At 36.9% G+C, this 144,179-nt stretch overlaps 1 protein-coding gene across 5 annotated transcripts; it reads right to left on the reverse strand.

Moving 5' to 3' along the window:
* Positions 1–4,752: 4,752 nt before the first annotated feature.
* On the reverse strand, positions 4,753–112,118 carry Flrt2 (fibronectin leucine rich transmembrane protein 2). 5 transcript variants are annotated; one of them, XM_074067391.1, is made up of 3 exons: positions 108,047–108,175; positions 103,970–104,003; positions 4,753–31,078 (listed from the first exon to the last, which is right to left on the reverse strand). In XM_074067391.1, exon 3 carries the CDS (start codon positions 30,703–30,705, stop codon positions 28,723–28,725), a length of 1,983 nt encoding a protein of 660 aa, XP_073923492.1. In that variant the 5' UTR covers positions 30,706–31,078; positions 103,970–104,003; positions 108,047–108,175; the 3' UTR covers positions 4,753–28,722. The 5 variants fall into 5 exon arrangements, with proteins under 5 accessions (XP_073923492.1, XP_073923491.1, XP_073923490.1 ...); XM_074067390.1 differs by having other exon boundaries at positions 4,753–31,081; XM_074067389.1 differs by lacking the exons at positions 103,970–104,003; positions 108,047–108,175 and adding an exon at positions 111,397–112,118 and having other exon boundaries at positions 4,753–31,081.
* Positions 112,119–144,179: the final 32,061 nt, after the last annotated feature.

Below are 144,179 nucleotides of genomic sequence, written 5' to 3' on the forward strand. Positions count from 1 at the left end.
CTCATCTATTGAAAATGTGTCCCAGATTTCCCTTTGCCTCATTAAGTCCTTAACTTTGAGAAAATTTGCAAACGTTTTCCAGGCTCTCAGAATTACTCACAGAGAAAAAGAAATCAAAGAACAAAATCAGGGGAAACAATGTTTTTAGGCATTTTAACTTGAAAATAAAAGACTTCCAAATTCATTTTCTGCACTTGAGAACTTAAAATTCTTTCTTAATCAGAACTTCATCTAATAAAACTAAACCAGCATCATCCCCAGAGGAGTTCATTACCTCTCTTTCACTGATATGCAGGAGGGAGCTTACCTCCCCAATGCCAGCTGTTTCAGAAGCCTTGGGGCCTGCTCCACCTCTGGGGACATTAGCTTTAACCTTTCAATCTCTTTGATTTAATCATATAAGGATGTAATTAAAATCTAATAGTCAAGTTTCAGGAGCAGGGAAGAAGTAAAGGCTGGGCCAGCACCATTTAGCCCAAGCAGATGGCAGACACTGCTCCCGAAGCAGCATGCTCAGATTGCATGGTGCTAGCATTTGTGTAGAGTCCCCGTTAAACACAAGCAACAAAAAAGGAGCAGTCTGCTCAAAGAATGAAAGCCTCTTCACCTGCTTCTGTGAGATAAGGTGCAATGTATTTTTAATGTACACTTTTATCTCTCCTTGGCAGTCAAGATGGCTCCCACGTGATAGCCAAACCATAAGGTAAGCAAAGCTAATGGGTTTGATTTGTAGACAGCATATGGACCCCTAGGTTCCAATTAATGAATTCTTTTTCTTCTGCTGCCTAAAGCTTTTCAAATGTTGAGGAAGAGCTTTCAAGACTGAGTATAAAGACACTTCTTCAATTTGTTTAACTGTTGTTAATAGCCAGGTGTTATTTCAACATCTGGGCAAAGTCTGTTTTATGATTATACCAAGCAGACATCAGCAACATCTTCTACCTTGTTAAATTGGCAATGTGTTGTCGAAGATATAATAAAATTGGAGTTTCTCTACACTGTAGGTAAATCTGCAATTTAGAATAAATTTGTCCTAAGAATGTGAAAATATCAAATTAATACTTAGAAATATGCATTGAATTGCCCAATTTTACCAGTTATTTGAAATGTATAAGCAAAAACATATACATATTGCCTTGTACAAAATACTAAAAAAGTCACCTTAACATTCTACACTGGACCATAAATAAGATGGTATGTTATGTTTGAAAATATATTTTATAAATAAACTGTTCAAGTTAAAATGCAAATATGTTTAGATGTATTGTCTCATAAATAGGAGAATGATGAAATTAATTAGCACTAACTGGTGAGAAGAAGGATAATTATTATTTTCTACTTTATGTGGTATTTTTGCCTTTTCAACAATAATCATATATTATAATTACATATATAGAGAAAGGTTTTTCTTACAAATTAATACTATGGCATTTTCATAGCTATCACAGACCTACACTATTCATAGAAAGATCATAAAAGAAAATGCCTTCACTGCAGTCACTTTGCCAAGAACTCAACAGGGTAAGTTTGGTAGAGACATAAATGTTGAGGTATATTTTTACCAGTTTTTATTATAATAATTTTTACATTACATGAAATCACTCTGATTTTTATCAGCTGACATTGAAAATAAGACAATAAATATTAATAACTCAATTACTACAAAGTAACATTGACTTGTGATAGCATTTGAGATTGCCTTTTGTAACTATATATTCTTAGTATCAATTATGACAAAGGTTCAGATTTTTTGTACTTTAAAAGAAAAACAGGCATTTTTCTATGTTTCCCTCATTCAGTAAACTTTCTACTCAACTCAGTCCTCTTGTGTCTAATAGCAACACACAAAGAAAGTTTCATACACAAATTCTTATCTTCAAAACATCCCTGCAACACTGGCCAGGAATGGTGCTTCAAAGAACACAGAGGTTAAGTGACTTGAACAGAGTAACTGTGGCTAAGCTCTTAATAAAGTCCCTGTCCCCATATCTCAGGGCAGGCTCTCTCCAAGGAGGCTTTGGTGAGGGAACACAGTACACTTGGATCTGTGTTTCTTTCATGTGCTTCTAGGAAAAGGCAGTAAGTTTGAATAATACTGTGGAGAATACTAATAGTTACCTTAGCAGAAGTATTTTAGCTCAGTTAGAAATTTTCCTTGAGTTTCCAAAGGAAACACTTACATTGAGATTCTGGAGATCACTTTCTAGGAAGTCTGGTTTTAATGACTTAATGGAGCATCCTCAATGACTTGCCATAGAACCTCCGGATATCCTTCACCCAGGCCTGACTTGCCAAATGGCACTCCATTGATGCTACCAGAAAATTTGTCATCTTATATGACCAGACTGGTATCTTTCCAAGTTAGAACCATTCCCTAGAGGAACTATTTTTACGTAGGTTTGCAACTTTGATCAAAATACTCCATCTGTATGTACAGAACTATCTCCATCCTATCTATGCCACATCCTTTACTGGATCACAAATTGAAAATGTTTAAAAATATGTGGTCTGAATTCAGATGCCAAACTGTAAATATCTGGTACTCATTTGCTGACTACTTACTTGTAGTGAATGACCATCACCCTAGCCACTGAACATCAGCTGACTTGGGTTAAAATCTTGACTTTTCTTTAAATGTTTTCATGTGGATACAGGCAACATCTAATTACAGCCTGGATATTTCCCATGCAGAACAAATCCAAAAGGCTAAAAGTTCTACAGCTACAGAGTTAAACAATTTTAGGGTGTTATTATGTTGATTAATAGGCAAAAACTGCTTTAATCTCTTTTCTTTCCTTTGCTAAGAAGAATGGTAGAGATTTACAAAGCAGAAACATTTCAAAATAATAAAAATGTCAAGTCATTGGTAATATGTAGATTTTTGTAAATCCCTGAAAGTATTTATGCTTATTAGCTATGTATTTATTCTGAACAATGTAATTAATATGTTAATGAGTAAAATCACAGTGTTTAAATCCTTCAATTGGCTCATTAATAGATAAAGAATAAGTTGTAGAATAACAAAAATCACCATCTCTTGTTCAAGTTCATGAAAGTTTTATAATGTTTTACTAGGAGATTTTTTAGTCTAAAAATAAAGATGGCTCTTTTTGTTTGTTTAATCAGATTAGGAAATAACAAGAAAAAAGTCTCAAAAATTTTTCTATACCTACAAAAAGCACTAAATCCTATTTCAATTTGGAAAATGAAAATTGCTTCTAAAAGAATACCTCTCTCACATATCCCTTAATAAAAAGGATGCGTGCCAAGAAGTAGAGGTCTTTCCAAAAGCTATTTGTAAAAGCTGCACCTCAGTATAGATGTTGCTGAACATCAGTAATATATCTGAACATATCTAGAGCATTTAACAGTGCTATTTAAAGATTCCCCAAATAATAGATCAATTCAAATCATTTGAGTTAATAGGGTCATTAAAATAGAATCCGAATTGACCTTAAATAATATGTTTATGAAAGAGTTTCCATCAAGCATACTTTAAAAATATTTTGTTTTGCCTCATGTCCGAGGAATATGTGTTGTTCTTTGGTAAACCCTTCCCTATAAACACTAGAAATATCTGTTCTACATTATTTTCTTAAATTTTCATTGATTCCCATATTTAGTATAGAGGAATTTTTATGTAATATCCCTTAGTTTCCAGTCCCAGTGGGATAGCATATGTAAGGAGACAGGTGGTGATCATTAATAATGTGTTTGAAGTTCCTTTTATTATTCAGGAATAATGAGAAAGTGCTGATTAATTTTAGACTTTAAGTCAAATATTCATGCTGTGATTTTCAGAAAACCACTAACTGTATTAGAAATAGAACATGTATCTTCCAAGTCAGTTAAATGAAAATAAACTCTTCATAAGAGACACAATTTTAGCATAAAGTCATAGGAAGGTTAGAAATAAGAGGAAGAGAGTAACAACAAATATTAGACAAAATAATGCTATACATAACTATATCATCAACAATCAAAATAGTTTAATTAATAAAACAAAATACCTTTCTGAGGAAGTGAGTCACTCCTTAAATTAAAAAGGTGTATCTCTCAAAAAACATAAATTTCTTCTAAAGTCTGCACTTAACAATAGTCAAAATATAAGATATTTATTGGCAGAAATTGACATATACACAATCATTTAGCATGTTATCTCAATGATTGATAGAAAAAGCATGCCATCATTTATATGATAAAGTAAAATTAAAATTCCTATATTTTTATAATGATTTATATTCATTTATGCAATAAATATTATACTGTATTGAAAATGAAGTAATTAAAGCAACATGGGTATAGTTCAAAAACATATTGAGTAAAACACAAGTTGCAGAATGATTGAGTTTGAAATCATTCATGTACAAATTTAAAACACATAAAACAATGCTGTGCAAGTATCAATACACACAAACATGCATAATCTGTTAGAGGCAAAATGAATAATGTGACAGATGAGGGGTACCAGGGCTTCAACTATGTTTGCATTTTTTAAAAAGAATGAAAATTAAGATGTAAATTTAGGATGACACGAAGATCAAATGCGATAGGTTGACAAATACATAAATTGTCCTTTTAGCACTTTTTACTCTTCTATGTGATTAAAATATTTCCTACTAAAGTTGAAATGATTAAGAAATTATTGAATAATACAACAAAAAAAATCTAACATCATTTAGGATATCAACATTCTTCTTAGAATATAAACATTCTAAATATATGTAATTTATACATTTGGAAAATAAAAATTATTATCTGTGTCCAAAACATTTTCTGTTCTTTGAAATTATTGACAAAAAAATTAAAGATAAATTAAGAACCCAAAGTTTACATTAAAAAAATTAATAATATAAGCATATTTAAATTTTATAACGAGAAAAGGTGTGAATAGCCTAACAAGAGAGAATTCAACTTACAGTCATTTGCCTAAAACTAGTGTGATAAAAACATTGCTCTTTTGTTTTGACCATGAATTTTTTGTTTCATAGAATTTATCTGGCATCATCATTGCACATTATTCAAAAACTTAATCCAATATATTCTGTGCCTCTGATAACAAATGTGGTTAAGGAGTTCATCTGACAAAATATTTTGTACCATTTTGAATTAAGTCCTGCCTCAAGACACACATATCTATCTTGGTTCCTGATTATCCTCTTGCTTTTCACATTATCAAAGCTCAAAAACCAAAAGACCAATGTAAGCAAATAGGAGTTACAGAATCTGCAACAGATTTTTGTTATCTGCTTCAGGCGAGTTCTTCAATGAGCTATTAAATCATCATCAAAATTTGGGTCAAGTGATTTCTATTCAAGTAAATTGTTACCCGCAATAAATACACTGGAGCTTTCTGGAAGAAACTGTATAATAAAAAAATTAATAATTTGTAAGCTTCCAAATTCTTAAAATATTTCTAAAATGTATACATTTATATGTATGATTCTGCATCCAACCATGGAGCAAGGTTAAGTTGCATTTAGGCAATTGGCATGTCAACAGGGATAATACTAAATTGTCCCAGAAATATGGAATTTCTGTTGATATCAGTAATGTAGCATTGCCTATGGACAATGCATTACTCATAGGTGCTAAAAGTTCAAGGGAAGTGCTAAGTTATGAAATACAAAATCAAATTTTGTGCCAGCTTACACAAAAGTATTTTACATACTTAAAAATCTATTCATTCAAAAAATTTAACTGGATTAGACATGATCTGTCACCATTGCTGTAATTCCAGGGCAAAAGAACAAGGCCATATCTGAAAACTGAACTAAAAAGGGCTGGGATTGCGGCACAAATGGTATAATAGCACTTACCTAGGATGTGCAAGGCCCTGATTTCAACTCCACTATCAACCCCCAAATATGTTTTATTATTTAGGTCTTGTTAAGTGAGAAGCATTTTGTTAAGTTCCAATCAAGACAAATCCTTCCAGTTATGAAACTCATAATTTAAGATAATCAGTTACAACCACTCCACTGGTGCAGTTCTGTGGTCAGTTAGAGAGCCAGGGAACATCGCATTCATGTAACCCAGGAAACAAAATATACTGCAGGTATTTAGGCAAAAAAGAGAAAATACTTAGAGAAAGTACTCAGAAAGTTATGGGAAGAACTGAAGGAACCAAGAAAGGAGACTGACAAAGGAACTGGTAAACTGAAGGTTCACATGAATTTTTGCTCTCTGGGAACTAGAGCAAACCATCTGCTCGGCACAGCCATCACCCCCACTCAAGCACTGTTGATGCTCACGTCCCAGTGAGCTGGCCAGACAAAGCAGCATCAGAAGGATGGCTTCTGCCTGTTTTGTGTCTTTCAAAATGTTAAGTGTTTTTATGGTGGAATTTCACTCCCATACACACTTCTTTAGTACAAGACGGCACCAAGGAGTATATGGAGTTTTTAAGGTCTGCCAATTGGCTATTTCCTTTACAGTATATTCTTTGGCTGCTCAAGACCCTTAGCACAAATGTTAAAAAAATATATATAGGAATGACAACACATACCTGACTAACATCTAGCAAGTATCCCTTATGGAAGCTGAAATAGGCTTTATCTCAAATTTTGTTAGTCACCAACCATATCTTTAGCTGGGTTGCCTTCTTTCTTCAATTCTTCATAATGCCAACCTGGTAGTTTATAATTTGAAGGCCAACTTACAAATTATTCACAATTTATATAAAATTTAAGAAAAATGGAAAGAAGTAAAAAGGACAATAAACAAATACACAACAAATCAAGGAAGAAAACAAAAGTAGTCACTTCTTTACTCTGCAACTGGTCATAATATCACAGCTGTTATTTACTACATCTTTTATCTTCCTTCCATTCCATATTACATTTGACCTCAGCTAGCACTGTAGCTGGTTAGGGTTTTTTGGCCAGCAGGGATACCCAAATCTTCATTCCTGAAGGGTGTTTCCTCTTAGTGGTTCTATTTGCCTTAGTTTGTTGTAGTCTTTTATACAACTTTATACAACAACCACAAAAAAAACCATGGAAGTACTAAGAGATGTTTCTGGAGAGGAGAGTCCCCTGGGTTCGCACAGACATCCTATTGTCTGTGTAGAAACATTTTATTCTCTATTTATTTCTTGGTGGTAGTGGGGGTGAACTCATGGTCTAGTCTTGCTAGACAGGTACTTTATCACTTGAGCCACACACCCAGCCCTTCATGATTTAGTGATTTTTCAGATAGGCTTTTACATGTTTTTCGCAGGCCAGCCCTGGACCACACTCCTTCTACCTGTACCTCCCACATAGCACCAATAAACCCAGATTATTTGTTCAGAAAAGGTCTCAGGCTGGTCTCAAATTACAATCCTTCTTATCTTTGTCTCCTATGTAGCTGGGATACCTAATGTGAGCCACTGTACTTTTTCTCTGTTCTCTTTAGTAACCAGAATCAATCATGCCAGCCAACATAGGTAACTTCTTTCCCTACTAGTTAATAGCAAGGAAAGACTAAATTATCCAGTGATAATCTTGGAGTTCATAAGAATCATTGTAGCATCTGTGTACTAAGATCTCTGAGCCTTCACATCCCAAAGTCATGAAGCTGGAGAGCTCAATATTGTGAATGGGGCCTATGTACTAAATGAGTGTTGCCTCTCTTGGTTCTATCTGTTGGGTTACAAATGTATCTAGCTTGGCATGATTTTCATGTTATATTTTTAGACAATGTTTAATTCTACAGAAAACAAGAAAACTATAAGGTGTGCCAAGTAAGTTAATAATCTATGAGACATATTAAGCAGAGATAAAAAGTGTGTGTTACACACATTGAACATATATCAAAAAGAACATTAGATACCTAGTATTCATAACATACTAAATGTATGTGAAGTACCTAAGGCATCTAGTATTCTTCATACACTTATTATACACGGAGCTTATGAAATATTCAAAATTTTGAAATTGTATAGATCAACCATATATCAGTAACACTGTTCTTGAACACATACATACGTCCTATGCTTAAGAAAGGCATACTTTAAATCCATGCTTTGCTCACCTAATAACTGAAAAGGTATATTTTGACCAGATGAACATGTTCTTTCCTGATAGAGCATATTGGCTCTAGACAACTTCTCATCTCTTAGGGCCCTTCCTTATACCTCAGTTATTGTTTTCATGGAGTGCCATCACAGTAGAAGACTGACACAAGTCAAATCAAGAACCTATAAATATTCACAATTCAAGATTAAAATACTATGTTTCACTCAATACACTTTCACCTTTTTATCTAAACGTTTTCTATTAATGTAGCAAAATATCTGAGATAGTCAACTTATAAAAGGTAAAGGTCTATTTCATCCTGACAGTTTCAGGCCATGGTACCATTGACCTAATTGTTTTGGGCCTGTGATGAGGCAGCATGTTGTGGCACTAGTTGATGACATAACAAAGCCATTCTCTTTATGGCCAGGAGGCAAGAGAGAGAAAGAGGAAGGATCTGGAATCCCACAATACCCTTTAAGGGCCTAAATCCTCAAGTTTCTACCACCTATAACAACTCCAAACTAGTTGCTAAATCTTTCACACGTGCACCTTTGGGAAATATTCCAGATATGGACTATAGTTGTCATATGATTTTCCATTAAGTAAATAGATATAGAAGCATGGTCACAAGTTAGATCCATATACAGAACAATTGTCTATTCCAAGATGGACAAATATTTGCACTTTCCTTGAGAGTCTAGTATCATTACCTGACATCAGATAGATTTGCTGAATCCCGTAGTGAATCGTGTAATATAAGAGTATCTGTATTTGTCTTTGAGTTTGGCTGCTTGGATACTTGGTATTGACTTTACTAAATAAGCCATGTTGTTGATTTTATGATTAACCTACATGTACGCTATCATGAACTATTCATTCCTGAAATAATTGAAATAAGCAGGGAGGGTGATGGTGAATGAGACCACTTGACATCGGAGTAATGTAACCTTATCTACTTAATCATTGAGCTAGTCCTCAGCTAAAAATGTCTTCTGAACAGGAATCACATGGGTGTGAGTATTCTCATGTGTCTGCCAGTTATGAACAGTCTTACATACACCTCTTTCCTAAATCTCCTCATTACCAATCCTCCAACTCTATTTATCATACAGTAAACCTGTGATTCTAAGTAAAATGGTGAATATATGCCTCATTCATAGATCTCCACTTAGGAGAGTCCTCTCCTCTACAACTTTTCTGTGAAGTAGATATAACTAGAAGAAGTAGAAAAACAGGAGAATAAAGTCTATCAAGAGTGTGAAAACCTGCTCAAGCAACGGTTTTGAGAATCAACCAGTTTTTTGTTGGGGGGGGTAGTCCTGAGATTTGATCTCCTGACCTCATTCTTGCTAGACAAGCACTCTATCACTTGAGTGATACTCCCAGTCCTTTTGCTTTAGTTTGTTTTACAGATAGGACCTCAAGCTTTTTCTTGTGCCACCCTTAGACCATGATCTTCCTACTCCCACTTCTTCAGTGGTTTGGATTCCAGTATACACTACCATGCTCGGCTTGTATTTGTCATACAGTGTCAATAACTTTTTGCCCAGGCTGACCTCAAACCATGTTTCTCTTATCTCTGCCTTCCAAGTAGTAGGACTACAGTCATAATCTACTACACCAAGCTCTCAGCCAATCTTATATATACCATTTCCATTTAATGTACAAGCTCTGCTGCCCAAGCTCAACTTTATGGATGGCTGATGAAAAAGCATAATTTTGCAGGTTGCATGACTACTCTGGTCAAGGGTTTGCCTCATCCAGAATCTATTAACAATACAGGATCTGTTTCTGAATAGGAAATTAATAATCGAAAAGGGCATGGTTTTGTTTAAAAACCCCATGGGTCTTCAGATTTGCAAGATTTTCCAAACTGCATGACCATATGTTGCAAATGCTTCAGGCACCACTGAATTTGCTATTTCACTATGACCAAGAGTCCAAGAGAACAGGTTGCACCAGAACCTGAATATTAGAAAGTCTAATATTCTCTTGAAGCAAATTAAATTCACAGCCTTAGTGATTACTTGGTAAAAATATTAAAACTGTGCATCTAAAAGTGGAATATGTTGCTTTCAAATATCCAAGAAGCCCACCCAAACTTGGTTTATTTCTTTGGAGGAACTATTCAGACAAGCCTCAAATTTGCAAAAGGTGAAAGTTTCCTGAGATTTCATGAGAATTTTCTCCTACCTTCTTGAATTTCTTGAATTCATGTGAATTACCAAGCTATCTAGGATGTCTTTTATTCCCAGGTCTTCAACTTCAGTTACATGGTGGTATTAAATAGTGGATCTGTGTGACACCCTTTGGTATGACAAGATAATCAAGGATCCTGGAGGTAATTAATACTATCCACGTGTGCTATGACTTGACTATTTCCCCCAAAACTTTGTGGGCTGGTAATTCAGTTCTCAAACTCATGTGTTAATAACACTTGGAGGTGAGACATTTGGGGGTACTCACCATTAATGAGGTCATAGGGTGAGTTCTCATTAATGGCAATACTGGCTTTATAGCAGGGGAAGAGACTTGAGCTGTTATACTTGCTCTGTCTTGCAATGTGGTGCCCTTTGCCTTGTTCTGATGTTGCAAGTTGTCCCTCAGCTGGTATTGAGCAGAGCCTACACCATGTTCTTGGGCTTTCCAGCCTCAGAACTCTGAATCTACTAAACATCTATTCATCTATTCTTTATAAATTACTCACTGTCAGGTATTTTGTTACAGCAATAAAAAACAATCTAAGATATCATGAGAAACATTGGTCTCTCTCTCTCTCTCTCTCTCTCTCTCTCTTATTCAACATGAATGCAGTCATCTAGGAACTGCTCTCTGTAAATGGGAGATTTCATGGCAACTTGATCTTGGACTTCTCAACTTCAACAGCCATGAAAATTAAATGTCTGTTGCTTAAGCCACCCAGTCAATGGTAGTTTTTACACAGCAACATGAACCAACTAATTACAACCAATTACAACCCTAAGTCTGAGATTCCAGGATATGCCAAAAATATTCTTGCATCTCAATTTCATTTAGTTTGAATCACCATTGAATCCAGATTTATGTCAACCAATCTACAAAGCAAAATACTTATAAACATGTTGAGTCTGACTCTGCACCTTGGTCAATTTAGTACAACTTGTTTATGATTTTTGCTACCTGGTGTAGCTCCCTTCATATTTATAACCTCTCATATCCCCCAGGTTTCTTCTAAAAAAAGAAAAGAAAAGCTATCACCATTATTTGCTGTTTTAGCCTTTTCTTTCTGAGTCACACTTTGTATTTGATCTGCTACTGACACAGTGAGAACCAATTCTAACACGAGAGCTAGAAGTAGTGAGGTGATAAGGATAGGACTCAAGAAGAAATGGCACTCTTCATACAGTTGTTATCTCAGGTGAGTTAGTTTTCCAAAAATGGCAGAATTGATCCTGTACAACAAAGATGAGGGGCTTCTGCAGACAATGAAGGCACAAGGAGGTTTTTAGTTCAGTATAGGCCAAATACTTAAATCTACCTACTATTCCCATTCAAAGTCTCCATTTCAGATTTTTCTCAGCCAGTGATCAAACTTTCACAGAGACTTGGTGATACTGTGAATTAATTATAGTTCTGCAATAAACAATATCAGATGCTCTGTTCCAGCTTTTTTTTTCCCAACAACATACCTCAATTACAAAATAGAAAAGATTTTCAGATGTCATCATGGTATCTCTTGGGCCTCTGACTTGCCTTGAACAAAACACTTAAAATTATGCTTGTTCTCTTTCTCCACACTGTTTAGTCCATTTAGAAAGAGACAGCCTTCCCCACAATTATTATATTTATATTTCTGTCATAAAATTCTATTGAGGAGATCACACAGTTCACCAAAATCTTGGGTTTAAAGTCCCTTCATTCTAAGTGACCTCAGGTGATAAACTTAGGACCTCTTTTTTTTTTTCTGCAAGCCAAGAATTAGCAGGCACTCAGTATATGCTAGTAATGCTGTGTCCTCTTTTAAATATAAACTGGTTAGGAAAGTAATACCCAATTTATTTCCTGGAGTAACTAAACCTACAACCAGTATTAGTACCAAATACTTCATCCAAGAATATAAAAATGCAGAAAATAGGAATGATTCAAGATTTTTTCAAGCAAGAAAGTATTCAAAACAAGCATTACATGTGTACAAAGTCAGTGAAAATCAGTCTGGGGAAGAGAAGTAAGGGTTACCTCATAGAATGTTGCACCCACAGACACTGTTGTGCTCCTATCCACAAATCAAGTCTCTCCTATTTCAGTTTCTCGACATCAGACACTGGATCACTGCCCATGGCTATCCCACCCTCATGCCTTTTTGCTTAATTCAAAACATTATCAAGATGATAACCCCACTTCCTCTCTGCCTTGAAATCTTGGTACACGTGCATAGAATTTGCAAAGCCTACTTGACATATAGAACTCATAAGCAAAGGAGCTTGGTAAATATGGCTGGTTTTTTTTATTTTTTTTACAGAAAGGAAAATACATAGAAGGAATTAGGAGTAACAAATGTCAATCAGTCATGCCCAAGGCTCTGCCTAAAAAGTTGATTTTCACAGCATGCCACCCCATCCTAAAGAGCATGTTTCTTTCTGTAATTCTCAGAGGTTTTTATGTTTTTAAAAGCCTTCTCTATTGTTAGATTTCACTTTAGTGAGTTTTAGCAGAAATAATTCATAGACTAAATACTTTGTGGGAGGTATCGCAACAATTGCCACCTACATTATAGAGAAATGCACTAGAAGCACATGAATCGCTTGCATTTGAGCTCATTTAGTACTTACATCAAATCTACAAGGAAATTTATGGCTACAGTTTAAGCATTTGCACAAGGTCGCTTGGCTATCAGAAAGGCATGTAAGAATTTTCTCTAGGCAACTCAGCTGGGCTGGAGAAAAGGCTCTTGAAGGCTCTGCACCTTAGAAGTGTTCACTTATACAAAATGGCTCAATGTGTGTTTGGGATAGAATAGCAGCCAGCTTCTCATGGTGTTTTTGCCAACTGTTTGAACATAGTCAAGGAACTTAATTCTCTTGGCACTGATACCACCCTCCACTAGGGTAGACTGAGCCTGACCAGTACACATCTAGTACATGTATTTAGCCATGACAATAGTCATAAAGGACATTTGTTAAAAACTATTCAAGTTATGACAGTAAATGGTTCAATAATGGCAAAAACCTTGGTGACAAACTTAAGTCATTATTTTTACTAAATTATTCTATCTCTCCTAATTTATTTCTGGAAAAAGACTTTCAGTGGCTCTCCTAGAAGGATTAAAAATTTTTTTAAAAATCTAAAGAGATCTAGTACTTACTATGTATATTTTGGAAACTAAATTTCCCTTCTCAAAGGGAAATTTATCATTAGCTTTAAAGCTAATAATTTCACAGTTCTAAATGCAGTCAACATTTTAAAGTTTCATGACTCCATGGAGTGTCTTACTCTTCTGATAAAATATATGGTTCTGTAAATAAAGTGTTCGGTTTTGTCATATCCTGATTTCATTTTCTTTATCTGCAGGATGACCCACCACAAGCTCACAGCAGAATCTGCACCAGTTAAGTAGTTAAATAACAGCAATAACTATAAGATATTCTACCAGAAGATCAGTATGGTGCAGTGAGTGCAAGCAACCTGACTTAAAATCCTAATACTTCATCACTTATTCTAAAGATGTTATCCAAACCTTCTAGTCATTTCAGTTTTTCTATCTGTAAAAGAAATGATGCACTTGATGGCAGAAAAGAGTCTATAGATAAAAACTCCACCAATTCACACTTTAATAGTAGCCAAAATCAGAAGAGGAAACTGAGCGACTATCCAAGAGAATTGAGACAAATAATTTACTGTTACCATTGTTTGAACTAATTAAGAAGTAAGCAGCAGAGGATTGAGCACAATGGTTCACACTAGTTGGGAGACAGAGATCAGGAAGATCATGGTTTGAGATCAGTCCAGACCCTGAATCAACAAATAAACCAGGTGTGTTGATTCATGTCTATAATCCCAGCTATGCAGGAGGCCTAGATGGGAGGATTGTATAGTTTGAGGCAGGCACAGACAAAAAGTTTCAGACCCTATATGAAAAATAACCTAAAGCAAAAAAGACTGGAGGTGTGGCTCAAGTTGTAGAGCACTTGCCTACAAAAGCCAAGGCCCTGAGTTCAAGCCCCAGTACCATCACCAAGAAAAAAAAGTATCAGAAGTAGAAAGGCAGGCTTTAGAATTACTTGCATTATAGAAAGTAAATACGAGCCTGTAAGGCTCATTCTCTTTTTGTGTAAACAGGTAAACTACTTTGAGAAAAGCTGCTTATTTTAAAACCATAAACCACTTCAGAAAGAGAATTCAATTCTCTTTTACTTCTGTCAAGATTTTGTCGTCTTAATGAGAAGGTATGCTCATAAACAACTTGCCATCTGGTTAACTGAATTTGTCAAGGTGTATTGTGACAGAAAGACAGGAACAGGACAACAGTGAGTGACTGAGAAAAATCTATGGGATCCTGCAGGTATCCCTAAAAGACCTGGGCCATGAAAGAAAATTGTTACATTATACAGACTGCAAGCTCTGGAATTTCTCTCAGATTTAGTTTAGTTTTTATCTACCTACAGCATACACTGATCCTAACACAACAATCATTTTGATCACTTTCTTAAGACTTCTTCTCATGTAGAGTTAATAACTTGGTTTTGCTTGGCTTCATTCAAAGAAGTATTAGCTATTTTTTCTTTGCTTTTTTCCCACTTTTCTTTTTATGGTATATTAAGGTTATTTCCTTAGAACTTTGACAATCACCAGAGAACAGTGTAACACTGATCAACCAAAATAGGTTTGCCACAAATACACAGCATGATTTGGGCATCATATATGTTTATGTGCATCATTCAACTGGATAGAATTAGCAAAGCAGTTATAGGTTATAGGATGAAGTATAATTTTCCTTTACTTGGCTCAATAAGTAAGGGGATAATTTAGATTCCATCTCTGGTGAAGGTTTCTATTTCTGGTGAGGTTTGAGAGAGCTGAAGCAGCAGTGTGAAGTAGCCTATCCTCAGGAGACCACGCTTCGAGACAGATTAGCATACAAGAGGCACCTTAGGGATGGACACCAGTGAAAAGCATGGGAAAGAAGCAGAAACAGGTAGAAGAAGTAAAGCAGTGATGCTGTATCAAGAGAAGCCTAATCTGAGACTATAACTCATTCAGAAGATGACATGGCCCTTTGGGGATAAGTCTAGATGGAGTAGGAGGCCCAGGTCTCCCCTACCTTTTAGTCACACAGGAAGGGTGATCTGGGGAAGAGGACAGAACATTGGGAAAATACCCTCCCTTCAGCTGAGCTGACTGCAGGAGGGCAAATAGCGGGAGAGCAGCACTGTGGCAATGCCAAACAGTGGGCAATGCTTGCTCTCCTTGATGTTATCCCTCAATTTGGGGTCCCTCTTCACATCTGCGCATCCAAACGGCCCGTACTCAAATTTCTTCCACTTCTACTTACTCAATTGTCATTTGCCCAACATTTTACTGGTAATTGTTTTATGTGGATATTCCATGTGGTCCCAACTCCCATCTTAATTACAACCGAGGTAATGTATGCACATTTTGGCGGTAATACTTGAATCAAAGGAGTGAGGATATTTGTGGACATGTTAAGCAGAATGGAGGATGATAGAGCAAACATGAAGGACAAAAGAGAATTCAAGCTCCCTTTAAATTATGGCATTGTATGGGTACATATGGTCAGCCCTATTGTGACTGAAGTTGGGAGATTACAACTTGAAAAGTTTGCAGAAGCGAGTGCCCTACCAGCTCTTCCAGAGACATCCAGCAGATGCTCCAAATGGATCTATCATTTATATCTTAAACCTTACTTTAAGTCAAGTAATAGATGAGCTTACAAGGTATGGCAGGAATGATGAATTCATACTCAAAGCCATGTCTTTCTTGGTCACATGAAAGTGCTATATTCCTATCTTGGTGAGGATCTCATGGAAAAGCACTGTGAGATGTTACTCTCATTACAGGAGCACAGAAAATAGTTCTATCAGGAGTAATAGAAAAGGAAAAAAAGTCGGATGGATTTAAGCAGATGGTACATGTTAGACACTCAGCTGGCATTGGCAACTGTAAACAGCTTCTCATGCCAACACTGTAGAAAGTGTTCTGATATACCTTTCTTAAGAAGATGAAATCAAACTAGAGTGAAATTATCTGAGCAGGGGACACATCTGGAATAAATCCATGTTAGAACTCCAAAGACACTGTTATTTCCATTATGTTGTATGCCTCTGGAAATTTTGAAAGATTTTTCATAACAATGCTACAACTTTCTAGTACGTGGAGGGTTAATATTTTAAGCAGCTTGTAATGCTTTTGACAACTTCCTGATCATAATTTTTACATTAAAAATGAAATTAAATGTATTCCCATGCCACAAATGACTTCTATGTTTAAAAGACATTCATTCATGTGTCCACACATGTGGATACATGTGTCCTTAAAAAATACATCAGATCAGAATTCACTTGCTTGCATGTTCTGTAAAATATGTAGGTTTTTTTTGTTGTTGTTTGGTTTGTGAAATGATAAACATTTTATTTATGGTTTTCATTTGCTCTTCGTTATGCTGATTTGTTTGTTGCTTACTTTTCAGTTTACACTGGCCTTTTAAAATAAATTTGATTGTCAGTAATTCTTTTATTAACAACAACTAAAATGTATTAAAATAAAGTATTTCAGAAACAACTTCCTTTTCAATTGCGATTTCTCTCTCACTAGACAAATTAGTTGAGCTTAAGAATGTGGATTTTTCTTTCTTCTCTGGGGACTTCACCTTTGCTGTTCCTGTAGTCAAGCAGTGTTAGTGATGCTCCTGAGTTGCCTGGAAGAATTTTAATATCTGCCATAAAAATGACTAAATATTTTTTATGAAGTTTGCTTTGTTAAATCCCTTTTAAAATGCTACCCTGGTCCTTTTTAGAGTAGAGTAGTATTTGTCTAAATTTTAAAATTAACTATCTTACTAATTTTGTTAAATTCCTTTTATAAATATAATGAACTTAAAAAATTTTTGTAATAAAGAGCTAATGAATACAAAACACAAATAACTGCTTGTAAAAGAATAGATAATGATACCTCAATTTGAGCCCAAGGATCACTTTCTAATTATCCTATTAAAAGCCATCAATTTAAAAATATTAATCATTAGACTATCATAAATTATTGGAAAGTCTGCCTTACATAAACATCTTTAAAAAACAATGTTCATAATTACATTCAGGTGTATGATGAAGTGATACAAAGAAGATACTGTTTATTGGCAAGTATTTTCAAGCAACTATTTTAAAATCTAAGAACTTTGAAGTTAACATCTCATTGTTATTTGTTAAACAGTGGTTTTATAAATGCATTGCGGGTCCTGGAAAGAAGAATTATCTAGTTATTTTAAAAACTATCCTCTAATTTTGTGAAGACTGGAATTGAGCATTTTTTAAATAAATCTTTTTTGGAGAAAGGAGTGGAAGTTAGTGTTAAAATCTTTTCTATTTCATCCAAAATACACCACATTTGTCATATAATATTTTCCTGGGTATTATTTGTATACCTTTTCTGTTAAATATGCAAAACTTAATAGCTATAACATGAAAGGCTTGCAAAAGTAACAAATATATTTAATATCTTAAACAATTTTGTTTTATATAATTTTTGTAGGGAAATCTATCCTTGATCATTTTTGCTGAAATAAAGTATTTTGTAAATATGTCTGCTTAGTGATGTAGTTTTCATTAGCCTGTTTGGAGGAAAAGGTATTTGAATTAATAAAAATGACCTTCTTCTCTTTCTTCATTTCTGATTTTTTATCCACAATAACAGCTACTGTAGACTTGACATAGTTTCATTGAATCTTCAGAAGTATCAATACCTTATTTCACATATGAGTAAACTGAGTCTTGGGAGTATTAAATAATATTGCATGGAAATAAAGTCACAGCTCTTTGAGATTCCATAGCTCCTGCTTTGCATGATTATGCAATTGATCACCAAACATGTCCAGTTCAAGGTTGTGAGAACCAATGCTCAAATGTCAGTCTTTATAATAAATTCAATGGAACTGAGTGAATTCTCTGTATCTATCCTGTACACACCTTCTTGAATTTTACAAGAAAATAAGACCTACGTCAACCCAATCAACTAAAGCTAAACTTCATGGAAAACTAACACAGAGGAAATGAAAGAATTTGTGAGACCAACAAAAACTTCTATGCTTTTGACATGAAGTAATAAGCTGGGGAGATAAATGGTCCTACTTGAGAGCTAAGAAAGAACTGAACTTTGTAGCCTAACTTTTTGTACACAAATTCCACATATTTTACAAAGTAGTTGACACTTACAGAACACTCAGTGTGTGCCAGGCCCTGTGCAAAACTGTTAGTGTGGAGGTGGTTATTGTTTTCCCTCATGTACAGATGAGAAAGCCAAAGCATAAGGATGCTCAAGACCCAAGGTTAGTAGCAGTGGGAGCAGAGATGTGAACTGAGTTGTGTTGGTTGTAGAATTCAAGAGATCCATCATGTTTGAACAATTTAGTTTCTCATATAATAGGCTATGGTCCTTTAGATGCTACAATCGTCTATCTAATGATTGGCCTCCATTACAAAGCAGTTCACTTCCTGGTGCCTGTTACTTTGGAAAGATTAGTGAAACATGCCATATTCTGACTAATGAGGATCCATATGTAGGATATTTTACAACAGAAAGGGCAGGGTGGAAACCAGTGTAAACAGACAGTAGTCTAAGCAGAGTGGGGATTGCCTGTCAACCACAGAATGCTGGTATTCGTGCACACTTGCCAAATAATTGCCATGAGACCAATTAAGCCATTCAGTTAAAGAATAGAAGAGAAAATACTCCCTACCTAGAATCCAAATGTCAGACTTTGCATTTGTTGAGCAAGAAAAGAAATAGAAATAGAAGGAAAAAGAATGTTAATATCGACCACAGTGAGAGAACTGGTTTGAGACTATTTTAACTTCCACTATGAGAAAGGGTACAAAAAGAACAAAAAAGATGACCCAGCAGAAGAGGATGTACAATTCTTAATTATAATCAGATTAGACAATTAAGAATGGAGTTGATTGCAAAATGTGACTATGACAGGTGGTAGACTATAGCATCTGCATTGCAGAACCATGAAAATGTTCTTCCTTTTGCTTGCTACCACCCTACCATCTGCAATCCAAGTATGGATTTAAATGCTATGGCTGGTGATGGACTGGAAAGAATTAACATCATGGCATTATAGGTTTAGGGATGTAGGGATTCAGTTCAGCATGGGGCCCTGGACTTGATCCCTAGCACCACAAAATAAACAAAAAAATGAAAATTAAAAATATAGACTTTCAAAATAAATTTATCGTCTTGATTTTTTTAATGTCTTGATTTTAGATTTTCTGAACATTCTCAGGGCTGTTTGATACTCACATTTCTTGAATTGACTTTCAACAATATCCCAGCCTACATCTGCTTTGCAGACTAGAAAGGAAACATGATATACATTACAACGAGGTGCATTCTGTTTCTTCTCAACGATGCTGTTCATTGGTCATTCTGTTATCCTGTGGCACCTTACTTCCTCCAGCTATATATATAGAGAGATATATGTGAGTGTGTGTGTGTGTGAGTGTGTGTGTGTGTGTGTGTGTGTGTGTGTGTGTGTGAAATACTAGGGAAAAAATAAAACTCCTTATCAGACTTCTATTGATAATGTTTGTGCAGCTATGTGAAATTTTGGAATTCCATACAATCTCTGCATATAATTCTCATCTTAAAACTTGATGGTATTTTTTTTTTCAACATAAACATGTGACAATATGTCACCCTGTGTTTGTGAAGTACGTTTGAATGAAATATAGATAGTGCTAAATGTTATTTATTCAGTGCATGCTAAGTATCAGATACTGTGTTAAGTACTATACATGGCCATATGTGTTCCCCGTTTATAGTAAAGGAAACTTGTGACTTTAAGGTGTAAGTTATTACCAAAGCCAATTGGCAGGTCAGTGGTAGGGCCAGATTTGTAAAATAAGTCAGACTGGTTTGAAGTAGCAGTTCTTAATAACCACCAACCTCAATTTACTCTTTCTTTAGGGGCTTATTACTTCTAGAAAAGCTATTTTTCCTCATGCAGTAACCAAGATAACACAATATGAACTGCTAAATGATATGTGCTATATTTTTATATAGAATATGGCAGTGAATAATGACTGTTTCTTTGGATTTTGCTGATGGAAAATAAAAAGAAAATCTGCTTTTTACAAGTGAAGAATTCATTTTGACTAGAAAAACTGTCAAAACGTTCAACTTTATGTCTATCCTTGGTTTGTGGACTTTTCACGGTGGTGACATTTAGTTGCAAGGCGATGTTTTAAAAAGATACTCCTTCCTATGTTGTTTTGAAAGCTGGCTCGGAGTTTTGAGGCTTTCTGTAGAATACACAAAGATTCTTCAAGTCATTGCAATAGCTTAACTCAGCTCACTTGTGGGTATAGGCATATCATAATTCCACCTAAAGCGTTCAAATCAGATAAGTGTGAAACCACCAGTCACAAAAACTATTTAAAAATATAGTAATGGCTAATCAAGAGATATTTTATAGAAAACATATTTTCTATGTATAAAGTGCATATTGGGGTGTCTGAGCAAGGCTAATTCCATGTAACTCAGAATTCTAGAGCTTTGTTTGGGTTTTTTTTTAAAGAAAACATTTTAACATTTTTGCCTTCAGAGACTTATGGCATGGCTGGGAACTACCAAGGGTCGGGGACTAAGCTTAACTGGGTGAGGTGAGACAACTGTCAGACTATATGCTTGACCTCTAGGGTTCTCAGAGTAGAAGCATGAATTAAACCCATGACAAATGAAGATGTATAGTCTAAAAATAAAAGGGTTAAAGTTATATTAACTGCCTGGGTGCTCAGATAACTGGCAAGTGTGACAAGCAGCTTTCCATGGGGCACATCTGACGTATCATAAAGGATGAGCAAGCATGTCTCTGGACAGAGGCAAATGCCAGAGGATGAAATACATTGAGCACATGACCTCTGGGAGGCAAATAGACAGCGTGTATATTAGCGTTAAATACATGCGCAATCTAGATAATATAATGAAGGTAGAGGCAGGTAAGAAATGCCCGGAAGCAACGTGTGATCAGACCTTTTAAGCATATGGGTCTGTAATGGTAATGGAAGGCTTTGAAAGCAGGACCTCATCATCCTCAGGCATTCTTTATATATTAATCTCTGTCCTGCAGTGAGTAGAAAAGGCTGAAGCGGGACTGAGAAGACTCAGGGGACGGAGAGTAGAAAACACATTTGAGAGACACAGGCAAGTGCTGAAAGTAACAAGATTCTTGACTGGTAATTTAAACATAGAGGTGCAGTTCTCAAAGGAAGTGTAGGCAGGGAGCCTGAGCCATGTGTTGAGTACTAGAAGCTTCCAGAAAAATCTTCAATGATGCAGTTTTTAACTATCCCTGAAAACTCTCCTACTCTGTACCCAAACTTACTTGTCCTTAGTAAATAGTCAATAAATGAAAACAACAAAAATTAAACCAACAAATGTCCATGCTGTCCAACTCAGTAATTTAACAGACTCATGGAGCCAGGACAAAATTGTATTTGATTAGGGAAACATTAGCCCAATACAGAGCTTCATTATATCATAAAAATCATAGGATCTTCTTTCCCTAAGGAGATCTTGAAATGTTTATCTTCTTTAGACTTCACACCAAGAAAACTGGCACATGGGATCATCAGCTGGTGTGCATACTAAAATGATACCTGGTTTGAAATATACCATTAAAATTCTGTATTCATAAATTGAGCATTGTGGTTCACATCTGTAATCCCAGTTTCTGGGGGAGTCAGAGATAGGATTGTGGTTTAGGCCAGCCTGGGAAAAAGTGGGAGGCCCTATCTGAAAAACAAATTAAAAGCAAAAAGGACTGGGACTGTTGCCCAATTGGTAGACAGTGTGACATCCTGAGTTTGATCCCCAGTGCAGACAAAAATAAAAAGATTAAAATTCTGTGTCCTTAACTTTTGTTGTAATTAATGAAAATAAAGCTTTATAGTATCACCCTCAAACATACATTATTTCCTTATACTATGAAAAAAAAAGGGTGTAAGTCCAGATGCCAGTTTGCTAATGCCCTAAATAACTCTGACATATGTGCATTTTCAGCAGGAGCTACTGTATACTTAGAACAACCTCTCAAGTGGGCCACAAATTCATTATCAAAAATAGCTCAACTCAAGCCCCCTTAGTAGTTCTCCAGTTCTCCCTGTGGTAGAGTCCATCTGAAACATTCAAATTGGATAAGGATATGGTCATCAAATGACATAATCACAAAACAGAACTTCTGAATAAAATAGGAATGGATGACTAAGGGCTTTAACATCCATAGATATTTTAGATTTAAAAACAAATGTTCCCTTGATTTGCTGTAAGCAATAATTAGTATTGAAAGAGGATATAACAGTCCCATAATCAAAAATCTTTAAATATTGACTAATAATTTGTCCTGAAGTTCAGTCAGTCTTAAAGCTGGTCAATTTATTAAGAAGCAGAACAGGAACCCACAGGATCATGACTGGGGTTGATTTCTGACTGTCATTAACAGGATCTGAGATTGTGGATGAACCATTTAACTTTCCTTGAAACTGAGTTTTAAAACCTCATTAGCAAGAGAATGTGCCTTGCCTGGTTAAAGAAAAATGCACATATGTGTATCAGAGTATTTTGGATGACGATTTGCATATGTTTGATAATTGTCAAGTGTCATTATTAATTTACAGATTTGCATTCTGGTGTTTAATATAAATTAAAGAGGTTGCACATATATATAATTACTAAATACAAATCCTAAATTTTCAATTGTTTGATAAAAACTTAAAACTTTAATTCAAATTAAGTTTTGTCAGTGTGTTGTCACTTTGCATCATATATTAAAAACCAAGATCATCTTATAAGACAGGTACATCAGCATCTTTGCCAATGTCATAGGTATACCTCTTATGTTACCTGGGAAAACCAATAGTTTAATGAAAAATATAAAGTCATTATATGGATCTGAAACCCTGAATGAATAATTTTTAAAAGTAGTTAGTACATTATCTATGAATTCCTAAATAGAAGAGTCTTATTTTTCTCTGACTATCCAGTAGAGTCTAACACAGTACTATAGACAGTAGATAAGAAAGAAATACATGGGATGAACACAGATTTCTTCAGGGACATAATAAAAGTTAAACTTGAATTGTCTAAGATTGCATTATATTCTTCCAGGAAGCCTCTGAATTCAGTCTCTAGACTGAAATCGAGGAGGAAGAACTTAATAAAATTTTTGGAATGAGTGGTAGTCCTTGGCAAAGGGTCTAATCCCCATAGAGTAAAGTCTGTAACTCCTGGCAAAACTAACCAAGAGAGCAAGCAGATTATTTAACATAAAATCTCCTCAATGTAATATAAATCATATGTTACCGCTATCTTGCATAGTTCCTTTTTCTAACGGAGATTCTACGAATAAGTAATACTAGTTAACTGAAATGTCATCAATTTATTTCCTGATTCAGGCTCTATCAAATACATTAATGGTGAAATGGCCAAAAAGGGTTAGTGACAAAGGTTTTGGAAAATCCTGTAGAACTAATTCAGAATCAAACTTGAGCATACAAATAGATTCACTGCTGTGAGTGTCCATTGAAAGGATAGGTGCATAAAATATGAGCATACACTCTGACGGAGAAACATCCCATGAGACTTCGTAAAGAAAACTGACATTTAAATCCAACAGTGTGTTAATGAAGGGGTACTCTTGTGATTAGATAACTACATGGTATTGTCTTTATCCTAAACATAGTTTTCACAAACACAAAGTGATATGCTCTGTGTATGTGTGTATATGTAAAACTATTTATAGGAACATACAATTTAGTTCAGAAATAGAAAAGAACATGAAGATATCATACAAGTCTCTCACACAAAAATAATCAAATGGCCTTAATAAACAGAAGGTGTTTTCACAGTAGAAGAATAAGAAAACCATATTAACCACTTTGTTCCCGCCATTCTGCTTCATTAGAAACATTCTTCATTTTCATTGTACATTAATGACACAAGAATTCCCTGAATCCCAATAAACTTACTCAGATAAACACAACATGGTTTTCTTTTAAAATAAGCCTTTACTGAATATATCAACAAGGTACTGTATAGTGTAGAGTGAAGTTGGTAGTTAACAAAGTGTGTGACATGGTAGGTCTCAGAGGAAGTATGATGCAGAATCTTCCAGCCCCTTGCAGTCCCTTGTCAAGAAAGAACGCTCTAAACACAAACCAGAAGCAAATCAACATTATGATTCAAACAATAACAAATCATCAGGATTAACTTTCAATGAGTATATATTAGTCATATGAGGGACATGCAGTGGTAATACCTCACCTTGCCTCATTCAGGGCTCTGGAAAATCCTATGAGACTAATGAATTACTAATCTTTCATCCCATGGATACTTTTACAAATGCCCCCATGTATCTGCATGTGCACACATGTGCATGTCTTATACTAATTTAAAAATGCCTGTTGCAATGGTCTTGCTTTGTGCTCTTCTAGTGAGTGTGCAGCTAGAAAATTAAAAACTATAATGAAAGAATCTGATTCATTAAAACAGTATCTTACGTGTACAATAACACTTTCCCCACATTCAGTGAGAAGCATCCCCCATTGCTAGCAAGTGCCCTGCAACCCTGCTGAAGAAACTGGAGAAGGATTTAAGCTACAATTTCCTATCATTAGGATTTTGACATAAAGAAGAGCATTAGGCAAGATTTGAGAAGACCAGGAACTGGGAGTTGTTTTTTTTCATGTATGTCTCACTTCCCTGTTGGGCACACTTTTCTGCTTTGTTTTACCACACAGCTGGAAAAGTTAAGAGCAAATGTGTTATTCTCATGTTCTAAAGTAAAACAGAATGTCTCCTTGTTAGAGGTTAGAGAAAATGCTATGAACAAAGACACTGATGGAAATTAACCACTTCACTGTCAACAGCTACAGTGCTATAGTTGCGATTTGCTGAACAAGTGCAGCACCTGCTCTCACAGACTACAAAGGTGCCTTGTGATGTGAATGGATGCTTTGCTCACAACACGAAGAGCTTGTCTTCCCCAGAGAGGAAGGAAGTTCTGACTTGTGTGAAATGACAAAGACCACTATGACCCGCACTCCTAGGAAATGGAACTGTAATATTAGCTACTTCATTAATACTTTTTATCAGACTGGTCACAATATACTTTTTGTTTGTAACCTCAGAGAAAATGTCTAATATAGTTGCAGCAAACATCTGGATTATTAGAAACTGCATTATTTCTCACAAGGGAGAATGTTTTCCATTCGTTACACAAGGAAAATGGAAGGGGAACACCCTTGTCTCTGTCTGGGATTGTCCCGTGCGATGTGCTACAATACATTTGAGTGTTTTAGTGGTGCCCAGGATCTCTCAATAATCAAATACATCTCTGTAAATGAGGAAGTGTTAGCAACTACACTCAGTATGAATAACTGTCAATAACATCTGTGTGGCTATGGCTATGCCTTTTCCTGCTGGAATGTATCCTCTACAGTGACAGCTACTATAATCTGAAAGGCGTCGGACACTATCTGAGATTCTCTCAGATCATCAAGGTCTTTATAAGCCAGTAAAGGTTGCTTTGTCCAGTGATCTTAGCAACACTTTCAACTTTGATTCTTGACTAATCACCTCAAAATACATTATGTTTTTGGCAAGACAAACCCAAATACAGAGTGGATATATCTGAAAAACACATTCTTACAACTAAAAATGCCAAAACATAATTCATGATTGATCAGTTTTCAAAGATGCATTAGATATTAGATATTAGATTCCATGATGTGCTTTCCATCCTGATGTAGGTGAGAGCCCAAATGTGTTACAACAAATGGGAGACTTATTTTAATTGTAGATGCCTTGGTCATGGTGCTCATAAGATCTTTTCAGGAACACCTTCTAACAGAATATGATTATTCAGACCAGTATTTCACATGACTGGATCTCCATTATACCACTTAAACTACAATAATTCAGCAGATGCCATATGATATTGTAGTAACCTCTACATTCTTATTCTTCCTGGGACAAAGCAAAGAAGTTCCAGCAGCCAAAATCCAACTGGGAGTTGAACATACAATACAAATAAATGAGAATGATTATTTTGTGTATAACAAATAAAAACCCTCAAGAGTCAAAGTACCATTATTTCAACACAAGGTTTTATCTACACAGCCAAGGGGAAGCGAACAGTGGAAGGGAATTATCCAGCTAAGCACACAAAACCCTATGTCATTGTCTGATTTTAGATGGCTTACTGATATACTGATCACCTTCCCAGACTGTCTTTTCCCTTCACTGTGTGGACCTGACTTAAAAAAAAAAAAAATTGACAACCCAAACCCTCTAGCTAGCAGACTAAAAGGAAAACCAGAGTCACTTTAGAATTAATTTAGATTAATTCATAGCTAAGTTCAGCTCTACTGACTGCACAGTTTCAATTCTTTTGTCTACAACATTATAGCTTCATTATATTTTCTTCTTACTTTGAGGATTGAGTGAGATTAAAACATATAGGTTGGGGTATATTATGAAAGAAAATAAAGCTCTTACTATAAAGAAAAACTTGCATAGCATTTTATACCTAAACTTTTACAAAGAAGACACATCACAGTTTTATTTTGCTTAAAGAGAGAGAAAGCAAGACTATTATGACATTTACTTCATGAGTCCCTAAAATAATGGCCAGTTGTAAAGGAAACACACAGCACATAGTGAAATGACTAAATGTGATTTTGAAAAGAATTTTCCAAGGGTGTATTTTTTAGATAATATGTGTGATCTATAGCCCTTCTACATCTAAGGGATGACAAGAATTAGAGTAAATTATATGTTTTTTCTGAAGATGGACTTGCTTCAAAAATATCTAGATTTGAGCACAGACATCACTCTCTTCTGTCCTCTGCTTTTTGCCCTGCTCTGCCAAGATTAGGGGAAACCTTCATTCTCTAACATGTTCATTTTTCATTGGTGGTTCTTCTAATGAAAGGTTAATTATCACTCCACTATTCCAAATTTGAGGAAAATCCACAGGTGAAAGGGAACAAAAGGAAAAAGTGAAATTTCAAATCTGCAATAGAATTAAAATCAGTCCAAGGTGGAAACCTGGTATTGCTTTTTAAAAATATGCATTCTTTTGGTCAGCTTTGATGTATCCTTGAAAAATTATTAACAGTGAAAATCAGTATTCATTTTAATACGTATAAGTTCATATGGATATTTTGTGCAACCAAGACTGGCATCCACAATTTTTTTCCAAATACTGAGCAGAGGAGGAAAAAACAAAGGTGGTATATTCAACTAAATTACAAAAATCTATGGAAGATGGTTGGAAGACAAGAATTTGAGAGGGGAGATAGGTATTAATCTAAGCTATTTCAACATGATATCAACAAAGTTGGTTGATACAGTATAATAGAAACAGTGATCAGTTGTTTTTGTCTAAATAATATCAGTAATTTTTAAATAAACAGTTCATTTTAATATATTCCAAACATTGTTCCTTTGTTGGACTAAATATCATGTTGATATAGCATCAGTGAAACTACCCAAATAATTCTCATTATCAAAAATAATTCCATTCAATATAACTCTTCCCATTATTTTATTAGCCTCTTCTAAAAAAGTATTCTAGAATATATCTCTGTTGAATGTGATTCAACCTGACAAATGACTGAATAGTGTCACCTTTTAAGGGAGTAGTCTTGCTTAGACTGATCATTCTGGACCCTAAAGATGACTGAAATAAGATTCAAGTCTATAACTCTGTTATCACATAGGGTCAGGGAAGCATGAAGAGTGATTTTGAAGTGCCCAGTTAAAAAGCCAACCTCTTGGTTGGAAGGTCTTTCCAAATCTCCTCTCAATGTTGTTGATTCTGCCAGGTTGGGTTAACTTGCCTCATGGGAACTGGCTTCCTTGTGATGCTCTGTGCATTTCTTGCACGAGGTCAAATCAGAGTAACTACTTCCACACCTCCATTCTTATACTATGGATTTTTTTTTTTACTTTTTTTCCAGACAAGGAGGTACAGAAATAGCATGAAAATATCTGGGCCATTTCTTGCTTTACTAATATTCTTCTTCTTACCCTGCTGAATCCATTTGAATCTGCCCTTTCATCTGACCATTAGCTCTAGGAAGGGAATTCATTCTGACAGCTTCAACAGCAAAGTGGTTAATGTGCATCATAGGGAAGAATCACCTGTTCTTCTGCCTTGGCATTGGGTTCTTATTGTACAACCCTGTACAGTACTTCAGCAACTATTTTTTTTAAGATTTAAAAAGCAAAGAGTTACAAAACTGTTTGTAATTAACTTGAAATAGAAAAGATAGCACTTTTTTTTAAATCCCATTATATAGTACACCGTATAAATTACAGAGTATTCAAATGCACAAATGCATCTGTGTAACATTTATCAAATGTAATTTGCGTGTCTTTATGTGCACATACGTATGTGTTCTCAAGCGTTCGGTTGTCCGCCACTACAACACTGGGCCTCTAGCTGTTACGTATGGCAGTGCTCCAGGTCTGGCACACTGCTGCTGCAGTATCGCATGTTGTTGGGGATATGGCAGTCTGTATAATTAATGCCCCCATTTGGGGTGTAAATGGGTTGCAGTCTGAAATCTCCTTTAAGGAGCTGATCATTATTTAAGGAGACAATCTGAAAACTGGTTTCTGTCATCTCCAAGATGGAGTTGTCCTTCTTAGTGCCTGCCTCACAATAGTCATCTTTCCGCCGGCCCCGGTTGTATTTCCACTTCTGGGAGGTGTAGCGCCCCTTTTTGTGCATGTGCCAGCAAAAGACACTGAGCAAGACCACGAGCACAAATATCACTGCACCCCCAATCAGGCCTGCCAGCAGAAAGGGGGAACCCAGGCTGTGGGAGGTTGTCTGCTCATGGCTGGATGCAGTGTTGCTGCCATTGTTCAAATAGGAGGCATGGGTGGTGGCCTCGGAGCAGATGGTATCTTCTACAGTGCGGTAGTTAAATGCATCCAGGGGCACTAAACAAATCCGGTAGGTGGATCTAGGCTCTAAATTAACCAGGCTCAGATGTTGCTTCTCACCACTTACTATGCGTTCCTGAACGATACCACCTACCAGACTATGGCCCATTTTCACCCATGTGAGTTTGTACGCCATCACAGTAAAGAGAGAGAGCCAGCTGACCTGAATTGAAGTATCGTTCACAAAATGGACAGAAAGCTGGATCCGGTCAGAAATAGGCGGGGTCACTCTTTCCCTCCCATCCCAGTCAGGAACGGTGGGGAGTGTTGATGTGGTAGGAGGTGGAGGCGTATAACCTCTACTGGGGGTTGGAACAGAAAGAGTGGGAAGCTGAGTTGATGGAGAAAGTGTACTTGGGGCTGCGGTAAAAAGAGGCAGGCCAGGGGTCGTAGTCGGACATGACAAAAGATTCATATTCAACTCCCTGACAGCCATCCCACGGACCTGCTCAGGACCCTGGCACATGAAACCTCGCACATTGAGAGAGGAGGGGATATATTTGAGCCATTCTGTGACCCATTTAATACTGCAATCACAAAACCAAGGGTTATTCCGAGCAGTGAGCTGCTTCAGGTTGGAGAGGTTATCAAAGACCCCTTGAGTCAACATTCGCAGTTGATTGTTGGATATATCCAGCCTTTCCAGCTTACGGAGGTTTGAGAAGGCCGTCAAAGGGATGTGGTTTATTTGGTTGTCCTGCAGATACAGCCTGATCAGATGTGTACCTGGGAGATCGAGAGGGGGGTGGGAGAGTGAATTACGGACAATTGAAAACTCCTTGAGCTTGGTGAGATGACTGAAGGTGCCTTCAGCAATGCCCTTGTTGGTCAGGAGATTCCCGTCCACAATCAGACGCTCCAAGCTTGTGAGGTTCTGAAAGGCCATGTCCGATATGACGGCAATTCGGTTTTCATCCACTCTCAGCTCTTGCAAGTCTACGGGAAGCCCAACAGGCACACTGCTCAGGTGGTTCTTAGACAAAAACAATAATTTGAGGCTGATGGCCTCCCGGAAAGCCCCGTCTTCCACCCCCACTGTGGATATGGAGTTGTCATCCAAGTGCAGCTCTTCTAGCTTCAGGAGCTGGGCGAGAGCAGCCCGGGAGATGGTCTGGATATTGTTTTCCTGCAAGTGGAGGACTCTGACGTTCTTGGGAAGGTTCATGGGGAATTCATCCAGTTGGTTGCCATAAAGGTAGACCGTGTGCACTGACTTTACATTGTGCAGCTCTGCAGGAAATCCAGCATTATTAATTTGGTTGTTGTGGAGGTAGAGTACGGTTACGCCCTCCGGGATCCCAAGAGGCACTGAGGTCAAGCTTCGCTCATTACAGTAGACAAAGTTCCTATCACAACGGCACACACTAGGGCAGGCCAGGAGTTTTGATACTTGTGAGTAGAGCCCCAAGGAAATAAGAAGCCAAGATTTCAGAAAAAAAGCCCCATGCCTGGGCCACATTGTGGTCTGTAGGCCCATTTCTGAAGTACAGAAATACAACACAATGTGATGGGGAAAATTAAAAAAAAACAAAAACAAAAACAAAAAACAGATAGTAAAATCAAAATGATTGGACAGGGTTCTGACAAAGTCCAGAACTCCAGCTAGAGGAAATGCCCTGAGGGCATGCAGTAAAATAATCTTCCTGATGTCTCTGATCTGATCAGCCTGTGTTGCCCTCTTTGCTGTTGTCCTCCATGTGCAAAAAATTCAATAGGGAGAATTTCCACACAGGCAATGGGTGATGACAAGTTATCAGCAGTGCCAACACAGTAGGCAGAACTCACTTCTGTTGTAGATCAGGACAGCATGGATCAGCCTACGGATGTCTTAATTAAGCACAATCGGCAATCTGCTGTAGGAAAGAAGAGAGAAGAGTCAATTGAGGGTAGTAATGGAAGAAGTACTAATATGACTGTAAGCCTTTCAACAACGATGTGAACTGGACTAAGTATTTGGGGCAGGTTGGCATGAAGTGGTATTTTAAATAATAGTAACTTAGTTGAAAAGGCAGTCAAGAAAATATCTAATCACCAAAAGGAAACCCTACTGTTACTTTTCACTGTCAATAGTCACATTCTGAATTTTACATCCAAATCAAGACCTTTTCTTAAATATCTATTTATATACCCAAAGACACAAGTGCAATAGACATACTGCAAATTCATGGGGAAATTTAATGATAATCATTCACAAATCTTACTGGTCTTCTTTTAAGATGGATATGGTATTGAGCAACTAGCAAAATTCAAGGGAAAAATGGGAAGCCCTAAAGAGTTACAAATCTTCAACAAACAAAATTTTAAATATTCATATGTAACTAAAATATTCCTCCAAATGCATTAATATTTCCAAATACATTCATCATATATGATCTTTCAAAGACAATCTACTTCAAAAAAGCCATAATTTCATAAATTTACATCTCTTGAAATGTATTTTAAAATTCTGATACAAATGTTTTTTTGCTTAATAGAGAATTTTAGAGAAGGCATTATAAGGGATAGAGAATAAAAATAATAACGACTATTAATTACATTATCACCCAGAGATAATTTGATGCTCTTTATTACCTCATTTATCTATGCACACACATAACACAAGTGGTATCATTATTTATCTTCCCTTTTGTTACCTGACAATATGTCACAACCACATTCCAGTCACTGTTATAACAACATATAAACACAATGCACAGAAGCCCATTTGAAGGCAAAGACCTCTCTTTTCTTCCTCACTTCTTGCCCTGTTCTCTTTTGTCTTCCTCCAAATAGCTTATACTTGAGTAACCAAGGAGACTGACCAAACTCCAGTACATGACACATTTCCACTTATGCCCTCCTTTGGGACCCAAGGTACAGATGAGATCTTCTATTCTGATCCCTTTAAGAGTTGCCAAGCTCAGGAATGAGAATAAGTTGTTTTTCAACACTGCCACCTTCCTGTTTGTGAATGTTTTCTTGCTTTTATAGAAGGACTTTTAGCAAATTTTGAAATGATAGAAGACACAATTAAGGGAGTTAAGGCAATCCATAGATAGCAATCATGTCTCTTTGCTCCAGAATGTGTTCCATCTGTTTTTAGATTAGAGAGGTAAAGAAATTAATTGAAAGGTGCCAGATTTGATTTCCCTACAAAATAAGCTAACATGACAGGACATGATGAATCACAAGTCTCTTAATTCTCACCCATGCACAGAGATTGGAGCAACGTCTACTTAAAAGCTCAGAGAGTATATTGAAACTGTTCCCTTAGCTATTTTTAGAAATATAATTAAAAAAGAAAAGAAACACTGTAAGTGTTATTTAAGTGTCAAGGATACTATAAATTTGCTCTGTAATTTAAAAGGTTTTAACTGAACTAAAAAATTTCTCTGATGACCAGAAATAGTAAAAATACTTTTTAATCCGCAGAAATCCTTTAAGGAGTGTGTGGGGAGATTGTCTCTTTCCAAGCAAAACCAGATATGTGAGATGCTTTATTACAATTCAAGTAATTAAATCCTTACAACTAGGGTTTTGCCACTGAAAGGAGTCATTCCCTCTAAAAAAAATGTCTCTATATGCTTAAATGATAATTCATACAACTAAGGGTATTATGGCAGTGTAGAAAAAATGAATCTAACCCAATGTGCTTGATGTTACCCTTAGCTCAGGTTTCAATGCATCTTCATATTTCCTACTGCCTTGCTACTTGCCTTTGGTCCAGTCACATGAACCTGACTTCAGAAATGTAGAGAAATATGAAATCTCAGTATCAGAGTGTGCATATTAGCAAGAACCTTGGCTGGGCACATTAAAGTTGGAGAAATGTTGCCCTAAACACAGTGATGCCTTAATTAATCATTCATGTTTCAATTTATAAAATGTAAAATAAATGCAACAGCATGTCAGATGGCTCTTCGAGAAGAGTAAAGAAAGACATGCTTGTCCTTTTTTGTCCTCAAGAAATAACCTTAAATTACATTTTTCACATAAATTGCATCTTCTAGGTGGTACCAAGTATTGACTATAAATGTCACTTGTCCACAGCAGAAAATGTTGATCTCAATGAGAGGTAATTATAAGGTAATTAAGAACATTTTCTCTAGAGCTAGGGTTGTAGCTCAAGTGGTAGCATGGTTGTCTAGCCTGTTAGCAAAAGTGAGGCCCTGAGTTCAATCCCTAATACTATCAACCCCTCTAAATAATACATTCTTCAGAAGAGGTGAGAAAGTAACATAAAGAATAAAATAGGATGATTTGAGTATAGGATTCCACTCAATTCTTCAAATAATGATAAAAGCACACAATGAATAGAATTTCCTAGGTGAGAAAAGTCCCTGTTATAGATAGGTTCTCTAAGTTCCTATGTAAAAGGACACATGCTTTTAAGTCTTTGTCTCCTTATATAAAAAATGAGTATCCTAATAGTCAACGAACAGCACTGCTGAGATTAAATAATATTTGTGAAAAGTATATATAGTTCCTTAGCATAACAAGAATATAATAAATATAAGACATTATTCTGTATAATTATTACTGTCAATGATATCCAAAAAAGTAAACTCAAATATGTAGAATAGAATAACATCACCTATGATCTGCTAAGTTCTGTGCATCTTCACCTACAAGATTGAGAGTCTCTCAGTCTCGATACTGGTAATGTTTTGGGTTAGGTAATTCGTTATGAGGCTGCAGTATGCATACATAGATGTCTTCAGACATTATTGCCATATATATTTCTTGAGGATGATAAAATCGTCCCACTGAGAACCACTGACCTATGTCAATGTACAAGTGCAATACCATTACTAATTTGCTAGAGGAAATTAAATTTTTGATGAACATGATCTAAAAATGTTCCATGTCATGTATAACAAGAAAGTTTGAAGATGTAATATGCTTTTCATTCACTTATTCAATCAATATTTATTGGGCACTAGAATGAAGACACTAGTGTGTACAGAGCCTATGTGACTTTTGGCTTCATAAGGTTTAAAGTTTGGTGAGGGGAGAGAAATGACTAAACTTGGGATTAGGACACTAGGAAAAAGGAATAAATTTAGAGCACCAGGTAGTTAGGTAGTGTGGAAAGAGCTCTAACCTAATCTACGATGTATCAGGAAAAACAAAAATACTCTAGAGGAAGGACTGTCTACTAAAGATCTGAAGGATAGAAAGCCTCAAGCCCCCTGGTTCATTTAAGGATTTTGCATGTGGATCCAAGCTGCTTGAAATTTGAATCAAGAGATGGAACCAGGTGAGCTCAGAGAAGGAATAAAACTTCCACTGTGCAGAGCACTCTCTTCTAACTCTTTGTTGTGCTTCTAGAAAATAATAACTAAACCCATGTTTCAAAATCACTAGGTACTTCATTTACACTTCATAAATGAGTTAGAAATACTAAGAGAAAACTCTCTTTCCAATTTGTTTGAATACTGAATTGAATATGTTTTCTCCTTTATGAAACCAGAGATTGTGAAGAACAATTACCAGGTTAAAACAGAAAGTTTTACTTAAAGACAGGTAACGTAGTTTTAAAAGCGTGAGTGTAAGTCAGCATTTAATAAATGCTCTTTGCGGACAATGAGAACCTGGCCTTGCCAGTCTCATATATATGACAGAAACCGTTATTCCAAGCTACTTTGCATTAATTTAACTCTTTTCAGAAGAACTGAGACGCAAAGCACATAAATCATGTAAAAGCTTACTGCAAAATGTTTGTCTTAATACTACCTAAGAATTTTTTTCTTAATTTATTCCAGAAGCTTGTATTCCAGGAGTGCTTAATAAACTCAGACTATAAAAAGCATAGTACAGAAAATAAGAACTGTCAATAAGCACTGCCAATAGCATAACATAACGACACCAGGACAAACCTAATAAAATTGTAATGGTTTAAGCATTGGCTGGATTGTGACACGACAGCATGGTGCACAAAGTGATATGAATGAGAAAGCTAACTGAACAAGGATTCTCCTAGAAAACTATACTAGGGTCATGTATGACTGAGTTTCTGCAGTGAAGCAATTTGTCTTAAATCAGACCTTTGAAGTTACCAAATCCAAATCCATAAACCCAGCTATGTTATGAATGTCTCTGTTGTAAGCTGGAAATGCATATTTCTACATTCCTTTGGACAGGTTATAAATACTGTTTATATAACAATCAGACAGTTCTATAGTTAGCTGGTCAAGATGGAGAGTTTAGCAAAGGCATTTGAGGAACAGAACAATAGCCACCCTCTAACTTGGAACCTTTTTCCGTCTCATTCACTGGGCCAAGCCTCTTCAAATTTCTTATTAGATGAATATTTTTCATTGCCAATGCAAAGAGAGAGAATGAAGGGGAGCAGGAAAGAAGAAAAGAAAGAGGGAAGGAAAAGAAGGGAATACTTTATTTAAACAGTGAACAATTTCCTGGCTCCAGTCAATCTAGAATTGAAAACATTTAATTTTTTTTTTTAAAGCTAATGTGGCAAAGCACAAAATACTCCGACACAGTTGAAGGGTTGTTCTCACACTGTTTCCATTTGGTTCAATAGTAGAGACAAGTTTAGACAAAACAATCAAATGCATATGTTATAAAATCAAATGCATACATTTTGGGGACACATTCACTACTGTCACACACCATGCTCAATCTATTAGGGCGCTACCATGGATTGTTCCACGATCCCTTTAAATTGTGAGGCTGCATGATAATGGTTTCTTTTGATACCAACCACCCTTCCACATGTAGGATTGATCCAGAAGTTGAAATGCTCAGTTGTCTTGATGCCCTGAAAAAAATTTCTGATAGCCACTGGCTGGGTAGTTGGTTTCCAGTCATGAATAAATATAGTAAAGCAAATTTCAGAGGGAAAAATGTGAATTAAGAGAGTTATAAGAGAAAATAAAAATATATGGTCCATTAAAAAATGAACCTCTTATAGCTCATATCTATAAACTTTTCCATCTATTTCAAAGGTAGGTAGGTCAATTCATTCATAACATTAATTCATTTGCTTAAACAAATATCAAATATCTGATTTCTTAGATTCTTCACTTTGAGAAAGATTTTTTTCCCCATCATTTTGGTACAGTAATTTCACGACCCTGAGACTCATCAAAAATACTATGGAAAAGTGATATAAAGTGCAAGTTTCTGGGTCTCACCCTTACACATTCTGGTTTAATAGGTCTGCTAAGTAAGAAGGCTGACCATGTGCATTTTGCCAACTTTCCCAAGGTGAGTTCAATGATTAACCACTTTAGGGTTTATCTACCTAGCCACAGCCTTTCAGGGTAATCCATATGACTAGTCCTTCTCTTTTTTGCATCAAATAATCATGTGGGAATTGGTTTCATGGAAAAAACAGAGAGTTTTAGAGTCAATCAGAATTTAGCTTTGATCTTAGCTCATCCACTCACTAATAGCGGGACGATGGTGCCTATTTCCACTTCTCTGAACATACTTTCTTCACCTCAAAGAGGTAATGGTCAGCCGTGGTTACAGAATGTTGGGAAAATTAAATGTGAGCATGAAAAATGACTAAGAGTACCAATTAAGCACAAAGTAAACTAGTTTAAGAGAAGTAAAGAAGGTGTGGTGAGCAACAGATGTGTTACGGGGACAGGAGACCTGAGCAGCAATTCCACTTGCCAGTTGTATTAACTTGGCACAAGACTCCACCTCTCTGTACTCAGATAATTCATGTAAAATGGAGAAAATAAAAGTATTAATTTTTTACAATTACCTAATGTGGAAAATACAAACTCACCATGTTGTTGATTCCTATTATTCTCCTTAAAAACCAACAACAAAACCTCCTGCACCAAAGAGCATTAGCTCCTAATTTGGTAGAGTTGCGTTTGTTGAATCTACTCAATTTTATTTTCCCTTTTCATTCACTGAGCACAACTTTCCTTTGATGATACATACATACCTTCCCTTATCCACCATCTCTAAAACTATATGGCCATATTTATTAAGTCAATCAGTAAATAAGAGAAGATTGGATCTGAACCCAGTTATGGGCTTCCGAGTCCTGTTCCTTGTCCTATCTCCCTGTGTGCTCCACACAAGGCAGATGCTGGTCTTTTTTTTTTTTTTTTTTTGGTTATTTCCCCAGAGCTTATAGCATCACATGGCAGGCATTCAAGAACTGTTTGTAGAATAAATGAACGAATCAAAGAATGACCTTCAGATGATTACTTTGTTTGAAGAGGCAGTCTGTAAAATGCTTCAACATCTTCAACCCAAGGTCCCATAAGAAATCACAGAGATAATATTTCAGAACAGCATTCAGAGGTTTTAAGGTACCTAAACTTATGTGGGAAGATTGATGGATAGACAGAGAAATGGCTGAATAGTCCCTGAACATAAAGAAGCTAGATAACCTTAGGAAGAGGCATAGGACGTGCAACTAGAAAATCACTGCAGTTACCACTGCACTATATTTGCTTTTCAAAATACCATTAAATTCTAAAAATGTCAGTCTGAACCATAATTACACACCAGATTTGATGAGAAGTACAGCGATACCTAAGATTTCAGTTCTATGTTGGTTGTGAGCTAAAATCAGGGTAATCTTTGTGATCTACCCCAAAATACATGTATTTCTGCTCTCACAATATCAATAGGTTCTATACATTTACATAAATTCACTGTGACAGTTCAACTAAGCTTTAATTGCATACCATTTTACCATTCCATATTGTTAGATTCAATTCAAAATAGGCCAGTATTTTTGAGAGCTATAAAAAAAGCTTATGAAAAAATAAACTGAATCCAAAAATATAAACATGGCCTACTTCTCCACCAATATATTGCACCACATATGTAATACACATAACAAAACAGAGAATCTTATGTATTCTTCACAAGGAGAATATAGATTCCAGTTGGCAATATTGATTACTCATGTGAAATGAAATTACATAGTATATATTTCCAGGTGAGGTATCTGCCTTTGAGTCTAAAAAAATGTAAAATTCATTGCTTATGCCTATTTCAGTATCATAGGCATGGCTCTGAATGTAAATGGTATAAAATTTCCTCCCTGAATAAATAGGCTTTTACAGTGCACCTTCTCATCTACAGAACACCTGTCATGCTGAGGCGTCAGGCTATCTTCATGAGACTATTTCTGGATTTGAGAAATGAGAGAAGAAAGAAACAGAAGAAAGATTATTATTTCTTTTCCTTGACTGTCTCATTCTCTCAAGGACATTTTCCCCCCTGAACATGACAAGATATGGGTTAAGATCAAATCATTTCCAAAGCTTAAAATAAAACCCCAAATGAGCTGCATCAGAATTACATCCAGTACAGCTACACAATGCACAGAAGGAACTATTAAAAACAAAACAGAAAAATTCACAACAGATCTTTGAGAGCTGCTTTCAAAATCTATACCGGTGGCCTTTTCATTTGAATAAATTCTGAGATATGTTCCCAAAACACAGAGGAATTCAGACACAGAAGCAGATCCTTTTATAGATTTGTACACAGTCAGTGCTGCTTTTGTTTATGGACACTGCACCTTTCAAACTCTAACCCAAATGCAAAACACCCATATATACTTAAGTATATACGGCCAATCAATTTGAGCCATTTAATTATTTGTTTAGAAAAAGAGAGAAGGGGAAAAAACTTCTCCCCTCCCCCCCAAAAAAAGAAAGAAAACAATATGATGACTTTTTTGTTGTTTTAAGGAAAGTCAGATATATTCTGACAGCCCATGTCCCCAGATCCATGTGTATACAACTGCCACCAGGGGGAGGCAACACCACTAAAAGGTGGTTCCAAAAACACACATGCATACCCGCACTAACAATATTCAAATGAAAAGTTAGCTTTGATCCATTTTTCATCTTTTTTTAAACCATTTGAAGTTTTAGCAGAATAAGGTTGCAATTTTTTCATTGCTAAGTAAAAATAAAACTCAAGCAGAGAGTAGTGGGAAATCTGGGGTAGTAAACTAGATCTAAACACAGAGAGTGATGCAGAGATCATCCTATGCTTGAATGAGACTGGGTTATTCATTGCTTCCAGACACTTAGAAGTCTGGCAAAATTGCATGCTCTGGTCTTAAAAAGTTGTGGAAGTAGGCTGAGATATGGTGGTCATGGAAAGAATGTCCTTCCTTCTTTCCTTCCTTCCTTCCTTCCCCTTCCTTTCTTCTTTCCTTCCTTCCTTCTCCTTCCTTCCTTCCTTCTTTCTTTCCTTCCTCCCTCCCTCCCTCTTCCCTCTCTCCCTCCCTTCCTCCCACATCTTCCTACTCCTTCTTTCTCTCTCTGCTGGGTATTGAACCCACAGCCTTGTACATGCTAAGCAATGGCTTTTCCAATTGGCCTGTGCCCCAACCCTTGTATTTCTACTTTCTTTCGGAAACAAGATATTATTACTACTTTGTCCAGTCTGGCCTTAAACTTGTGATCTTCCTGCCTCTGTTTCCTGAGTACCTAGGAATACGGTGTATTCCTTCTTTTTTGGGGGTTGGTGGTGCCGAGGGGTTAAACTCAGGTCCTTGTGCTTGCTAAGTAGGCATTCTGCCACCTGAGCCATGCCCCCAGCCCTTTTTGCTTTTAGTTATTTTGGATATAGGGTTTCAGAGTTTTTATCTGGGTCAATCTGGGCCACAATCTTCCTATTTGTGCTTCCAGCATAGCTAGGATGACAGGTGCACACCACCATCTCCAGCTATTGATTGAGGCTTTTTGTCTGGGTTAGCCTCAAACTGTAATACTCCCTATCTCTTCTTCCCAAGTAACTGGGATTATACATAAAAGCCACCAAGCTAGTCTAAAGCTAGTATTTCTTCATCAGTTTTGAGTGGCTACTGTGTGATGGAACTGTGAGCAAGAGAGATGATGTCCCTAGCATCAAGAGGGAGATATGTTTAGAACGCAAGAAAGTAAAAATCAAATAAAAGCTACAAACTTGAGACTCAAAAATCTTACAAATCATAAGTGACAACATGAAGGGATGATGAAGAATAACTGGAGAGAAGTGTGGAAGTCAGTTTAAATATGGCGACTATGAAAACCATCTTGGAGAATAAGATCTCCAGTACACAGAGCATGAGCAGTTGTTAAAAGAGAGATATGCATCTTTGAGAAAGGGCAGTATGTGAGATGAGACAGCCTAGTATTATTATCCTGGCCTATGTAAGAATAGGCATAATGGTGAAGGAAGGAAGAGCTTGGTATCTTTTAGGAATTGAAAAAACAACGTGCCTGGAAAGGCACAGAAAGGCCTACTGGATTTGGACATACAAACCTTTCTTGAAAACCATGTGGATTTTATTTCCAGGGCAATGGAAAGCCCATAGCTGAATGGACTTGACGGGAGGGGACAAGAGAAGGCAAAGATCAAAAAGACAAGACCTGGAACTATGCAACAAAGAGGTGAAAGAAGTTCTTACAGAAAGGATGAAGTAGAAAAAGGAAAATTTACAGTGAGAAAGACCCTGAAGAGGAAATGTAACTCCAAACTTCTGTCAGCGTTCTCTCTTCTATGTCCTGTTTCAGAGTCTCCTGAACTCTCCACAGATTCCTTTCAGCTGCCTCAAATTCTCTTTTGAACTAGATGAGGTATAAATAATAAATAAATGAAGGAAACACAGCTTTGAGTAAACAAGGTCTTTGATGACAAAGTGAGGTACCCATGCTGGGTAAAGGCAGCCATGTAATTAATTAGAAGGGTCTTCCCCTTTCTACCATAAACACTGAAGCCTGCCACCCTGCTCAGCACAATGACCCTCCACTGGGGAAGGAACAGGCCACTTGCTGTTTCCTAGTAAGTAAATTGCTTCCTAACTATAAATTATTCTATGTGGTGAAGAAATTCTCTGACTTACTTCCTTCTTCTGAAGCTCTGTGTACAGCCCAGCAAGCAACCACAGATCATTTGAAAAAGTAGCTTTTATTGACCATAGTGATAAAAAAAAAAAGTTCTTAGTACAGTCCAGACTTGTTTCCTAAAGGCTGCCTGATTTATGTCTTTTGTGAAAAACTGGGTTGTCTCACCTTAGGAGGGGTACAGGACTTCTATCCCAGATCACTGCAGATGAGGGTCGCACTCAAGGATAGAGAAGTCTACTCATGCTCTCCTTCTATCTGAAATCTGCTCATGTGCTTCAAGAACCAAATCCCCTCATAAATATTTAGTTAAACTTTGGGAGAAGTTTTTGGGGGTCTAGCAGACACTGTAGGTATATAGGGTCAGGCATAATGAAGTAAATTCCCAGTGAAAAAGTCACTTCTATTAACTTAACCGTAACCTTTGGATGTGCTAAGCTCCGCCCCTGGTGTTTTCTCTTCAACTATCATGACCATTCTTCAGGGAATTCAGAGTATGAAAATAATCTCAAAACTAATGAAAGTTTCTGAAGAATCTGAAACTGACTAAAATATCAGCCTTAGAGCTGCAACCAACACCACATTCATCAGGGATAGGACAGCCCAGAGACAAGGAGGGGTGGCCAACCAAAGTCTATACTGCCCCTTCTAGACATTCTACCATTTCCTGCCTCAATGCTTTAAAATTGCCAGGTTGGGCCTTTCCTCTATGTCTGACCTTCTGACCTAGGCTTGCTCCAGTGAGGGGAGTAGAATTCAGAGCTGGGGAGTAGGTACAAAGCCCACTGGAGGAAGGAAGATGCTTGTGGCCACTCCTTCCTGCATTGCCATTTTTCCAAGCAGAACAGCTAGAGTTTGAAGATTCTAAAATCAAACCTGCTTGGTCTTCTAACACATTCTGAGAGTAGAAAAGATGCATACATTTTAAAACAATTTTAGTATGACTTATAACTCTTAAATAATTACACCTACAGCAGATCTCTCTACATACATCTCCTTCCTCAGAACCCTGCAAATGTTTCAGGAAAGCCTACTGACTGTGGTGACTCTCCACATGATGAGGGGACCAGACTACCTAAAGAAAACATTTGTGTATAGTTATTGAATAAATAGAAACATCACTGAGGAATTTTGCCTCCTAATCATACCCTCAGGATGGCAGAAGCACAAAAACTTTAGAAACATCATTATGACTGCAAGAATTTACAATTCCATAAACATATCAAAATTAAACAAAATCCATCTATCCATTCACTCATGCAATAATCACTTGTCAAATAACCAGTATATGACAGGAAGTACTGAAATGTGTCTCCCACCCCCAAACTCATTTGTTGAAGTACACATTTCTAGTACAGTACCTTAACTTGAGATTTTGTTTGTAGACAGTCTTTAAGGGGTAATTGAATTAGGCTGAGGTCATTATGTCAGATCCTATATGACTGATGTCCTTGTATAAGGAAATCAGGACACAGGTATGCACAAGAAAAAGACTGTATGAAGAAATAGGGGAAGAAAAACATTCATGTGCAATCTAGTGAAAGATGTCTCAGAAGAAACCAATCCTGCCAACACGTTCACTTTGTGTGGTCTCCAGCAGTGTGAATAAATGAATTTCTGTTGTCCAGGTCACCAGCCTGTGGTACTTTGCTATGGCAGTCTGAGTTAACTAATACAGGGATGAACCTGACTTCACAATACAGTAGAAGTATGAGAAATACATCCCCCATAACAAAGGCATGGCAAGAACCATCATAACAAAAGTTGGTTGAGAAGCAGCCCACTGATATCCAACTCTCATAAGATTTGTAAAGCAGACCTTTTTGTGAACTAAAGGAAAATCTTCCTTCACTTTGAATCTAACTTCAGCTTTAAGACCTCTCTAAGCATATTTCTTATTCTCAGATCCAAAAACTTTCTTTTTTTTTATTCATTTATTCACATGTGCATACACTGTTTGGGTCATTTCTCCACCCTGCCCAGCTTCTCTACCCTCTTCCCCCTTCCCCCCTCAGTTCCAGGAAGGTCCTGTTCTGCTTTTATCACTAATTTTGTTGAAGAGAAGACATAAGCATAGTAAGGAAGACAAAGCGTTTTTGCTAGTTGAGTTAAGGATAGCTATACAGAGAGATTCCTAACATTGCTTTTGAGTACCCATGTGTTACGATCCATGTTGATTCAACTCTAACTATGGGAGATACAGGAATAGGTAGAAAACCCAAAACATGAAAGTGTTTGATATCCCCACTCCAGAGGAACAAATACAGAAACCTAAAAGCGACAGAGGTCATCATGAAAAGGGGATCACGAACCAGTGTAAAACTTTCTTTTTGTAGTTGCTGTGGTCTCACCCTTACCAATTCCAAGAATTTATCCATCCCCTATTTTTCAGGTCAGTGAACAGTGACTTCATATCTTCAATGACAATCCATTAACAGAAATGAAAAGTACTGCTAAGTGGTCACTAAGGTAAGTAATATTGGCTAACTCTCATTGCTTGCTCAGACCCTAAAAATCATTGATGTGCTTCAGTTCTTTACTGTACCCTATGCATCAACAGCTCCTAAATGGAAATGTCTACCTCAGGAGGGAAGCAAACCAGGGTTGGGGTGGGGAAAGGACTCCCAAGTGAACACTTGCTCCCACATAATAAAAATACTACCCCACTCTAGTATGGTACTCTAATACTTGGGTTATGAAGAGCATGATCTCCTGAAATGTAGCAGATCTTGCACTCTCAAAGAAGGTGATATGGGCTCCAAGGAAAGAAGAGAAAACACTTGGGAAATTATGGTGCTGCTTGTGTTCCTACTTTGTACATAAATATGTGCGGAAAAAAATACATCAGTCATCTTGGGGAGCAGTAATGACAATTCCATAGATTATCAAACATGGAATTAAGAAAAACAGTAGCTAAGGTATATGAAAGGCATCATACCATGTGTCTCAGATTTGTCAACTCATTTAATTCTTTTGGCAACCCTATGAGGTAAGTTACTATTTTGCCATTTTATTGACATAGAAACTAAGGTAGCAAGTGTTCAAGTAACTTTTATAAAGTTACACAGTTCAGAATTGGGTATCTGTAGCAGAAAGTTTCATGTTCATATTTCACTTAATCAATGCACCACCAACAATCCCCTTGCCCTCAGTGAAATATGCTGACCAGGACATATGGTATGAGTGGCTACCAAGGTATTGTTTCTAGTAGCTCCACATACACTCTTGACTATTGGGACTATGCTCAGCAAACCATACATTGCCATTTATACTATTTTATTATAATCATGCAATTTAAAAAAAAATTTGGTGAAGAAATACATTAGGGGTACAAATGGGAGTTAGTGACTCATGAATGAAAATCTAACTGAATAATTTAGAAAAACCTATTAATGGTAAGCCAGTTAAAATTGCTGGCAAATTGGGGGATTGAGGAAGATAGGGCAGAATCTTCAAGATATTTCATTGTAATATAAGAAAGAAAAACCCTATGTTCCCAAAGACTTCTTTCTTTGGCCAAACAAAGTAATTATAGGCTGTAGGGTGTGGATTTTAACTGAATCAGATGAACAGACTTGAGATGACAGTAACAGAAAATATGAAAAAGTTCAGATAAAGACTTTCATACCCAGTCACATCTGAGAACCTGAATTATTTATCAGGTTCGCTGCAGTTAGGCCCCAAAAGGGCTATGAATTCTTAGTGGCATCTACTCTATGACCTGTAATCATTCAAAGCTCAGAATGTAAGAGTCACATTGGCACTGACAGCATTGACAGCCATACTCAGCTGGGAGGTACACTTGGTTGTCTTCCCATTTTTCCCCTCTTAAGCTCCCCTCATTCCAGTCCTGTGAACACACAACCAGTGGGAAAGACTATTTTTCCCTCATTTTCTAAGCCCTCTTTGAAGGTATTCCTTTAGCACTGCTCTGAACTGAAGCTATTTTAGAGAAATTTAGTTTATCTGTATCCTTTTATTGCTACTGCCATTAGTCCAATTTTAAAACAGTGAAAACAACAACCAAAGAAAAAATTCTTCTGAGTTTTAAAAACAATCCTTGGGCTTATCTATCTTCTTTCTGATTCTTTTTTTCTTTCTTGCTAGAGTTTTCCAACTATTTCTGAATTTATTCATCTATATCAATTTGCAAAAACAAATGATGCCGACAGTAAACATTTATCCTTAATTATGACTTACTGTTCATAATAATGTCTAAGACAAGACGTAGGTAACGTTTTAAGAGGTAAAAATAAGTCAAAGATATGTTCTTGAAAAATTTCAAGAGCTCTTAAAAAATTTAGTCTAGATAGGTAAATAAAATTTGCATATTAGAGAAGATTACCAGTCAACATGTACACATGTGGAAAGCACAGGACATAAGACATAAGTAAAGGAAGATCTGAGGTAAGAGTTTTGAAATCATGATTTTATTCCTGAAACATGTCATTCAACATTCACAGGCCCTTTGTCACTTCTCAGTGTGAAAGTACATGGACTCAACTATATCTGAGCTTCTTTCCAATTTTCAAATACTTGATAACTTTCCACCAGATCCATCTCAACCCACACAGCAAAATAGGAGGGGGTGGGAGAAGGAGGGAGAAATGACCCAAACATTGTATGCACATATGAATAAAAGAAAAAAATAATAAATAAATAAATAAATAAAATAACACTCTAATTTGTACTTATACAAAAAAAAAGATCATGTTTCTTGAAGTTCTTCAGTTCATTAAAATGATGAAGAAATGATGAAGAAAGAAACACATGTAGGGTTTCATAAAACCAATACATTTTAACATAGCCAAAATGGCTCTATGGAGACATAAGGAAAAGTTATCTTTTCTTACTAGAAATATTTACAATTTTTAAACTCGTACCTTCTCTCTGTTCTTAAACTAAGTCTTAATTATCTGCCAAGACAAAAAAAAAAAAAATGAGCAAGTCACATTTACCTCCTCTCAGAAGTTGCTTATCTGTCCTTATCTTTTCTTCATCAGAAAGCTTCAGTCAGCGATGAGCATCTTTTTATGATGGTTTTGAGGTTATTAGTTATTCAGTCAATCCCATTATTCTAGAAAGCATTATGACACAACTCTCTTCTTAAATTAATTTTTCCCTTAATAATCAATATCCAGAACCTCCATTTTCCTCTTCCCTATAGACACAAATGTTCTTTGTCAATGACTTCAGCGAAACACCTGCATCAATTACTAGAGTGAGCTCATACGAAGCAGAGAGGCTGCACTAAGTTCCTTTGGGATATTCAGAAATAAATCAGTTCAATCCTTATCCTAATTCTTCTATTTGGGAGAGAGGAAAACAGGATGATGGATCAATGAATAACTGAAGGCAAAAGGTCATAAATGCGATAAACAGAGGTATCAACAAATTTATATCCAGTGACAAAACAGAGAAGTGCTATTTGATTGGGATGTCTGAAAGACTTGGAGAAAAATGTTGAATTGGAGAAAAGCTCCATTTTCCCTTTTCACACTCCCCAGTGAGTTGTAAGGAAGAAAATAATCCCCAAACACCCTTTCCCAACAAAACAACCCAGAGATGTCATTCATCTGGGGTTATGGTAGATTTCTCCAAAATATGTGTTCCAAATGGTTATTAGGTTCATTTTAAATAGAAGTGAAGGGTCTCCATGTAGAATCCACATGCATGAAAGGATACACCATCCATTTGTGACATTCTAAGCAACTTTTTTTCTAATAAGTTGCCTCATCTATTTAGTTAACAAGGCAATAGGTACAGTTGCTAAAGTAAAATTGCACCCTTTTTGTTTCACTCCTTATAATAATTAGAACTTTCCCAAATCATTAATTATCTGTACTGAGGATAAGGCTCCATTAAGAGCCTTTGAAAACTCTAACTTGGCTTTGAACAAACCCCATCAATAACAAAGAGAGCGCCAAATGTAATCAATTCTGATTTCCCCAAGTTGTTCTCTAAGCTACACAACGCTGCAATGAAATCTAAAGTGCTGTCTACTCTTCCAATGGAGAATCAGGGCAGAGAGAAGAGTCAGTCATATACCGGGAATTCTTCTGCCATGATAACTTCCATTGCAGCAAAGACTATTATAAGGTTGTATTAGAAATAGTTACTCTGAGAAATTGGGATAAATGTGTCATCTGAAAAAACAGCTTTGTCAGGAAAGAGAAAACAAAATAATTATATAGTTTTGTGCAAAGTACACATGTACTTATAATACATTCACAGTGTGTGTATATACATATATAAATATATATATATGTAAATATGCTTTTTGGCACAATACATCTAAACAGCCACTCAACTATCCTTTATTATAAATATTTAATGGTGAAAGAATTTTGTTCACATATTTAGATATAGTTAAAAACCAAGTATATGTATAAATAGAGAAGCATTGTTCATTGTAAACAATGAAACATTCGAACATCCAGAAATTACCATTTTCAGAACCTAATATTCAGAACACTCCATGGTAACCTCAAAGATAGATCCTCCATTTCTGAGTACTATATGAAGATACCAGGAAATCCTTTTGCTAGCAGTCTTTCTTAGCTATCTACATCTCTGTGCCTTCACCAATAACAATAATTATTAAAGAGCTAATATTTGCATAGAATTTATCATTTACAAAATATTTTCTGATACATCTCATTGGACTCACACATCTCTCTGGGGCAAATGTTGTATTTGGTTCTACTTTATAAATGTCAAAGCTGAGATTCAGGGAGTACCAGGGAATTGTTCAAACTCATCTAGACAGCAGGTAGGGAAGCTGGGATTTGAGTGCCAGTGTTTAGTGTTGTACTCTTTCATTTAGGTTGGGAAGATCTTCAGGGTTTTCTCCCCAAGCCATTAATCTATTTCTACTTGTCATTCAGCAGCTGCTGGGGGCAGCCTGCCGTCTTCCATTGTATTCATAGGCCTGTGGTTTCCCCAGCGGAATGGTGGTGTTGGGCACAATAGTCTGGCTGCACATCTGAACCTATTTATGAGGATTGTGCTGTGTCACTTAAAGTTCAGTTGAGCCTGCAATGCTTACACACTGGCTCAACAGTGGTCTGAGTCAAGCCATACAAGTTCGCCCTGGCCCTGACCGCCCAAAGCCAGTGAGTCTGTCCCATAGTGTGCTTTCCTTCAATGTCACTCTAAACCTCCTTTAATACTTGTGCTTCCATCTCTGCAACACCACTGCCTTCTTGTGACTTAGCCACTTCCTGTTATTAGCTGAGCCTTCTCTTTCGGAGGGTAACCTTGTGTCCCACATCCAACTCGCCTCCCCCTCCTGCTTACTGTAGGACACAGCTTGCATTTGTTTGTTTGATTCCATGACTCACCAATATTTTTTAAACACAAAATTGAGAGTAATATCTGTCTTTCTGACTTGATAAAAGGTTAAATTAGTCACCCAAGAAACATCCACAAAGTACTCTGACTGGATAAGAAGACACCCCAAGAAGCATGAATCTTAAATCAAAGATGTGACCTCAGATTAGCTCTTCTGTGATGATAAAGATATAGCTGGTCTTCACTATTCCAAAAACTCTTTCCCAGCACTGGAAGTTCACCAAGCTCCCACTCCTCTGTTATCTTTATTTTCATGAAAATTATAGTGAATAATTATAGTATTTCAATTTTTATTCTCTGGCTCCATACAATGCACTTTATACTATGCTGAAATTATTGACTAAGAAGCCCACAATTGGATTTCACAACACCAAATCTCATTGTCTCTTTCAGTCCTCCTTCACTTTGACGTCTCTGCACAGTCTGCTATTCCTGACCATAATTTCTTTTCTTAGACTCTTCCTTCCATCAATTTATCTGATGTTCTTTCAGATTATTGTTCTTACCTTTCTAACCATACCTGTCTGTTTCTTAAGCTCTAAATGTACACAGTTCTCATCTGCACCTTTTCTTCAATACATGAGTAAATGTTATCTCTTATAAAACTGAATCCCAAATACTTAGCCAAATTACATTGGATCAGAAATGAAGCCCTCTATGTATGAAGTCATGGGCACTAAGAGTCATGTATCCATCTGGAATTTCAAATTTCTCAGGTACTTCTGGTTTCTCCGTTTTGACCAATGACATTGAAAAAGACAATTTTCTGCATCTGTTTCCAGTATCTAGTATCATTCATGCACTGAGACCAAAACTTCTTGAAAATCTGGGGGAGTTTAGAATTCCTATATAATGCCTTTAGTTAAGAAACTTGCTTACTTCCAGGATAAATGAAAAGTAGTCAGACAGACTTGCAGGTACAAACACTTCCTCTGTTATTAATGAGCTGTGCACAAATACTCAGCAAATCATTAAACTTTGCTAATGCAAAATTTCCTTTTAACATGGTTGTGAAAATCAAATGAAGCCACTTATGTAAAAGGTTTACTTAGTAAATGGCCTGAATGAAGTAAGTGCTCAATAAAAGGTGATCATTATTTTCATTACTAGACATAGGCTATGTCTCTATGAAGTGATTGGTTTAACAGTTTTGAGTGAAACAAGCGAAGTAAAATAGTCCTAAGTGTAAGCAAGCCATTAAAGATAGGTCAACTCTGAGGACATCAACTCAACTGAGTTTCCAACCACAGACAATTATGTGTGTGACTATAAATAAGCCAGTTTGCCTGGTGTAAAAAAGTTCCACCAGAATATATCTCTATGTAGCTCCATTCAGCTGTAATATCTATCAGTACATAATTTTAAGCCATACATTACTGCATAATTCACCAATGCCTTTGGATTTCTGCAGAAATAGAAATAAAAAATGCAGTGTCTCAATTTGCAGACGAGATTTCTCCTAAGTTTTTTTAAAAAAAAACCAAAATAATAAGTATCTTAAAGTCAATTAAGAAACAATCTGAGCATCAGTAGCTACTACAAAAATGTCACCTGACTGTCTCAATGACTTTACCTTACAGGGCTTGGGGGATGTCACAGGGTCACCCTGGCAGGAAAAATGATGGCCATGACTAAGATGGCTTAATGTGTACAGGCTCATTTCAGCTAACCACATACTTCTCTTGATTAATAAGAGAATAGGTATTAAGTAATATATGAGTGTATTTATATAAATATAGTTTATGCTTAGATATTTAGTATTTCTCTTCATCTTTCTTTCATGCTGACATATTCTCTCTCATTTTCCAGGTCCTTGAACTTTGTTTTCCTTATATTGTAATTGACTCTGACAAGCTAAATTTTACTAGAAACATTGATATTAAGTGCAAAAGCACTGAAGTAGTCATCCCTTCGAAGCACACCTTTATGTCATGTTTTATTTGATCCAAATTTGGATAGCAAATTCTGGTTTTCCTCATTATTTTTTATAGAGACACAAACATAATAAAAGATTAGCTAAAATAATAAGAAAGAAATCATTTCTGCCTTCCAAATACCCTGATTTCACCTTGACTTTCACTATCATGAAACTCTATCGTTTTTAAATATTTACTTCCTTTCTAAGAATCAAATTTTTAAAGCCATATGCTATCTCCCAGCTCTGCATTCCCATTACCATTTAAAATCTGCTTGAAATCAATTGAAAGTCAACAAATCTTATAGCAAGGCATAGCTAGCATGTTCTGATCTGTGCAGTTGCACAGAAAAATCCGGATTCTACTGGGTACCGTAATGACAGACAGGAAGCACGTAAATTGTGAGAATGTTAACAAAAATGTCTCTAGAGCAATGATGACTGTCGCTAAATTAAAATTACTAGTCTGAAATGCTTTTATCTACTTACAAACTGAATAAATAAAGAAAATAAATTCTCCCATTAAAATATTTACTCCACATTAAAAAAAAAAAAGTCACTTCAAAACCAGCCCATCTTGTGCGAGTTTATCTCAGTTTGGCCCATGATTCCAAAAGGTCTAGAATATGATGAATAGTGAACAAAAAAGAACAAAAGTACATGAAAACCATGTGTCCAACGGTGTTAATGTTTATAGAAATGATGGATTCATTGTAAGTTTCTTATGAAGATGAGGGCTGATGTGTATTTCACTGACCACACCTAAATCCCTGAGGACACTTTCTATGTCTGCTACCAGATCTGAAAAAGATGATAACCAGTGAAAACAAACAGGGGAGATAGGTCAGAGGAGCCTGTTTCCTGGCCCCTGAGTGAGATGCGGCCTCCTTGTCTTGTGCAGGGAGACACTGTTTGTTTTTTGTCCACAAGTATTTTAAAAGCCTCTTCCTGAACAGTCAGAATATGAACTGTAATTTCTGAGAGGTGCAGCCACAAGCTTTCCAAATATAAAAGAAAATGATCCCAATACCAACAGCAGAAATCTCAGATCTGCAAACCTTCCCCAGGGCACATGTAGGGCTGAGGTCCAATGAACAGACCAAAGAACAGGATCGCCTCTTGCCAGTCAACTGAACCACCCCAAATCTTTATGGAAACAGGAAAATATATAATATGCAGATGAAGATAAGAAAACCTAGAACATGAGAAATGGCCTTAGTTTTCCCACTGGGTCTGTTTCTTGATATTGAGAATTTATTCCCTTATAGAAGTAGCTGTGACTTTACTTCCAGGCCCTTCTGTATTAAGACTTCAAAGAAAAATTTTAATATTAATCCTATTGATGCACTTTGAACATGGTAGGCACTTATACCCTGGATAAAGCAAGACATTAATTCCTGAGCTCTTTTCATACAGACTTCAAAAGGTGCTTTCTTTCATATCTTTGAAAGGAATCCATGATTTCTTATGGCTATGTGCATATACAAATAAATAAACAAGCAAGCAGATATACATTTGAAATATATGCACAGTAACTAGTGAGTACCTTCTCAATGTCAGATACCTTGTCAGGCAATTTTTTATATTTAATACTAATCCTAAGAAAATTCTTGTAGGTCATTATTACTAACCCATTTTTCAGATTTTTTTTAAACCAAAGTTTAGGAAAATAAAATCATTTACTAAACATCACACAAATGATTGTAAGCATTGTCATTTCCTGGAAGTGAACAAATCTCTAAACCCAAGATCTTTCTAATATATAACACCCATCTCCATTAGTTAATTACTATAGATGTGCATGGAACTATTAGGAAAACTTTAGTTCCTAACAGGATAATGGGAAAATTAATGAGAATAAAAAGGACTTAGATTCAAAAGTATAAAAATCTAATTGTGTATGTGTATCAACTGAAAAAGAGTGAGAAGGAGACAACTCCAAGTGCTTTGCTTTTGCTCAGAGCTGGGGTTGGGGGGGAGGAAAAAGTTCTCAAATGTTTTCTAAGAAATGGCTGAAGGAAGGACTTAAGGTGTATAGTAAAGGGCTGAATGGTGCCAGGTTTTAATAGCCATGGTCAAGCTAAGCCTAATGTGTGACATTTGAGCTGAAAATTTCATACAAAAGGGAGCTGGGCACACAGATACCTGAAGTAACCTGTATCATGAAGCTCGGTTCACTAGTACAAAACCACAGGAAAGACACACATGCAACACAGCACAAATCTCCAGACTTTAGCAATCAAGGCCTATGTTTCTCCTCCCTTCGCTGTGGGCAAACTTGAAATACAGGTAGGAAGTGGGCAGGACCCTTGTTCCCTGCTATTCACCCCATCACATTATGACCTGCATTTCCAATCTTCTGTTCAAAAGCTCCTTTCTATCCAGACCTTTAACTTTCCTAAGGATAAAAGTTCTGCCTCCTAACGCACAGAGGGGTGCCTGTGGAATTTCTTCTAATACTACCCTTTGTAGGCCCACCTTGAGTGACTTGATTTGTTCCATCTCACTTCTTCCTTCTACAGATACCCTTCCAGGCCTAGTCTGCTTATAAATTACCTCCTCCAATCTACACAATTTGCTTTTAATGCATTCTTACGTACAGAAAAGTCCCAGGAAGTCCAAAGGAAGGAAGCCATGCTGATGGTCGCAAGTGGGGGAGAGGGCATGCTAGTTCAAGGCAAGGTATCCAGGCCCATGTGCCTCCAACCAGAGTACATGGCAGCAGAGAGTTCCTCCCATCCAGCCTCGTGTCATGCACTCAGTCATAGGAAGACACTCATTTTGGTCTTGTCTAGAAAGGACCAGTTTTTGTCTTATCATTGTTGAATTATTTAGGCCTACCAACTTCCATTTGAGTCTTCTATAGAAACTGAATTGAGATGTTGAAGTCCAGAGATAGCTCATCAAAATGTCCAGAAAAGCACAATCTGAATGGACATAAAAACCTCATTGCTATTGAAAATATAAATTTCATCTTAGGTATAAAAGTTAATTGTGTTCACTTACTGACCTCAGAAATTTCCTTACTTGATTTGTTTACTATTGTTTAAGTAGTAATATTTAAATATTAGATGCATAGGATATGTTTGTTAATAAATGATATCATTTTTAATAAATGTGAAAAAAATTATTAACAAATACTTGGATATAAATATTTAAAATAATCAGACAAGTGATATATAAGAGATGACTAGTAATTTAAAAAATACAATTTTTTAAAAATCAGATGCTAAGTAATTCTAATACTCAGAACCAGTTGTAAAACTGCTCCAAGAAAAGGAAAAATATACTCAGATAACTGTGACACACTTAACCAATGCTAAACAAGCAAAAGAAATAGTTAAAGGTTGGTAATGATGTAGTCATCCACAAGCTATAAAATGTTATTCGTTGGTTCCCAGATAGAGTATAAATACCCAACAATACCTCTTGGTCCTTTTCCTCAGAAAGTACATGAAATATTTAAAGTCCTACTGGCACTTACTGATTTAGGCTCAACAAATTTTCAATCTTATCAAACCAATAGGGTTTCAATTGTATTTAAAGAAGAGCCATATGAAAAGCATGACAAGTGTTAAATTAACCTTACAACCATGTAGCCAGGAGAGTAGTCTGAAAAAAAGCCCAAACATTACATGCAAAAGGTAGTGGTTAGCTTCCTGTAGTTCCAAAAGCAATGGGGTACACACGAAATGTAGAAAAACTAAAATTTTTAGGAAAAGTATAAAAATGCATTGATTAAACATTAAAGCCATTTGTGCTCAAATATGAATAGCCTAGGAATATTACATAGACATCCAGTCAATATTTTTTCTCTTTAAAAACCTTCATGTTCTTAAAGAAACTTAGCTCAGTAGTAGTTATTTAGCCTAAGAAGAAAAGGAAATGTTACTCAAATCCAAATGTGAATTTTGATTTAATCTATAGTAGATGAAGATATATATTTATATTTCCTATACATTTATTGATTTGATATCATGTAAAATATGTAGGTTATTTGGAAATACTATGGAATGCCTACAAAGAAAATCCTATAGTAACAGAACAGACAAGGTGGTACATTTTCCACTTGAGAATTCCCCAGAATAGGTAGAGAATTCATGGGGCTCCTGTTTTTGTTGGAGCAGAAGGCAATTCTTGTAACTTTTTTGTGCATTCCAGATACTATTTGTTCTTAGAATTGATGCATTTTATTACTAAACAGAGAGTTCTATAATCTACCTGCCTAATAAAAAAAAGAGACAATAGAAATATCTATTTATGGTATGTTTCACAATTTGCAGCCCAATTGTTCCCAGACCGGGAGAAAACCCAGAAGAAATGCAGTTACTAGAATTCAATGAGCCAAAAAGGAGGAACTATGTCCTTTCTTCTCTAGAGTCACTCTCTTCCTTTTCCAGTTTCTCTTTTATTATCACAAAACATATTAATGAGCGTTAAGAAATTTTGAAAACTACCTTTATCCTATCACTTGTTTCTTATAAGAATCTTGTAATTTTTATCCCTTCAAGTTACAATCATTTTAATGACCAATTTCAAGAAGTATACAATTAACTACTATGTAAAGAAAAATTTAATTTGACACTTGTCACATCAGGTTTAATTTACTTTATTATTTTCAATCAGTGGAGTGTGTTATTCATCTATTGTCTATTGACTGTTACATGTGTTTGTAACAATAAGATAAATGTAAACTAAATTATATAGCATTCTTTGTTAAGTATAATATCCCTTTATCTTCACATCCATAAGAGTCAGGGTTTAGCTCATGAAATATTTATTAAGCAATAAAAATGCTATATATTCACCAGACAAAACTCCATTTATAAATTAACTAGCTATATACACTTGTCACTCAATAAATCAAAAGTAATTAAGAAGAAACCTTTAGTTTCCTATAACACTAAATATATGAAATTTTGTTTTATTTTCAGTTAATTTTATGTACTAATTGGCAAAATCATTTGATGGTTATTTTGCAGGCTTGGAGTCAATCTAGGAACTGTTAACCTGCATTATCATCCAAATGGATCATAAGAACCTGCTATGCCAAAGGCAGGGCTCTGGTCTGTGCCTTCCTGTGTATCTTCAGATCTTCAGAAGACAAACTTTTCTTCATGGTATTCTCTCTCTAATCTGGAGAATGTATTCCCATAGGACAATGTCCTTAAAACATACCTGCTCTGAAAAAGTGCAAGATGTGTCCTTAACTTCTGTGAAATGAATGGATGTCATCACTATCAAGTCATTGTACTCATTCAGTTTTTCTACAATGTGTTTTGTGTTTTGTGTTTACCCAGTCCTCAAGGACTTCAAGGTCTGAGAAAGTGATTACTGCTGAGAAAACAGAAACCAACATGAGGCTGACTTGGAAAGGGATTTTGGTACTACTTCTTGGCTTTCTTCTTATAATATTTTAAATGTTGATGATTGATGAATGGATTATTTCATCTCAAAAATCAATTCCAATGAGCAATGCTTTCTTTCTCACAAACTGTATTTAATTTCCAATGAATTGGATGACTTAAAATTCTTTTCACAGTACCTTTCATTAACATCACTCCACCCTCAAAGTCAAAAATAGGAAGTGTTACAAGAGAAGGATGGTTCCCATCTCCTTAATATGTGTATGAAGACAGAACATTGAAATCAGCCTAAACCATTTTAAGTAGGGGACTGAGGAAGAATGATGCTGGGTGTGGATCAAACTAGGTATATTATAAGTACATGCGGAAATATCACAGTGTAACCCCCTGTACAACTGTCATATGTTAATAAAGATGTTTTAAAAAAGAAACTTACTGTTCACATTATTTTGGTAAGGAACATTCATTAACATCTAATCTAAAGAGGATTTGGGGAAAAAAACGTGTGAGATATGGTTATTTCTCAAAAGCAAGTAACTCCACGGGCTTTCATTCTGATGCTCAAAACTAAGATCTTTTGGCCCTGGTATCCTTTAAAAAAAAAAAAAGGAAAAATGAAGAAACAAATGATTCAGTGACTTGCTCAAGGCCCCTTAGCAATCCAGAGGAAACAGTGACTATAAGTGTGACTCAGTGGACCTATGACTACCATATGTCACCCAGCACATACTCAGCTAGACAATAGAGGTGAATAATTTAAGAATGCATCCAATATGCCTCTTCATGTGATTGTGTGTAACTGCCATGGCTTTCATGATATGCAGACCTCTGCACTATTTTTATATGAATACACCCACAAAGAGCAAGGGAAAGTGTTTATCCACAGTTAACCTATCACCAAGATGAACAAACAGACATTTATGACTCACTTTTTTAGGGCTAAAACTTCATTAGAAGAAAATAAGAATTGGAAAAGAACTGTGAGCTATCACTAAAATATAGGTTAAACAGGGAGGCAATATATAGCACAAGAGTGAACAGGAAGGAAGTTGGTCTAGAACATTCCCAGGCTTGGCCATGTCACTAGAACATTGATTCTCAATGGGAATAGTTTTACCTCTCTGACTCCACCTCAGAGAACTCAGGCCATGACAGAAACATTTCTGATAGTCATGACCTGAAGTATGACTGGTGCCTCCCCTGGGGGCCTGCTAAGTCTCCTACAGTACCCAGCACAGCATCCCATAACAAAGGCTTCAAAGGGTAATAGAGGTGCACTTAAGGAACACTGAATAGTGATGGGATCTTAACCTAGTTATTGAATTTCTTAAAGCCCAGTGTTCTCATCTGTATAATACTGCTAACACAGCAGTTTCTACACTGAAGTTTGGTTGAGAGCACTGTAAGAAATAATTCAAGCACAGCACTTCATCCAGTTACTGGAAGGCTTCCTGAACTGGAAGTATTGTTATTTTTTAGTGATAATAATAACACTTGTATGTCGTTGGCTTAACATCACAAGAAGAGAAAAAAATAAAAAAAAAAAATCTAAGAGGCCGCAAAAGTAAGCTCTCATTTTAAGTTTCTAATAGTATAAAGAAAATAAAATTAAGTACTTAAATAGTCATACTTGATAAATTTGAGAATATCATTTTATTAATTTTTTTCTTTTTTATTGTTGTGCTAGATAGAGGTACACTGTGATATATTTCTTATAATATATCAAATATTTCATACTTGAATTCACCCCCTCCATCATTATCCTTTATCCCCTCCCCACCATTCCTGGAATAGTTTCAACAGGAATTTAAGAATGTCTTAATAGAACTTCATCACTACCAAGAAGAATGTTAAAATAAAAAGACCCCAGAATATTTCCTCATTATTTACAAAGCCACAATTCAGGTTATCTTACTAAAGGGGCAATTAAGAAACACAGCATTGTGGCTAGAGTTTTAAGAAAGAGAAATTCATGCTTGAAAAGGATGTTAAAATAATTAACCTATTAGTATCATCAATGAAATATGAGCTCTTACTCCAAAGTTGAGTTTTTATTTAGAGTTTTAAGGGTTTTTGATTTGGTTCCTTTGAACTGTCTACTGTGACCACATCTAATGAGACAATTTGCATTTGCCTGCTGAACTTGTGGTGAGGTTTAAGTAACAATAACATTCTATTGCAAACAAAAAAAAAAAAAAGAAGAAGAAGAAGAAAGAAAGAAAGAAAAAAAAAACAAGATAAAAGAAAGAAAATTTCCCTTTAATCTGTTGAAATAAGTTGGCACTTGAAGAGCAAGTTCTTATTTAAATGACCTAAAATCCAGTATGTTTTTCTGCTTTAGGTGGTGAAGAGAGCCAGAAACCACAAGATTATACATCAAATGTACAAACAAAACAAATCAGGAAGATCTTGGACACAAAGAGTTCTTCTTCAGGAATTTTTTGGAATGACTGGCACATTGGTATCTGTTGTCAGTGCCAATTAGAATAACCAAGATGATCTCTGTTTTTTTGTTGTTAGCAGTTTGTGTTTTCATTCCTCAGCCAGTTACAAGCCAGATGACAAGCATTTCAAGACTAAAATCTACTTGTGCCCACTTCCCAAAATGGTGAAAGAAGTGTGTGTGTGTGTGTGTTTGTGTTTGGTCAGATCAGTTTGGAAGCAAAGTAAAATTGAGCTTCCTCCTTTAATGGTAAAAGCAATAACAACAACCTTTCTATGAAATACAGGCAAGGACCAAATACCAAGCTACATATTGTTTATATAGTGTAGACTTCCCTATACCCAAACTGAAAATTACTTTGCTCGATAAAGGAAAACCAAATAAAATATAACATAAGTAAACCTCATATTTTTAATATTCATATACTTGCTGGATTACTTTTTTCCCACTGAAGAGCCTGAAAACCAGCTTATCTTGTGCGTCAACCTTTTGGATGTGAACATCCCTCCAGTTACTGTGAAAAATCTCAGGGCCTCATTGTACTAATAATGAGATCATTACCAAGTTGATTCCATGCCCACCATTTTCAGGAGAATTTGCCCACCTTGTGCTAAAACTTCAGTTGCTAAAGCAAGCCTCTTCCTCCATCACACCCCAAATAAAGGTAAACAAAGAGATGCTTTCATTTTTCCTTTTTTATCTATTTAATTTTTTTTTTGGCAGTATTGGGAGTTGAACTCACAGCCTTGCACTTGCTAGGAAGGCACTCCAGCAATTGAGCCTCACCTCCAGTGTTTTTGCTTTGCTTGTTTTTAAGGTAGCGTCTGGTGTTTATGCATGTGCTGGCCTGACCAGTGAGCCTTTTAATTATGCTTCCCACACCCATGCCCAGCTTTTTTATGGGTTGAGATGGGTTTCATGAACTTTTTGCCCAGGCTGGCTTTGAATCATGATCCGCCTAACATCTGCCTTCAGAGTAGTTAGGATTACAGGTGTAAATTACAGCACTGACTCCTTTTTACTTTTATATATATATAAAAAACTTTATATATTTGTTGACATATATATCAAAATACCATAAATAGTAAGTTTTGTGAGAATTATAAAACACCTATGTGAATTAAGCACTATGTCTGCTTTTCAAATTCTATTTTATTATAATAGTGACACTTACCCGCTTAACAAATTTTTGCATGTTCAATAAGGTGATTTTAAGTATACGTGCAATGATATACAATACATTTCTAGAATTTATTCCTCTTGCATAACCAAAACTTTGTGACCACTGATTGAGCATCACTTCCTATAACAGCTCTGTCAATGTCATAAGTAGAGCAGGTAAAGTCTCAGCCTCCATAGTGCCCTGGGATCAGCTGTGTAACCTGTTGGTCAGTTACTTAAGTTCTTTGTGCATCATTTTCCTCAACTGTAAAAATGGAGATAAAATCATTACATATCATAGAGCTGTTGTAAGAATTAGTTGTATAATTATATATGAATGTAGTATATATACATAAATACACTCATTATATATTAATTATATATATTCTATATTTTAATTAAATATATTCATATATTATCTAAAAGCATACAGACTCAATGTGAAGGTAAATACATCAAAATATTTGCTGTTATTTTCACAAACAACAGCAAATCTGAAACATTGCTGCTCCTGAAGGATATTAGGAAAGGAAAATGTAGCCCTATAGTCATTATCAGAAATAAAAAGGTTCAAACAAATGGAGATAATTTCAATATTTACCATTATGACTGAACACTACAGAGCCACCTTTGAGTGGGGAAGACAGGATAAGCATAGTATAATATACATACTGCCTTGAAAAATGATACTCTGGGATAAGCCAAATCTGGAAGAGATTAGCAAAAGAAATAAAATGTCTGAGTAAACAATTTTTCTCCTTCAACCTAGAGGGCAGATATTTGACTCAATCAAGGCTGTGGAGAGATGGTTTCAAAAGAGAGGGGTTTATAGAGTGTTGATGACAGACACCTTGACAAGCATTATCTCCCTTAATCTCACCCACCTTGTAAGTAACTATTAGGGCCACCATTTTACAAAAAAGGAAACAGGGTGTCAAGACACACAGTCAGTCAGGAGTGGCCTTGTAATACCAGTTCCAGTTCTTGGCACTTAGTTAAATGTCTTTTTACCATGCACAGAGGCTCTTGCCTGCCTCTCGCCTTTCCTTAGCCCATTTACATCTGTATTCATTGCTTCTACCAACACCTCCCACACCAGCCACCCCCACTATATGCTTTTTGGATGCTGCTCCATTTGCAGTGAAAAGTAAGCAAGGGTACAAAAGCCTCCTATAGCCCCCACACAGAAGGTCTGACTAAGGTAGGGGCCAGTGGAGCCTGAACCCGCCAGCATTGTCACAGAAGTGCAGCTGCAGACATGCACACCAACTCTGCAAGGCTCATAAAGCAGCTTTCAGCAGCACTCAGCACCCTGCATGAGCCGGCATCTGCAGCCACAGCCAGCAACTGCACAGTGAGCGATTCTCTGCTAAACCCAGAGAGGCAGGCCTGTGGATAAGCAGAGAAGCAAGTACAGGAGCCCAGAGAAGAATGTCCTTACTCTGTGGCTCTGGAGAGCTTATTGTCTTGTCCTGAAAGACAGGAAGGGGAGGGAGAACTGCAGAATGTGTAACCTCAGTATCACTTTACCCAGCCTAGGCACTCTGTGTCTGCGGCTTTCCAGAATCCAGAATTAAGACAGGCCTGAGAAAAGCTTTTCACAGCTTCTGCTGGCCCCCACATTTTTGCCATTTATAACTTTCAGCATTTTTTTATGTAATTTCTTCTGCTAATTATTTAAACAAGGAAAGAGGTACCATGTCCTGAGTCAATACTCTGCAGCAGGGTAGGTGCATGTTCCATGCAGGATAGGCATTTCCTCGTCATGTGCAAACATTAATCAACTCACTTGTGTGTGTTGCAAGGGAAGTGGCTAAGGAGCCTTAGTTCATCAGTGCTTCCAGGGATTAAGACAATAGAGCACTTTAATTGTAGGGCCTTCCAGAACCTTCAAACTCGATGTGAGGGAATAGGCAAGCCAGTATTCCCTGAAGAGTAGATAAATAATTCCTACTGCCAGGATAAAGATAGTCCTTGAACCACAGGAACCCACCAATAACAAGAACCTAATGCCAATCACCAGCTGTTTTTAAACCATCCATACATCCATTGTCAGATTCTGATTAGCTTCGGAAAGACCGTTTTCCTCCTTCAGTCTTGACCCTCACTCAGGAGGTTCCTGCTTTTCCCTCTCTAGAACATGACAGTCAACATGCAGCATTCAATGTCATATAAAGTGAGTTATATTTCCTTCCTTGCACAATGCTTTGAAAGAATATTTTTGAATAGGGCAAGTCCTCTCGACTTCTGAGTGCCTCTCCAAAGCACTGACTGCCTGATTCTGGGAGTATTTGTGGCTTTGAACAACCATTGCCAAAATACGAGTGTCTGCTCCTAAAATTCATTGCACTAATCCACATTTGGATTCTGTTCATGTGACAGAGTGTTCATTCATTGCTCAATATATTAACTCCTTAATAGCCACTAGTAGGGAAAATCCAAATGTTCCCATTTGTCGACAGCAAGGATTTTGGAGGAGTTAAGAGTATTTCTTTAATTTCTGATTTAGCAAAATGGGTGAATTTCATATATCCTTTTTCATTATCTGTGCTTCTGTATTATGACACAGTATGAAAAAAAGAAGGTAGACACCATAAATAAATGTATGTCACTTAGGTATTTACTAGTAGAAGTACAGAGAGAGACAGTTGAACCTTACGAGTTGAACCTTGTTAATAATATTGAGCATTTGTAGAGATTATCTTTCAGTGATTTTCTGCACACAGTTACCAGAAACCCAACCCTTCACAATAACAATTTCCAATGTGAGGAATGAAACCTAATTTTTCTTAGGTTCTTTTCTTTCTGGTGGCTTTCTATTTTAGATAAAAGGAGGGAGAGGAGCATGGGAAGGAGCTTAGCTTTAACCTCAAGAGTCTTACAATAAAATGATGGGGCAGAAAAATATAGGAATATATGGCAAAAATTAAAACATAAGTATCATACACAGGACTCTATAAAATGATGTTCTTTTCATAAACACTGTTTAAAGATAAAACTTATGTACTTTCCTACTGAATTGACCATAAAAAAAAGCTAGGATTTACTAAGACCTGTCTTTGCAAAGCAAATCTATATATGAATATCTCATGTGGTCTGTACAAGGACCACTTAAGGTATGGCTAATTATCATTCCTTTCATTTAATGACAGCAACCATGCTTTATTGATTGTTTCATAATGTGCCAAGCACTTGATAAAGGCATCTTCATTTAACCCATGCAGTAGCAGTAGAAGAGTGATTTTACAATTACTGCCAATATACAGAAGGAGAAACTGACCTATAGTGGACTTCCTCAAGAGCAATGTGAATCAATATCAGAATTTACACTCACATTGTCCTGGTTCTAGACCTCATAACCACTTTCTTATAAATACCTCAAATGCTAAGTAAAAATGAAAATCAGTAAGAGGAGATGAAAAAGATCTCTAAGTTATTCAGGAACTAGTGTTTATCTTTCTCTTAGGTCCCCAGTTCAAACCTTATGTTCCTTTCAGAGTCCTAAATCAATCCAAAGCACAACTACACCTTAGATACACACTCACACAACACACACACACACACACACACACAGTCTCACACACACACACAGTCTCACACACAACCATATAATCATAAAGACATATTTTATATGACTTTATAGTACTCATGTGGCTACTGAACAGAATTATATCAAGACCTGAAAACCTCATTTGTTTTACTTTACCAACAACCTGTAGGATCTAAGAGTAGGATGCATCTATACATTTAACCTTGTATATCCACAGGTTGTAGAGCAGCAGTTATTATTAGGGAAAGATCTCCCTATGTTAGAAGTACAGGTCCATGTCCCTCACTATATGTCAACATTAAACCAAATCCATGTTTTCACATACAGCTGCCAAATACAGCCAAGACTGCATCTTTTCAAAGACTATGAACTAAGATTTAAAATGGTAACCTCATGTATGACACTTCCTAACTGTGACTAGAACAACATGAAGAAATAGCAAAGAAAAATTGGTCCCAAATATTGCACCAGTTTTTACTTAAAAAAAATATGTGAAAAGAATACTGGGACACCATTCTGATAAGCCCCAAAAATAAATGCAAAAGTTTTTCCTACATCAAAGTAAGTAATTTCACTATTTAGAATCCATTCCTAAAAATTTTAAAGTAATATATATGGCAAAACAAATTCTGTCCATAATATCACTATTTTATGGAAAGAATTTAACCTTTTATTCCAGAAAGAAATGAAGCTTTTCATTTTGGAATCAATCTTCAATGCTAACTTTATTGTAAGTGTGATTACCAATCCCTTGAAGACTGAGGCTGTGAATCTAGGGGAAGAGAACAGCCACTATATTCTCCCAAGAAGTGGAGTTTTCTCAGGTGTTTGAACTAGAAAGCCATGTTTCTAGCTAGATACTTTTTTACTTTCTTTGACTGCTAAATAGGGAAGCTGGTCTTCTCTAGACTAAGTGGCATCCTGTACTGAGCCATGTACAGCCATGAGCTTGTCTTTCAGAGCACTGCTTTCTCTGTTCTAAAGACTGGAATATTCAGTGCCTGCTGCTGCCTCCAGACCATCCCCAAACAAATGAGAAGCCAATTTGCATGAGGTTAATTTCCATTTTATTCATCTTCTGCCCCAATCTACACCAGGATTTTTAAATACCATCCCAGTGTGGGAAGTAATACAAATGCAAGGGCATTTATGGTCAGTAACCAGAAGACATGAGTTCCAGAATTTTGTTTGTATCTGAAAAGAAAAGCTGAAATAAGACAAAGCTTATGGTAAGAGAGAGAATAAGAAAAGCAGAAAGAGCAGTGAAATTATAAACATGGAAGAAATCCAAATCATCACTATGGTCTTCTATCATTATGGATTAGCTAGAAAGGGCTTATGATGTATGTCAGTCACTTCATTCAGACTTCCACATTTAGTGTTCAGAAGGATCTAGAATGTGAGGACTTTCCATGTACTCTAAAGAGAATGTGCAAAATTCTAATACAGTAGTGTCTGGTCTTAAACCCATTTCCTTTACTCACCCCAAAATGAGACCTGCTTTCTTATCCTCTGAAGTTAGCCCCTTATATAACAGGAATGTGCCCTCATAAGCATAAACAAAACCTTTAGAAATTCACTTAACTTTTGAGTATTTTTTTGCTCCTTGAACATTAAACAGATTAAGAAAATTTGTGACCTTAAATTAAACTCTACGTTTTTTAGGTAAGTGTGAGTACTATTTTCTAATAATAAATTGGCTCAAAAAAATAAGAATATTACCATAAAGATTCATCCATGAAAACAAACATACAAGAACCTACATTACCTGTGTAAACATAATCCCATTAGAAGGGAAAAAACAAAACCACTTCTGAAAACTCTGCAAAAATTCTGCAACAGCAACAGCACCTTCCCTGGCTCATTAATTCTGGCCTAAATTTGCTACTGTCAGGCAAATCAGGCACACTGTCCAGCAGACACCCACCTGCTATTAGGCTGAATGTACCTGGCATCTTGACATTCTTTTGATTCCAGTCCAAAGCTTATGTAAAAAAGGCAGCTCAGAGTCCAAAAGGAATTTCAGCCACAAATACTTTGGGAAAAATCCAAACAACTAAAAACAGAAAGAAAAGACAAGATGCAAATCTGAGTGACAAAACTGAGACAACCCAAACCAGACTGGTGCAGTTTCAAGGACAAATCTTCAAATGATATAGGCATCCTCTTTGGACAACTACTTATTTAGGAAGTCTCAATGTCCTATGCATGGGATGACTACTCCTCTCCCAGTCTGGGGTATTTTTATATATGCACAAAGCACAACTATTCTACTGGTATTCCTTTTAAAATGTGTCTCTTTTTTTGCCCTTGAAACCCTTTTGCATATTCTGTAGAGATAGGATTGCCATAAATACAGCCCTGGTTATGACAAATAAATTTTTAAGTGGTTAAGATGAACCGGAAACTACATAAAGTGCTTAAGAATAACACATCTTTTAATCTTCAAAACAACTGTATGAATTAAAAGTTTTACTTCCATTTTACAGATAAAGAAAATCAAGGTTCTGAGATGGAAAGGAACTTGTTTCAAATTGCTAAAAAGTGAGATTTTAGGAAAGAAAGAGCATAAGGATTCACTTAAATATTTTCTGAATTTGCCCGTCATTCCCCACCCTTCAAATAATCTAATACTAAATGAAATGGGTGTATGCCCAACTTCCACATCCTATCACCAGTTTCTTTAATGGCAGCTGTTTGTCACAGTCAACTCTATGCAAACAAGCTGATTTGAAATGGTTCTTAAAGCCAGACCAATTTTCTACTTCAGCTTAGGATACACACATCTCAAAGTCAAAATAAAGAGATAAAAAGAAGAAGTTTATAATCCTATGAAGGATCATGGACTTCAATCTAGCCCCTATTTCTCCCCTCCAATTCCCCACTGTCCCTGCCCCACTGTACAGCTCCCACTCACTACAAAGACAGCTCCTGGGAGGGGGAGGAGCAATGAAGTCCAACAAGGTCAGCTGGAAGGAGGACCTTACCCATGGGGGTGGTGGGAAAGGAACAAAGATTCATTGTGATGCCAGTCATCTCAAACCCGAAGTTTAAAGTTTCCTCCTAAAGGTGATTTCTATCGGGAGCTGGAGTGGATCAGATGGTATGAGGTTCTAATTGGATGGGATGTGCTTCTGCTTCTCAAGTATTTACCAGCTTTGTAAGATGGTTCCAGATTTTGGTGTGCCACTCTGATGAATAGGAAAAGTCATCTATGTGTCAGTTGGACTCAATTTACCCTTTCAATGACCAGACAGCAGTACCGCATCCTCCAACACAGTTGTCTGTGACTTTGCATATTTCTATCATTTCAAGCAACATCCCTCTTCTGGAAAAATACCCCTAGATTTAGCTGCATAAAATAAACCTCTGAAATCACAACATTCGTTCCAATAGGTTTCTTATATTCCTAACCCGCATTATCCCCACACTGCTAAGATATCTGTCTCCTTTACCTGTGTCAGGAGTAGAAGGCTCTGCCTGGAAGTCAGGTCAATGTCTCCTTCCCTCCACTCTGCCACTAATCTACTACTTGAAATAGTCACTAAGGCAATCCTTCTCAGTTTTTTATCCATTGATTATTATTGTTACCGCTTCCATTATTATTCAAAATGATTACAGACTTATAAAGGTGTTCTCTTCTTAATAATAATGTCTGCAGTATGTTTTACCTTGCTAGTTAATACAGCGTGCCTATGAGTTCTGTTTTGTTCTGGCATGTCACGAAAGCTGCTCCAGTGAAGTTTTGAGCAACTTTCTGAATGGTTACAAACTGAACTGGGGAGGAGGGAACAAAACAGGTGCCAAAGCAGTTTTCAAAACCACAAACTGGTGTCCTCTTTTGCATCAGTGACAACCAAAAGGTGATGCTGAATGCAACAATAAAAACAACCTGCCATTTTTCCTCAAGTCACACTAACAAATGCTACAAGGATGACAATGGCCACTTGCAGAATGAATGCCAAAGTCTGTCCTTAACCTTCTCATGCAAGTCCTACTGACAGCAAAGGAAGTAAAAATATTCTGAAGGTAGGACATGGTCCTCAGAGACTAATAAACAGACTAAAAGAAAGAATACTACTGAGAAAGCAGAACATAGAAGGGGAGAGTGACTGTAGGGAATTAATAAAAATTCATGCATCTCCTTTTAGAAATAGCAGCAGTGAGCTTCTGACCTGAATCCTCCTCTTCATAAGTGCACTCAACTCCAATGTCAACAGGAGTTTTTTAACAGCACTGCAGGGGAAAATGGGTTAATATGTCATTTAAAATGAATCATTTCACTTCCTCTCCATATATATATATATATATATATATATATATATAATATAAAAATACCTTCTTAAAAAATCAATTCAGTTTTGTAGCATTCTCTTGAACTAATGGAAGTATCCCTCAAAATAAAAAGACTTGATAGCCTTTGAACAATTATCTAAATTGGGTCATTCACAATGAAATTCCACAAGCTCCAGATTCACCATCCCAAAAAGAAAAATGCAAGTGGCAACACATTACAGATTGTTCTTGATTTATTTTGAGATTTGAATTTCCATTTTATTTTTAACAAGAGCTTCACAGTTCACTAACAAATGTCCTGAACTATATTTAGAGGAATAATAATATTTAAGATCAGGAACACACACTGGCAGAACTGGCTTTCTACTTTTTCTGAACAGAAACATAAAACGTGTGCATGTTGCATGAATTTTATGTCAAAGATTGGCATCTTCCAGCAGAATTTCTTTTCCTTCTGACTACTGCACACTTGGTGGATATATCCAGGATAATTTCAAGGTGTGTGTACAGTAAGTTTTATCCATTACACTAAAAAATTTCTGCCATTTAGCAAGCAATTAGTTTTACTATGAAGATCTTCAAATTGAAATGAGTTTGAAAGCAAAAACAAAATGGACAAATAGCTTGTTAACTTACTCCGAAAGATAGAACGTGTTTGTACTGCCATTACATTTGGAATCAGATTTTTCAAAAATTAAAAAAGCACCATCCTTGGCCTTCCTTGAAAGAATGCTAAAGGCAAGCAATATGCTGATTATGTTTTCTTTCAAAGGAAGAAGAGAGGTGTTGAAAGCTTTTAATAACTTGTAAAGTTCTGAGAACAATGGTAATGTTTTACCATTTTATAAATGTATGTCACTCTGCCTACTGTTTCAAGACAGCTAACACTTGGACAAATTGGAATGGCTCAGCTTCTCGGTCCAAACAAATGGAAAGAGCCAAATATATTGAGGCATCAGGAAATAAGCTGTAGTGATGAAAACACATAGTTCTTACCCAAAAGGAAAATAAGAAAACACATATAATTAAAACAGAACAAAATGTGAAAGAAATGTGAATTACTGATGGTTTAGTTAGGCATTTCTGAGGCTGCCTCTATCAGCCAGAATTTCAAATAAAGCACAGATTAAGAATAAAGGAAGATTGTTTTACCTCATGATTGATCATGGGAGTCCAATGGTAGATCATCAATCAGAAGAAACACAGTGTGTACACAAACAAGTCCATGTTAGTGCAAAAAACAACCTTACCAATTCTAGAATATGCTCTCATAAATGAAGTAGTCAAGGCAAGAAGGGTTTACCACATCCTTAAAGGCTGCATGTCTCCCAAGCACTGTGTGAGCTCCAGAACTTATATCATTTCCTTTAATCTTCTCCATAGGCCAGCCTATTAAGTAGCAGTATCACATCTTTGCAGAAGAACATGTGACACTCTGAAATGAAAGCCTGTAGCTGTCGTCTTTTGGTTAGGAGGTGACTGAGAGGCACCAAAGCCAGATCCTTTCCATCTTTCCTCCTGAATACTCTCATTCTGCAGCTACTATGCAAAATGTTTAAACTGTATCTGAATGTTCTTTATTCACTGTTCATTCCAACATGGAAAGAAGTACAGGGTAAGGCAGGATTCCAATGCTTGATGTAAAACATGTTAGCTTGGAGCCTTGGGGATCCAAATGATCTATCTCCCTTTTCTCCATTTAGATGCTCTTTACAGGAGTTCACCACTGGGGAGGCTGATATGCAGGTCACAAAGCAAAGAACTCTTTTCTTTCCCCAGTCCCAACTTAACTTACATTTACTAGAAAGGTTGTAAATTTGGGGACACTTTTTTGAGCTGCAGAAGCCCTTAATTTATTCCAAAACAATACTTTAAGAGGGAAAGAAGTATTGGTAGATATTTTTGAATTTCAAGAAATATCTCAATAAGAACTAATTAGCTGTCATCAGTCCCAGAATATAGAGTATGGGGTTCAGAGTACCCTACTCCATCCACCCATACTTCTTTCCAAAGAATCCAGAGGAAACAGATACACTCAACATTTTCATGCACATAACATTAGTCCTGGTTTAGACATAAAATTGTTGTGTAGGCTGATCTGAGTTCAAATTTCTCAATCTCAATGAGATGGTAAAAGCCTGGGTATAAGAGCTAGGAATAAACAACCTTCAACTAAGATAAATTTGGGTCAATTTCCTTGGCCATCACAAACACCTATTACAGACTCTGCACTATCATCTGCTGTATTTGAAAGACAAGTATGCCTATTAAGAGCATAGAAATTCACATTTGATAATTTACTAACTAAAAGTTGATGAGAAAATATTTATTTACCTAATGGACATAGGCCTTTTCTGCTGTGTAAGTTTTGAAACAAGTGTGGGTAGTATCCAGAGATCAATGTAAGTGGAAATGAATCCTGGTGGTGTTGGTGCTGACCTAGTTTGCTCTTGAAAAGTGGCCAATATCTTTGCTTCCTACATTGCCTTGTGCTATCATGAGTAATTTTTTTCCAAAGGAGACTGAAAAGGTACAATTCAACTAGTGCAGAAAATATCCCATTTGGAATAATAACTACTGGAGAAGACATAAAGTGGTCAAGAGAGAGATCCCAGATTTTCTTATATATTTGCTGTGAAAATAAAGTATTGTGATTTAAGAGAACAAGTGAAAAGGTTGGTCTTACAAGTGAGAAAGGTTGCAACAAATCCCCATATGAAGTGATGGCTTAATAGGAGTATTTGGCTAAACTCCTTTGCACTCTACAAAACAATTTTCAATTAATTTAAGGAATAAAAGTAAATAGTGTATTGGCATGATGCAGCAGAAAGGGAAGAATGAAGGAAAGATATAAACAGCATCTCTAAATTTCTAACATGACGGTTCTCAAAATGACCCAGGACACATACTATTGAGCTACAGTCAATAAGAACTAAAGGTTCTACAAACTCCTCTCTGTCTCAGAATCCTTTGTGACCTGTCTGCATTTACACTTGTAGAAAAATGGAGATTTCCTACCTCTATAGCATAAATGGTTGGTAGATAAAATAAGATATAATTATTACATGGGGCATTTACATATAAAACACATTCTTTACTTATAAGAACTCCAAATATGATCAGGTGCACCAGGTATTTTTATTTATTAATCAATTATCTTAATAATAGAGCAATCAAGCAGTCATAAGCAAATAGTGAATGAACTATTTTTGAGCTGACTAATGTACAATCAGAGGTCCTTATCTACTAGTATGCTTCCTGGTTTCCTAGGACACATTCTGAAAATGCAAACTCTACTAGGACCTTCCCCTAGTGATCATGTCTCTTATGGGCCAACTACCACTGTGTTTACAGTCTCCATGCACACCTACTTTAAAACAACTGCTATAACCCAGACTAATAAAAGAAAAACAAATGAATGATGAAGACACAATAATACAAATTTCTCTGATAGCTCAATTCACCCCATCAGGCCCATAGAGATAGTTTAGAAGTCTTAAATCTTAAGTAAGTCTTAATTTAAGAATAATAACAGTTGAGAAAATACTGCCCTGCACCACTTCTTTGCAACCCAGATGAGGACACTGAGGGAAAACCCATCTTCACCCTAAATTAGCAATCCAGAAGCTCAACAAAAATAGTGCCTATGACACCTGATGCCAGAACTCACCCCATGCTGTCATTGCTAAACAATTCCTCCTTACATCCTGCTTCTTGAACAGCTGAAAGAGTTGGCATGCCCAACAGAAGGAGCTAAGGCATTTTTCTACACTTAGCTAAAGTGCTAACTCTTATACCACAAAAGTAACAGTCTAATCACAGTGACACATAAAGAAAGCCACATTTGAATCAGAATTACTTCAACAGATATAAATTTTCTTCACTTTATATAAGTAAGTAAGAATACAGCATTAAAAGTGATAAAGAAAAATCTAATTGTACCAAAGTGAAAATAAGCCTCGATTACTCTTTCTTCTAAGGGTACGTGGTGCATGTATGTGTGTGTATGCACATGTGCGTGATGTGTGTGGTAGGGGAAGTGGGTAGGAAAGGGAATGTCTCCATTTCTTTTCATCAGCAGAATATCTTCTCAGTGATCAATATACTGGCCATTTAAGGTACATTGCTGCCTACCATTCCACCATTGAGAACTTACCTACTGGAAGCTGTGGTTGAAAATTCTGGGTTGATATGAATTGCAAACATGCAAAATGATGATACAGCCAAAAAAGATACGCACAGGAAAACTGACTACTCAGTATTAAGAAGGACTAACAATTAAAAAATCTAAAACTCAAGCAAGACACACATGTAATAAGACTTCAGTCAGTGATACAAGCTTATCTTGATTGTTACTCAGCTCCATGCTCAAATCCAAATTCATCACCAACTCGCCATGAGAAGTTGGGCAGGATTCTTAAACCCAGTGAGACCCTTAGTCATCTATGAAGAGTAAGCATATTAATGTGTGAGAAGTACTTACTGGATGACATGGTACACGGCTCATTAGTTGGAAGAATGAGGAGCATGAGTGTATTTCTGTGAACCCAAAGGGTTAGCCAGTCACTCTACATTTACCAGTACTTAGGCAAAAATTTACTCTGTGCCTAGCTTTGTGCAGGAAAAATGAGCTATAAAAAGATATCAAGACTTTTTATGTGCACATACTTCTCCTACAGTGGATTAATCAATACATGCTTAATAACAACCTCTGCCATTATCATGGGATCTGATTACGTGGATGATACAAAAATTCTAAGACAGCCTGCTCTGCCCTCCCTATCTTGGATGAGGAGCTAATACATACTTGTTGAGAAGTTGATGAAAATGATGGTTAGAAAACAACTAGGAAAGAACAGCACAAATGTGCAAATGGAAGTTCCTGAGGAGTAGCAACAACTGGTGTAGTTGATAAAGACTACAAGCTCAGAGGAGAAGGGAACTATCTTGAGTTAAAGCAATCTAGGAAGATGAAGATAAGCCACTTGAGATTAGCCTTGAAAAAAAGATCAGGATTTAGATAAGCAGAGAGGAGGAAATCCTAGGCTTATAATACAAGGCACAGAAATGAGAAAACACAGGGCCAAGTGATGACTTAGAGATATATATAGCACTTTCTCCATATTGTTAGTATCTTTCAGTGCCAGGCACAAAAGTTACACCACTGCAGTTTAGGTTTGGAGTCCTCAACGTTTTATTGTCTATCTATGTCTGGCTATTATACATTAGTGAGATACTATTAGTGAACATTCTCCAGGCTCTCTCCCAAAATATCTGAGGTTGTATAGATAACACAGAAGATAGACTACATGAAAAAAGCTGATAAGTTGCCATTAACTTCAAGCAGCATAAATGCACACCCAGAGATAGACACACACACACACACACACACACACACACACACACATATACTTTCACACATTTGTTTCACCAAATGCAAAATAAAGGGGTTTCTTGACACCTGGGTTGCATCATTATCATGGGAAACAGGAGTCACTAAGCTTTAGCAATACTATCATGAGACACTTGATAAGGAAAGAAGGGGCTGTGTTCTTCAGATATCAAAGCACAAGAAGCTGCTCCCCTCTGTTGTATTGCCCCCATCATGACCCAGTCAAACCTACTTGAAAGGATTTCACTTACTCTACGTCATGATAAAGTCAGGGAAATACTCAATACCAAATAAATAATAGTTACATTTCTACTTTTTTGGAATCAATTTTTGGTATAGCCTTTGGTATGTCAATGGAAGGAAAGAGCCCAGAGATCAGACAAGCAATTTCTTCTTTCTTACGCCTGTATCAACAACCCCACCTACTGGGTTATATTCCTTATATTCTCTATTATGCACACTTAAGGGATATGTCATCATATACATTATGTGAAAACATAATAATTCAATATCCTCCATGCCCCACAACTTTTGGTCTGATAGTATTAAAGTTTATGATACCCTTAAAATCACATGTTCTTCTTTAGAAACACTGGTGGATATCCTTCTGTGCTGAACTTAAGTGCATCCATTTAAAGCAACTCAGCCTTGAGCAAAACATGAAAAGACGCCTGGATTCCAAATCCTTACAATGTCACCAGGGCCCAAGATCCACTGTTATCACTTATATGACCCAAACACAATACTATTGAGAAACATAACAAGTTCTTAAGAGACCACTCTTACTGACACTAAAAGCAACAGATGTTTTAAGTCAAAACTCTTGACTTAGTGTTGATTGCAGTGAAAAGAAAAGTTTAATGGAATATTATAGTAAGGTACTAGAACTGTTTTCAAAGAAATAACAAGAATTTAAGGAAAAATACATGCATAAGTTATTCTTAAAACTGTGTGCTTTATTCTTTGCTCCTTAATTGCACAAATTAAAACATACCAATACAATATTTTAAACCAATACTTAATCTTTTAAGTCATTTACAGTCATTTAGCTGTAAATACTGTGCTCAGATTGATGTAAGAAACCACAACTATAAATTCTAGTGCCTAAAATGAAAAGAAGGTTAAATTATTACATGTTCAAACTCCATATGCATTTCCTGAGTTATTTATGCATTCTCACATAGATTCTAGTTTGGACTTGGAATCTGAAATCTATAAAATCCAAGGTCTTTCACATTTTTGAACACTTGGTGAAGAAACAAGAGGATATCATTGAAAGAGTCAAAGTATAATTTATGTGTCAAAATGACAACTCTACACTCTTGGGTGATGGCTGTCAATACCGGAAGCTAGGAAAGAGGATGGTAGAAATACAGTCTTATTTGGCATGAAAGCCTGTCATTTTCAGTTCTCTGAGGTTGAAAGATGATATACCCATTTGGAGAAGGATTGTTTAAAGAGTACTGTAGCAAACTAGATGGGCATAGCAACATCTTATAAATACCACTAAGACTCACTGCCACATTTAATTGACATGACACTAAAATTCGTTTCAGTTAAAATGTTTAAAAGAAAGCAGCTTGGTCATGGCAACTCTTGATTCTATGTATTGGTAACACAAAATCCAGTCAAAAGCACAGACAAAAAATAAAACCTTAGTAACAGTATTTGAGGATTGGTATTCTGCCATTGTATCATCACTATTTACCAAGATAAATGTGTATTTTAGTATCCGTAATAAAAACAAAACAACCAGTGGTTCCAAAGAATTCAGGGAAAAAGTAAACCTCATCTGAAATTCTAAAAACACACTCATCACTGAGACTGCCTGCAGACTTTGATTATAAATCTAAAACACACTTACAATGTCCTGGCTCTTAATGGTGCCTTGTTGCTAACATTTTTCTCTATCAGCTAAGGTGAATACAGCCAGTGTGGATAGGATCTGATGGACAAAATGACCTCTCATTCCTGTTGTCCTTGCTTTGCCCTGGTCCAACAGTGACAGGACAGAGGAATCTATACCAGACTCTGCCCTCCTTTGTGCTTCTGGTGCCATTTCCTGGTCAGCCAAGAGAAGGAGAGAAGCTCAAATTTCCTCTTCACTACAAGTCAGGCTGGAAAAAGAAAACTTGCATTGACAGTGGTATCCTTGATAATAACTGTTCAGCTGCCAAGGATGTGGGAGGAATGACAGAGCTGCTGGGCAGCTCTCTTTTCTTCCTAGGAGAAATTCAAAAAGCACTGCTCAAAGGCAAAAGTATAATCACCTACAGCAGCCACTTAGCCCACCTTATTCCCCACAGAGTTCTGACTAGTTTATCACCACGCTTAAAAGGCCCACCATTATGTAGTCCTTTGTTTCAATGAAAGGTTGTAGTTGTTATGAAATTACTTGTTCAATTATTACTATCTATCATGAAAGGAATTTAATGATTATACAATATGATTTCTAAGAGAAAAAAAGATTGAACTGCAAATCATTAACAGAAGAGAAGGTAAGGGTAAAGAGATGAAAAGAATAAGAGGCAGAGAGAGGAGGTTAATACATGCCACACACTGTGCTAGACACTCGGTATACCAAGTATCTGTGAGGAATGGGTATCAGGACAATCTGCTACCAAGATTCACAATGTGTAAGTCCCGTATATAAAATGGCATAATACTTTTACATAATTTATGGTCATCCTCCTGTGTAATTTAAATCATTTCTAGATTATTCATAATACCTAATACAATGCAATGTATAAACAGTTTACATTGTTTAGCGAGTAACAAAAAAAGTACACACACATTTCTTTTCCCATATTTTTGATCTACAGTTGGTAGAACCCATGGATGCTGAACCAAATATATGGAGGGCCCACCTTACCACAACCTCTGGAGTCAGAAGTGGCTTTTCTACTTTACAAACTGTGAAACTGCATTTCCAGAATTTAAGCAACTGAGAACTAGCAATGTGACTCATTATAGATTATATGCCTCGCCTGTGTACATGAAGCTTTGGGTTCAATACCCAGCACCATTCTGCCCCATCCAAAGTTTAAGGAACTGAGAAATAAAGCAAGAGAAAGCAGGCAAGTCAAGGTTGGGTCCCGCAGTGAGATGTCCTCATTAATACAGGGGAGGGAGGCGTAGGATCTGGATATTGATCCCTGCAAAAGTTCATGGAAATAAAGAGAAAAACAAATATCAGGTAAACTGCATGTGAACCCAACATCAAACTTCCTGTCATTCGGTATAAGATTGATCCAACGCTCTCTGAATAAAAGCACAATTTGCAAGATAACCTACATTGTATAATACAAAATTAAATAAATTCACCCAAAACAATGAGTGAATTATCTAGCAATGACTGTTGTCTTGGTATGAATGCCTCACACACAATCTTACTATGATTTTATGAATTCAATGTGTATTTTGACAATAAGCCTTTCAATTGCCAAAGTAGTCAGAACATACTCTCCCCATTCAGTGCAAAATGTAGTGGGTTACCTAAAGCAGCACTGGAACAAAGCTAAGCGTCATGCTTCCCTTGGCAGACTCCTGCCTATAGATGAGCAAGGTTCTATGAGCAGAGGTAGTGCCAATTCTTTCACTACTTTGTCTTTATTTGTCCCATTACAGAACAGGAAGAGGGAATATCCTCATGAAACTGGCTACAAGGAGAAGAGAGATGGCTACTTTTGAAATCAGCCATCAGACTCCTTCATGGTTGCACTATGTAGACTTCTGTGATATCCCTGCTGACAGGAAGGCAAGCCATATTGTTTATAGGAAAAGCTGATGGAGCTAAATAGTCCCCTACTTTCTAAAGGGGGAAAAAGCCACTGATGTCACTTACTGATGTGAAGTCCTATTCTAAACCCTTTATAGATATTAATTCATTCAATTATCACAGCAATGCTCTGAGTAGATATTATTATTATTTCCATTATACAGAGAAAGACACAGACTGAGATAAAGGAACTTGTCCATACACCTAAGCATGTAACCAGCACAACAGAGGTATGATCTAAGGCAGTCTGGCTCCATAGCCCATGCTCTTACCAACACGATATGGCAAAAGGGAATCACATTCACTGCACACCCAGAGTGCATCCTTTTTGTTTTTTTTAAGTTCCATCTTGGGTGCAGAGGGAAGCACCCAACTCCTTCGGAGTTTCTACTATTTGCAGACTCTATGCCAGAAATGGAGGAAAGTATAATTTTCAAGACCCTGTTCAGGTGTCCACATGGCACACAGAGGAAATGTGGCAGTTGAATTTGGAGAGTTCCAACCACTTCTGTAAAGCCCAAATCTACTACCCTGTTCCCAATACATGCATATGTTTATATGCACATTTGCCAACCCCAGACCCTTGGAAAAAGTTAATACTGAGTAGAAATAAACATCAATACATTCTTCATTTAAATAGGTTCTAATAAATGTGTTCTTCCCCTCAACTTTCAAGGACACTGCTTATATGATGACAATTTTTATATGACCTGTGGAAATTATTTTAATTGCCTTTTAGTCACAATGCAAATACTAATACTATTTGAAAGTCCTGTATTATATTACCCTTCATCCAGCAAAAATGAACTGCTTTTCATCATGACTAATTCACAAACAACCAAACTGAAAAATATTTATGTGTGTGGCATTCCTAGGAAGCTGATACATAGAAGGGATATGTTCACTTTTTCATGCCAAAGATTTGATAGTATCCAACATTGAGACTATTTTTCAGCCATTGGATGACATTTTCTTTTCCTGCACATAAGCCAGGAATACAAACCTTATATGTATTACCATGCACATTTGGATTGAATACTAAGCAATACTAAATATCGCATTTCCCAAAATGTTTCGCCAACAGAACAACAGAAATTCCCATCTCATATACACTTACCCTTTGGCCCTCCCCACACAAATACACCTCCCATACACGTGCACACACACACAATCATAAGAGTGATGGAAACTGCTCTGTTTGGGGTTAACTTGATAATTTGTTCTGTGTTATCTTATGGGCTGAAAGAATCAGTCTAATTTTCTCTGTGCCTTTATGAAGCACTTTTTTATTCCCAGAGAAGCATCCATGATTTGTCTCAAATGGAATGATAATTTGTAGAACTTGCATGTTTTTTCTAAATGAAATCTTCCCTGAACGTCTCTTTGACCTGACTCAATAATCATATAATGAATACCATCTCTGGCCCTTGCCTGCCTGGCTTATCCAGGTTCTTCAGGCCAAAATACTTTGGCTTTTTTGCTCCTACTTCATGTAGACACTATTATTTGCTGGCTCATCTGCATTCATTAGGGACCTCAACCAGAATGAACAAGGCCAGTACCAATATGAAAGTGGATCTCTATTCAGGTATAATCTTCTTTGTCCTCAGTCTCTAGTGTACATTATTAGGTAGTTTCATGAGAAAACTAATCCTAGCATGGTAGAATGTCCAAATTTCCCTAAGTTAGTCATTTTCTTACATTGATCTATTAGCATTGTGTAGATTTGGCTTACGACAGACTATTCTTTCATATTCTAATGATTTTAGGGGAAAACCTTACAAAACTGGGCACACTGTACATATTTATCCTCTACTGAAATCACCCCCAAAGTAATAGATTTTCTGTCTAGAAGACTAACAAAGCAATGGCTTTCCTCCCTTAAAAGAAGCTTGATGGTTGGTATTTTGTAATAAATTCCATTACTGCTTCCCAGGCCCCATAGATTCAATTGGTGCAAATACATCAGTGTCATATCAAGCATTTTCCCTCATGGCTTGTAATAACTCTTTCAGTCTAGGAGTTTTTTAATGCTACTTCCAAGTGTCTTTCAAGTAAGACAACTCAAAATAGCAATGATTATTTCAAAAGTTAATAACTTATATTTTAAAGCCAATAACCTGGATGCAAAAACTCTCAAACATACACATCGTAATACATTTCCATGTATTTGGCTCCTGACATCATTTGAAAATTTAAAAATTAAGTAAATATTTGGTCACTAACCGTGCATGTAAAATAGACATGGTAATAGACCTACTAATAAGATTAGCCAACTGTCGGAGTCATATATATCTGTAATACTCTGAACAGCTACCTCAAGATTATTACTTTTACATCCAGCCCATTTAAAACAATGGTAGGATTCACTTGTCTCATATCCACATTTCAACTTAAAATGAATGTGACAGATTTCTTATGAGAAAAGTAATAGTGCACTAGTGAAGTTATGACTGAAGCTATTTTTATGACTTCATACATACTGAGGTTATTAATATCATTCTATAAAAAAAGAATATATGACACTCCAGACTGCATGCCATTTGAGTCAGAAAGACTTTCATTATTCTCACTCAGAAAAAACCAAAAACAAAGCAGTAAATATTTTTAAAAATAAGGTATTTTATTCCCTTTCCTAAGATTCTTAGAAAGAATGGTGGTAACAAAATGGAAGCCAAATTCAAAATAAAACTACTGTAGTTTTATACATCACCTATGTATCATCTTACAATTTCTGCACCTACAATTGGCTTAATTTTGCTATTCATTTTTTGCTGTCATATAAATGATAAGGCAGACCCAGGATAAAACTAGTGATCAAATGATAAATATCTTACCTCCTCTGTACTGTGACATTATCACTATACATTCATCAGCTTCCCCTATAACATCATAGAAATTAGGTGGAATCCATCAATCCATGAATTGAAATTATTTTTAATATTGAAGAATCAATATTTGAAAATTCCAAAGACTTGTGCATGTGAATCATAAAATTATTTGCTTTTTGGTCAGGCCAAGAATGCACTTGAGAACTAATTCATGACTATACAGGACATATAAGGAAATAATTCAGTGAAAGAAAAGGAAATAAACTTACATTAAGCATTACTATTAAGACAAAACAAGCCAGATGAAACATGGTTTAATGTATGAAGCATACTAAACAATTAGAATAATTATCACTACTAGGACTTACATATGACTAGAACTCTCCAACTTGCAAATCATTTTAGAGGTAGTCTCGAATCACTGCAAAGCATTTGAGATGATAATCATTATAATGCTCATAGTACAGATGAAACAGCTGATTATCAGACTATGGCAGGGAGGTACAATTTAAGAAATATTACATTAATTATATATCATTTTTTTAATCATGCTAGGGATAGTAGAATTTTTCTGTAATCATGTTACCAAGACATAGAAAAGGGTATATATGACAGAATCTTACTTTTAATCCTTTGTTTTAATGTTATTTGAGAGTGTGATCCATACTATAAAGCTAGCTTTTTTTAGAAACACAGAAATATCTTCAAATAAGATCCTTCATACTGTACATTTGGAGTGGTCTTAGTTGGTCCAATAGAGATAGAATGACTCAAGTTTTTAATTACTTACATGTATTTCTAACTCTAGTTGTTAGTGATTGCATGCTTCTTTTATTTTTGATTTTAGTCTATAATCCTCTAAGACAATTCATTTGTATCAAAATGAGGGAAACCAGCATTTAACATTCTCAAACTGCTACTTGACATATGGGTTAAAGATTGTTAAAGTTTCTAAATTGATAGGCAATTTAAACCAATTCATGCAATACATATACAAGTTTCACATAGTCACTAGCCAAATCAGTTCATGAGATATGAAGAAAATGTCATTTGGTTGTAATACTGTCTATGCACCAGCAGAGCACTGCAGGTAGCCAAGTGCAACTGGACTTCTGCCACATAAACTCTACAAAGAGAGTCACTAAAAAAGGAAACTACCACAAGATGAGGGTGTGGCTCAAGTGGTTAAAAGTGTGCCCAGCAAGAATGAAGGCTCTGACTGAAACTATCTGCCCATCCTAACTTTGCCTAGTTAAGTTCACCTTATACAGAAAGAGGACCAATGCCATGACTGTCCATTCAAGTCTCCTTTTTTAAAGAGACTTTTCACTCTAGGGATTTTACATATGTCACACACAATCTTCCCTTTAACTCTAGTATCTTCATTGGGATTTAGAGTTAACTGTCATGCAATCACCAGTCTACACAAATAGCAGACATTTCCATGGTCTCTGTCTAGGAGGCAATGGGTTCAACAGTTCACATTTTTTTAAGAGAAGACTATGCCATCTCTGGGGATTTTGTTTGTTTGTTTGTTTTTGTTTTTCAAGATCTAAATCACCAGGGTTTGAAAATAACTGATCTGAGCAATTTTAGAAACAATAAGGACAGCAAGGATTCAAATCATTTGGTATTTGTTGTACAGCACAAACTATAGAGTCAGGTGCATGTAGTTTCATTCCTCTTCTTATAACAAGGTGACTTCAGTGACATTAGCTGAGCAAAACCATGATAATTCATCCTTCATTAAGCTTCTGTAATGATTAAATGGAGTATGGGAGCTGTGCTCAAAAGACCCTAATTCTCACAAATAATGTGTTGATTTTAAGTAGTAATGACCGATAGACTCTTCTCATGCCTAACTGTATGTAATAATAAAAGGCTTAAAAAATATATTTGTGGAAAACCACTATTAGTATCTTCTCAAGCTAAACTTGACAACCCAGCAATTCGACTTCCAGGGCTATGCTTAGGAGAAATTCAAAGGCCAACAAAACATGTGTACAAAATGTTCAGGGAAACTTTATTTGTCATACATAAACACTATCTATACAAAGTAGAATGTATAAATTTTAGTATATTCATATACTACACAGAAATTTTTTTTAAAAAAAAAGAACCTGCTATAGACAATAACATGGAAGTATCCAAAAGCACAATGCTAGGTGAAAGAAAACAGACACAAAAAACTATGGATTATATTCTTCCATCAGTGTCAAAAACAGGAAAAGTAACCTTCAGTGTTAAAAGTGAACAGGACACAGGGTGCATTGCAGAGTACTGAAAATATTCTGTGTCTTGATCCTGGCGGTGTTTACACAATTGAATCTGTACATAAAGTTCATCAAACTGCATATTTAAGATTTGTATACTTTGCTCTTTATACCTCAACAAAATTGTTTTTTAAAATGTATTTGTTTAGTTGGGTCTTTGCATTTAATCTTGTGTAAAGTCTTGGAAAAGTAGTGTAAGAAGCCCAGTAGCAGGTCCACACTGCCTTACAATCACTTGTGGTTCTCTGAGATTCAAGAGCCTTGTCTCTTCTTGTAGGATTCTGTTACAATCCATTGATTTTTACTTACAGTATAAAATTTCCTTTGCTTAATTTCATTGGGCTATTTCCCCTGGGTCATTCTAACCAATTATGTTCTTTGTTGTTTATACTGTTGAGCCATCAGTAGATTTCATTTTGACAAACATGATGCAATCATGTGATGGTATTGTTTCTTGTTATTGAACTGTTGTGCCCTGATGAATGTCCAAAAGAACAAGAAAATAATTGGTACCCATGAGCATCACCTTTGAGGCAATTAGGAAATATATTAGAGACGTTGAGTCTGGGTTCTAAAAGAAAAAACAGGTGTTGTAAGGGACCATTTGGGAACTAGCACAAAATAGCTGACATTATCCACCCTTCCATTCCTTCTTTTATGAGTTGACATCATTAACCTAAATGAACAGTGGAGACTGAATGTTTAGAAAGTCAAACAACCTGTATTATGTCCTCAGAGCCAAAATGTCGCAGAACTTGCCCTCAAATTTGAGTCTTAGTGATGCCAACTGTCCATATCCAGGAATCAAAGAAATTTAAATATTTTACATCAATTTCAGTTCATTTTTTGTGGTACTGGGCTTTGAACTGAGTCTATCGCTTGAGCCATACACACTGCCCTTTGTGCTTTAATTATTTTTCAGACAGGGTCTCACTTTTACCCGGGGCCAGCCATAAACTATGATTCTCCTACCTACACCTCCTATGTAGCTTGCGTTACAGGTTTCCTCACCATGCCCACCTTGTTCTGTTGAAAAGGGGTCTCACTACCTTTTTACCCTGGTTCACCTCCAACTGTGGTCTTCCAATCTCTACTTCCAGAGTGGCTGGAAGATTAGCATCAGCCACCATGCCCAGACCAATTACTTTTAATTTAAATTTCAGAAATATCAACATCTGTGAAAATGAAATGTCCTTTTAGAAACCTGAGTTACATGGACTCAAGAAGCTAACCAGGTATATGCTACACAACTTTCAGAAGCAATAGCTGCTCTGCAACCCTGAACATTCTTACTCACTTGTCTATTGCCTGTCACTTGACAGGCATTCTATTTCAGAAAATGCTTCTGTTTAGTCCAAGGCCTTACTCATAGTATTAAAGTGTCAATATTTTCAAGAAACTAATGTTCAGGATTGATGTCATTCATATTCACTCTAGTGGGAATAAAATTCCAACTTATATGGAAACCTGGTTCCTTGGTTAAAAAAAAGAGTAGGACAGAAAAGAATTAGGCAACAAAAGTGCTCTACAGATGTGAGGATGGAAAGCACTAGAATTTCAGGAACAGTAAAGCTAAACAAAAATAACAAAATACAAAGACAACAATAGAAAAAATTCATAAATTTACCAAAGGCTGGCATTGCCTGAAAAAAAAAAAAAAAAAACACTGAATGATAGGCAGCCATTCTGTAACTTTATTGGTTGTCAACAATATCATCTGTGGCAATAATGGAGTGAGACTTTCCATACTGGCAGGAGCCATGCATCAAACTGCCTTCTCACCCACCTGCCAGGATTCTGGGACTATTCTAGTATACTTCCTGTGCTCATTCTGTACAATTCATAATCTAACAGATGACACCATTAAGTAAGTATCCCTGAAAGTCTCTTTGAAAATGAGGGCAAAGAAATAAAGAAATAAAACTAAGTTGGCTGGAATAACACACATCCTAATTCCTTACAGTATGTTCACAATGGCTGACAAATTTCTAGTGGATATAATCTCATGGAACATGCACAATAACAGTTTATGACAACATAAACCAAGATTGCAAGATACCTTGATAAATAGCTCTCTTCTCACCCCAGGCTGTTTCACTCCCTCCTGTTACATGTACAACTCCCATTATCATTAAACCATGGGGAAAACTTACACACTGCTCAGGAAACAGCTTCTGAGACTGTTGAAAGGCTGTATTGAAATCATGTGGAAGAGAAATAGGTTATATAGAATATATTAGCATTTTTGGAGGGAAAGGAATATAGTGTAAGAGAAAGGTAATGGAGAAAAAAAAGTGTCCTATGTCCTGACAGTGAGTCATTAACAAGGTAAAATTACCAAATATTGGTGCAGTTCAAAGCTTGCATTATCAGTTTGGGGAGTTACAATAATGTAACAAGGTTATCATTATAACTAGGAGAGTAATTAAAGTAACGGAGTAATTGCTCTGCTGCATTTTTTCTTAGTCAAGAAGACCTAATTGTAGCAAAAAAGGGAAAGACAGGAACATTCTTCATATTTGCCTTTTAAATTTTCCACAAGCATCATAGAACCCAAATGTAGGAAGACAAGTCACACACATACATAGCCTCTTCCATTTTTTTTCTTATGAACAAATGGTTCTTTTTACTTTCATCTCTAGAGCTCCAACTTTTTATTTCTGTATTCTGCAGCTATAAATTCTTGGCAGCACAGCATGAATTCTACATGTGAAGACTGTGTGAGGAGTCAGTCCTTTGCTGAGTGATGCCGTTCTAACTCTGGTAGTTTAACGTGTGTTTCTTCATGTTTCCTGGTTCTGGACTTAGTTCCAATTACTCAATGCTCACACCTTCTCACCTACAAAAATGACGAAAAGTAAAACTGTTTCACTTGACCAGGTGTAATGTGGGAAGAGACAAGCAAGAATTTAAAAATAAATAAATAGACCTATTCATCATACCTAAATAGTCTGGAGTAAGACAGACAAGCTATGTCTAGCAGAAACACTTTGAAGTACAGACATGAGGAAGCAGTATGAGGAGATACATAAAATTCCTGGAAAGAGAATGGGTGACGTGCCAGGAAATCAACATTTTGTTTAAATTCTATGGGATTACTGAGACAAGTCTGTCTTGTCAGAGTTATCCAAGAAAGGGACTGGCTAAATATTGTTAACGTCACCAGGGGATCCTGGAGCCAAAGATGTCTTCTGCTACCTGTAAACTAACCTCAGAGTGATAGAAGGCAATACAGACCCCATTAAGAAAAAGAAGATCCAGATGAAGGAAAAAAGAAGAGAGAGGAAGATTCTTCATATACTCTTTTTAAATTTCTGTGACTTTTAAAAGCTCAGTAGTATCACTGCTGGGAAACTAAACCTTGTGATGATGCAGGAGTGACACTATCTCTGTGTGCCTCAATGCCCTTTCCTGAAAACTAATTATCCTATTAACACAGCTTATTGAACTGATATGAATTTAAAGGGGGAAAAAGTATAAAATGGATTTATAAACAACTATATATATAAATATATAGTACATGCATTCATATGTACATACATCCATACGAACATATGCTCATAACATATCACACATATATATTACATATAACAGATTAAGTATAATCTTTAGTGCAAGCCATTATGGTTTAACTCTGCAATTACCTTTCCTTTGGAAATGAAAATAGTTCAAAGACTATCTGAAATATTTGGAAATTAAAAAAATTAATATTCATTTTAGTATAAATTTAATCCCCAAAAGATTACTTAACTCACCTGATATAACTTTTTGTTGCTTATCTGTTTATCTAATCCCTGATGCTTCACCAAGGATCAGTCCCAAGGTTACCACCTCCTTGAGTTTGCCCAGGGTCTCAGATGGCAAAGAGCCCAACTTCATCTCTGCTCGCACAATACTGTGCACAGGCCCATGCCATCATAGTTTGTGATCTGTGCTCCCACCAACAGTGAGCTTCTTGAGAACAGAGGCCAGTCCTTTGCACCACTGCATCCTATGCAGATCATATATGCTCATGTGAGTACATGTCAGCAGGACTGAAAAATGAATTACTCTCTGTGAGTAACTATGACAGTTATGCATGTATATATCTTTCAGTATGCATATGCATATATCCATACATGTACATTTATTTCTGTCTGGGTAAATACATTTTAAACACAGGTTTTTGTGATTAGCATGCTAAATCCCTAGGAGGCCACTAGCCATCCTCTACACATTATCCCATCCAGAGAATGCTATGCAAATAATAAGTTCCTTTTATTTCAGAATCCATTATTTCCCAGAAGTTATTATCTATTCTGGCAATAGCAGTATCACTGCAATCTAGCAATCACTCCATAGAAACACTGTGTCAGATATGCATGATACAAAAGTATTCCAAAAACAAAATGTTGATCTAGAAAGGAATCATGTAGCAGGAACTCCCTGGTGAATAAACACCTCAGTGCCGCTGAGTTGGCTGCTCTTCAGCTGAGCAATTGCATCGGCTCCTCTCTCTTTTGTGATGTGATTTTACACTGAAAGCATTAGGTAGCAAAGAGTACTGTAATTAAAGCTTCAAACAGAAAATGATTGAAGAAACACTGAAAGAGACTTCTTTGAAACTGCATTTCAATTCTCCCCATGTCTCTAGAAGAAAAATGCTTCTGACAGTCTATATTTTACCACTGTTTCATTTAATAATGCATATCGACATTTATCCAGGAACATCAGTCTTGCTTTCCTTCTCATTTTAAATTAGCTAAATGCCTGCCCATCCCAGCGATTCTGATTCTTCCCTTACCCCTCTCCCCTCCTGCCTAATTTGTTTTTCTGTTTATTCTCATTCAGTGATTTTTAAATTTTGATTTTTGAAGTAAGGTACATTTTGCAAAGTGAAAGCATACATTCCCAGAAAAACTTGAATAAATGAGGGCCCTTTGCCTCTTCTGCTTACAAAATAAAAACATCCATGTAAACCAACTGAAAACACACAAAAACATGTGTTCATACATGAACATAGGCTCATATACTTCAAGGGCAGAGACCACATGCAGGCTTCATTATCTTTATGATCTATTCCTAGAACATCCTGAGAGATGTTTTCTATGGGAGTCTATTATGTGTTTCATTTCCCGAAAAGAGTCCCAGGCTGACTATTTCTACTCTCACTGTTTTCCTTCTAATATGAATAGGTGATATAAGCAAAGTGGTTCTGAGAGGATTTTTGTTTTGCTTTATTTTGCTTTTGTTTTTATACTCTTTCTGAGTCCATGTAGGGACATCACTGAGTCTGTCTCCTTTTTGAAAATCTAGTTATCCTACTACATAATACCTGTTATATTCATAACATAAACTTAAGCAAGGAGTAATTCAAGAAAATTTGTTCATTTTGATACTTAGGTGCTGCAGAATTATTACAAGATGAAGATCATATCAACCTTGCTCTTTAGAGATTTGCAAGCTAGTAATATAGCCACCTCACACAACATTTTAAAGAAGTCATTTCTACCATTATCTCTGTGTTCTAAATAAGAAAATCAAGGTATATAGACAGAGATAAAACTTGTGAAGGTGATTCAGTGTGTGAAAGAGATGGGATATAAACATAGGAAGTCTTGTTTTGGGGCTTGTTTAGACATTTTCTGCAACTGACACAAGCCATGGGTGCACCCTCATTGAGCAGAGTATATGTTAATATCACAGATTGAAAATGGCTTCTCCCCCAGGAACATGTGTCATGCCCAGACTACACTCAGTCTATGATTCCATTTGTAAAGCTAAAGGATTTTTAGCAATAGAATTTTAATACTAACTTTTTGAAATGAATAGTGTACCAATTACATGTGAAATGCAGGGGAAAAAAGGATATTTGTGGGGTAGGCTAAAGCCTATCAAAAGGCAAGTTAAATACCTAAAGCAAAGTTCTATAAATGAATTACAGTGTCACAGACATTACCTTGAAAGCTGATTTTCAAGCACCCAATGGGGATTCTCTCAGTATGGTTAATAATACAGATAAAATCTATATAATTACAGATAAAATCTATACAATACCTCTATGACACGAATTTTTTTTAATTTTTAAATGTCCAGATAACACTGTTTATTACTGCTTTGATTTTACTCTAAAAGAATCATCTGTACATTCCATGAAATTTTATTTAAATATCAAAATGTGTATTCACAAGATGGGAATTACTAATTCAATGACAAATTTCTTAATGGTAGTCATATTGTACTGAATTCTTATTGTTGCAAAACAGAAACATGTATATCTCTTAATGCTTATTTCTTCTCCTATACTTGAAAGTGTTTTCTAGTTAGCTTTTGCCAGGTTTTGTCTCTACTTTTCTGATTCATTTAAAAATTTTCAGATAAGGGGAGAGTTACACTGTTTACGTGAAACATCTTGTAGAAATCAAGAATATTCTTACATACTGATTGGTTCATTTATATGCAGAGCAAGATTATTAGGACTGCTAATTTTCCGTGGTCCGTTAGATCAGGATTGGAATACCTTGTGAAATTTGAAGTGAAAAAAATAACCTTTAGTATGTTACCACCTCAGACATTGCCTTTTTCCCTCCCAATAAAGAAAGCTTTTATATAAAAAGTAAAATCAAATTTCTAACTTGCATACCAATTCTCAAAGGACCAAAATTACATTACGAGAATGAAATCTACTGCCATTAGGAAGACATTATGAGATGATGGTGTAGGTCTTTAATCCACATCGGTGCATTCTGAGGATGTGATGCATACCCAGGGAGTGACTGTGTGATGCTGGCATATGACAAAGTGGTATACCAACCTTGCAGGGTGGCAAACCACCATCTTCAGCCACAGACAACAGGCACTGTAGAGTCAGGTTGTAACTTCCATCCTATTGTGATATGGAACTGATCTCTTAACCAGGCCAAGTTTTTTTGAAATTCAAAACAGAAACTCTCTATTTTCACATTTAGAATGGAATTATTAAAGAGAGGTAAACATTGCTTGGATTAGGTTGAAAGCCACACTAATATTCACAATGTTAACTGTTTTGGTCAATGAATTAAATTTTGCAAATAATGGATAAAGTAGAAGTAACAAAACTTAAAGAGGAGGCTAATGTCTAATGAGTTACATTTGCCATCAGCTTTAAATGGAATTTCAGGTTTCAGCTTAGGAAAGGAATGGAAAATTCAAAATAGGTTTATCAATCATACAGAAGTCATCTGGTAGGAACTGAGAGTCATCTGTTGGCCACTGACACTCTTCAAAGGAAAATAAAAATGTACATTCTGGACCATATTTCTTAGGTGTGCTTATATGTTAAATAATGCATTACTTTCATTCAGTAGTAAAGACATCTGCAGCCTAGACAACTCATTGGTAAATGTTTATTTTCTATGATGCACTTTACTAGATGACAGTCTGTTAAATCTCTCAGGAAGCCCACTAAACTATCATTTGGAACTTTCTGGCACTTGGGTCTTCAATAAATGCTTGAGAATGCTGGCTCACACATGAATCTTTTTTTTTTTTAACTTAAATATATATGGTGTCCTGCAGAGTGCCATAAAGGCCTTTGCTAAGTTAGGCTCTTTAAAAGAGAATAAAATAAGATGTTTTCTCCTTTTGTCTCTCTGAGAATTAAAAAAAAAGGCTTTGCTTTATCTTCCTTCTGAAATTTTCTTTCCAATTTAAACCCTCAAAATCATATTTGACAGTATCTACCCTGCACTGTAAGCTAATGAGCATAGAATCTATTGTTTCTATAGTAGTTTGGATAACTGTGCCCTACTGGCAGAGTTGAGTTTTAATATACCTGAAAACTCATATATTAATGCTATTTCTTCAGTGGCACACGAAAAGCATCTATGCATCACAAAAATTACAATTCAGGACAAAAAAAAATGATAATCACTTGTCAGAGGTAAGCTGAACCATTTTCTCCTTTCTCCTATTCCCTCCATCTTTTCCTTCCTTGTCCATGCCCATACCTTACATGTTTTTTGAATCCTGACTATAGACTTAATAATTTCTAGGATGTGGAATTGATTTATGAATCTGATATCTGCAGTCCTCAAGTGTTTCAAGAAGAACAAATAACATTAAAGGATTCCAGTGGCAGAGCCCCCTGAGAGAGAGGGGAAGTGTATCACTAGAGGCAGGCATTTAAGAAGGTGAATATGGTTGATGTATTTTCTATACAAGAATGAATACAGAGTTTTTAAACCTGTTCAAAATAACATAAGGAGATTAAAGTAGAAAGACGAAAAATAGAGATGAGCCAATTCAAGTCATAATACATACATACATGGAAATGTCACAAGGAAACTCCCTGTGTGGCTATCTTAAACAAACAAAAATGCCATTTTTCTGTTGTTTCTTTTATAAAATTAGAGAACAGGAGAGTGAAACAGGTCCTGCCTGTCTGGATGGGGGGAGGGGTGGTACCAATAGGAGGGGAAAGGAGGTGGAGAAAGGATGTGGAAGGGTAAATACAATGCAAATACTGTGTAAACATGTATGTAAATGAAAAATGATACCTCTTGAAATTATTCCAGTAATTGGGGAAGGGGTATTTAAAGGAGAATGATAGAAATGGTGAATTTAATTATGTAGGAAGAAATTGTCAATAGGTGGAAAGTGACCACTCTATTTTCACTACCTTAGTCACCGTATGTGTTTTGCTTGAATGTCTTTAATTAACAAAATTCTCATCACTAAAATTCAGTGTAGGAGTCATATATTGAGTACTGCAAAACCAAAGACCATTAGTCCTGCAGTCTTCTAAACCTAGATTCTGAGTATTAGGCTGGTAAATACTTCAGAGACTTGCTACAGTGGCAGAAATATCAAATGATGAGCAGTAAGACTCATTAGTTACTGCCATTCAGTCATCTCACAGGGGTGGAATAGCTCCTTCACATCAAAGGTGCCACAGTCAGCCCTCCAAATCCAGCCGGAAACCCAAAGGTCCCTGTGCCTTACCTGTCCGCACTCAGAAACCCCATGTTACACAGAATCCTCAACATCATAACCCTCAAACAATTGCTAAGCTCCTACAGAGACTATTTTTCTCCAAGGAGGCTTATGGGACATCCCAGAATTCACCACATTGGCTCTGTTTTTCTGGAGGCTTTGATCACCATGATTTAGGCAGTGGGGTAAATAATAACAAGAACAGGTTAATGCCAATAGCTTTCTGAAAACATCAGTGATGTTTATATCAACTTTTTAAAAAATTACCCACTTGGAAGAGGTGCTTACTATTCATTAAGCCCATGAATACACCAGACACCATGATAAAGCCTTCTTGTTGATTACCTCATGTAACCCTCATGGCAACTCTTTAAGGTTGTTTTATCATTGCTATCCTCATTACAGAGATGAGAAAAAAGTGAGGCTTATGTAGAACAAGTATCTTGTCCATGTCACAGAGCTGTGAAGCAATGAAGGCAGTTACAAACACAAGATGACTAAATCCACAGCCAAACCCCTAACTATTAATGCTACTCCCTAGATTCTCAGAATGAGATTACTATTGAAACTGCCTGGCCTTAGACAGATGAAGGAACTGAAGCTAAGGACTAGGTGATTTCATAAAAGTCAAAGGGTTTTTATACATATATATATATTTATGCAGAACAAAGTAGAATTCAGTACTTCTGTGCACTATACTATGAATTTTTTGAACTTCCCATATTGCTTGTACAATTCAATTCACGCCATAAATTGTTGATAAGATGTTTATTAGTGGCACCTAGCTACACAAAACAGAAAGAGATATCAACTTTGTGTTTCATTTTCCACTTCAAGAATCTAGAAATGGGTATGATTATATGTGCCATTTATTACAGGAGATAAGAAAGTAAAATGATATAAACAAAATGAAAACTTTAAGAATAAAAAAAAGTGATTAAAAAAAAAGATGGATTATGAAAAACAGTCTACCTTCAACTTCCTCACCACATAGTTATACTTTGTCACTGCTAATAATTGAATTAAATCTTCAGCTATCTCACTAAGGTCCACTCTAATCATAAATAAATCTTTGCATCATTTGAGAGCAGAACCCCTACATATATTCTCCCATCCCAAGTATGCAAGCCTTCATCCATTTATTTATTAAGTCACTTAGGATACAGTAGTAATTAGCCTAAGCATAATATCAACAATATCCTAAAATCCCACTATGCAAAAAAACCTTTGCATAGTTTATTTCATTTAATCTTTATAATAATTCTGTAAAATATTAATACCTTCATTTTAGAAGAGAGAAGCAGATAAAATTTATAATTTGTTTAAGGGTTCACAGGCATAGTTAGTACTAAAATTTAAATCTGACCTACTTAATTCCAACATTGATGCTGTACTTTCCTGCCCATCTACCTAAAGTTATATTGAGATGTGCTAAGGGCCACAGACAGCACTTAACTTCTGTAACCTCCTATTAAACAGGACCAATGGAGGTGACACTGGAGCTTCTATTACTATCACCAGGGCTTTCAAGAATTAAGTTCCGGAGTGACATAAGGAAAGCGAATGTTAGGTTTTTAGAAATACATTCTCAATAAATACCCTCTTGGAGAAGGCTAAGAGCTGCATACAAAAAAGGAAATACTAGAGTTATTTCTAACCAGTCTCAAGCCTGGGCCATACTCACATCCTCCCAAACTCCCCCGTTTTCTAATCTTTCCAGACAACCCCATTTCTTACATCATATTGATTATGATAAAGTGGTTCCATTTTGCCTTTCACAGATGCCAACTACCCCTCCTCCATCAGCAAGGTGCTCCTAATATCCAAGAGAAAAGGGAATAGGGTTTGAAGAATATCTCCCTTCATCTTCCTGATGGGAATTCTGATTAAAAAAAGTGTGATCAATATCTCTCCAAATTACTAGCTAAATGAAACTACAGATTTATAACCAGATTTCATTATTTAACAAGTCTCTCTCACTTAAGGAGAAGAATTATCTGAGTATTAATTTTTTCAGGAGTCTATTTACTGTATATTTTCATAGAAAGTCCATTAATGATTTAGCAATATGCAATTATGCAGTAGGAGGAGGCAATGATGGCCAACTTCAATGTTTACAAAATTGGCCAAATTTAAACCAAATCATGCAGGATAATTATTTTTGCTATTAAAGATGGCTGATGTAAGACATGCTAGGTTGCTTCCATGAAATCTCTTCCAGATTTCCAAAGTATGATAATCTAAGAGATTGATCCTTCAACATAAAGACTATAATCAAATATAAAGTCTAACACCAATTTTTGCATGTTAGAAAATGTGTTTTATAGATCCTTCATTATCTTCTAACATTAAGTTTCCAGAATACATGGAAAAGCCTTTAAAATGAAATCCAGGCAAAAGACTAACCAAGCATGGACTTCTATTCAAGAATCAGAAAAAAAGTCCAAAACTATAATTTCCCTTAATTGTAGATTTCAGATGTGGAAAACACCTTCATAACTTTGGATTATATTAATATTATGCAGAAAAAGAAATAATGTTCATTAGCTAATTAGAATTACATGTATCCTTTAAGGTAACTGAAATTAAATGTGTCCCATATCATATCAGACTTCCCACAGTGCAATCTTAAGTGAGTTTATTCACTCATTTGTCTTTTCTATTTCTCTCTTTGCAATGTCTCTCACTTGGGTCATCTCCCTGTTCCCTAACAGACATCCCCTGTGGTTCTCTAAAAGAGCACTTTATTCTTAGCAGCTCTTACTTGAGAATTCCACCTGGTAGAAAGTATCACAGCATTGTCACCACAGAATATATCATGAACATTGCTATTTTCTCATTTATAATGACAAGCTAAAATTTAGTAGAAAAAACTCTTTTCTCCTGTTGATAAGCCAGTTTCCTCTACAGGCAGTTATTTTTCAGAATGCTTTATTGGTGGTCATTCTTCTCTAACAATCCTTGATATCCACTGTTTTGTGGTGATAAGACTACTGGAAACATTTCTTTTTTTCCCACAAAGAGAGGTGATTTTAGAAGTTCTTATCCACAATGAGGGTCCTCTCTGAGACAGAGGAATGACTATTTCCAGGACATCTTACCTTCTTCTGGATGCCAGAAACAAATACTGTTTTGGGCAAATAAGGCAAAATGTACATGGCCCCACAGGGATCTTTTGGGCAAGAGTAACTGTCTTACAGAACTGCCTTATCTGTGCAAGAAAATATACTAATTTGTAAATCACAGCACTCATATTGTTTCAAGTTAGAGGGCAAACAGCTATCACATAAACTAACCATCAGACTTACCCTATTAGTATTATGTTTTCTCTACTTAAAAAAAATGAGAAAGCAGGCCCAAAGAAGCATCCTAGCTGGTTCTGGCAGAGCCAGGATTCAAATTCAAACATTTGCTTCAAACACCCTAAATCCAATCTCCCTGGATTTCTCTCTCCCTCAACCCTGTGTCTTAATACAGAGCTCCATTTTTATTATGGAGATAATAAAAAGCATGTGATTATTGTATTTTTCAAACCATCCAGATGTCTTCAAAGGTTCCAGCAGGCTGGAGTCTACTGTTTTTCAATATCTCAAGTATCTCTTTCAGAATAAACTACCATACCACTAATTTTGGCTATCATGCCTTGGTTATAAGAATCTAATTCAACATAATCAAGTTCTAATGTCTCTGATTATTTCTATTTGCTTTTGCCTAGAGGTCTGGAAAGAGTACAGGTTTTACAAATATAAACAGAGGACTCATGATGCGGTTGGAATGTTCTACCTTCCTGTTTTCAAAGCAAGAGACCACATTGCTTTGAAAAAGTATCCATGGAGAGAACAAAGGAAACCTCTTCTATTAGATCATTTAAAAATCATATACAAATCATCAGAGTTATTTGTGCAAACTTTGGAAGTATTAATTTGCTTAACATTTAAAAGCTGATGAGAACAAGTATATATAAGGATGGGCACAGACTTACACTACATGTAAGTTTTACAAATGTAGGTGGATGCCAGAGACCTGAGTTCAATTCAGCCCCTCAAACATCTTTGGACAAGACTTTTGGTGTAAATGAGCTCTCAGTCAGATAGTGAAGACAGAGCATTTTGTAAAATTTTATACCTACCTTGGGACAAGACTACTATAAAGATAAAAGGGAGTGTATACCCTAAATTTGGTTCAAAAGAAAGAAAAAGTAACTTTTTAAAAAAAATATTATTAAGAACTTGAGCATCAGACTCAGGAGTCTAGTCTGAACCCCAAAAATCAAGGGAAGTAATAAATCACAATATTATCAATACGGAAGGGGAAAAGAGTTCTGTCACTGGTGTGCAGGTCAGGGGAGGAGAAATGAAAACGGTAGATATATGTGGTCTTCCCTACATTGGCCAAATTGGCACCAATGGGAAAGAACAAAGGGGATTGAATTGTCTTCAAAGTATATAAAACTATAGATGGAAGAGATGAAGAGGAATAAAAGGGAGTAATAAAATCAGAGTTCTTAGCAGCATGTCTGGTTTAGTAAAGAAATGTAAACTGAGCATGAGTATAACTTTATTGAGAGTGATAAGCTCACTCTAAAACATCCTGACTCTGAAGTCTTGAAAATCCAAGTGAGTACAGCACTCAGAGTAGGGAGGGAATAGATGATGGTATACTCTAGTCCGATCTTCTTTAGCTGCATGTGGTTCAGACAAACCAGACAGCCACTTGCAGAAGCAACACTGGGTATGTTCATTTCTCACTGCAAATTACATGTAGCAAACATTTGGATTCCACCCAGTGTGCAATCCTAGATAGAAGCACTAACGAATTTACAAAAAAGCCAAACAGAGTTGGTGTGTCTATGGGGTTGTAGAGCTTGCTGACTAAGGGAGTCACTTTAAAAACTACTTCAACACCTAAGTACAATGAATCCATCTAGACTAACCCAGGTCCAAAATAATCCTCAATCTCTTCATGACAAACAAACACAGAAACAGCAGAAGCCACAAACTACCGCCTTAAGGGAGAAACATGAAGGAATTAACGTACAGATAATTTGATTTCAGCAGTATTATTAATTTTTACACATAAATGCCATGGGCAAGTGACTTAAGGATCTCGATTATAATTCTGGAATTGAAAAAGCACAACTTTTTGAATTGTGAGAGGGAGTACATCAGAAGAAAGTTTTTAAAAAAGCAGGGGAAAAAGATGATAAAAATCCATGAGTTGAAGACTTGAAAACTTAGACTATGCTTATTTTCAAATCATCAGTGTGCAACAGCCTTTCCCGGCCCATCTCTGGGTCATTTTTCCACCCAATGAAAGTTGACAGCCTGAGCAATTATATAGATTTAGAAAAGGAGCAAATCTGACCTATTTATAACACAGTCAATTCTCCATTATTTCCCAAGCTCTCTCAGACTACAGGCTTTATGCTATTATCTGCCCTCTGGTCACTTCATTCTCCATTATAACCTCCACAGGGAAAACAGGTGAATCTCAAATCAATCCATTTAACTATTTATTAGAAGTGCTAGTAAAAAGTCAAAGGAAAAGAATGGAGAGTCTTCTCTACAATAAACCTAGTCCTTATCACTAGGCTTCAAGCCACAGACTTGCATTACTATTAAAAATGTGCTAAAAAGTTGTCTTATTTTCATGATAGTGATTGTTTCCACTACTCCCATTTTACAGAAATACCTTGAAAGACTGAAGAATTTTTTTCACTCAAATGGTAAAGACTCCAGTGTGATTTCTTACATACTTATCAGTAAAGGCAATATGGAAGCTGGACCACTGGTTAGCAGCTTTTCATTCATAAGCATTGAACAGTGAGCCATTACTTCTTGATTTGATTTTTAAACCAAGAACAAATATACATAGAGTTGATCTGGTGGGAAATTATCCAGTCCTCACCTATCCCATAAAAGCACGAATAACTATAAAATAAGACATGCAATCTGAGACAACTCTAGCATCCCTATGTATAAAATGGGGCTATTAGCAATATTAATCAACAGAATCTATAAGGGTTTTGTGAGGAATTAAATGTGATACATGAACTGCATAAGTAGTACTCTAAAAAAACCTACCTAAAATCAATATCATTATATAAACTATTATCATTATTGTTGGTATTATTATTGATCCCTTGGTTGAGAATGTAGCCTTGCTCAGTGTGAGTCAACAATCAAGAGAGCACATTGTCTGTAAACAGTCTCATGCATTAGCATTAAAAAATGTGGGGTAGTGGAAGATTTCCTTAAAAAAAGAGTAGTGTCTTGCCAAAAAACATCTTGGGTGTTAGTCCTTGTCTTTCTCACTGCAATAGCAGGTATTCACAACATATCGACAGTCAAGAAGGAACCAAGAGCCAAGGAAGGGCTGTATCAAAATATCCTCCATCCTCTTCTTCTCTTTTAGCCAGTGAAAATTTTGCTGAAAAAGTCAAGAGGGGACTGGAGTGTGTTTAAGGTGTACTCGCAGATGTGCCCCTTGCATGCAAGTCATCTCTGCCCATCAATTCATAATCAACCATGAAAGAAGCAAAGTGTTGTTAGAATTGTCTTTTGGCCCATGCAAATTACCTAAATTCCACCTTCTGTAACCATCATGATTAACTGTTAAATCATATTAAGCCACGTAAGTTTAGAATGTATCTTAACCTTCGGATGCCCTTTGCTGTATTCAATTTGCAAATCATGAAGACTAAGCAGATCCTGCTTTGTTGAGACAGTGATTAAGAAATTCTGATTTCCTTTCTTTTCCCTGGAGGGCCCTGGTACCTCAGATCTCCATCAGGACAGAATATGACTAGGACAAAATATATAAAATAAAACAAAAGCAAAAAGTAAAAGAAAGAACAGGTCCACAAATTTTCACAAGTTTTTTCTCTGCTCTCTTCAGTTCTGTCAAGATAGACAAATTGAATGTCGAAAGTTAAATTTTTCATTGTATGGAAAATAAAAACCCACATCTGTGTGAACATCTAGTTCTCTGATAGTTTTATTTGATGCCGAGAAAGATATAACATGAGGCAAAATAATTTCTTCTTTAAACAAATCTATGTCGTGTGGCATCAGAATTACCTCATGTGTGGTTGGAAAGTTTGATGTTGATCAGGGGTGGGTAATCCAGCAGGCATTTGCCTAACAATCCTGCTTAGAGAAAAACAAAAAGGTGTGGTTGCATTTGGGCAATCAATCTGAGGGGAAAAAAGCACTTCCATGGAAAGAGGCCTTCTCACTGCACTAGGAAGTTTTTCTTGTCTTCCAAGATCTGCTGCTGCAATTGCACATGTATTTATTCAATAGAACCTGGTGCATCTGGCACATTTGTCAGTACTAGGGAATTAGAATGAATGAGCCAAGGCTCCTGGAGTCTAGTGGGAGAGACAAACATATAGGCAGACACATTTTAATACAACAGGAACGGGGAACCAAAGGATTAAGCAGAATTCTGTGGTAGCCCAGAGAATAGAGTAATTAATTCTGACCTCGAGGGAAGGTGGCAAAAGAAGAGTAAGCAGCTAATGTTCTATATAAGGATACATAGCATGGAAGGGCTGAGAGTTAAGAAAGCCATGCCTTGCCATCTTTGGAACATAGGTGCAAAGAATGGGTGCCTGAGAATGAGGGGAGTGCTGCTTTGAGATCCAGGATCTCACATGGAATGACAACACATTCGGATGGGCTTTAACCAGAGGCACAGGGCACCCAAAGGTAGGTGACTAAAAGAATATAATGGGGTTTGGGTCAGGAGGTTGTTTATTTTAGTAAGCTGATTCTGGATCAGTATGAGTTAACTCTGGATCATAAAAGTTATGAGTTAACTTCTAATCTCTCTTAACATTTTTTTAAAGTAGCAAAACAAGGTCTTATTGTTTTATGTTGGGTTGAATGTTGGTTCAGAAGCTACTTACCAAGATGTTAACAGCTTATGAAGTGTATGAGGGTTTAGGGGATTCAGGTGACGAAGAGATCACACAGGAGACTCTGGCCTCCAAGAATGAGGTTCTGCTATCTCTTTGTATGTAGGTTTTTTTCATGAAGAGCAATATTTCCTAAGTGGCAAAATACACACATAAACTCTCACAAATTCCTGAGTAACTCTCAACTAAATGATTATAAATCTGATCATCTGGATCAGAAAAAAATTCTAAAAACTATCCAGATCAGTAATTTCCAATCCTGGGGTTTGGTGAGAGTCCACATTCACTGGCTCCACTGATGCATTAATAGATAAGACTCTCCAAGTCTAGGGCCAGAACCCTGTTTTTTAAACCAGTTCCTTCAGTTAATTCCAATCAATAAGTCTAGTTTGGAAAAGAGTGACTGTAGGCCAGTCATCAGATTTCTGTGCACGCAGGAATGGGGTACTGTTTGAACAAGTATTCTAAATGCCCAGAAAAACCTTAGCATGATACCCAGCACATGATAAGGACTCAACCTTTGTCCGATCCTCTGTTATAAGCTCATGACTCCACAGGATGTCTGCCTGGCATTCCTTGGAGACTGAGATTATTAGTCTGGAGTTTTAAATTCCATTGCTGTCAGCACTACTTGACTTGTCCCTTACCTATCTGAGTAAAAAAAATATTGTTTTAAAAAACCATTTCCCAAAGAATTTTAATCTCTCTTACATTTTTTAAAGTAGCAAAACAAGGTCTTATTGTTTTATGTTGGGTTGAATGTTGGTTCAGAAGCTACTTACCAAGATGTTAACAGCTTATAAAGTATACTTGGGAGCCTGTTTCTAACAGTTCCAATTTAATTAATTATACATATTTACATTGTGTTACACATTATGTGATCTTAAAAGGAAAAACTACTGTGTTCCCCAACTTGGAGGTCTGGGGCAAGTCTAACCTCCTATTAGACATAACGTTCCTACATCAATAGATTTATATGTTCACAATGTTTAAAAACAGAAAATTTCAATTATTGACTAAAATGCAGAAATTACACTATGCATACATGCAATTTTAATGATAAATTTAAATTGTCTATTTTGGCCACTCAACACTGTACTTGTCCAAAAGTATTTGCTGTAGAAGCAGTGAGAAGTTCTTTTACTTAAACTGAAAATTGACTTCGGAAAGAAATATTTACACATGGAACTGATAACCTACTAGCATCATTCCACTTCCAATGTCTATCATTATACAAGCAAGGCACCATCATTCTGTAAGGACAGAATGAGCATTAAGAAAGCATCAACAATAATTTATGTGTTAATCTTCAACAACAAAATATTTTCATGACACTGCCAACGGTTGTGAATTGTGTGATACAAGCATTTAATATTCATTTTGATAAAAATCTGAGCCTTGACAAAGACATAATAAGCATAATTCACTGGACTCAGAGTCCTCGTCTTATAGGACTTTTTGAAAGCTATAGGTCTTGGCCGAGGGTGGAAGGATAAATTTCTATGGGTGAGCCTGCATGAGACAAAACTCAGTTGTCAATGGTTATCTTTTCAATGAAGAAAAGAATCCAAGTTAGGCAGGACTCAGCTTATCACACTTTCTGATTTCCCCAACCTGAGTCAAATCCTTGTTCCTGTCCTCCCCTCCCTTCCTAGAGTCCTTTCTTACACAATCATCCAACACTATACACCACTAGCTATAGGCTCCTTTTGTCACTGTCGGAAATGTTTATTTCTGTTCTTGTCCTTAGCATGTTCTGTTACATGCATAAATAATGAAACTTTATTTTGTTAAAGAGGATGTATCATGTTCAGGGTATAGAAAGTCTTCTTTGGGATTCAAGAGAAATGACAAAAAAAGAAAAATTATAAGAACTACACAAGGTGACAGAATGGAATAGTTATCATTTTGGAGATAACTAATAAATGCTGTACTGAGCACTTATTAAGCCTTACTTTGTGCTAGAACAGGTTAATATTTTACATAATTATCTCAATCCTTCTTGAAGAACAGCTCTATAAGTAGAAAATATTTTCATGCATTTTCTTTTCTTTTTTTTTTTTTCACCCACAGGCTGTAGATAATATCCAGGGCCTTGTGCAAGGTAAGCAAGTGCTCTACCACTGAGTTAAATGCCCAGCTCTTCTCATTTTCTATTTAAGGATATAAATACCAATAATATAATTCATAAAATTAACAAGTGGCAGTGCCAGCTTTAGAATTTAAGACTATCCTTATTCAAATTCGTATTTTTACTAATACTATGTGTCCCTGTACACTTATCCATGGTGTTGACTTCATTGTCTTCAATGATGTATAAAACTCAGATGCAATTAGGCTTTTTGTCTCCCTCTCTACTCACAAGCCCAGGTACCTCTGTTTGGACTCCTCAATCTCACTGGTAGTCTATGCCTGCAGTTTGAACCTGATACGTGGCAAGGGCAAAAAATCATCTCTTGAATTAATGAATAAAACCTTCTCTACCACCTAATGTATACCCTCTGCTCTTAAAGAATAATATCTCATTCATGAGGACCAGGCTAGTCATACAAAAATGTATTTTCTGATTGCATTTTGTGCTTTTCTGCATGTACAGTTTCCTTAGAGCCTACATGGAGAAGAAAATCTCCAATTAAAAATTATTCTGGTAATCTCATTATTTTATCAGCTCAGGGAGATAAGGCTAAATTAGTACCACCTAGCTTTAGGGTAAAACAGTACTTCCTCTTACTGTATCTAAGATGTAGATAATTCTATGTCACATACTAACCCTCCACACAGATATCTACATACTCTTCTAATTTTCTTAGAACTCTTCAGAGCAGCAAAAAAAAAATTTCTTAAAATATTATTATTACTATTATTGTTCTTATATCATTCAACTCTGCCAGAAAAAAAGGTTATTTAGATTAATTTGGTCAAATTATGAAGGCAAATTTTCATATTAAAACGTATTTCGATAGCCATGTACTTTATGATGTACTGTGGAAATACCGATCAATTTAAAAAATGAAAGTAAGTTTCATAACTTTGGCAAACAGAAAATCATAAACGGAAAAGAACATTTTTAGAGATAGATTTAATACTTCGACAATTCACTGATTGATTGAAGCATTCATTTTGACCAAGATCCTGCATATACTACACAATTCACAAATGCATGGTTTTTTTATAAGGCTTCTACTACTGAAGCAATTAAGAATTAACCTTACAAAGGCTTACATGTGGACAAATTTGAAAACTGAAATGAATATGATAATTTTTGGACCACTTAAAAAGTGTTTAAGGACTGAAGATTTGGCTCAAGCAATAGAGCACCTGCCCAACAAGCATGAAGCTGAGTTCAAACCCTAATAATGCAAAACAAAAAAATGTTTGAGATCTGACAACAGTAAAAGTACAACTGAAAAAAATATACAGACGTTAACTGCAAAGAACAGTTCCAACAGGTTTGAGTGACATTATCATCAAAATAAGGCACAGATTCAGAATATACATTGGCATTGTAATGAATCAGATCTTTCTGTACATTAATAATGAGTTAAGGAGATTTGCCAAAGCACTGAAAAAAATAATCTTTTGCACCAGACTGACTTATTTTGCAAAATGAAATTGTCTTATTAATGTTTTTACAAAAGTAACTTTCACAGATAAACCCAGTCAAAAATAGAAGCCACATCATTTCAAGGAACTTTGATGGATTCTTCCAAAAAATATCCTCAGTGGAATCCATTTTGATAAATTTAGTCTCTATCAGCAAGTCAAAGCTTCAAGGAAGGAAAATTTGGTCCTAATTGCTCTTCACCTTTGAAAGAGTACAGAGCAGGTTCCAAAAGGAGCTCACCTACCATTAAGCAAATAGCAAATATGACGCCAGGGGCCACCACACACTTCACAAGTTGAATGAAACCTCACCCACCAGACTCAGTGCTTCTGAAGGGCAGGTTGCTGTGTCTTAGTTATAGTTAGATAAAAACCTATCCTGTCCTAGCCCAAGAAGCAAAAAAATGATAAATGGTGCCAAGTGGAATAATGCCTCTTTAGGAGAATATAACACTGTATTGTTATCAAGGCATTTTCACACAGATTAATCTTGTTTGACCCCTCAACAACTCTGTTGAACTCTGCAAAGAGGAAGTTAAGTCTCCAAGAGATTAAGCAGTTCTTACAAGGTCGAATTAAAGAAGTGTACTGACATAAACATGCAAATTTTCTTTTCTTTCTTCCATTTCTCACTCCTTATAATGGTTAATGGGACCAAATGCCTACATCATAAAATTATTCAAAACAGGCAATTTTGTAGTCTTCTATAATGTTAGAGAGATGACCAATTGCTTTTAAATCTAAATATGCCTATGAAACAATTTGCAACTTAGTATTTTAAATCAAAATACCCAAACCCAATCATTTTGGATGGATTTGTAAAGAATGAAAATTCTAACTGCATCTGGAGAACTCTTCATCTATATAAAAAATGCAAAGTACATGTTTATCATTAACTCCCTGCAGCTTTAGGTAGCTCTTTACTTCTTTTTGCCTCTAGTTATCCAATAGGAGGCTAGGCAGTGAGGGCTTTCTTATATCAACTCACAAAAGCATTTGGGAGTAATAAAAATATTTATCCAAGAAATGGAAATTATAAGGGCCAGGGCACAGAGAGGAGAGGTATGAATGTGTTTCTGAAACAAACTTAAAAAGAGTTCCTAAGAATCTTTATGGGAAATATCCAAACTATTCCTCTGACTTTTCACTGACCCTTTAATGTGTATGATGACTATTACAGTCACCTATATCACTTCCTTCTTCTAAGCATTCAAGTCCACGTTTGGAGCAAAGTGGGAAAAGAAACTGTCACAGAGGCTGTTTTGACACTGGATTCTCATGAATGTGACACCCCTAACCAGCTGGAACTAAGAGTGACACCAACATGTGAACCTATTTCAGGACTAGTAAGTGTCTAATGTTTTCCATTCAGCCTCATGACCTCTGTGGACTTCAACGGACAGTATATTCATAAGCTGATTTTAGGAGCCACTGTGCTTTTACTCCCTAATAAAGATGATTCCAAGGTTCCGAGGTCTAATAGCATATAGAAATTTTAGGGCTTGATAGTTTTCAATGGGTTTAAATCCAAATGTCCTCAGATTCTTAGAAAGTTCATGTGAAAGATTCTTTTTTCTGTATCTTCAAAGCTCTAATAAAGAGAACTGAAATATAACAATACGACCTGTGAACTGAGAACAGAAGAGCTTTTTCCAACTTTTTTCCACATTCCCTTAAAAGAAACCTGGGAAGAAAGTAAGACAGAGTTAAAAAAAAAAAAAAAAGGCTCAGTTCTAATGAGCACCTAATAGTTAGCAGCTCTAGAGATTTACTTTGTGAATGCTTGCAAAAATGGCTGAAATCTTTAACCACTAAGCTGCCAGAAAAAGTATATCCTTATTAAGTATTAGCAGAATAACTGACCAGTGTTTGGGATTCATGAATGTGGCCTTCTGACTTCCTAAATTATACCAGGATATTTTCTTTGACCTTCCCTTATTACATATTGGTAACAACGACACTGCTTTGTTCAGGCAACTCAGGACACATGGCACTGCACGCTTGTGCGGAAAACACATCCCACATTAAATTAAGTTAAAGGTGGTATTTGAAAAATAAATAAAAAACGGAGTTCCAACTCACTGCAAATGGTACAGGAGGCCAGTAAGTGGGAAGCCTGCAAGAGAAGGACTTCTTTTAGAAAGATGTTTTACAGGACTTTTTCTGCATCATTAACTCTTCTGGAATACCGAACATAACGTGATGAATTTCCCTAAAATGTAGCTACTGTTTAATTTTAAATCACTTCAAAGAGCCACAGTAGAACGAATCAAAGAAAACCAAAAAGACCAGTAGATGCAAAATTTACCAAGGGAAGAAAAAATACATGAAGTTTCTAACAGATTTTGACCATGTACTCAAAATACCACTGATTATTTTGCTAATACAGTGTTTTACTGTTCCATGCAACTGAAGTAAGTCTCTGTATTCATCAGAACACAGGATATTTTTATTACAATATTTGTGTCATAGCCCTTAAAAAAGGAACATACTTAAGATCTTGAAAAGAATCTCTGTCTGTAATGACTAGAAGGGTGTGTATATGTGTATTTTAGTATAAATGGATACTTAATTAAAGTCTGCTTATTACTGAAAGGGGTAATAACATACTGATACTTCTATCCCAAGCATGTAGTTTTAGAAGAAAAAATATAATTTCACAAAAGCAAAGAAATATTGAGGGCAGGAAAAGTAAGAAAGAAAGTTGGCTGAAGTACTATAATGGTTGTTTAACTTCAATAATAACAATAATAGGTCTTTAAAAATGCCTTTTGCGTAGTCTTCCCAAGGGAAAAGAAAGAAAACCTCCTAAAAATTCCATATCCCCAAATACCACTACATGAAAAACCATCTGGAAAATGTCAGATAATGGCATCAGCCCACCTAAGAAATTTGGTAAACTTTGTCTTTAATTAGCATTTAGAATAATTAACTAAAATTGAAATATCTATTTTTAAACCTTCAGAAGACAAAGCTGGATTAGGAATCAGATTTTTAAAGTCTCCTTAAATAGACCATCTGTTTATAAATACCCTCTCACAAACCATCTCCTCCTTGATCTGTACCATAAGTTCACAGCAGCAGAGCTGAATTTAAAGACATACTCATAGCTACTAAGAAATCTAGTTACCACATATATGGTCTGGGCTGGTCTCAAGTTTCTCTTCTTATGTAAGCACTTAGGGGCAATAAAATTTCACTTACATTCAGCAGCACTGTGAGTTCCAAAACAACAGTCTACCCAACTGTACAATCCTTTTAGGCAGTAGACAGCACTGGCATTTTATTTATGTTGATCATATTGCTGATGCTCTATGGAATAACCATTTAAATGGTTCTCTATTAACCCATCACGTTTTATTATTGGTATTAAATATCATTATCCACACTGAACTCTCTACTAGGAAAATCTAATTAGAAAAACTGAAACATTCAAAAAGAGCTACATACAGACTGGTGGGTTTTCTCCCCAAATCCTACGTGGACTCTAATGAGAAGGAAGAAAAACAATGAGTATTCACTTCTCACAGATAGAGGTCACTAATGGACTGGATTTGAATCACTGTGGCAGAAACCACAAAGTTAATAAAGCAATCTAGTGAAAAATGAACTTGAATTAAAACTGAAGTGAAGATACAAAAAGATGATTATCCAGAAAGGTGTGACTGGAATAGAAATACTAGTTCATCACTTTGACCTTTCTTGAATATTCCAAACCGAAAGCAAAACTGAAGACACTGAAAACCCTTGCTGTTTGTGAACTTCAGATGTTGCTGATGGCAGAAGCAGCAATTCTTCCTTGTAAAGTACAGAGCTGAAGAGTCATACTAAATTGAATGCTCACACAGAATCTCCACAGAATAAGGCTTCAGGATTTGGACACGTAAGCCTTTCTTGAAACCACAGTTTCAAGGTGGGAAAAAATATGGTGACTTTAGGGAGATATGCCTAAATCCTAAATCAAACTCTCTCTGGCAGGCCAGAATATAAATGTAACAGGCATCAGAGAAGGTTCAAATTAGATCCAGCCGGTCAAAGTCAAACTGGGATAAGATCACATCATCTGAAACCTAGCATACAGGAAAAGCCATGACTGCTTTGGGGACTCCAGGGGAGACCATCATGGAATCATTAGGGAATCTACTTTCTTTTGCTGAAAGCATCCTCTGGAATTCCTAAAACTGCAGTGAAATTACTGAAGTCTTAAGACATTGAGCACTTTTTATAAAAACTAGCAGTTCTCCCTTTTAGGTATGTCATAGGTTCTGCTACAGTACAGCTAGTCCAATTCTTTTTACAATTTCATGTACCTACTGGCAGAGACATGGAATAATGTTCTAAATCACATCTTCTAACCTCCTCCAGTCACAGATACTTGCAACTCAACATGACAGTATGGTGTTGCACTGTCAATTGTGATTATTAAAACCCCTTAAATGGTTTAACTCTATCCTGTGTCAAGCTTTTGAGGAGGGGAGGAAGAAAGCCATATTTTCAGGAGCAATAATGCTGTGTGAAAATAAGAAACCTTTCATGGTGTGTACATTATGCAAAGATTGATTCCCTCCTAATATGGTGGCTGGCCGATCATATCTGGTACATGTTACTTAGTGATCGAAAAAATAATAATAATCCAATTTCAGATATTGACCTCAAATTTTACATTCATACTGCAATAACCAACTACAATTCTGGACAAATGCCAACCCTAAATTCTATTTACCTCAAAATGTTTGGAGAATGCTTTCTTTGGAGATTTTAATAAGGTCATACCAGTTAAGTCTACTAACAATCTCCATCCTCGTATGGAAACTAAGCTTCATATTAGCTTTTGGCTGAGGGAAGTTAGATATAATACATTTAGCAATAAGTCTGTGAGTGAGTGGACATGCTCCAAAGCTCACTGAAACCCTGTGTGATTAAAGAACTTCCCAGCTGAATGGGGAGCAATAGCTTCCATTTAAAAGAGGCTTTGCATAGCAAATGCAGCATGTAAGGAAATCTAATCAGCACCTTGCACTCTTGCTGGAGCATTTACACGGATTTGTGCCTTGCACTTACGTGATTAGCTTACTGTAAGCTTGACGAGAGATTTCCTCCATTAAAATTAATCAAAAGCTCTTAGAGACTGTTTTCCATTCATAGGACAAGGTAAAAGGAGTTTCCAGGTGAACTAATAATGTCTATAATAATAAAGGCAAGAGCAGCCCCAAAATGTTGAGCTGCTTCAAAACTCAAAACTCTATGGGGACGGGATGTTGGAAGGTGCCTTGGTGAGCTGGATCTAAAACATTTTGCCCTAGAAGTGAGCAGCAGCTATTTTCTTAGCCTAACTAAGCCTGCTGTTCCGGAAACGCGAGTCTTCTCTGCCGTGCTCCAGCCTCAGTGCATACACGCGGCCACTCTCACTTCTCCTACACCACCGCGCGTCAGGCTAACGAGAAGAAAAAAAAAAAAAAATCGGCTTCCCTGCAAAACTGCTATCTCGCCATTGTCCCCCCCAACACACACACATACACACACACACACACACAGATTATCATTGAGAATTCACATCACCAATGGCTAACACGTTTCACCTCACCTCAACATAAATGTGACTTTTAAAGTTCCTATTTTATAACACCAGAAGGTGAATGGAAGGAGGTAGGGTTCCTTGGGTGTCAAAAGGAGTAAGATATTTTCCCCCTTTGCTTGCAATTTTCACACTCCCTCTCCAAATTTGAGGTCCCAAGCCAGCTAAAGGAAGTGGGCAAATAAGAGTGAGTTCAAATCACTTTTTTTTTTAAAGGCACTAAATAGGGTAAGAGAGAGGGTGGGGGGTAACTGAAATCCATCAATCATTTCTCTGTATTCAGGGTTAGAAAAAGTCCCTGACTTCACATTCCAAATTTCCAAAGACGCATAATACAATATGAGGCACCAGCTGGGGCCCAGGGTTCTCATCCACTCCTGGGGGATTTCGCCTCCCCGCCACAGCTGCCTGTGCATCCGGATCCCTTTAATCCGACTGTCCGCGGTCGGCAGCCGCCCCCAGGATCTTGAACTTCGCCTCCCTCTTACTCTCAGCCAAACCTGACGAGAACTAGGAAAGGCTCTGAGAAGAAGCGGAGCCCAGCCGAGGGGGTTGGAGGGAGACAGTTGGGGGGTGCGCGTTACCTGCCAAGGTTCTCGAGGTCTCCTGCCAGCCCTGGTGGTAATCCCGCTCAGCGCTGCGCCCTCACCCAGATCCAAACTTTTGCTGGGTCCTCCGGGTGGTGGTGGTGGCGGCAGCGGCGGCTGCTGGATCCCAGCCTTGTCGCCTGCAACGTCGGGGCGCGGGGAAGTTGAGGCCAGAGCCTCAGAGCCGCGCGCGCCTCCCCGCAGCCTGCCGGCGCCCGGGCGCCCCGCTGGCCTCGCTCGCTGTCGCCTACGTCCCCTACGGAGCCGAGGCATCGTCTTCCCCCGTCCTCCGCCACCTCCGCCTCCAGGGCTGGGGCATGCCACTTTTTCTAGTCTCGGGCCGCCGCAGCTCCCACCGCCTCTCCTCCTCTGCCTCCCCCTCTCCGCCTCGGCCAAGCCAACGAAACCCAAAGAAGTAGGCTGAGTGGGGAAGGCGATGTGAAAACACAACGCGGAGCCGGGACTCCACCGAGACTGAGTACCGCGAGGGTCGGTGGGAGAGCAAGGCGGGCGCTCCTCCGACGCGTTTGTGCAGAGTCGGCAGAGCGCAGCGGCCAGCGCTGCGTGGGCTGCGCGGGGGCGGGCGCGGGGCTCGCTCCAAGTGCAGCGCCCACCCGGAGCGGGTCTGGAGGTTGCTCGCACCACACTGCTGCTTCAATCCGACGCGGTCTGGCTAATGTAGGCGCTGAGGTCCCCACCCCCACCCCTCCTGACACCCCCGGGAGATGTTTACAGTAATGAATTCGCGGGATCGCCTCTGCCGCTCCCGCGCTCCTCCTCTCCTTCAGTCCCAGGCTCTCTGGCGCGCTCCCCTCCTTGAGCCTTCTTTCTCTCCCTCCCTCCCTTTCTTCCAGGCTCGCGGAGTCCCTCCCACTTTTCTGGTTTGAAGAATGCTTGGGAGGAGCGGCCGAGCCTAAAGCTTTCCAAGAGGCAAAGCCAGATCCGGCTTTTAACCCTGTCCTCCCTGGAGATAGTTACTGAGCACCCGGGCTAACACTGTGGATGTCACCTAGATGCTGCACGCCGGCTCTCCCTCTATGGATACCGCACATGCTCTCCCAACTCCCAGCTCTTAGGGAATGATGCCACTATCACAATCCTGAAAGACGATTTCCCCCTTGTCTGACTGATGCACTTCCAGGCGGGAGGACCTATTACTTAAGACTCAGAGAGAGAATTGATCGAAACGTGAGATTAGAGGGCAAAAATATAGCGAGCCTCTCAACCAAAATGGCGTTATTTCAAACGCAGGCAACCTTGATGATGTGCCCCACCCCCATCCCATCACAGGTTCCCTCATCCCGTACCTTCTTAAATAAACTTTAATTGAAATAATCTAGAGTTCGAGATGATCATTTTAAATACCCTCTCTTTCTCCTATCACCCTTGTTGTTACTGGCAAGGGCGTCCTCCAATACATTAGTTGTGGACAGGCAAAAATTCAGCTAACTCTATGGACTTAGGAAACTTGACTGGACAACGAAAGAAGCCCAATTTATATACGGGCAACATTTTCAAATCTCTTTACAAAGGTTAAAAAAGTAAAGTAAGAAAACCAGGGGCATGACTCTTTCTTGAGAGGAGGAGGGGTCTTGTTTGCTCCTCGTTTCATCGCTGCCCCTCCAGCCTCCCGTAAGTTGCTGTCGTGTTTTAATAAGTCCGGAGAGAGACTGAATCTGAACAGAAGAGGGAGAAAGAGCCCGCGCCAAGCGTGGTGCTCCGCAGAGACGCGCTGTCGTTGGGGCTGCTGGATATGCAACCCGCAAGTTTAAAACTAGCCCAGGACTAACACCCTAGGGATCCACTCAGTTCTTTGAGCAGAAGAATTGGACCAGGGCGGTGCCTGAGACCGTCTGGGGATGATTTCCGGATGCGCTCCAGGAGCGACTGCACTCCCAGTTCTCAGTTCAAAGCCTGAGTCACTTGGCATCACTTCCCTGATTGTTTTTATTTCCTTCTTATCCCTGTTGTGTCTGCTGCCTTCTCGTATTTAAGTGTCTAAGTTATGTTAAGACGACTTAGAGACACGCCCGATTTGTCTCCTAAACCACGCATGGATACACCCAGACACACACTAAAATACTCACTCACACACTCTTACACACTAGTAGAGTTCATGAGCGCCTGCCACTGTTCCTGTTTCATTTTACAATGATTACTAGGAAAACGCTTTGACATACATATCTTGTCTTCTCCCCAAACTTAAAGTGCAACTAACAACTATCCAAGGGAAGAAGGGGCGCAGATGGCAGCCCTCAGGACAGTGAGTGCCATCTTGCTGGGAGGTTACATGAACTGAGCGCCAAGGACAACTGCAGTGGTGGCTTCAGCCTCCATTAGCACACCGCATCTGCTGGAGCTTCTAGCATGTTCCAAGAGTTTTCCAGCCATAAAGCCCGCCCCAGCCAGCAGCTTTTCTGCCTAGTTAGTCCTCAATCTCAACAGGACCTCGATCATGGGCCTGATTACAAAAGAGGAGTGACTGTGCGGGCTCTGAAAATGCGAGGGCAAGCCCATGACTGGTCAGCGTGGCGAAGGGATCTTTTCCGGAAGTCCCCGTCCCAGAGGGGTCGCGGGGGCAGCTAGCTAGGCCCTACTCCAGCCACTGCATCCTCCTCTTCGGCCCAGAATTCAGCTCCTGGGGGGCGTTCCCCGACCGATCCCTGCGTCCCACGCACACAGCGCAGGAAGAGGGATCCAGGCTCAGCGCTTACTCTAAGAGACTTTCCACCACAGCCAACACCTCAGAAAGGAGCAATGGCCTCGAGGACCAGTAGAGTTGGCGGGGAACTTGGTTTTGGAAAACACACACACATATGCGCGCGTGTGTACACACACACACACACACACACACACACAAGGATGGCATTCGCATCCTAGCCGCTAATCCATCCTGGATTGAGGTTGAGGGCGTGTATTGGTTTTAGATATAACCTCTTGATAATAACACTGGTGGCATTACGAGCCGATGAGGAGGAGGGGTTGTTGCTTATGAAAGTTAAGAGATCCATTCTGGGAAAATGATAGGCTGGACTCCGGAAAGCTCAGGGGCTCTGGAAACCTTCATTTAGGATCAATGCTTCTAGCAGGCGAGCAAATTAGCGTTTTGACCCAGAGCTCAGTTAACAAAACTCAGAAGAGGTGGATTCGATCTGCAGATAGATGTTCTTAAAGTCAGGGTACAGCTAAGGAGTCTATTTTCTTTTGAGGTAAAAAAGACAGCACAGAACACCTGCCCGAGCAATCACCCCCAATGGTTCAAAAAACTCCCTTCCCCCCTAGATGCCCACGTAGCGGCAGCTAGGGCGGTTAACTAGAAACTTCACCTGACACAGCTGTCCCTTTACCTGTCGACCGCGTCTCCTCCTAGAAATGGGCTCATCCGAATCCGACAGGGTCAGGGAGGTGGAAAGGGAAGAAGCTGGCTCGGCAGCAGCAGGGATCCCGGGGCATGGTATTGTTTTAGGGGTCGCCGCCAAGGTCCCTCCTACCCATCGTTGAGAACTGCCACACTGGTCCTGGGGCTCGGTGAGCAAGGCGGCGGGCGCGAAGGTGTCGCCTCGACGCTGATAGACACCCAAGACTGAGGACCAGAGGCGCATCTGGAGTTGGGGGAAGCAGCACGCTATGGAGCGCAGATTGCGGGCACTGATGTGATCTCGGAGGGCTTGTTCCTCTGCGGTGACAATGGATGATGCCAAACTCACAAGTGATGGCGACAGGTTTCGAACGTACATCTAACTACAAGGTCCCCAGCCAGAGACGGTATGCTTCTTTTCCCCTCCTCCTTCTCTCCCTTCTAGCAGGGAGGGAGCTAAATTAACCCTGTGTGCGCCCTGCGCTCCCTGGAGAAGCTGGAATCCGCTAGGAAACCACTGGAGGCGGCTCCCGGGGCGAGAGCTTTGTTCACGTGCGTTTTCAGTGGGTGTGTTGCTGTCTAGGGGCACTTGCCTGGCAGGACGTCAGTGGCGGGCTTTCAGCTCCAGATTCAGGGACAGACAGGAAGGAGTCCTAGCGTTTCATCCGGGCCAGACCCAACCCTCCGAATCTATTTTTTGCTTCCAGTTGCCGGATTCATTGAAGTTGCCAACAAACTTGATTTTTATTCCTTTACTTCTCTATCCCCCTCCCACTGTATTATTTTCTTCCCTAGTTGCGCTTCGAACATTTGGTACCCTTTGCTGATTCTAGCTCTAGCTTCAACTGTATTGCGTGTACGAGATCAATTAAGGATGCCACCCACCCGCTCATGCCAAATTTAAATGAAACCCAAAGGAATGGTTCCTCCTACCTATCCATTTAGGATAGGTAAGCAAAATGACACTCATTCAAATAACAGGACAAAGTCGTATAGCAAATGACTGTATAATCATTCAATAACAGAATGGGAAGAGGAGATGAAGGAGAGAGAGAGAGAGAGAGAGAGAGAGAGAGAGAGAGAGAGAGAGAGAGAGAGACTCTTGACAGAGTCTTACTAGAATGGAATAAAGGAGGAAACACAAGCAAGAATGACGATGCAAAAAATAAGTTCCAACAAAGCAACAACAGGTCAGCTTTAAGCACAGATTTTGATCAGCAGTGCTTTCACATCTCCTTTGAAACAGGTTCTTTCATTAAACCGCTTTGACTCAGTATTGTGAGTATGCAAGAAGTTAATTCAAGTGGGAAGCAAGTCATCTCGAGAACCTGGAATGGGAACTTAGACAAGAGAAAACTGTCCGCGCAGCGCCTTTGCTGTCACTGTCACACCCAAATGAGCCAGGACTTCGCTCAGTGTGCAAACTCATATCCGCACATGGCCATCATCACCCTTTTTCCTGTCTCCAATCTGGGTTAAAGAAAGAGGAAGCCTTTAAAAAGTATTCAGAGTAACACGTGGATCTTTCTGCAATTGAGTTATTTTAAGAAGAGAAAGTGTGTTTTTCCACGGGATAGATGTTCTAATTTCTCTCTGTAACATATCCAAGCCAATGGGGAGCATAACAGGCACTTCAGATGCCTCTGTGAGCCCTGCCAACCCAGAGAGGCAGTGGAAACTGCTCCCAGCAATCCCTGGGAAGAATTCCGTTGTAAATCCTTCTAGTATGCCAAGGTGGCAGCAAAGCATAGGGATAACTCCTCAGACTCCAGCATCAACAAGGAAGACCACATTTTCGGATAAATACTCATCTACCTACTTTTAAACATCCACTTTCCTATGTAAGTGTACGTGGGTCTGCACGAAATACTTCCTTTGAACCTTGGATCTGAGAGCACATTCGGTGTGTAACCATTCGATCCTTTAAGAACACAGTTTTGTTAATGACAAAACTGAGCTCTGTACAGGCTTTCTGAGTTATGCTGCTGAACAGCAAAGAACTTCTGAAAGGGGAAAAGGTATGGTTGCCAATATACAGGATGTGTATTTTCAATTATTGTTCTTCCTATGTTATAAGAAGACAATATTTTTGTATATGTTCTTCCTATTAAAGGCTATTGGTAAAATTCTTATAATCAAGCCAAAGAAAAGTAAGGAGAAAATGTCACACCAAATGTATGAAGAGAATCATTGTAACAAATTTCTTAGCCACATGATCTATGAGTTAGCTTTAAAAATATGTGGTGATGGGACCAGAAAAAGCTAAACAATAGGATGTGGTTCAGGGGTTCCAAAGTATAATAATTTTGCAGACTCACAGATCTATAGTGATTAAGTTATTTGATAGTTTACTGAGAAACTATCACTAATACATAAAGGTAGAGGTGCACAGAAAAGAAACAAAAGAAAATGTCTGGGAGATCCAGGAAACAGAATGTTTGCACATTAATTATCTTTACAATTCCAGTTCTTAACAGAGCTTTCATTGCAATGGAAATTTGATGCCATGTCAAACTCTTTACATTCCCCCTAGTATTTCTTACAACATTGCCCATCTACTACATACACTTACACACACACACACACACACACACACACACACACACACACACTCAAACACCTACATTAGCCTGTTGTTCTATTACTTGGTCAGAGTCAAAAGAACACAATATCTACATCATAAGATCATGGCTTAAGTTCCAGAGCTGACAATTTTGATGTTGGCGAGTTCAGTTCTGAACCACTGATTCTTCATTTAGAAAAAAAGCATCGAACTCCCTGGGCTACCAACACTAAAACATTGTTCCTTCATGAGTTGGCATAGGTGACAATGCTTCAGAAATTTGATTTGTTATTATTGTTAGTGCTATTGTCATTAGACTACATAGTGCTAGACCTCAAAACATAGGCAAATTACATCTATCTAAACATTCTCAGCTTTGGCTAATAGTATATTACCTTAGAACATATGTCAAAACTAAGAAACCAACACTGCCCCATGGCTATTAACTTAGCTTCAGACGTCAGTCACATTTTCATCATTTCTCCACTCATGTCTGCTTCCTGATTTAGATTCATTGAGAATACCCCATTGTCTTTGCCATCACATCTCCTGTTCTTTGTGACAGTTCCTCAGTTTTCCCTTATTTTTCTGATCCTGAGTTTTAGAAACAATGACCAGATGCTTCATAGAATTGTCTCACAGTCTGGCTTTGTCTATTGTTTGATTTTGATTAGACCCTAATTACAGGTCTGGGGAAAAATTATCAGCAGTGAAGTGCCTTACTAATCATATAGAGTCAGGTGTTACTTATTTATTAGCTAACATTCTCTAAGACATTCTTTACCAGGCTTCTCTGCTAATAAAGTTCTCTACCTTTTCCCTATATATCTATTCTTAGGAAATGAGTCACTACAGCCAGCACACCCTAATGAATTTAGGACTTTCAAATGAACAAAATAAGAATTTTGGTGACTTAATAAGCATTACAAATATGAAATTCACTCAGAAATAATCTCCCTGGAAATTCTTTCCTGGCAGAATTTAGGAAAGTTCTCCCACATTTCTTCAGAAATCCACTCAACAATCTCCCCGGGCCACTTACATTGAAGACATTTTCAACTAATCTATGTGCTACAATTCTAAAAGTCCATTGTTCTCCAAACCCCTTTTGTGTGTTGGGAAGTGTTCCCTTCTTTTCCAGTCCTATTGCCATATCTCCAGTTAGCTCAAAGCTGAAATTCTCCCATGCAAAGATGATAATCCCCCTTTCCTTTTAGATTTCCACCAATATACTGCTCATCTTATTCTCCCTTAACCTGATTTTAGCCATCTACATATTTATTTTTTTACTAGATTTAGTACTTAAAAGAATTAAGTTGCTTTTACCTTCCTATTTTTCTCATGTTCAGTGTGCCACTTTTCTCCTGATAGATGTTCAAAATATGCTTGATGATTTCACAAGTAAGCTTCTCTACTAAATATATTTCCTTTCTTCTAAGGGGAGAGGGAGAACCATTGAAAGGAAATCCCTGGATAGTGCACTGTAAAGAGATGGCTTTTTTCCCTCCCATGAGTAGAAAATACTCCTAAACCTATGACAACTTTTTTATGGAAATGGCTTGCTTCGATGCCAACCTGTGACTTTGAAATGCGTGCCCTTCTAATTTGGAAACACCATGCCACGGTATATGGCTCATCTACTCATACTACAAACATTTGTAGGAAATACAAAATATGCAGCAGGCCTATCCTGTCAAACTCTCAGTCTAATGGAGATATATAAACAAATAATTATAGAAATAATTACATTAAGCAAATATCACTTTATTTCTATGTGCAAAGTGCTTTAATGCCTTGAAACAGCTTCTCTGTAGAGAGAAGAACTTATCCAAGTGAAGATGAGGTTCCTTTGACATTTTTGGTATCATACCAATTTTACAGGGGCTTTGTGGCAATATTTTTATATCCAGCCTTATGCATACAGCAGTCCCAGCTACTGGAGACTCCTGTCTCATGGAAAGCCATTTAGGCCAAGAATTGAATACAAAGGTGTAAGTAATTGCTTGAATATCCATTTTCCCAAACCTTGGTTTCTTTGCCTTCCTATACAGGTTACAAGATGATTATGCATGAACAAAAGCAGAAGGTACATACTGACAGGAAACAAAAGCACGTTAAACCATGGAGATTTCCCCTTACATAAACCTGCCATTTGTTAAGCAGTTGCTCTGTGTTCCAAAGGGAAGCTTGGCAAAAACTTGACACAAACATTCTCTAACTGTACTGGGAGGAATAACAGAGGGAAACACCTTTTTAAAGGGGGTATAAAGAGAGATGAAATATTTACTCAGGGATTTATTCAATCCTAGCTGCTGCCATTGTAGAGAATGTTACTGAGCTTCCTGTGTCTAACTACAATTCTGATGATGAGAGGTGACATCTTAACCTGAGAAAACACAGTTAACTGAATGTGTATATAAGATTCTGAATTAAAATTCATACATATTTTCTCACCTTGTATATTTACATACTAGAAAAAAATCTTTAGGAGGTCAGAGATAGTTTTCATGTTTGACTTCTATTAGGAGAACAAATGTCCTCAACTTGAGGTGGAAGTCCTCAACTTGGGCTTGGAAGGTCTTACTCCAAGTCTCCATCACTTCATCAGGAAATCATTCAATGGTTCTAAGCCTCAGTCTCTTTCCTATCAAATAAGAAAAGTTAAAAACAAGTCTGTTGTCCAAGGTACAAATAAAAGATCAAATAGAGTGAGGTATTTTGAAGTTCAAAATAAGAATAAATTATTAGTATTATTTTCATTGTTTATATAATTGTGTTTTGTGGAATATAGTTTAACTTGACATATATTTTGCTCCTCCATGGGAGTTTTTCATATATCCCTATTTCTTCTTTTGCTGGTGACCTTCTCACACACAACCTTTCCATATATCACATCTGCTCTGTTCTTGCAAAATCACTCTGCATAATACTTCAGGTGTCATATTTTTTATTTCTCTTTCTTTATTTGTTTTGGATGTACTAGGGTTTGAATTCAGGCCTCATGCTTGCTTGTCAGGCACTCTACCACTTGAGCCACTCCACTGGCCCTTAGGTACCATCTTTTGGTACCAAGTTTTGACCTGCCCAAGAAATAAACTTCCTCAACTCAGGGAATTCTGAGTTTATGTTTCACTATATCATTAAAAAAATCCATATAAATTGCTTGGCCAATTTTCTGTCACACTTCCTCTTCTTAACTAATAGAAGAAACTGTAAAAGTTTAAAAAGTGGTACTTTTATTTTGCTTCTTTATTATATCCTTGAATTATTTTAGTGCTTGAGTTTCCAGATTTAGTCATCTCATTTACCTATTCAATTGGAGCAACTTGGTTTTCATTTTTCCCCTTTCTCCACTTCAAATACTTTTGAAAATAAAATTAATACTAAAGCTTGTTAATAAAAAATTACAGAGATAGTTTCTCATAGATAGTGTCTCTCTGTCTCTATGTTTTAACTTTGAAATGTCCTACTAGTAAAATATTTTGTAAGTAATCTAAGGAGTCCTTTACCATGAACATAAATGAGTTTATTAGTATTTGATATTTGGTCCTCATCAGTGGTGCCAGGGAAGGAAGTAAACTCTCCTTCTTTTGTTTTGTTTTGGTGGCACTGGGGTTTGAACTCACAGCCTCAAGCTTCCTAAGTAGGCACTTTTACCACTTTAGTCACTCCACCAGTGTAACCTCTCCTTCTTAAGAACTGAAATCTAGTATGGGTCACTAGCTTGTTTTACAGGTTGACACAAGCCTTGGGGCCCTTTTGTCTGAAGAAGTCATTTAGAGTTTAATTTTAGAAAATCCTTCCCATTTTCCTTGCTATTTTAAAGACATGTAGAATTGATCCTGAACACGTGATCAAGCCCTAGAAAAGCTGGGATTGCTCTGTTTTTGAATTCTTTGTTTTTCCTTCTAAGGATTCTGCTATATTTTCCCTTTCCTTTTAATTTAATGCTTTACCAATGGTACAGTGTTAGATTTTGTTAAGTGTAACAAATGCAATTCTATGGGTCATAGATCAGAATTGATAGGAAATCAAGCAATTGATATTAAAATGCTTCCATTTGCAGAGCTTTAATCCCTTAAAGAAGTTCCAAACAAATCATTTTAAGTGAGTGTTCCCCATTACCCATCCACCTTGAGAGGGTAACAAAGACTTAAGTATAAGTTCCATATTCAAGTTCACAGAACCCGTAAGGCAGCAAATAACATGTGTTAGGACTCCAGAAAACTGTCCAGAGTTTGGCCCGCTGTTATATATTTTATTTTCTCATAAGCAGGAATATTTGTTCTCATCCTTACAGATAAAACTAAAAATACTCTAAATTTTTATAATTACCTATGAATTAAAAAATAGATTCCTCTAAAGACAACATGTCTTCCTCATATGTATGCCTTGAGGAGATGGATTTTAAATTATAGAAATGAACCTATAAAAGCTAAAATCCTAAATATCATTAGGGAAAGCCAAACCCAAACTACAGGGAGATACAATTTAACACTAGAACAGCTGTAATATAAAAAGACAGACAATAATAATTGTTTGCAAAAATAAGAGAAATTAGAACCTGTGATCCTCCTACCTCTGCCTCCAGAGTGCCAGGATTAGAGGCATAATCACCACAATGGCTTAATTATGTGATTTAATTTATGAAAATATGCACAAATGATAAAGCTATGAAGACAGAAAGTAGATTACTGGCTGTTGGTGAAGGGAAGACTAGGAAAGTAAAGAGGCAATGGAATCACAATATCATGATGAAACAGTTCTAAAATTGTTTCTTAGTGATTGCTGCACAACTTGATAAACTTACTGAAAATCATTGTTTCACACTCTAAAAAAAGTGAATAACATGGCATACAAAATATGTCCAAGTGGAGTTATTTTTTGAAAAGTTAAGGGGAATGTCAGTATCTATGAATATTTAATCCTGGTGAAATCCTTGTTAGATTCCCTTTCATTGCCAGAAATAGGATTTTTTTAATTTTAGGAGTGGTAAATAAGGGATATGGAATATATTAGAAATAGCAAACGAATATGCAATTCCTCTTGTGGTGCTCATGTTCTTCAAAACAGCTGGTGATTAAATTCATCTACCTAAACTGTAAAACTCAGAGGTAAAATAAACAAAATGCAAAGTGACATGTCTTTTCCACTTTATTCTCTACAAAATGTCACATTTTAAAAAGGTTTGTGAATCAACAAGAGAAGGCAAATTTTCTGTTTTTGTATTAAATCCTCTGTTCAACAGACTTCTCTGACAAAAGATTCTTCTATTTTTACAACCCACTGAACATTTGTTTACTATGGCTCAAGGAAAGATGACTGTTTATTAATAAACATCTACTTTTGATCATATGAATTATTCGCACATATCCATAGGACAGCTTAACAACTCATTTAGATATTCAACAATTGGGTGTCTCCTCTTTGACTCTGTCTAGTTATAACAATATAAACATCACAATTTGTGGAAATGTCAAATTTTTCTTTTTTCTAGCAAAACAAGAAAACCTAAGACAGATGAGTTAAGAAGAAAATCAGACATAGTATCAACTGCCAAAAGTGGAAAAAAAAAAGACATCTTGTCTATCAAGGAGCTCAGATCAAAGTTCTTTCTTTGCTCAAATGATGACAGTGCAGAGCTATGAGGAACCAGAAAATAAATAAGCAAAACCTCTGAAGAGGTTTCTCCAAGGTTTCCACTGTAACGTCTAGAATAGATAAATATGACATTTTACCAGGAAAATGACCTGAAAATATTAACTGCAATAGAAAAAGAAAATCCAGGGCATGGCATGCCTCTCACATTTGGATCACTGTCATCATGTTTTTGCTGGGTGCTGCTGATGCAAGCATCCAGGAGGAATAATCTATATCTACCTTCAATGACATAAAATCATGAAAATCAAAGATTTATAGTCCTCACACAGGACCTTCAGGACAACTGACATAGTTCTTCTTAGTAAAAAACAGGCTTTGGTTAGTATTCTGTGTTCATTTTTCTCAAACAGATACTGCCCACTAGATGCAATAAAAAGGAGTTCGTATGCTCTTTAATGGCCCTTTAACAGCCAAGAAGACCTTGTTTTTCAAGCTTCAGGAAGCTGTTGATAGAGTGAAGGAGGTTACAACTGTGACTAGATCTGATAGATCTAGTCATCCATCATCCATTCACAGCACCCAGATGGAAGAGGATGAGGGTAAGCACATCTAATGATGTGTAAGCTTGGAATATACAGAGAAAACACAATTCTGAAGATTTTGAGATTCACTTCTTAAATTGAAACAATGAAAAACATTTTCCTATGGATATAAGTCACATTTTTTTCTCACTTTTCACATTACTTTCAGACTTTAGGGAGAAAAGTAGAAACTAGATTTGAAAATACTGAGAAAAATTGCTAATTACTCAAGTTCCTTTGTCTCATGTCTTTTAGAATGTGTTTAAGAATAAGAGCACATCACAGTCTATTTGAAATAAATCAGGTCAAGTTCCTGTATTGAACATATTCCCAACCAGCTGGGTATTTAGGAAAGTTAGCTTAAATGATCCTATGCCCCAGTGTCTCATCTGTCACAAGGTGACAATAATTCCTGACAAACTTGCTTTACATCATTTTGTAAGTAGAGAATAAAGTGATAAATGTAAAAATATTTAAGTGAAAAGCATTTCTGACTCTTTTTTTTACCTCATAGTTTACTTGAAGATAAAATCCAGGGTAACTCCTCTAGGAAATGAATCTAGGTTCTGGTTTACATTTCTGATGTTAGGAGGGTGATGAAGGCTGATGTGTAGACATGACAACTACAAAGTCCTATGCCTGGGTTAGAGTTTGAAGAGCCTCATTCATCATGCTGCATTGTGTTATAGGTTCTGTAAACATTGCAAAAGCATCAAGTACAGACCTTCTCTTGGTGACATCCTCCCAACCTAACCCCAGGAAGCCTTTGAGATTTCCTTAAATGACTGGATTTCATTTCAGTCATTAGTTAACACTGCCTAGTGGGTGACTATGAATCCCACCAGGCAGAAGTAAGGGGATATGCATTCAAACAGTTCAGACATGGTTTATCCCCATCACATACCCATTAAGAGCAGTAGGGAGGCTTTCCTTTCTCAGGATAAGTCAAATTTATGTGAATCACATAATATTCAGCATTTATTTGCCTTTGGAAATAGATGCTATAAAGGTATAGTTAGGAAAAGAACACTGACAATCTTTCCAGTGAATATGTTGGGTAAGATTAAAAGAAAAGTGTTTTTTTCTAATTGATTCACAAATTCTTTGACAAAGCCTTTTATGTTGGAGTGGGCTACTTTGATACAACTAAGAGACCAGGCCACCTTTGCCACGATGGATCAGAGTATTTTTGGAATTCAGTAGGACTCTTTGTGCCCACAGCTGTTCCATATATTTTGCTTTCACTTAGCTTCTAACACCTCCAATATTTGTAAACATTTTATTTTTATTTACTTACAGATATTTATTAATACTTCCTTCCTAGAAACATTGGAAAGCACAGCTATCAGTTGGAATGTAGTTTTGTTTTATTTTTAAGCTGTAATGGCAACAATCCCAACAGAATTAATATTAGCAAGAGATACGTGGATGGAATTTGTACAGAACATGTAAATATATAAATTTCAATATTATTAGTATTGATTTAGATGAAGAATGTATTAAGTCTCAATTTCTTTTTTGGGGGGAGGGAATGGAGTTCTGAACTCAAGACTTTGAGTTTGAAAAGCATAGTGTTCTCCGACTGAGTCACACCTCCAGTACATTTTTGTTCTGGTTATTTTAGAGATGGGATCTCTTGAACTATTTGGTTGGTTTGACCATGTGATCTTCTCCATCTCAGCCTCCTAAGTAACTAGGCTTACAGGCATGAGCCACCTGTGCCCAGCTATTGAGTCCCAATTTCTAAGTTGTTTTGGGAAGTTCAGATATTGAACAATATTGAAAAAACCATGAATTGGTGCTGGTACACATGATAGCAATAATACCAAGTCTAACATAGATAATTGTAGAAGACTCAGAGAAGTAAATGAAACTACAGAGCAATTCTAGAAGGTTCTAGGTTAGAGAACACATAAGGATCTATGAAAGAACATGGGATAACCATATAACTCAGTCTTTTGGAGTTAAGAGCTTTTCCTGATATGGCTTAGAATATTACAGAAAATTAAGGTTGTGCACACCTGGGATATCAATTGTGTGGGAAGAGAAAAAGAGAAGAGGTGGAGGTAGTAATGGTGCCTGCAAGTAGAGTTTAGGAAATTGGGCATTATATTAACAGAAATAGAGAGGTCCCTGAAGGTTTTTTAAAAAGGACAGTGATAAGATCCATTCTTTGCTTTTGCTACCCAACTCTGCCAGAGACAATGTGAAAACAAATGAGCGTGAGTGTGTTCCAATAAAATGTTATTTATGAAACAAAGAAGCTGGCTAGAATTGACCCAATTCATAGTTTGCAAGACTTAGCTGCTGGTGAGATAAAATTTCAAGTGTTTAGTAAACTTCAGCAGCTAGAAATAAGAAATGAGATGTCACATTTCTGGTTTAGGCAAGTGATAGTGATATTTGCCAATGAGCAGCCCTAAGGCACATGTGTTAATGTACTCTATAGAATGCTACAGGGAAAGAGAATGACGTGATAGTAGGAATGACTATAATTTGGAAGATATCTTGAAATGACCCTACAATAACACTGAGTTAGATAAAGCATTGTAGAATCAAAGTTTGTACCAACCATCCTATTGTTGTAAAAATTAAGACACTATTGTTACACTTATGAAATGAGTCATGACTTTTTTAATATTGTAGTTAGTTAGAAAAATGCATTTGTTTCAATACCACTAATTCTAAAAATAAAGAGGTGTCAGGTACAACCAAGGTATTACAATGCTGTAACATGTGATATTTTGAAATGCTTAACAAAGAGTCATCCATAAGCTGCAGAGAGAAGGGGGAAATATGGAAACATTTAAACAAAGGATGTGACTCACAGGAAGAGAGCCAATCTGGAAACCCAGAGAAATATGGGAGGAGACCAAGGAGAAATCCAGAGTGATAGGAATAACGATTGGGGAACAGATGGTGCAATCTCTCATTCTGAAGAGATAAGATGAGAGAAGGATCTGCCTTTTCTCCTTAAAAAGCTACACATTTTCTATTTCATTTATTTCTGTTTTAGGAGTGGTTTTTGTCTGGAATTTTACCAATTTCCATGAAAATATCACTGCTATCACCTTATAGACCTAGTTTTCCCATGCTATTTTCTCCGTCCTTCATGTTGTGCAGATGAATGGACTCAGTGCAGTTGTGCCATATGTGATGTTTAAATATTTGGCAACTCCCAATGACTGGGTTCTGCAAGACATTTGGGAGATATTATATGTTGTGAGTAAAGGAAATCCCCATGCCCTCCTTTTTGGCATGTTTCTTACTTGAGCCATCACAGTCCATCAATGGGAGGAGATGTAACTTTTAAATTTTTGGCAATGATAACTTGGAACTTCAAGATTTCATTGCTTTTAGCATCCAAAATTCAAACAACCTGCGTATAACCCCACCTTCTGCCATACCACCAATTCCTGTTCTCTGAAAAACATGGTGTCAATATCTAAAATGTCTGGAAACTTCTGGCATGGCAACAACCACCAAACAATGCGACATTTCCTTTTCATGTGCTAGTCAAGTTAATGTGTTTTATATTTCAAGTATCCCTCCATGCACTTTTTAAATGTCCCCATTTTAAAGAGAGGACAATGATAAAAATGTCAAAAACCTATGACAGCAGAGTTGATGCCATCCCCAGTTCTTAGCTCCAACATGATGATCCCTGAGTATGTCCAGATGTATGTGAACAAGGTTTCATTTAGCTTGCCCAGAAAAGAACATGCAGGCACACAGTCAAAGGCTTTTTAAGAGTCTGCTTGTGTGTAGGTCTGTATGTGTGTACAGATAGTTGTATATATGCATGTGTATACATACATTATGGTGTCCAGTTTCAGATGTAAAATGCCCACTTCCTCTATGTTCCAATGTAGATCCTAGGTCTCAGCATTATAATCACTACTTTAATTTCTGTGGTCTTCTAAAGTTCTTTTTAGTGACACTGTTTGGCATATGGAAACAAGTACGCAAGTCTAATAACTCATGATTATGTCTTTTTCTTTAATGACCTGGTTCATTTTAATTAAATAGGGCATAGGTTAAGAAAAGGAAGAAAAGTGCTAGCTTTCTACCAAGTATTTGTTAGAATAAGGATGGTTTATCCAGGTTTAAACCCAAGTGTCCTATGGGCAGCTCACCATATTCAATGAAGGTATAAGGAATAATTCATCACTTCTCAAATATATATGTATAGGAAATTATATGTTCATTTATAAAATTCCAAAGATTCACATGTAAGATATTTTTATTTTCTTAAATTACACAAATGCATACACAATCTGACTAATTAATGAGAGTTAATGGGCCTTAATCTTAATTTAATTTTCTCCTAGTTTGGTGTCTTGCATATAATAGATAATTTTCCATATCTCATCGGGTTCATTAAAATCACTAAAGGTGATATTTATAAGTAGTTGTAAAAACTTATTGCTTTGTCTGAAATAATTCCAGAGTAGGTGATGATCATGACTGTAACTCTTCAAAATTTCATACAGTATGTAGAATAAATTTTAGGTTATTCGGGACACAAAATCAATGCTCAAAAAATCCTGTCTCTGTAGTAACTACCCATGCAATGTGGAGAATATTCAGAGATTCATTGCTTAGAATATGTTTATTAGTCTGTGTTATACTAGGCTGAAATTTGTCATGAATCAAAAATTATCTCATCCATGTTGATTTTGCTGATTATATCAGTTTACAATAGAAATGCACTTGCAGTTTCTTGTAAACCTATAGCTCAAAAACTTACAGAAAGCATGTTCTTTCAGGGAGAATTTGCACCTCCCTGAGCTTAGGTATTATGTCCTCAGAGATCTATAAGCCCTCCCAAAGAAAGACCAGAGTTTTTCAGCCACCTTATTTTTTCACACGGTCTGCAATATCAGAAAATATCTACTTTGGCAAATATTAACTGAGAGCCTCTTAGACATGAGCTGGACATCTATGCCAGGTGCTGAGGCTAAAACTGAGTAGTAAGCTCTCGAAGCAAAGTTTGCTTGACACTAGAGGAAAGAACATTAAGTTGGTTTGGTTGACAATAATAGCATGTGTGTATCAGATAAACCCATCAAGTATTGTCCAACTGCAAATTACTGGTTTGCTTTTTTCTAGATTTAATCTTTGTTTTAAACAAGTACCTGCCAATTTCATTACAATCTGAAGCTTGTCAGAGTGACAAACTCTTCTTGTACTACTTGTCTTTGCTTTGAAAAGAAAATATAATTTTAAAGTATCTTGTTCCTGTATTTAGCACTTCACTGCGAGTTCACTGGACAAATCATTCCGTTAACAACTAAAGAAGCAAAGAAATAATTCGTGAGTAATTAAATAAATTGAAAAACCTCTAAGACTCAGTGAGGCAAACTGGTAAGGAGAGAGGAGATTGCGGATTCTGCTTACTACAGATATATTTTTCTCATTGGATATTTACCACCTTCAGTAACATCTGCCAAGCCAATCCCAACATCCTCTGGATCTCTCAGCTGTGAACTCTAGCCTTTTATATTAACGTTTGTGTGTAAACCAAAAATCCCTCCCCTGGATAGTCTATTGGGAAAACTCAATTACTCTCAAAGATCCAAAAAGGGCCTTTTTGTAGAAAACATGACAAATACGTATTTCTCCTGATAAGGTAGAAATATTTGTGTTCATCATATGTATCTTCCTTAACATCTTTGATTTTTTTTTTGGTAGTTCTGAAGTTTTGAGTTCAGGGCCTTAGGTTTCAGGTTTTCTAAGCAGGTGCTCTACCTCCTCTTTTGTGGCTTTACTTATTTTACCCTACTTTTCAGGTAGTGTCTTACATTTTTGCATGGGGCCAGCCTCAGACCTGTCTCCTAACTATGGCCTCCCTTTCCTGCATAGCTTGGATGACAGGGATGAGCCACCAAGCCCAGCTTTTTTGTTGAGATGAAGTCTTGCTAAATTTTTGCCTGAGTTGACCTTTCAGATCTCTGCCTTTGGAGTAGCTGGAATTACAAGCCTGAACCATCAGGCCTTATCTTTTTCAACTAGTTAATTAACTCCAGCCTCCTTCAGGAGGGGTGATGTCAGTAGAAAAGAAGGTAGGGAGAAAGAAAAGGATGGGTGAGGTTTCTAGGTTAGATATTTATTTAGGTTTTGTTTTTATCTCTTGTGTCTGTTTACATTTCTAGGTGAGGTTTCCTTTGAAGAAAACTTTCCTGAGCAAAGAATTTTTAAAACTACTATATAAACTAGCGTGATTTACTATCCCTGATCCTTATGAGTAAAGCTTATGGGTAAAGTTTTCCTTCTTTCCATGGAAGCTATCCTTAGACTCACGTAATCTCTTGTTGATTTCTGGTAGGGCTTCAGTATCTTTCTCCACAAAGAACTTCAGACAGCTGCAATGATTGGGAAGTATTGGGACATGAGTTTTCAACCCATGTGTAATCATCTTTATGGTAGTTTCTTACTTTCTACTTCCAGGAAGAATGCATACATTCTTTGATGTACACAGATCATCTTCATCCCTAATAGTTTTCCCTAGGGTATGATTTTCTGCTTAATATCTCAGCTGGAAGTCTAAATGTTAACTCTGTTAATAGCTTTTAGATTAATCTACTGTCAGCATTTTTTTCTTAATACAATACATTCCATATGAAGTATTTTTTAGTACATGATTTCTGTTGTATAAGGTGTGGAAAATTTCCTTAGAAAAGTATACATGGAAAATGTTATATCCTGCATCCCCTTTTGAAGAATTATAATTTGCAATTAGAAAGGAAAGATTCTGAATTGCTATACTAGAGAAATTTGTCTGAGTTAGTTTAATCAAGCATTTCCCAAACTTACTTGCCATAGAAAATATTTGTCCAATGGCACTTCATTTTAGGAAATACTCCAATAATTTTGTTCAAACTTCTTTCCTTCAATCCATTTCATTCTCTGCAGCTAGAATTATCTTTCTAATACTGTATGGTTGATCATATCATCATTAAATTTAAAAACCCTAAATGGATTCACATTAGCTGTAGAATTAGTTCAAGTTCTTGAACAAAGTATTCAAAGATTGAGGTTTCCCCTTTCAAGTCATCTTTTTCAGTTGTAAAAGATCAAGTTTGGAGACCAATTTCTTTGCATATGGTAGGTACTTTGTGAATGAATCTGTCCCTTGCTTCTAAGTTCCCTGTCTTCCTGAATGTCAGTAGATGTTGACATTCCCACTCACTCTTAAGTCTCACTATTTTGAATCTTTGTATTTCTTTACTTCTGCCAACCAAAATTATTTAAAGTGAGCACAAATATCATGACAAATGAAAAGTACTTCTCTTACCTTCTTCAGATTCTTAAAGAAAGTAATCACTTCCTCATATATATTCCCATTATACGCTCCACATCTCAGTCTACTGACTTCATTCCATGCACATAGCCTGACAACTTCTATAAAGGTCTAAACCAAGATTTCCAGCCCTTGGTTTATTGATATTTTGAGTGAGATGACTCTTTGTTATGGGGAAGTTTCCCCATCACAATGTAGAATCCTTAGCCCCATGGCTGGTCTGTATTCAAAAGGTACCAGCCACTCCCCTCACCAGTCATGACAATCCAATATATATTTATATATTGCCAGAGGTTTGTAAGTAGAGAGGATTTCCTGGAGGTCAAGAAACATTTTAACATCTTCTTTGTCTTGATCACAGGCCTACCAAATGTCCACTAAATTGAGACTAAATGTTCTTGTGTGTCCTCTTGACGTTTGATTGTGGTTGACTAAATGAGAGGAAAAAAAAAAGAAGAAAAAATATTGTCATTTGGGAAATAATTTGAGCATCATTATTTTCTAATTTAACAAAGTCAAATCTGAAAGGAATTCAAGAAAAATCCAGAGGTGATTCCAAGATGGCGGCTAGAGGGAAGAAGTAGCAAGCCTCCTATAGTGAAATCTTGGAGAGATGCTGGAGACACATTTTGCAGGCATAATCACTGAGAAAAGGCACAACTTTGACCCCTACACACCTCCAGCCAGCACAGAGAATCTCCACCTCACGTTAAATGGAGAAACCAGGAGAGTCCCCGGGCCGCCAGTTGCCGGCACCCAGATGGCTTGGGAAGACGTGAACCAGGTGAGCTTTGCGGTACCGTGGTATTCCCACAGACAAGCCTGGGCCAGAGCAGCATAGCCTCCTGGACAGACTGACCTCCATGCGGGGAAAAAAAGAAAAACTGAGTAATAAGCAATAAGAACAAATAAGACACGCAGGAAAGAGGGTGGGGTACACTGAGCACCAAAGATTGTCGGAAGGGAATCCTTCCCGGGACTGTAAATAAACAAGCCGGGCTGACCGGAGGGCCTCTGGCGGGAGCAGGGGCACGCGCCTGCAACCAGGAGCAGGAAAGCTTGTGAGAGTGGTGGAGGGAGGAAAACTCCACAGGAGAGGAGGGAAGACCCACTTCCCACGTGAACTGTAAACAAACATGGTGGCTGGCAGGAGCAGGAAAGCTTGTGAAAGCGGAGGTGGGAGAAGAACTGCACGGGAGAGGGGGGAAGACTCACCTCCCACATGAACTGTAAATAAACATGCAGGCCTGAGAACCTGGGTGCAGTGTCACCTTTCCCAGTGCTTGGAAAGGGGAAAGCTTATAGCAGAGGCTCACGCACAGGAGAAATCTGAGCAAACAAAACCTGCAGGGCCAGGTGAGTGCTAAGCTCACCCCAGAGATCTGCATAAATAACGCCTCCAGCAACAGCAGGCTGACAGCAGCAAGCAGGCAAGCCACAGTTGCAGATACCATTCTCAGAACTGTCTCCAGACTTTTTTTTTTCTTCTTTGTCTCCCTACCTTTGATGAGAGAACAACCAAATTACACCTGCAAGCTGAAAAACTTACTGAAACTGTATTGCATTTGAACTTGGGACACTTGGTGGGGTTTTTTTGTGCAGGTGTGTGTAGTTTTGTTCTACTTTATGCGTTCCCTTTGATGAGACAACTACAGAACAACATCTGAGGCACCATCTCCAGGATTGGAGACTGAGACTTCACTGCATTTGAACTTGGAGGTTTTTTGGTTTTTTGGGTTTTTTTAAATTTTCTATTTTTTCATTTTATTTTAATACATTTTTATAAATAGATTGTTCTTTCATTTACTTATTTTTTATTTTTATTCTTACCTTTTTTTTTAGTTTTGATGTTCAATCCTCTCTCTGTCTCTCTAATGTCTGTTCAGCTTACTGTCGATTGGTACACTAAAGCTCCCTGTTTATACCTTTGAAATCTTCTTGTCTGATACCTTGTTCTGTTTTCTCCCTCCAGTCTGTGTATGTGTTTTTCCCATTTCTTTAACTTCTTGCTTTCCATCTCAGCACATTCTTCCATTCTAAATACTACCATTGTTATTATTACAAGCTAGAAAATACTTAATTGCACACAGTACAGGGACATTAACAACACCAAAGACAATGACAGGAAGACAAAAAAAACAGGGAAACCAGTTTCCCCACAACAAAAAATTAGTACAGGAACCAGAAGGGAATGAAGAAAAGAGGTACTGAGATCCAGACTCCAACAAAATGAAGATAAACTATGCCAAAGGAACCAATGAAGCCCACAAGAATAATTTAAAAGAAGACATACTACAGGTATTCAATGAGAATTTTATAGAGATGATACTGGATAGGGTCAACTAAAATGTACAGGAGACACTCAAGAAATTCCAAGACAACAAAAATAGAGAATTTGAAAAAGCAAAAGAAGAAATAAAGGAAACCATAGAAGCACTGTATAAACACCTAAGTGAAAGACAGAACATGATTAATAAACAGATAAATGAACTCAGGACAAAAATAGACAACATTAAAGCGGCAAAGAGCCAGGATATGGAAAACCTCAGAAAAAAGAACGAAACAGAACTGCAAAACAAAACGGAAGGCCAATACAGCAGAATAGAACAAACAAAAGACAGAATCTCAGAACTTGAAGATGAAATGGTAATTAAAGGAAAAACCAAAGAACTGTTAATTAAACAACTCAAGACCTGTGAAAAGAAAATGCAAAAACTCACCAACTCCATCAAAAGACCAAACTTGAGAATCATGGGCATTAAAGAAGGAGAAGAGGTGCAAGCGAAGGGAATGCGTAATATATTCAACAAAAAAATAACGGAAAATTTCCCAAATCTAGAGAAAGATATTCCCATACAGATGCAAGAGGCCTCCAGGACACCAAACAGACCAGATCAAAATAGAACTACTCCACGACATATCATCATTAAAACAACAAGTTCAGAAACTAAGGAAAGAATATTGAAGGCTGTAAGAGAGAAAAAACAAGTAACATACAAAGGTAAACCCATCAAAATCATAGCAGACTTCTCAACAGAAACAATAAAAGCAAGAAGAGTGTGGGGTGAGATCTTCCAGGCACTGAATGAAAATAACTTCAACCCCAGAATACTTACCCAGAAAAACTATCATTCAAAATAGATGGAGCAATAAAAGTCTTCCATGATAAGCAGAAACTAAAACAATATGTGACCACAAAGCCACCACTACAAAGGATTCTTCAAGGGATTCTGCACACAGAAAGTGAAACTCAACTCAACCATGAAAAGACAGGCAGCACCAAACCACAGGAAAAGAAAAAGCAAGAAAGTAGAGAGTAACCTCAACTTAGGTACACACAATCAAACCTTCAAACAACTAAGACAACTAAATGACAGGAATCATCACATACCTATCAGTACTAATGCTTAATGTTAACGGACTTAATTCACCCATCAAAAGGCACCGCTTGATGAAATGGATTAAAAAGGAAGATCCAACAATTTGTTGCTTACAGGAGACCCATCTCACCGCCAGAAATAAGCATAGGCTTAGGATGAAAGGCTGGAAGAAGATTTACCAAGCCAATGGCCCCCAAAAACAGGCAGGAGTGGCAATACTTATCTCTGACAAAGTAGACTTCAAACCTACATTGATCAAATGAGATAAAGAAGGACATTCCATACTAATAAAAGGGGAAATAGACCAAAAGGAAATAATAATCATCAACCTGTATGCACCCAATATCAACGCACCCAATTTCATCAAACATACCCTGAAAGACCTAAAAGCATATATAAATGCCAACACAGTGGTTGTGGGAGACTTTAACACCCCATTATCATCTATAGATAGGTCATCCAAACAAAAAAATCAATAAAGAAATCCAAGATCTAAAATATGCAATAGATCAAATGGACCTAGTTGATGTCTATAGAACATTTCATCCAACTTCTACACAATATACCTTCTTCTCAGCAGCCCATTTAACCTTCTCCAAAATAGATCATATCCTAGGGCACAAAGCAAGTCTCAGAAAATATAAGAAAATAGAAATTATACCTTGCATACTATCTGATCACAATGCAGTAAAAGTAGAACTCAACAACAAAAGTAAAGACAAAAAAATATGCAAACAGCTGGAAACTAAATAACTCATTACTTAATGAAGAATGGATCATCGATGAAATAAAAGAGGAAATTAAAAAGTTCCTGGAAGTCAATGAAAATGAGAATACAACCGACCGGAACCTATGGGACACAGCTAACGCAGTCCTGAGAGGAAAGTTTATAGCCATGAGTGCATATATTAAAAAGACTGAAAGATCCCAAATCAATGACCTAATGATACATCTCAAACTCCTAGAAAAACATGAACAAGCAAATCCCAAAACAAATAGAAGGAGAGAAATAATAAAAATAAGAGCTGAAATCAACAAAATAGAAACCAAAAAACCCACACAAAGAATTAATGAAACAAAAAGTTGGTTCTTTGAAAAAATAAACAAGATCGATAGACCCCTGGCAAACCTGACTAAAATGAGGAGAGAAAAAACCCAAATTAGTAGAATCAGGAACGCAAAAGGGGAGATAACAACAAACACCATGGAAGTCCAGGAAATCATCAGAGACTACTTTGAGAACCTATATTCAAATAAATTTGAAAATCTTAAAGAAATGGACAGATTTCTAGATACATATGACCATCCAAAACTGAACCAAGAGGAAATTAATCACCTGAATAGATCTATAACCCAAAATGAAATTGAAGCAGCAATCAAGAGTCTCCCCAAAAAGAAAAGCACAGGACATGATGGATTCTCTGCTGAATTCTATCAGACCTTTAAAGAAGAACTGATACCAACCCTCCTTAAACTGTTCCACAAAATAGAAAGCGAAGGAAAACTGCCAAACACATTTTACAAAGCCAATATAACACTTATCCCAAAAGCAGGCAAAGACACCTCCAAAAAGGAGAATTATAGGCCAATCCCCTTAATGAACATTGACGCAAAAATCCTCAACAAAATAATGGCAAACCCAATTCAACAACACATCAAAAAGATTATTCACTATGACCAAGTAGGCTTCATCCCAGGGATGCAGGGGTGGTTTAACATACGAAAATCAATAAACGTAATAAACCACATTAGCAGAAGCAAAGACAAAAACCAGATGCAGAAAAAGCCTTTGATAAGATCCAACACCATTTCATGATAAAAGCTCTAAGAAAACTAGGAATAGAAGGACAGTATCTCAACATTATAAAAGCTATATATGACAAACCTACAGCCAGCATTATACTTAACGGAGAAAAACTGAAACCATTCCCTCTAAAATCAGGAACCAGATAAGGATGCCCACTATCTCCACTCCTATTCAACATAGTATTGGAATTCCTAGCCAGAGCAATTAGGCAAGAAGAAGGAATAAAAGGAATACAAATAGGTAAAGAAACTGTCAAAATATCCCTATTTGCAGATGACATAATCCTATACCTTAAATACCCAAAAAAATTCTACTCAGAAGCTTCTAGACATCATCAATAGCTATAGCAAGGTAGCAGGATATAAAATCAACATAGAAAAATCATTAGCATTTCTATACACTAACAATGAGCAAACTGAAAAAGAATGTATGAAAACAATTCCATTTACAATAGCCTCAAAAAAAATCAAATACCTAGGTGTAAACCTAACAAAAGATGTGAAAGACCTTTACAAGGAAAACTATACACTTCTGAAGAAAGAGATTGAGGAAGACTATAGAAAGTGGAGAGATCTCCCATGCTCATGGATTGGTAGAGTCAACATAGTAAAAATGTCGATACTCCCAAAAGTAATCTACATGTTTAATGCAATTCCCATCAAAATTCCAATGACATTCATTAAAGAGATCGAAAAATCTACCGTGAAATTTATATGGAAACACAAGAAGCCAAGAATAGCCAAGGCAATACTCAGTCAAGAGAACAATGCTGGAGGTATCACAATACCTGACTTCAAACTATATTTTGTACAAAGCAGTAGCAATAAAAACAACATGGTACTGGACAAAAACAGACATGAAGACCAGTGGAACAGAATAGAGGACCCAGATATGAAGCCACACAACTATAATCAACTTGTCTTTGACAAAGGAGCTAAAAATATACGATGGAGAAATAGCAGTCTCTTCAACAAAAACTGCTGGGAAAACTGGTTAGCAGTCTGCAAAAAACTGAAACTAGATCCATGTATATCACCCTATTCCAATATTAACTCAAAATGGATCAAGGATCTTAATATCAGACCTCAAACTCTAAAGTTGATACAGGAAAGAGTAGGAAATTCTCTAGAATTAGTAAGTATAGGTAAGAACTTTCTCAACAAAACACCAGCAGCACAGCAACTAAGAGATAGCATAGATAAATGGGACCTCATAAAACTAAAAAGCTTCTGTTCATCAAAAGAAATGGTCTCTAAACTGACGAGAACACCCACAGAGTGGGAGAAAATATTTGCCAGCTATACATCAGACAAAGGACTGATAACCAGAATATATAGGGAACTTAAAAAACTAAATTCTCCCAAAACTAATGAACCAATAAAGAAATGGGCAAGTGAACTAAACAGAACTTTCTCAAAAGAAGAAATTCAAATGGCCAAAAAACACATGAAAAAATGCTCACCATCTCTAGCAATAAAGGAAATGCAAATTAAAACCACACTAAGATTCCACCTCACCCCTGTTAGAATATCCATCATCAGCAACACCACCAACAATAGGTGTTGGCGAGGATGCGGGGAAAAAGGAACCCTCTTACACTGTTGGTGGGAATGTAAACTAGTACAGCCACTCTGGAAAAAAATTTGGAGGCTACTTAAAAAGCTAAACATTGATCTACCATTTGATCCAGCAATACCACTCTTGGGGATATACCCAAAAGACTGTGACACAGGTTACTCCAGAGGCACCTGCACACCCATGTTTATTGCGGCACTATTCACAATAGCCAAGTTATGGAAACAGCCAAGATGCCCCACCACTGACGAATGGATTAAGAAAACATGGTATCTATACACAATGGAATTTTATGTAGCCATGAAGAAGAAAGAAATGTTATCATTCGCTGGTAAATGGATGGAATTGGAGAACATCATTCTGAGTGAGGTTAGTATGGCCCAAAAGACCAAAAATCATATGTTCTCCCTCATATGTGGACATTAGATCAAGGGCAAACACAACAATGGGATTGGACTTTGAGCACATGATAAAAGCGAGAGCACACAAGGGAGGGTTGAGGATAGGTAAGACACCTAAAAAACTAGCTAGCATTTGTTGCCCTTAATGCAGAGTAACTAAGGCAGATACCTTAAAAGCAACTGAGGCCAATAGGAAAAGGGGACCAGGAACTAGAGAAAAGGTTAGATCAAAAAGAATTAACCTAGAAGGTAACACACATGCACAGGAAATCAATGTGAGTCAACTCCCTGTATAGCTATCCTTATCTCAACCAGCAGAAACCCTTGTTCCTTCCTATTATAGCTTATACTCTCTCTACAACAAAATTAGAAATAAGGGCAAAATAGTTTCTGCTGGGCATTGAGGGGGTCGGGGGGAGAGGGAGGGGGTGGAGTGGGTGGTAAGGGAGGTGTTGGGGGCAGGGGGAAGAAATGACCCAAGCCTTGTATGCACATATGAATAATAAAAGGAAAAAAAAAAAAAAGAAAAATCCACCCCATTCAAAGATTACCCAGATCATCCAATTCTATTATTCATTTCTAGGAGTTTTTAATTCAAAAGTAATCTTTTGTTTTGTGTTCTTTTAAGAGTTCTGATTTGGTGGAGTGAATACACAATTAAGCTATTAAGGCTTGTTAACTGCATTGATTCGCCTTTTTCTTTCTGTTTCTTTCATTAATGATATAGTGATTTGTCTCAAGATTCTTTTTCTCCTTTCAGGGGAAAAAATCTCATATTTTATTTCTTAAAAAGAGTTGTCTTATGTCATGAAACTTGTGGAAGTGATAATCACAGTTCATTTGTTGGTCTTGAGCTGTCTGTCATCTATAATCATTTGAGCCTGGACTTTTTGCATTTCTAAGGCATTTGCCTGGTTACTTACCAAAATGCAAGGATTCTTTAGTGAGTATAAACTACATTTGGCAATCTCTGCCTTTAATTTTCCTGGCTACAAGGTTGTTTACAATCTTCCAACTGTTCCCAAGACGAAAGAATAATGATTACTCTTGTCTAGAGAAATTACTAAAAGGTACCACTTGGTATTAATCTTTATGTTTATCTTCATACTGTATCTGAAACAACAATTTCCAAGCTTTATTCACAAATGCCAACATCCTACTTTAGAGAGAAGGGATGAGTTTAACAAGTTAAAACGTATCCAAAAGTTAAAGCCTTTACCTACTACCTTATCTGAATGACATAGGCATTGGATTTCACACCTCAAATACTGAGTTTAAAGCTGAAAAGCAACCTCTCTTGTAAAACGTACTTAAACTGCTTTTGCTAAAAAGCACAGACTCCTTACTTGTGCTCATGAATTAACTAAGAGCAGAAGAAAGCTTGGCATCCCTTCCTCCATTTTGCATATGTCTTTATCTAAGCCATTAACCTTATAGTAACCTTGGAATCCAGGAAAGACAGGTCTTACAGATAACATGTTTACAAGGAGCGATGGAGGAAACTGCTCCAAAGGAAGGCAACATCAGAGCCTCCTCAGGAATAGAGATAATAACTTCTCTGCAATCCTTCCCAAAACAAGAACTAAGATAATGTTTCACCAGAACTATTTAATAATGCATGCCTTTTGCCTCCCTGTCCCCAGTTCTTTATTTAAGCCTGTACCTCACGTCTGTACCCCAGGATGGCTGAAGATGGACTGAAGTGCTTATTTGCTTCTTCCCACAGTGTATCCTGGGCCATTTAATGAATTTCCTTTCTCTGCCCGTCACTATGTCTCTTTATTTGGCATATTTGGCAGAAGTTGGACCTGACATGTGGAATCCGAGCAGTTTGGGCTTGGGGCCTAAAACTCCTATTTCACTCTCACTTTGCTTTCTGCTTTTAAGAAAACTAGCTTATTCAGAGGGGAATCTGTGGAGATGAGAGGCTTCTTTACATCTGCCTCTGATACTTTATTAAGAGTTGCTTGACATTATTTAGTATGACATGTTATTTTGGACTCAAAAGGATTCTTAATCTAGGATCCTTTTGAGAGCTTGCAATCAACAACACTGGAAACCCTGGTCAAGTGGCATTAGTAGTTTGTATTTTCATAAGGAAAACAATAGTCAAATTACAAAAAAAATGGGTCAAAAGATGTTTTCTACTCCTCCAACTTGACTCTTCAAGTTCATGTTGAGATTGACAATCAGTAGTGGATACTTTTCATTTCACTTGATTTTGCCCCGGCAAATGTATTGATGCAACTTTAACTGAAACGTAAAATAATGGCAAAAGGATTGGCATAAAAGGAGCCTGTCTTTTTCTCTCTTGTTTTTGCTTCTACTACAATTTTATATTGCTCATTAATCCTGGGTGTAAATGCAATTAAATACATCTTCACAGACATGCTCAGTCATCTTAGGTCTTACATTTATTAGAAGCATTAACTATAATCACTCCTCACAAACCTCTGTATTCGCCACTGAAAAATAGCATGTCCTGCCCACTTTCCATGTCTTAGAATTGAAATGCAGTATTTGCTTATGGATTTCATTAACTTTTACTGGTTTAACTGCATTTTTCCCAACAAGATCCCAAATTTTGAAAATGTCAACATTATCTCTAGATTAGTGTGTTTTGAAGGATGGAAGTATAAGCTGGTCCAAATCATCTAGAATGTATGCCAAAAAAAGCAAATGCCTGAGGGCTCATCCTAGACATACTGATTGAAAATCTCTGCATAGGAACCAGCACTCAGCATTTTAACAGGCTCCCTCTAGGAAGCTCTGGTGTCAACTAATGTTGGAGGTGACTGACACAGAAAGTGTCTTGAGCATCCAAGCGTTGCTGTACTTTATTCTGAATACCTCTTTCTTCACACTGTGCATCCAAATCTGTCAGCATATTCAAAATAGACCCAGACTCTGACTCTTTTACTATCTTGATCACAACTATGATTAAGCCACTACCATCTTTTGCCAAGATCACTGAAAATATTTCCTAACTTGTTTTCTTGTTTCTAAACTTGTTCTGTTAAAATCTATGTCAACACAGAAATTTCTCTTTTAAAGTAAGTCAAGTCATATGTTTCCTCTTCTCAGATCCCTTTCAGGAACTTCCTGCCTCTGAGTAGAGGTCAGAGTCACTACAATGGTCCACATGACCCTTGTGATGTCAATGCAGAGTTCCTACTCCTGGCACCCAATACTTTCCCATTACCCACTGCTCCAATACACCACATTCTTACTCTTCAACATACTAACTAGCTTCCACCTCTAGTCACCGATATTAAATGCCCTTCTCCCAGTTTTCTGTCTACATGATTCCCTCTAAAATGCTCAATAAGGATTTTTCTCTGCAATCCTACTTACAGCACAATTGACCCACTTCGGGAAACTTCCTGTCCCTCTTCCCTGATTTTTATTTTTACCCTCAAATTTATCACCATCTCCCATTCTGGATAATTTTCTTATTTCATTTATCAGTCTCTTCCTCCCACTATAATCCATAAGGTCTAGACATTTATGAAACTTGATCTGTCCACTGCTGCATGCCAGCCTCAAGAATAGTGGAATACAAAAATGACTCAATAAATATTTGTTGAACAAAATGAATAAATTACCTTATTTTTACAACCCTGCAAAGAGCTGTTATCTCTACTGACAGGTAAGGAAACCAAAGCTTATAAAACAAAAGTAAATAACTTGCCCACAATCCTTCAGCCCATAAAATGCTGGACAGAGTTTTCCTTTGAGTCAAAGCAGGTATTTTTTCCATTTCTTTGAAATCTTCCTCAAGGATTCTTTTAGTCCAGTATCTACATTGTCTAAATAAGAAAGTTCTTTCAGTTCAAATCACCACATCACCAGCAAATGACAATATTGACATCAGTAATAGTGACTAAAATAGGCAACACCATCCCCTGTTTGCCTGCTTCCTCTGACACCTGTGAACACCCACAGTCCATCTTAGGGGTCTCTTAGAGCACAGAGTCAGGCACCGTATCTAAAGCATACATTTTTTCCCTCTTGATCTTCAGGTACAAAGATCGGAGACATTCGTTCTTCTCTATTTGTACCAAATAATCAGTGTGAGTTCCAATAAAGTATCTCTCACAGTTCACTTACCTTCACTTTCTCTCTTCATCTCTGACCTCCAGTGCCATGGTTTTCACTTTGTGCACTTTTACGTTAATGCTCATGTTGTATGTACATATGCACACATGTGTCTTGGTGCATAAATGAACATGGCACAGTTCTTGGTATTTGTGTGTTAAATTTACATAGATGGAATTGTGCTATAAATATTTCTGTTTCTCACTTTTTGAAAAAATTTTATTAGCATATAATCATTGTACAGAAGGCTACATTGTGATATTTACATATTTGGTTATAATATATCTTAGATTTTCTCCCTCCATTGCCCTTACTTTCTCCCCTTTCCCCCCTTCTTAGAACAATTTCAACAGGTTTCATTCTTCTATTTTCATATATCAATACAAAATACATACACCATATTCACCCTAATTCAGTCTTTCCTTATGTTCACCCCTTCCCACTGGTACCCACCCTGGAAAAGATCTATTTTACCCTCTTGCCATTAATTTTTTAATGTGTATATTTGGAGTACAAGGGGGTTTTGCCTGTATATATTGTGCTTCAATCAAATTAAACCCACTGTTGCTTACTTTTTCTCTATCACCATACTTCTCTAATATTCTACATTTTATGTTATAGTACATTATATTCATACATAGACAAATTTCATTACTTTTCAGCCTCTTCCATTTTCTGTCTCTTTCCCATTTCCTGTAGTTCTCTCTGAAAGACTTGTTCTTTCTCTCATTATCTAAGTGTATATTTAGATACATATATGATTATATATATATGCTTATATATATATATATATATATATTTAACTTATAGGTCTATCTTCTATATATGAGAGAAAACATGCAACCTTGACTTTTTGAGCCTGGTTTACTTGGCCTAACATGAAGTTTTTCAGTTTAATCCATTTACCTGCAAACAATATAATTTCATTTTTCTTCATGTCAGAATAAAATTCCATTGTGCATTTATACGACATTTTCTTAATCCATTCACCAGTCATGGGGCATCTGGGCTATTTCTAAAGCTTAGATATTGTAAATAGTGCTGCAATAAACATAGGTCTGCAAATGTCTCTTTCATGTCTTGGAGCCCAGGAGCGGAATCACTGGATCACATTGTAGTTCTATTTTTAGTTTTTGAGGGACCTCCATATTGCTTTCCATAGTGATTGCACTAATTTGCATTCCCACTAACGGTGTAGAAGTGTTCCTTTCTCCCCCACATCCTCACCAGCATTTGTTGTTATTTTTGCTATTGATGATAGCCATTTGACTGGGGTGAGGTGGAATCTCACTTTTTTACAAAGCATTATGCTTTTGAGATGTGTGCATTTATTGCGGTTGACATAGAGTATCCCATAACATGTCTTCTTGACATTTTGTTATCCATTTACCTAGTTATAAATCCTAACTCATGGTATTACTGCTATTATTATTAGGAAAAGTGAAATCATTAAAGATTTTTTGTGAGTTGCTCAAGGTCAGAAAGTAGTTTAACCATACAGCTAAGAGTGAGAGTTAGGCCTCCTGATTCCTAATACAGAACTGTTTCTAATGTTCTGTGCAGGCAAATAAATATATTAAAATATCTTTGGAAAAGTGCTCATTTTCTATATTTTAAGTGCCCACTAATATCCTGAAGCATAAGTGTCATAATGTTCTCAGTAAATAATATACCCAAATGCTGTCTGCATGCATTTTAAAACACAAATGATGCTTATGTACTCAAGTGCAAAATGTGCATAAAACACTATAAAAATAATTTTAAACTGACCCATTCTGACAAGCAAATTTGGCACAAGTACACTTTTTTAAAGTCTATTCAGGAATGGAAGTGTGGCTCAAGTGGTAGAGCACCTGCCTGGCAAGCTCAAAACCCAAAGTTCAAACCTCAGTAATGGAAAAAAAAAATCAAATATGCCCTATGTATTACACCGTGAAGAAACTCTTAATCAAAAACATATTTAAAGCCATAGCAAAGACTGACTTGGGATCTTTAGCCATTAACAGCCCATCAGAACCTGAAAATGAGCAAAAAAGAAGGATTCAAACGTGCGGTTTATTCCTCCTCAACATCTCCATGTCATTAAAGTTGAACTAACATGGGAGATATTTATAAAAGGAAAGCTGGCTAGCACCAACTAGTTAAGATTTTCTTATTTTTTCAAAACCATGATACTCCCAATCTCAGCCTCCCAAGTACCTAGCATTACTAGCCATTTGCACCCAGCACAAGTGAATTACTTTAGAACTGAAAGGATCAATAATAAGGGAATTTTGGTTTTTTGCTTTTCTAAGTTGACATCCCAATGTGTCCCATCCCTGCCTCCTTTCCCCCAATTGTGTTGTTTATTGTGTTCCTTCTTCCTGAACTGCAGACATGCGGAATATAGGCCATTATGAGTGGTTTGTGCTAAAGGAAAATGAAATAATTTGTATCCAGTAAGAAATCACCAAAACTTTTGATAGAAGAGGCTTCAAACTAGCTTGAGATTCAGAGAACACAGGGATCTTACTTTTTATTGAGAATCAGAAAATGCGTGAAGGGCATAGAAGGCGGTTAGTGACAGACTTGCAGATCTACCAGATAAATTTTATCAACTAGAAGAGAGGACATCCATTAGATCTAACAGGTTTTGAGAAACCATAAATTTAAATTATGTCTTCTTTCAGTTTTGCCTTTAGGCCACTGAATTCCATGTTCCAACTACCTTCACACACACACTGTTTTAATCCTTTTTATTTCTCTTTCCTGGATGAAAACAAAGTTACAGAAAGCATGAATGTCATTCTTTGAACAGAACAGCCCAAATTCAACACAAAAATTACTGCCCTTGAATTCCCTTTGGGCCTGATTTTAGGCCCTCTAGTCTTTGGGTAATAACTCTAATTTGGTTAATAAGTGGGATAGGAATAAAAGAAAAAAATTCAGACAAAAAAATCCACCCCTCTAAAAACCTATGTTTTAATGGATTTGAAGTCTGAAAGCCAAAGATAACCATCTTTTTTCCATTCTTTAACAAATTTGACTTTCTTTTACATTCTCAGGAGGAAATATTAAACATGTGTACACAAAAATATATGCCATTCTGGCCTTTATATAAAACTTGTTTCTCTTAGTTTAATATATATTTGAATAATTTTTACTCAAGGTAGCAACAAATATTTAAAATTTTCCAAGCAGCACACCATTGCTGTTTTGAAGAGATTTGGAATAAATACTACTGATCACATTTTTAAAGTTTTCAACTTGCAAATTCATACCAAAGGCTTTTTGGGGATTTCAATTTTAATTATCAAAGCTTTAAAAATGACTCATTTCAAATCTCAAACTGACAAAATAAAAGTTTGAAGAACTGAATGTAGTCCATTGATAAATGCCTTTGTTGCGAAGAGGAGAAAATAGGCCTTTTGTCTGCTTTGGCTCCAGTATTTAGCAGTTGGCATCTAATTAATTAGTTATCAGGGGTGGAATTGCACAGAAAAGCAAATCCCTTTTCTCCTGATTATGGATTGCATTTTGATGGTAAAATTGTTGGTTGTGTCCCTCCTTGGTGACAGATTTTGTGTGATTAATGTCTCTGGTGCCCATTTTTCTGTCACCTTCACACAATAAATGCCATAAAATCAGCATCACCAATCAAAATGCAGCTTCCATACCCTTAGAAAAGATCACCTTCTATCTTCTGTTGCTATGGCTGATCTTTAGCTTAGTGTTTTTGAAAACTGAGGCCAAAATGAATCACCACAAAATTGTTACACCTGCTATTATAAGTTCAGTGGAAAATATGGCTGTACTGCTCTGAGCTAGCCTAGATTTTTATGCAGATGTAATCATTTGCAAGTAAGTCATTAGATATACTTGTTTTTAACAAACTGCCATGCAACAAAATATTGTTTTCTGCCATTGACCTGAGCACTTAGTCATTTAACTGTGATTCTGCACAGTTTTGTTTGTTGACACCCTTGGGTAAACATACCTGACTTAACAAACATTTGCTCAAATGTATGAGTAAGATACATTTCTCTTACAGTTAATACAAATATAGCCTCATGGAGCACTTAGCTGGTGAATTCATTAGACTAACTGTCTGTAAGGAAAGTAGATCTATTCAAGTTACCTTAAAAGCAGTATTTTATAGGCATAATGGGAAGTTTAGGAAGCAAGGCTTCTCTTGAGAGTTTGTATCATAAATTCTGTGCTCCTGTGATCTTCTCTTTCTCTATTTTCATTTCTCTATAAACCAACTTTCTCTGCATTCATATGTTCTTTTCTGCTGCTTCCTCTTATCTTTGTTATTCATATGAACTTTCTTGCCATCCCTGGATCATTGTTTTCCCAAACTCTGTCAAGTAACTCAGTATCTCAACTTCTCCAAACCCACTTAGCTTTTTTTAAGGAGAGGACAGAAAACATAGGAGTAGATATCACTGCCCCTGTCGTCCCTTGTCTAATCAGAACCAGAGCAGCAGCATCTTATGGAACAGCATATGGCTTCCTAAACCAATTCTGTAGGGTTGCGTGGGTGAGAGATGTCTGGTTAGGAGACATGATGAATGGTATCTTGTCTATTTTGTACAGTTATGGCAGAATACCTGAGACTGAGTAATTTATAAAGAATAGCAATTTATTTTCTCACAGTTCTGGAGGCTGAGAAGTCCAGGATCAAGGTGCCAGCATCTGGTGAGAACTTTCTTACTGCATCATCCCATAACAGAAGGGAGAAGAAAGGGGGAGAGAGAACAAAAGATTAGACTAGCAACCTGAGAGTACTATCAATCAATCCACATTAATCCAGCAAGGAGAGAAAAACCTTCATGACTGGGGAAAAAAATAAAATAAAATAAAATAAAAATAAACAACCTCCCTTGGTCTCAGCCTCCCTATACTGTTGCACTAAGGATTAAGTTTCTAACACGTAACTTTTGGGAACATATTCAAACCTTAGCAGATGGGTACTCTAAACTGAGTGTGGTATATATAATAAGCTGGTTGTTTGCACACTCTCAACTAAGTTTACCCTCGTTTCGTGAATAAATTCAATCATGTATTTTGAAGATAGAGTCAATGAATTTGCTGATGGACGAGACCAAGCAAAACTGAATTTTAATGAATAATGGTAAGAAACCTACAAGAGGCATAGGGTAGTTGGAGGTGGTGGTGGTGGTGGATTATTGGTAACTGAGTTTGGAATATGTTAAGTTTATGTTGTCTGTTAGATATTCAAGTGCCAGTGTCTTACAGGAAGTTGGATATTTAGGTCTGGAGGTTAGGGGAAAGTTCCAGGTTGGAGACATAAATTGAGTAGTCTTCAAAGTAAAAGTGGTGGCTGGTAGAGTGGCTCAAGTGGTAGAATGCCTGCATGGCAAGCATTAAGGCCCTGAGTTCAAACCCCAGTATACAAAAAGAAAATACAAGTGCTGCCAGACTCCAGTGATTCATGCCTATAATCCTAGCACTTGGGAG

Source organism: Castor canadensis, chromosome 3 (genome assembly GCF_047511655.1).
Source record: "Castor canadensis chromosome 3, mCasCan1.hap1v2, whole genome shotgun sequence".
Taxonomy (NCBI): domain Eukaryota; kingdom Metazoa; phylum Chordata; class Mammalia; order Rodentia; family Castoridae; genus Castor; species Castor canadensis.

Coding starts and splice junctions, on each gene's coding strand:
- Flrt2 (XM_074067389.1), bottom strand. CDS start 30,705: ATGGGCCTACAGACCACAATGTGGCCCAGGCATGGGGCTTTTTTTCTG.